The sequence below is a fragment of the Somniosus microcephalus genome, chromosome 12 (genome assembly GCF_052327205.1).
Source record: "Somniosus microcephalus isolate GS21.2 chromosome 12, FLI_Smic_1.0, whole genome shotgun sequence".
Lineage (NCBI taxonomy): Eukaryota > Metazoa > Chordata > Chondrichthyes > Squaliformes > Somniosidae > Somniosus > Somniosus microcephalus.
Window position 1 is genome coordinate 108073463 of NC_140998.1, and position 144179 is coordinate 108217641.

The following is a 144179-nucleotide window of genomic DNA, read 5'->3' on the forward strand; positions in this document are numbered from 1 at the left end:
GACAATCTTCAGCCGCCATGGTACCGACGTCCCTGGCTCTCCTTCCACCCGGTCTGACCTCCGAGTCTCCCGCGGTGTCCGACCTTCTAGGGCCTGCTTTTCCTGCAAGGACGGTAGCCATCTTCATCAGCGCCATCACAATAGGGTCCGCTCTCGTCTCATTCCGCCTTTCCCGCACTCCTGCCCGACAATCTTCAGCCGACGTCCCGGGGCCTGCTTCTCCCTGGCTCTCCTTCCACCCGGCCTCACCTCCGAGTCTCCCTTCCAGGGCCTGCTTTTCCCACCCTCGGTCCGCTGGCTGCCTCCACTCCTACCGGTTCGACCTCCCACCGAGGAGCTGCCGGCCGCCGTGCTACAGCGGGTCGTGGTGGTCTCCATCACTGCTTCTGCTGCCTCCTCGCCAAACTCATCAGCGCTGATGCACAGCGTCTGTAGCGGGAGTGGGCCGACCGACTCCGGGAGAGCGCTTACTCTGCGACCGCCACCAATTAATATGTTAAGTAACAAATCGTGGTCGTTTTCATAACTAGAGCAAGGAAATTAATTCACCAGTTAAAATGTATTAACTTCTATACTTTCCAAGGATGTATTTCAAAGGAAGATTAAATGCGCGCACACACACTACACAAGAAACGCACACCATTTGACGCCTGTGGGCGGCCATGGTATTTTTGTGACGCTCCCTGAGTGAAGGGGAAGGAAGTGCCGCTCCTCCTCCTCCCCAGTACGTGCCCAAGAGTCCCGGGCCGTCCGCACCAGCCGGCGATTGGAGCAACTCGGAGGATGCGGACTGGCGGGTTGCCGCAAGTCGCCCTGCTCCGGAGCCGCGGATAAGGAGCTGCCGGCCGAGGTTTTCCTTGGTGGGTTCCGAGGACCCAGGAGCCGGTGAGTGAAACGGAAAATCCAGCCGGTTGGAGGAGGAGCGATACGGACAGGCCGCGGAATTTCCTTCCTTGAGCAGCCGGCCGGATCCGACTAGGCCTGCGGGCTTCTGGTCAAAATCGAGCCGCAGGCCTCTCGGGGCGGGCCTTATGTCGGAGTGAGGCCGGCGCGGCCCCTCGGCGAGAGCCAGCTTGGACTTTGACGGAGGGAGCTTTCGCTGCTAGAGTGTGAGCGAGCCGAGGAGCGGCCGGTGACAGGGCCGCGGGGGTAGAGAGGAGGGAGCGGGTCGGCTGGTCGCTGTTTGGTTAGGGCCGGGGCTGAGCCTCTTTGTGCGTCCAGGGGGACGGGACGGGACGGGAGGCCGAGGCCGCTTGGGTGACTCAGGGTTTTTTAAAAACCTGTAAACCGGCCCGTCAGCTGCATCCGCCACTAACACAGCGCGACCTTCCGACAGACCCGAGGAAACCGCCTGAGCGGCCGGGCCCGTGTGTTTGCTCCAATGTTAATGGGCGCTGAGCGATGGTCACTGACTCGCCGTTAAGAGGCTTGGGCGCGGGTGTCCAGTTTAAGTGGGGATGCAATCGGCGTTAGTCCGAAACTGGTTGTTAAATGGCGGCTGCGGCCCAGTAACCCGAGGGGAAGGTGGATTCATTTCTGGTTAAAATCGCCGTCTAATTCTTGAGCAAACATTTCAGTGTGTGTGTGTGGTGGTCGGTGGGGGGGTATAGATGCACCGAACTACAGGCAGCTACACATGACGGGTAAACGGTAACATTTACTTCCCCCTTTTGATCAGGTTCATTCGAGCCAGTTGTGGAAACACGGCGATCTTTTTTTGTCGGTGACTTTCTTACCCACTTCAGCCTCTCACCTCGAGGAGAACATTGGGGGGGAAATAATTACCTTTTGAAGCGGCCTCACCATGGCCGATGTGGATCCTGATACGTTGTTGGAATGGCTGCAGATGGGCCAGGGAGACGAAAGGGACATGCAGCTAATCGCATTGGAACAGCTGTGTATGCTGCTTCTAATGTCCGATAATGTGGATCGTTGTTTTGAAACGTAAGTAAAAATTACAGTGTGGATTTTGTGATACTTTTGATTTCCGTTAACTTTTCCTGCATCCCAAACTTCAGTTTAAGTTGACTTTTATTTTAAAATTTTATTTCCATCTTGGTAGCTTGTTTTTCAAATCATATCTGTGTAAGAGGACAGAACAAGGCTGTGTTTCAAATCTGCACTTCGATTGCTCCTGAGCAAAGTCCTAAAATGTTTTATAATTTAAGAATACTAATATATTCCCAAAGGCATTGTTCATGGACTGCAGTATGGGGAGGTCAAAAGTAGTCAAGGAGACTGAGGGTAGTGGGAAGGCTGCATATAGAACTGTCTTGGAAGCATAAACAACACTGAGTGGCCTACTTACAAATGACTTGGAAGTTGGGGATTTTTATGGTGGGTATATCACACATTCTGTTAGAAACATTAAAAACACAACCACTCAAAGGTCAGATGTGATCCTGTATTGAATCTGTCAGAAAGCTTCTGCTTGAGATTTTAGACTTTCTGGCAGTACAGACACAAAAATATTTTTTGGCTAGCTTTTGAAGTTTTCTTCACATTCATTGCTGTAACACTGAAGACCATACTGATGCACTGATTGATTTAATCATAATAAGGATAATTAACAAAAAGTGAGGGTTTTATTGTGGAATAATAAATATGCTGTATCTCAGCTGTGTGAAATTGGTGCAACCACATTGTCCTCTGCAAAAGTGTTATCTACGTAAAATTGTTTTAAAATTGCCTTTGAGAGAAGGCAATGATTTGTTCTGTTTTGTGTTGCAATTGCCTTTTTCTATCACATGATGTGAAAGAGCACAGTACATCTTCATCAGAAAGTGACATTCAAAAGAACTGGCAGCGAAGGTAATACAACTTGAAGGGAGAAAAAACAACTCCGTGGTAGCACTTTCAGCTCTTAAGTCAGAAGGTTTATCCCACTCCAGAGATTTGAGCACATAATAGCCTGATACTCCAGTGTGTTACTGAGGGATTGCTGCACTGAGATGTGTCATCTTCCAGATGAAAAGTTAAACCAAGGCCCCATTGATCTTCCCAGATGGACATCAAAGATCTAGTGGAACTATTGGAAGGAGAGTTCTCTTGGTGTCCTGGCCAACATTTATCCCTCAACCAAAACCACAAAGACAAATTATGTGGTTACTTATCTCGTTGTTCTTGGTGGATCTTGCTGTGCATAAATTGGCTGCCGTGCTTTCCTACTTAACAACAATTCAAAGGTACTTCATTGGCTGTGAAATGCCTTGGCGATGTCCTGAGGAGGTGAAAGGCAAGTTAGTCCTTTCCATCTACCTATGTACCGAGGGTGAAATTTCCCTGATTTCTCTCTGAAAGTGGCCGCGGGTATTTTCTCTTTTGCCTCCCCCAGGATTTAGGATTAGAAGTGGTTGAGGAGCGCAATTCATTGGGTTGTGTTGTCTTGTAGATAAAGTAAGCATCGATAAAGTCTCATGGCTTTTCCCTCCCTTTTTGTATATTTGCATCTATATGTTTCCATACTCAGTGCTTTTCTCCTCTTCCTCTCCTTTTAAGATCCTTTTTTGCCAAGCTTTTGGAATCTCCTCCTTTGTTTTACTGTCCATTTTGTCCTTGTACCTGTGAAGTACCCTGGGGCATTTTTCCACATTAAAGATGCTATTTAATTATAAGTTGTACTACACATTCAACAATTTAAATCTGTGTTTTACTCCACTGTTGTAGATCTTTGAATAATAATTAGTATTGACAACTTATCCAAATATTTTTTCTGTTAACATCTATCCTTGTGGATGCTTTGTGATCAATGATTTGACAATATGTTAATAAGATTGAGGACTCCCTCCAAGGCCATTCGAATGAGTCAACAATAACAACATTTTAATGATACACCGACTGTTTGTTTTAAATTGTTTCAATCTTGGTTTCTAACTTGTAACACTAAAAGAACAATGAAAACCAGATGGATGACATTACTGTGGCCCAGCATATTCTCTGGAGCTGTGATATTTTTGTCTTCTGTATTTGCCTCCCTGTTTAACTTCTTAGAAAACAGACAGATGACTTGCTCCCAGATAACTGCCAAAATTTTTGTTGAGCTGACTGGAATGAAGTAGTAAGTTTTCCAGTCATGATTTTTCCCTCCCTTTTTAAAAATATTTTTCATCCCTAACTAGGAGAGAGAGTGCTTCTCCAGTGGACTGGCATAACTGAAATAGGATTATGATAGGGGCATCTGGATGCCAACCTGCAGCTTAACATTAAAAGGACGATTATGTTTCAAGTAACTTTCCTTGGCAAGCTGTGTCTTGGGTATGCTACACAATTTTTCAACAGAATTTCGGTTCCTAAGTAAATTAAAATTGGTAAAACAAAAGCAAAGATCTGTGGGTGTTGGAAATCTGAAATAAAAACAGAAAATGCTGAAAACACTCAGGTCAAGCATCATGAGAGAGAGAAACAATTAACATTTCAGGTCGATGACCTTTCATCAGAACTGGAAGATGAACAGCTTTTATGCAAGTACAGGGCCAAATAAAGAAGAAAAAGGAAAGGTATGTGAGAGTGGAGGGCAGGAGTGGTTAAATGACACACAAATGATGATGGTACAGGGCAAAAAGGGGAGATGATGAGACAAATATAGGATGGTTCAGAGGAGTTGGAAGTTCTGATGAACCTTTATAAAACACTGATTTGGCCACAACTGGAGTATTGTGTCCAATTCTGGGCACTGCACTTTAGGAAGGATGTGTAGGTTTTAGAGAGGGTGCAGAAAAGATTTACAAGAATGGTTCCAGGGATGAACAAACAGGGGGCTCTAGGGGGGGGAGGAGCTAAATACGATTAAAATCACTAAGGAATTGGTACTCGGTAAAGTAGTGGGACTCAAGGCGGATAAATCCCCTGGACCTGATGGCTTACATCCTAGGGTCTTGAGGGAAGTGGCGGTAGGGATTGTGGATGCATTGGTAGTTTTCCAAAACTCCCTGGACTCGGCAAAGGTCCCGGCAGATTGGAAAACTTCTAATGTAACACCCTTATTTAAAAAGGGTAGTAGGCAGAAGGCTGGAAATTATAGACCAGTTAGCCTAACATCTGTGGTTGGTAAAATTTTGGAGTCCATTATTAAGGAGACAGTAACGGGACATTTGGATAAACACAGAATTTAATAGGACAAAGTCAGCATGGTTTTATGAAGGGGAAGTCATGTTTGACAAATTTGCTTGAGTTCTTTGAGGACGTAACATACAGGGTGGATAAAGGGGAACCAGTGGACGTAGTGTATTTAGACTTCCAAAAGGCATTTGACAAGGTGCCACACAAAAGATTATTGCTCAAGATAAAAAATCACGGGATTGGGGGTAATATTCTGGCATGGGTGGAGGATTGGTTATCTAACAGAAAGCAGAGAGTTGGGATAAATGGTTCATTCTCAGAGTGGCAATCAGTAACTAGTGGTGTTCCGCAGGGGTCAGTGCTGGGCCCCCAACTCTTTACAATCTATATTAACGATTTGGAGGAGGGGACCGAGTGTAACATATCAAAGTTTGCAGATGATACTAAGATGGGAGGGAAAGTAGTGAGTGAGGAGGACATAAAAAACCTGCAAAGGGACATAGACAGGCTAAGTAAGTGGGCAGAGATTTGGCAGATGGAATACAATACTGAAAAGTGTGAGGTTATGCACTTTGGCAGGAAAAATCATAGAGCAAGTTATTATCTTAATGGCAAGAAACTGGAAAGTACTGCAGTACAAAGGGATCTGGGGGTCCTGGTGCACGAAACTCAAAGTTAGTATGCAGGTGCAGCAAGTGATCAAGAAGGCCAATGGAATGTTGGCTTTTATTGCTAGGGGGATAGAATATAAAAACAGGGAGGTATTGCTGCAGTTGTACAAGGTATTGGTGAGACCGCACCTGGAATACTGCATACAGTTTTGGTGTCCATACTTAAGAAAAGACATACTTGCTCTCGAGGCAGTACAAAGAAGGTTCGCTCGATTAATCCCGGGGATGAGGAGGTGGACATATGAGGAGAGGTTGAGTAGATTGGGACTCTACTCATTGGAGTTCAGAGAATGAGAGGCGATCTTATTGAAACACATAAGATTGTGAAGGGGCTTGATCGGGTGGATGCGGTGAGGATGTTCCCAGTGATGGGTGAAACTAGAACTAGGGGGCATAATCTTAGAATAAGGGGCTGCTCTTTCAAAACTGAGATGAGGAGAAACTTCTTCACTCAGGGTGGTAGGTCTGTGGAATTTGCTGCCCCAGAAAGCTGTGGAAGCTACATCATTAAATAAATTTAAAACAGAAATAGACAGTTTCCTAGAAGTAAAGGGAATTAGGGGTTACGGGGAGCGGGCAGGAAATTGGACGAGTCTAGGTTCGGATCGGTCATGGCCCTGTGGGTGGCGGAGCGGGCCCAGGGGCCGTGTAGCCTGGTCCTGCTCCTACTTCTTCTGTTCTAACTCTTAGATTTCAGGAGATGGTTCTATTCACAGGGATTAGTGGAGACCTCGGGAGCAGGCTGCCAGCTAGGAGTCCTTCAAGAGTAAATTGGGCCTGTTCCTGGCTGGGGTGGAGATCACCCTTTACAGAAGGTAAGTACTGCAGGAAATACAGGGACAGAGTGATCTCCTGGACGCGTTTCGATCGCCTAGATGGGTCGGAGAGGAATTTCCCAGATTTTTTCTCCCAAATTGGCCATTGGGTTTTTTATCTGGTTTTTCGCCTCTCCCGGGAGATCACATGGGTTTGGGTGGGATGGAGAGTGGAAGTAGATTTGAGGTTAGGATCAGATCAGCCATGATCTTATTGAATGGCGGAGCAGGCTCGAGGGGCTGATTGGCCTACTCCTGCTCCTATTTCTTATGTTCCTATGAGAGACTTCAGTTACATGGATAGACTGGAGAGGCTGGGGTTGTTCTCCTTGGAGCAGAGATGTTCAGAGGAGATTTGATAGAGGTGTTCAAAATCATGAGGGGTCTAGACAGAGTAGATAGAGGAACTGTTCCCATTGGCGGAAGGGTCGAGGACCAGAGGACACGGATTTAAGGTGATTGGCAGAAGATCCAAAGGCAACATGAGGAAAAACGTTTTTACGCAGTGAGTGGTTAGGATCTGGAATGCACTGCCTGAAAGGGTGGTGGAGGCAGATTCAATCATGGCTTTCAATGGGGAATTAGATAAGTACTTGAAGGGAAAGAAATTTCAGGGCTACGGAGAAAGGGCAGGGGATTGAGATTAGCTGAAGTGCTCTTGCAGAGAGCTGGCACGGACTCGATGGGCCGAATGACTATCTCCTGTGCTGTAACGATTCTATGAGGTGTGAATAGTTACAGCAGAATAGTAGACACGGCAGGGGGAGCATTGAAAATCTGGCAGAGGAATGTGGTAGAAGGAAGGCAGGTAGACAACGGGTGGGCTCTGGTGCAGCCATCTACCATTATGCGCACTTGGGATGCAGTTGCTGTTGACAATGGCATATTTCAATTGCATTGGCTCCCACATCATTAAACTTCATCACCTGCCAACCCAGCCAATTGGGAGGCATGTATGGAGGTCAATCATTATCACAAATGAAAATGGGTGATGGTGTGCACATATCTCGCTACAATTTTGTAGAATGTTATGAGGATTTAAATTGGCTAACTTTATATGACATGCAGAATACCAAGATTCCAAATTTGGTATTCCTATGGATGCTGTTTTTCTCTGCATCGCCACTCGGGGGAAGTAGAAAATACTGTTTTTGAGTGGATGGGTAGATTTAATGGAACAAAGCACAGGCACCTCCACCATGGCCATTAATATTGCTGCTTGGGTGGGCTGTCAGGTGGTGCATTTTAATGATGTGGGGGCTATTGCAATCGAAATATATTCTTGTCAACTGCAACTGCGTCTCATAATTCCGAGTCCCAATCAGGGTGCCCATAAAATATTTTCTGTTGACAACGGTCCTAACCATAAACAATTGATCGCTCTGGAAACCAATAACAGAACAGACCCAGATTTTCATGGGTCTTGTGATCTACCATTGGATGAACTACCCTACTCTAGACAGATAGAGATAGAACTTGCATTTATATAGCGCCTTTCACGACCTCAGCAGGTCCCAAGCGTTTGAGCGAATTCGGTACTTTTTGAAGTGTAATCACTGTTGTAATGTGGGAAACGCGGCAGCCAATTTGCACACAGCAAGCTCCCACAAACAGCAATGTGATAATGACCAGAAAATCTGTTTGTGATGTTGGTTGAGGGATAAATATTGGCCCAGGTGAGCTCCACTTCTCTTCTTCGAAATAGTACCGTGGGATCTTTGACATTTACCTGAGAGAGCAGGCGGGGCCTCAGTTTAACATCTCATCCAAAAGACAACACTTCTGACAGTGCAGCTCTCCCTATGCTTTGGGAAAGCCAATCACACTGAGCTAGTTTATCCTGTTGGCGCGCTTACACGGGGGTACAGAATTGTATGATGATGGAGCCACCACAGTATCACTTCCAAGACCCATTGCAGTGTTCTGCAGCAAACTTAATCCAATTTACTAAAAAAAAGTTGTGGCTGCAATTATTGAAGTAATAAAGCTGTTATTTGTCTCCAGTCGGCTCACTGGGGCTGATTTTGAATGCAAAGACCTTCTTTATGAAATGTGCAGAAGACCAGGTCTCCCTATTCCAAAACAAACTTCAATCACCCGATAGCTCATGGAGGAGGGTGTTTTGACATTGCTCTCCCAAACCTGACATACACGATAAAAACTTTGGTACAATACATAACTTATGTAATGTGCTTGGTAATATTTCTAATTTTCTAATAATCAAACTCTGAAAACACTTGAGCTAACTTTAATTACAATACACAGGTTAAAATTTTGACTTTCCAATATGTTTTCCCTCTTGAGTATAAGACAACCTCATTTTGCAAGCCAGTGCAAATTTAAAATTCTATTCCAATTAGAAACCCAGAATTTGTAAACAGGATCTACATTTTACTTTACAGTGCTGTAAGGATGATAATGGAATACAGTTTTTAAAAAAAATACAGGAACAGTATTATGAGATGGGAATTTGTAGCCGTGGCACAGATTTCAAATGCATTTTTTGTTGTGTGTTTGTGGCCTGGGGATGGACAAGATAACTAAATTCTGATAGCAATGGAAACCATTTGGATAGTTCATTCTGAATTATATAAGTTGCAGATATATTGTGGACAAGTAGACGGATTTTGTGAACTGTACTTTTTATTGGACATTAGCTTGGAATGTAGAAGATGTTACAGTTGGAGATCATCTAGCTAACAGTGAGCACAACATAATTCAGTTTAAAGTAATTACAGGTAGACTACCCTTTATCCGAACTTCCGAAAACCGAAACCCTCTAAAAACCGAAGGTTTTTTCGTTCGGCGTAAGTCGTGCGCACGACTTACGCTGAACGAAAAAACCTTCGGTTTTTAGAGGGTTCCGGTTTCGGAAGTTCGGATAAAGGGTAAGTCGTGCGCGTGGACCCCGACGACCCCCGCCGGCCCCGACCCCCGCCGACTTACGCTGAGTGTCAGCGTAAGTCGTGCGCGCGGACCCCCGCCGGCCCCGACCCCCGCCAGCCCCCCCCCCCCCCGCGGACCCCGACCCCCACCGACTTACGCTGAGCGTCAGCGTAAGTCGTGCGCACGACACCCCGCCGGCCCGAACCCCCGCCGGCGCGAACCCCCGCCGACCCACCTTCCGAAATCCAAAATTCTCCGAAAACCGAAACACGGCTGGTCCCGAGGTTTTCGGATAAAGGATAGTCTACCTGTATTGGAAAGAGACCAGAAAATATTGACGGTAAACATGTTCAACTGGGGAAGAGCTAATTTCAATGATTTAAGAAGGGACCTAGCATGGATAGATTGGAAAAGGCGATTGCAGAGTAAAGCAGTAATGGAGCAATGGAAGGCATTCAGGAAATAAGAGAGTTTAGGTACAAACTAGGCATATTACTTTGAAGGGAAAAGTTAGAGAATCCAAAGCTATTGCACCTTGGATGACGAAATAAAACAGAAGGAGGCTTATGACAAATGCCAGGAGCAAGATTCAGTTAATAACTAAGAAGATTATGGAAACTATAGGAGGGAATTGAAAAAATTATGAGAGGCAGAGAGGTTACTAGAAAAGACTAGCAGGCAACATTAAATTGAACCCTAAAACATTTTATAAACATACAAGAGGTTATCTAGGGAAAAATTTGGGCCTATTAAAGACCCAAAGTGAAATCTTCATGTCGAGGCAGAGGACATGGCTAAAGTATTAAATGAGTACTTTGCATCTGTCTTCACAAAGGAAGCGGATGATGGGAAGGTTACACTAAAAGAGGCGATGGAAGTTATGGCCGAGATAGTAATTGATAGAGAAGATGTACTAAAAAGATTAGCATAACTGAAAGTTGGTAAGTCACCTGGTCCAGATGGAATGTATCTTGGGTCGCTGCAAGAAGCAAAGGTAGAACTAGCAGAGGCATTGGTCACAATCTTTCAATCCTCATTGGATACAGGAGTAGTGCCGGAGGACTAAAGGGTTACTAATGTTATACCACTATTCAAGAAAGGGGAGAGAGGGAAACTACAGGCCAGTTAGCCTAACATTGGTGGTGGGAAAGTTACTGGAAACCATTATCGAGGACAAAATAAACATTCATTTCGAAAGGCATGGGTTAATCAAGGAGAGCCGGCATTGATTTGTTAAAGGCAAATCGTGTTTGGCTAACTTGATTGAATTCTTTGATGAGGTAACTGAGAATGTTGATCAAGGTAGTGCAATAGATGTTGTACATCTGGACTTTTTGAAGGCATTCGACAAAGTGCCACACAGGCGGCTTGTTGAGAAGATGGAAGCCTGTGGAATTGAGGGGAAAGTGGTGGTATGTATACGAAATTAGCTCAGTGACAGGAAGCAGAGGGTGGTGGTGAATGGATGTTTTCAGAGTGGGAGGTGGTTTACAGTGGTGTCCCCCAAGGCTCAGTTTTGGGTCTATTAATCTTTAAAATTTTTATAAACAACCTAAACGCTGGTGTAGGGAGCAGCATTATAAAGTTTACAGATGACACAAAACTTGACAACGTAGTAGATAGTGATGTGGATAGTTGTAGACTCAGGATGACGTAGACTGATGAAATGGGCAGAAGCATCACAACTGGAGTTCCATACAGAGAAGTGTAAAGTGATGTACTTTGGGAGGACTGTTATGGAAGTGTAGTTGAGCAGTGAGACGTTGGTGTCGATATACACAAATCCTTAAAGGTGGCAGAGCAAGTTGATAAGGTGGGTTTAAAATAAAAGCATATGGGTTACTCGGGTTTATAAATAGAGGCATTGAATATAAAAGCAAAGAGGTCATGCTAGAACTTTATGAATCACTGGTTAGGTCTCAGTTGGAGTATTGTGGACAATTCTGGGCGCCACATTTCAGGAAAGATGTCAAGGCCTTAGAAAGGGTACAGAGGAGGTTTACCAGAATGTTACCAGGGAATGTTGGCCTTTATTACAAGTGGGGTTGGGGTATAAAAGCAGGGAAGTCCTGCTACAACTGTACAGGGTATTGGTGAGACCGCACCTTGAGTACTGCGTACAGTTTTGGTCTCCTTATTTAAGGAAGGATATACTTGCATTGGAGGTAGTTCAGAGACGATTCACACGGTTGATTCCTGAGATGAGAGGGTTGACTTATCACAGAATCACAGAAACCCCACAGTGCAGATAGAGGCCATTTCGGCCCATCGAGCCTGCACCGACACATATCCCACCCGATCCCCGTAACCCCTACACCAACACATATCCCACCCTATCCCTGTAATCCCACGTATTTAATCCCTTATGAAGAAAGGTTGAGCAGGTTGGGCCTATACTCATTGGAATTTAGGAGAATGAGAGGTGATTTTATTGAAACATATAAGATACTGAAGGGGCTCGACAGGGTCGATGCAAAGAGGATGTTTCCCCTCGTGGGGAAATCTAGAACTCGGGGGCATAGTTTCATAGTAAAGGGTCGCCTTTTTAGAACTGAGATGAGGAGGAATTTCTTCTGAGGGTCGTAAATCTGTGGCATTCTCTGCCCCCGAGAGCGTGGAGGCTAGGTCATTAAATACATTTAAGGTGGAGATAGACAGATTTTTGCAAGCTAAGGGAGTGAAGGGTTATGGGGAGCGGGCAGGGACCTGGCTTTGAGCCCAAGATCAGCCATGGTCTTATTGAATGGCGGAGCAGGCTCGAGGGGCCAAGTGGCCTATCCCTGCTCCTATTTCTTATGTTCTTATAAGGGACTTCAGTTATGAGGAGAGGTTGGAAAAGTTAGAAATGTTCTCCTTGGAACAGAGAAGTTTAAGAGGTGATCTAATATAGGTTTTCAAGATGAGGAGTTTTGATAGAATTGATCGAGAAAGGCTGTTCCCTCTGGCAAGTGGGTCAGTAACCAGAGGTCATAGATTTAAAGTCATTGGCAAAAGATCTAGAGAGGTAGATGAGGAGACATTTTTTCCAGAGCTGTCAGGATCTGGAATGCGCTACCTAAAAAGGTGGTGGAAGATGATTCAGTAAATAATTTTAAAAGTGTGTTGGACAGGTACTTGTGGATGAGGCATTTGCAGGGCTACGGACAAAAATTGGGGTGTGGGACTAAGCACGACTGCTTTTTCAAAGAGCCAACTCAGGCACGACGTGCCCAATGGCTGCCTTCTGTAAGTTTCTATGACTCTGAATGTGGATGAATGCAGCACTACAGGAAACTTTGTGATATCCGGCACCGACGGGACTGGCGTGTTGCCGATCTATCAAAACTGCTGGACATACAAAGTTAATGTTGAAGCATACGGAGGTTTTCATCTCCGTATCTGACAACAAACACTGTTGCTTAGCAACAGCTTCTAAAGAGTCGGCTGCAGCTGCAAGCGTCTCTAGCTGAAGCTGTTGCTATAGCTACAGACCTTGCAGTGCCTGACTGGGGGGGAAAAAAAGAACGAGAACTAAAAAAACTTATAGAAAACGGCTCCTGATTTTTGCCGTTAGATTGAGTATTCCGGACATACAACCTCTGGATAAACCAAAGTTTCCTGTATTTAGTTTTTGTGTTCGTTTGAATTATTATTTCTGGTATAGTACAGGGTTGTTCAGAGGTTTTATCAGAGCTTAGAATTCTCTGAAGGAACTGAGGCTAGGATTGTAGTTTTGTGCACATCAACAGCCAGTCATTATCCCTCCCCCCACCCCCAGCAAAGAAAAATCTGTCTGAACTTTGAACTGGGCAGTAAATCTGATGTCATGTTTCAATACTGAGCACTCAGCAGTCACCCACTCCTAGGCTGAGTGTTATGTACAAAAGTACATTTAACATGCTGCACCTTTGTTCTTAAAAGTTGACGCTGATCAAAAGAATCTTCCCCTGTAGGGCAGGTAAATATTTTCAGTAGATCGCTCTTAGATCCTTGAGTCATGCACGAGTTATGCTTGGTTATTGATTCTTAGTTGGGAATATGAATCCATTATTAGAAATATAAGATGATCTGTGTGGATTAATATTCTGAGAGCATATGTGCTCACCATGTCGCCCACGGATATCCTCCGCAATCAGAGCCAAGCAGAATGATGGTGAACATTTTGGTCTTGAATGTTAGTTAGGAACTGAGCTGTACTTGTTTTGTTAGCTGAGAAAAAGTAACAAGGCCCATCTGGCACTGTTCAAAAAATGAATTGAGGCTGTTATAAGCATTGATGCGCTCCCCCTGGACAATTTGCAAGTATTATAATGTACTTGAAGTACAGTGTTAAGCACTGTCATGATTGTCATGAGTACTGAATATTTTTTAATTCCTTCACGTGCTTAAAAGTTTAGGAGGAAGTTGGGGGAGGGTGTTCCTGCACCTCACCAAGTACTAATGGAACTCTTTTTAATCAAATGTTTTCTTTCTCTTGCGGCCCCCCGGCCTTTGGGCTCTCATCAAAAGTCCAATTCCTTCACAAGTTCTCACCTATGGGTATGTTGCTGATGTGTCCATTTGTTTTGGCCTTGACTGTGGGGGCATCATAGGGTCATAGCTGATTCCTTCTTCGCTGGCAAGGGTTGCTGAGTAACGATCAGGAGTGTGATTCATGGTCGATTTTTCCTCATTCTAATCTTGAAGCACTGGGATCAGTATAGTGTCCCTACCAATCATCTGGCTGACATTAGCTAACTTGGAATAGGTGGGGGATCTAACCTAATACTTTCCTGGTCTCAGTGCATGGCTTAGAGACTTTGTATCTAAACCATTGGGATGGCGTCGTGTTTTCAACCTACTTGGGTTTTCTGAGCTCTGTTTTTATTTTCAACTTTCTTCTTGGAATATGGTGATCATGCTGCTTATGATTCCACTGCTCGTGGCAGGCTCATGGTACTTTGCTGAATGACCATGACTCAACTGATTCCACTGATATCTTACTGAAGTGGCCATTCTTTCAAGTATAATATTAGAGAAAGAGTTTTGACAGGCTATTTAACATTTGGTATGGGGTTATTGAAGCTGAGTCTTATTCTGTTGTTCCCTGGCGCTCACGCATGTTGATTTTCCAGCAGAGGTTGGTAGATAGTAATTGGAGCTGGAACCTTGATGTTTTTCTTCTCCCCTCCTTTCCTCATGGATACTGATTATGCCCCCATTGAAATCGGCTAACACAGTACAGACCAGGACTGTCAGCTTTATTTAAAATATAAATTACTGCATTATTTTATCTGTAACACTCCATACATCTTGTGTTGGCTTTACTATCCCCAGAGTACTACTTTCAGAGAAGGTGGTCTTGTTCCATAGATTTTTTTTTTCATGCAGTAGTTCAAGCTCAACTTGATGCTTTTAGAAATATCATTTGATTTATGCTGACATAGTTTGAATGAATTTAATCTATTGCTGGGACTCGATACTAACGTTTTCAGGTGTTTGACCAAAATGATGTTAATCTCTGTCCTCCATACCCCCATCCTCACCTTGGGCACAAAGTTCGAGGAATTGATGGATTTTTTCATATCTAAATTTTGAGACCACTGTGCAGCTGCTTCTGTCTCCTTAGTTTCCCACACCTCCACCTTTCCCAACTCCCAGGTTTTTTTTTATTCATTGATGGGATGTGGGCATCGCTGGCTAGGCCTGCATTTAGTGCCCATCCCTAATTGCCCTTGAGAAGATGGTGGTGAGCCGCCTTCTTGAACCGCTGCAGTCCATATGGTGTAGGTACTCCAACAGTGCTGTTAGGAAGGGAGTTCCAGGATTTTGGCCCAGCGACAGCGAAGGAACGGCGATACAGGTCCAAGTCAGGATGGTGTGTGGCTTGGAGGGGAACTTGTAGGTGGTGATGTTCCCATGCGTCTGCTGCCCTTGTCCTTCTAAGTGGTAGAGGTCGCGGGTTTGGAAGGTGCTGTTGAAGGAGCTTTGGCGAGTTGCTGCAGTCTGCCCTTCTCCGAGCTCAACAACCCCCCACCCGTACTATCGCATCTCCCTATTGGCGCACTCCTCTTGTCCGTGAATCGAACCACCTGCTCTCGTGCCTCCATCCTGTTTTGTCTTTTAACCACCTAACCTGTCCTCAGCCTCACCGATATCACCTACTTATTTCTATTGCTTAGCACTGTCCCTGCATGATTTAAAACTGTCACTATCTGTTCTCGTCAACCACTTTCCTATCTCCAGTGCTACAAATCCTCTTTTGAGTGTGGAGGTGACAAATTTTGGTGCCGGGTCGTATGACATTTGCAGAATAGTCTCTATTAAAGAGTTGGTAAATAAAATGTTCCAAACAATTTGAGATCACGTGTGGCAAAATTTATTATTGATTGAAAAAAAAGTTATGTGATTGGGTGGCACCGTGGATTAGCACACAGTCACTTGACCTCTGAGATTTTGGTTTAAATTCGGTAGAGGCCAATTCAGTCTCCAGGTTGTAAGGAGTGTGATGGAATACTCTCCACTTGCCTGGATGAGTGCAGCTCCAACAACACTCAAGAAGCTCGACACCATTCAGGATAAAGCAGCCCGCTTGATTGGCACTCCAACCACCACCTTCAACATTCACTCCCTCCACCACCGGCGCACTGGCTGCAGTGTGTACCATCTACAAGATGCACTGCAGCAACTCGCCAAAGCTCCTTCAACAGCACCTTCCAAACCCGCGACCTCTACCACTTAGAAGGACAAGGGCAGCAGACGCATGGGAACATCACCACCTACAAGTTCCCCTCCAAGCCACACACCATCCTGACTTGGACCTGTATCGCCGTTCCTTCACTGTCGCTGGGCCAAAATCCTGGCACTCCCTTCCTAACAGCATTGTGGGTGTACCTACACCATATGGACTGCAGCAGTTCAAGAAGGCGGCTCACCACCATCTTCTCAAGGGCAATTAGGGATGGGCACTAAATGCAGGCCTAGCCAGCCAGCGACGTCCACATCCCATCAATGAATTTTTAAAACAGTGCTTTAAGTGGAATAAGTTTTGGAAATGTTGAGCTATTTCCTTGTGGCCTTGAATAACACAATACAGAACTACTTATAATTTAGTAGTACCTGTAATTGGAAACCTCACTCATTTTAAAAACCAGAAAAGCAGCTGGTTTGGATGTGGAATCAGTGAGGGGTACTCTTCTGAGGTTAAGGTAGAGTAAAGGAAGCTCTGCATCCTGCCCATGCCTTATGTACCAAGTCGGAAATGTGTTGCATCCCTCACCTTCATGTGCGCAAACATTCAGCCCAAAATATCATAACATATTCTGTTATTAGGACACAAGACTTGCACTAGAGTTGAATTGTGAAGCAACTCTGTCTTAAAAGTGTTTGGCAAATGTGTTATTTGCCTCCGATTCGGTGCAATCAGGAAAGTGATGTTAAAATGTGTCACTACTATAGAAACCATCTGCTGTTTTGGTTCCAACACCCTCTCTGTGCCCCTTTTAAATATCTTGATACGAGCTAAACATTCTTGCGTATAGAATACCTCATATCTTTATCTTTTCTAGTTTTACCCGTTGGTTATATTAGTAGTGGTATTTTTTGTTTTTATCCATGTAACATGGTCAAAAATAGTAATAGAAGGAGGAAAAGTGGTTGTATGAACTGCCACATTTTGATAACTCAAAACCTGTCACTTCTGTAGGTTGTGTTTGTTAATATAGAGAAACTGTAAATCAGTCAGGATGTCACATGGACAAAATATTACTGTATTGCAATTTTGAGATTGATGTAAATATATTTAACTTTGGAAACATAATGGGCCAACATTTGTGATCGGAGGCTTCCCCGTGGGAGGGCGGGCGCCTCCGACCTGCAAAATGTGTACAAAAGTACCTGGTGGCCCGGGTGAAATGGCGGCTTGCGATCCTGGGCCTCTCCGGGTCCGCGCGGGCAGAGCCCCACATATCCCAGGGGCGCAAGCAGTTCGTAGGTGCTCCTGGGATCATGTGGGCTGGCCCAACCAATGGAAGAAAGGAATCCCCATTCACACTTTTGACAGTTTTGTACGTACGGAACTGTCATAAGTATGAATGGGGATCACTTAAAAAAAATACACCAACACATGAAAATAATTTTTTTTTTAATTATATATATTTAAAATTAATTAAAATGCCATTTAATTCAATATTTTAAACAAAAATGTAATGCTTTTACCAGGCATAAGAATTTGACAATCATTCAGCGGGCGGAAGTTGTGCATGCGGATGATCTGTCAAGCGAATTCTTGACATCGCAAGTACCGGGTTTTAGCGTATGCACTTCGCATGCCTGAAACCGGCACTTGCGCGGCCCCTACAGGCGCGTACGCACCCGTGGGGGTCGCAAAATACGGCACAATGGTTTATTTCTCAAATATAGTTTATTTGAAATTAATTTTACATGTAAATTTGCTCTGCACTGTAATATTACCACAAGCAATATGATCGTGTATCAGCAATGTTTTTGGAGTAGCTGGATGCTCCAGTTGCCGAGGCTTGCTGACAACTTCCTATTGAAGAATCAATGGCCCTTAATTTGTGGAACTGTTGGTGTATATTGCTGTCAGTCAATAATTGAAATAAGTGTTATGCCTTTACTTTTGTATAGGCATAAGTTTTAGAAACAAAAATTATCCTTTTGCCATTTACTGTAATACTGTTGGGTGAAAAAAAACTTGCATTTTGCGAGCAAGGTGGTATGAAGTTCGCGATACTGTGCTAGTTCTTGTACATAAATGTTAACCAGAAAAGTTCAATTGCCTCTCTTTCCCTCTGCCACCCCACCCTCCTCCACCAAAAACCAAGACCGACCAGAGGCCAAGTAATAATAGTTCATGAATGTCTCGCATGTTTTTGGCGGACTTTTTGTTTTGCACCCTAGTGGTCGATTCCTTGCAGTACTTCATTTACTTCAGATGTGTGCTGCCTGTTCTGGTTGCCAAAAAATACTGTTGCTACTCACAGCAGGTTTCAGAGATTTAAAAAAAAAGAAACAACAATAAAACATCAAAAAGCAATACCAGACAGCCTGAACAAGTTCAGCCCTGCCTGTGCTAAACGGGAACTTAACTTTATAGGCTTGCACCACTGCTGCCAAATCATATTATTCCAAGGCACCATGAAATAGATGCAGACTTTAAAAACCAGCCCCTTTTTCCTTTTGTAGGCAGTCGTCTGGAAATACTTTACATCTATCTGTGTCAGTTTTGGAGACATAGTTCTGGATACAGTAACATGATCTGACTTAAGAGTACGTGTATGTGCTAAGAGGGACCAATTTGGCACGGTTCACTGTAATTTCATTATCCTAACGACCTCTGCTGTTCCTCTTAATATATTTTGAACTTTGAATATATAAACATCAAAGTTTTTATTCTCTGCCTTTAGAAGAACATACCACATCCCAACCAATAAGAGATGGGTAACCTGGTGCCAGGCATATAAGGAAGCTGCATTTATATGGTGCATTTCATGTTCCCAGGACATCCCAAAGTGTTTCACAGCCAATTAACTACTACTGAAGTGGAGTCATTATTATGTTGGGAAATGTGGCGGCTAGTTTGCACGGAGCATGGTCCAGCAGACAGCAAATGACCAATTAATCAATTTGGGGATGTTTGAGGAATTAATGTGGGCCTGAACATTGGAAGAATGTCTGCCTGCCTGTTCGAGTATCATGAGATTTTTTTCATCCACTTGAACAGACAGGTGGAGCCTTGGTTTAATGTCTCATCTGAAATATGGCACCTTCAACAATACAGTAGCACCTCAGTACTGCACTGAAGTGTTAGCCTAGATTTTTTTTTTTGCTGAAGTTGTGGAGTCGAGCTTTGACCCAGGACCTTCTGACTGTGAGGCGAGACTGCTGTCACTGAGCCAAGCTGATGTGTCAGTGCTTCCTTAGCGTGATCATGAATGCACTCTGGGAAAATTTACAGTGCAGATACATGCTCTGGATCAGTCCAATTGAGTGATATGTACTGCATCACCATCTTGTTCCATTAAATACTGTCAATTTTTTGAAATGTACATTGTTTTAATCAATATTGCATTGGAGTGACAAACCTAAGAGGTTGCATAAATGTTTAGCAATTCTCTTTGTGATTGGATGCCGTTAAATTTAAACTCTTCCCAAATGAAAACACATCCTTACTCACTATTTTATTGAAAAATAAAAACTTGTCTCCAAAGAACCATTTAGCTAAATATTAATAAGTTAGATATTCCTGAGTGGGTCAGATACTCGAGACTGCAAGTAACCATACTGATCTGTTGCTATATTTGGAAAAAATCTGCAACTGAGAGTTGTTTCTTTGTGATTTCATGGTTTAAATCAATGGTTCTCAAACTGGGGTCCATAGAGACTTTCCAGGGGCTCAGCGAAAGGAAACTCCAATCGGTGATGGAGAGCGAGGCAGTGCAGAGCGGCCGGGTGCTGCTGAATGGGCCGGTGAATAGTTACCGTGGTGGCAGCAGCAGTGGCTGTGCACTGCAGGAAGAGGAGAAGGCGTGAGGGGGAAAAAACTGTGGAACAGCAGCGGCCGCAATGCCACCGCAAGCCACAGAAGTCGAAGGCAGAAAAGCGCAGGGCCAGCTGTTCGGCGAGGAATCGACTGTCTAAACAAAGACCCTGTCCCAACTACCAGCCGGCTGCAGTAGCGCCGGGATATGGCCAAAAAGAACAGGGCCCTTTAGTCGGACATGCATTACATTTGATCTGTCTGCACACGGGCAAGGGCTGGCCAAGGAGCAAATCTGACAATAATTTGGGCAGCACTTGAATCACTGACTAACCAATGCATTTGTAATTTTTAAAAATCAGTGCTCAAAATCGCCGTCATTTTATATATACACACTTGAGGGATTCCCGTTTTGTAAATGTCACCATAGCTATATTGCAATTCATTGTCAGAAGATCCTGGTACCGTATCGATACAAGGGGGCAATAATAATTTAGACGGGGGGTCCGTGATTACTAATCTATTTGAAATGGGGTCCTTCAGCCAAAAAGGTTTGTGAACCACTGGTTTAAATGACTATTATTCACTTGGGTGCTTAAGTGGCGAGATCAGCTAACTAGGTAGGGCTCAGAAATTCAAATTGGGACCTTCTTGGTCGGGGTGGCCCAGCAACAGCTCTGCAGACCCTCCCCCATCGCCAGTTATTAATGAGGAGTGTTGCACAAACCATTTGTCAGCCAAAAACATCTATTGTATTCTTCTGAAGCAGCCTGGAGAATTTTGGCTTCTGAGATAATTTGGTTGTTGTAACTCAGACTTCCTTCTCTAGTTAGACTGATTCATTCTAGGTACGCTGTCTGAAGACTGTGCTGCAGTTGATGTGTTTGAAACAGACTCGACAAGATGCACCTTTGCCAAAAAAATAAGTTTCTGAATTAATTCACTTCAGCCATGCTTCTGTTTAGCTTTAGCATTCTAGATTCCAACAAACAGTGTAAATATGCCACACTTGAGTAGATTCTAGAATGCTGTGGCTGGTCACAATATGCAAAGTAGAGAAGTTAAGTTCTTGCTAGGACATGTTGAGCCCTTTGTAAATTCAGGATTATACTTGATATAGATTGCAGGCTAAAAGTAATTGAGCAATGTAGAGTATTTTATGCCTGCAGTTTCTGGGCAAGGGTGGCCCACAGCTCCTGGGCAGTGGTGGATTCCTCTTTGTTTTGTGTGAAGTGAGAGTAGTAATAAAAAGCTGATTTCCACAGCTGACTTCACTGTTGTCCTGATGCCTCAAAACCATTTTGTTTGTGCTACAAAAGTACTCATTGACATTCATTTTTAGATTTTTTTTGTCCAGATGTGAAGATATGTGTGTTAAATTAACATTTGTGAGGTAACCATAACTTGTGACTTAAAGTTGTTTGTTTAATCTCACTTGTGGAGAGATCTATCCCAACACCTAGCTGGAGTTTTTTTTGTTCCTTTTCCACCTGTTTGTTTTAATTAAATTAGAAATAAAGCAAGGGAGTAATTTCCATACCAAGTATTCTCCCAGCCTTGTCTTGCAAAAGGAGAAAGTCTCATTTCATACCCTATATAGTCTTCATGAAAACGTACCGTTGCCAACTAGCAACAAAGTTTGCTTTTCTCCAGATGAGGCACAGGATTTGAAGTGTGTCTACTAACAAAATGTTGGCTGTTCCAATGGTCATACCAGAGGGCTTTTTACAGATTAAAGGGCACTTTTAAGTATCCCTGAACTGGAACATAAACCATGTAACATGTCAAATATACATATGGCACTGACTGGAACTATAGTATATTTTTTGACCAGGAGAGAAATGTATACTCTTGGGGAAATTGTAGGTTTTGCATGTGCTTCAGAAGTCAGACTGTCATTTAAAATTATAGTTAAGATCCTGGTTAACAGGCTTCCTTTTTTTTGCTATCCACTGTTTAACAATAAAATGGTTCTGGGAGAGTGTGGGACATCATTTCAGCCTACACTGTTTTGATTTCTTCCTCCTTTTCCCCTCCAGTGCTTTCCCCTTTCTCTTTCTTGAAGGTGTTGTCTCCTGTTTGGGGTCTGGTTCCACAGGCTGGGTGTTCACTGGTGCCTTGCCAAGTGGCTATTCTTCATTGCTAAATCTAGACAGTGACTATTCAATGTTGCAGGACATTGGAGCTGAACATTCTCGTGCACTTCAAGCAAAGTTTTGCTGGATAGTGACTAGGAGTTGGAACCGTGGGGATTTTTGTTCCTCAGCCTCGCAAACAAATGGGTGGCATGACCAATTATACCCCAATTGTGCAGACTACCCCTTCCTTGCTGTGATCAAGCAACAGCATAAATATGACCTTCCTGGTTTGCATGGCAAATCTACTCTAATATACTCTTATAAGTATGCAGGTGTGCAGAGAGTGGTAGGCATACAGAAGGGAGATTAGAAAGCCAGTGAGAATTGCAGAGAGAGAAACTGAGGAGAAAAAACGACAAACTGATGTACAAACAGCAATACATACTGAGCAAAAAAGAGAAACAGAAAGTGGACAAAAACCTGCAGATTTAGAGATTGTGAACCAGCAGACAGACAGTTAAATGGACAGACCCATAATTTACATAAAAACTGTGAGGAATGACACAGTGGATCAACTCATGTTCTAAATAATATGGACAAAAACAAGCAAACCTAAAATGTTATAAATACTATCAAGTACTTAATTTGCACATTCTCCCCGTGTTTGCGTGGGTTTGCTCCGGTTTCCTCCCACAGTCCAAAGATGTGCGGGTTAGGTTGATTGGCCATGATAAAAATTGGCCCTTAGTGTTAGGGGGGATTAAATACGTGGGGTTACGGGGTTATGGGGATGGGGATAGGGCTTGGGTGGGATGGCTGTCGGTGTAGGGACCGGGTGCTAGGGTTTGGATGATCAGCCATGATCTCGTTGAATGGCGGAGCAGGCTCGAAGGGCCGAATGGCCTACTCCTGCTCCTATCTTCTATGTTTCTATGCTAGAAAGGAAAGTAGCCTTACTTTTCTTGAGATTCTCCACCTAAATTCCTGTGTTAAAGTTTAAAAGTTTCCAGGTTTTTTTAATTGAAGATGTGAAGGAATAATAATAATCAACTTTATTGTCATTGTTAGTGCACAAGTGCAGTACAACAAAATGTAGGCTTGCGGCTCCCGAGAGTGTACATTTAGATTAAGACATTTTAAACATTCAACATTCATTTGTCTTGTAATACATTAACATAAACATAACCATAATAAAGTGCATTGGCAGATGTGCAGGCTTTAGAGTTTATTTGTGGAGTTCAGTAGGATGACAGCCCTGGGAAAGAAGCTGTTCCTAAATCTGGTCGTTCGGGTGCGAATGCATCTGTAGCGTCTCCCAAATGGCAGGAGGGTGAACAGACTGTGGCTGGGGTGGGTAGGGTCTTTGATGATGGTTTCAAATGGATTCAAATAAAAATATTAATATTATGTCTACTTAGTTTAGAAAGTAATTAATGGCTCTTGAAATATTTTATCATTGATTCTGTTAGTCGTAAAAAATGCCCAAATGAATTGAAACTCAAACAGCTCAATTATGATGCTTTATTCTACACACTGTCATAAATAGAAGAGTAGTTATGCCATTGGACATAGTTCCCAGTAATCTCTCCTTCGCTGCTGCATTTTGTTTTCTTTGGATAGTTTCCTGTCTCTTAGAAAAAACATATTTATGAATGGATTCAATAAGATATGAAATAAAAGGGCAGGATGGAAAGTTGATGCATCAGTTAACATTTGCCTTGTGTCTGTATGTTTTTGGGGCGTGGGGTGAAATGGATTATCATTCACAATGTCATCAAAAAATGCCTAGTAAAGGTTTGGTTTGTATAGTAGGTGAGTGCTCAGTTCTAGCAGCCTTCTACAGGAAACTTTCTGGTATCCGGCACTGACGGGACCGAGCTGGTGCCATACCATCAAAACTGCCGTAGAAACCAGCGCTAATGTTAAAACATACGGAGCTTTTGAGCTCCATGTGAATCAACAAACCCTGTTGCTTAGCAACAGCTTCAAAACAGTCAGCCGCAGCTTAAAAGCGTCTCTGTAGCTAAGCAACAGCTTCAGCTAGACCTTGCAGAGCCTGACTGGGGGGGGAAAAAAAGCAACAAGAAGTAAAAAAACGGCTCCTGAATTTTGCAGGCAGATAGAGCTTTCCGGACATTTAACCTCCGGTTAAACGAATGTTTCCTGTAGTAACTCTTTTTAAATTGAAGAGCAAGAAATGTTAAATGTAGCTTAAAATAGAGTGATGCAGTATTTAGTTGCTGATCGGTGACTTATGCTGAGGTTGATCTCACTCTCTCATTAATAGAACAGCAAAAATTAAATGACTACATTTAGTGGCATTACTTGTCTGTAGATGCAGTCCTTTTAAAAGTGTTTCTGATTTTTGTAGGTGCCCTCCTCGTACTTTTCTACCAGCTCTATGCAAAATTTTTCTGGATGAAAGTGCTCCTGACAATGTATTGGAAGTGACAGCACGTGCCATAACGTACTACCTGGACGTATCTGCTGAGTGTACACGGAGGATTGTTGGAGTGGATGGAGCCATTAAAGCACTTTGTAACCGCTTGGTTGTAGTTGAGCTCAATAATAGGACCAGCAGAGACCTGGCTGAACAGTGTGTGAAGGTAATGAACCCCTTTTTGTAATTAATTCCATTTTTTTTTTTTAAATCAACTAGTTGATCTGTGATCTTGCTTACAGACAAAAGTTTTTTTTAAAGTGGTGGGAACTGGCCTTTTACTTCTAGAACCTGGAGTCAGATCCAGTCCAAGCTGATGGGGTGCAAGTCTCTTCTGCCTACCGGCTGTCAAGGTCCTATGTGAAATCAATTTGGGCAGTCTCAATCTTGTTTCTACTAGGCTTGGGCACCAAGCTGCCCCTAATTTGGCATAAATTGGCAATCTCAGGGACTACAGGCTGGCTTCTTTGGGAATTGCAAACAATGTTACACTGGTGCAATATGCAGTTTTATTCTGTATCTGGCTGTGTTATACCTGACGTGGAACTGCTTGAAGCTGACTGGGATATGAAATGGGAAGAGTTCCATTCTTCAGCACAAACATCCTTCACCCTGATGACTAAAAATTGGAATTGAGTAGCTCTTAGCAGTTGATACCTTTGACTGGGCTTGCTGACAAATTAAATATCCGAGATAGAAACATAGAAAAATAGGAGGAGGCCATTCGGCCCTTCGAGCCTGCTCCACCATTCTATGTGATCATGGCTGATCCTTTATCTCCATACCATATTCCTGCTCTCTCCCCATACCCCTTGATGCCTTTTGTGTCTAGAAATCTATCTATCTATCTCCTTTAAATATATTCAGTGACTTGGCATCCACAGCCTTCTGTGGTAGAGAATTCCACAGGTTCACCACCCTCTGAGTGAAGAAATTTCTCCTCATCTCAGTCCTAAATATCCTACCCTGTATCCTAAGACTGTGACCCCTCGTTCTAGACCCCCCAGCCAGGGGAAACATCCTCCCTGCATCCAGTCTGTCTCGCCCTGTCAGAATTTTATACGTTTCAATGAGATCTCTCATTCTTCTAAACTCTAGTGAATATAGACCTAGTCGACCCAATCTCTCCTTATACGACAGTCCTGCCATCCCAGGAATCAGTCTGATGAACCTTTGCTGCACTCCCTCTATGGCAAGTATATCCTTTCTTGGGCAAGGAGACCAAAACTGCCCCCAGTACTCCAGGTGTGGTCTCGCCAAGGCCCTGTACAACTGTAGCAAGACATCCTTGCTCCTGTACTCAAATCCTCTTGCAATGAAGGCCAACATACCATTTGCCTTCCTAACTGTTTGCTGCACCTGTATGTTTGCTTTCAGTGACTGGTGTACAAGGACATCCAGGTCCCTTTGTACAGGAAACTTTGGTTTATCCGGAGGTTGTATGTCCGGAAACCTCGATCTAACGGCAGAAATCAGCAGCTGTTTTGGTTAGGTTTTTTTTCTTCTCCTAGCATTTTTTTAACAGGCTCTGGAAAGCGCCTCTGGAGCTTAGCAACAGCTTCAGAGACGCTTCCAAGGTACGGGCCGAGTGTTTACAAGCTGTTGCTAAGCAACAGTGTTTGTTGTCAGATACGGAGATGAAAACCTCCGTATCCTTCAACATTAGCGCTGGTCTATCTGGAAGTTTTGATAGATCGGCAGCAGCTCGGTCCCATCGGTGCCGGATATCGCGAAGTTTCCTGTACATCAACATTTCCCAATCTAGCACCATTTAAATAATTACCTTTCTGTTTTCCCTACTGAAGTGGAATACTTCACATTTATCCATGTTATACTGCATCTGCCATGTATTTGCTCACTCACTCAACTTGTCTAAATCGCCTTGAAGCCTCTTTGCATCCTCTTCACAGCTCACAATCCCACCTAGTTTCGTGTCGTCAGCAAACTTGGAAATATTACATTTGGTTCCCTCATCCAAATCATTGATATATATTGTGAATAGGTGGGGCCCAAGCACTGATCCCTGCGGTAGCCCACTAGTCACCGCCTGCCAACCTGAAAAAGACCCATTTATTCCTATTCTCTGTTTCTTGTCTGTTAACCACTTTTCAGTCCATGCCAGTATATTACCCCCAATCCCATGTGCTGTAATTTTGCACACTAACCTCCTCTTATATGGGACTTTATCAAAGGTCTTCTGAAAATCCAAATACACTACATCCACTGGTTCTCCCTTATCTATTCTACCAGTTACATCCTCAAAAAACTCCAGTAGGTTTGTCAAACACGATTTCCCTTTCATAAATCCATGTTGACTTTGTCTAATCCCGTTGATATTTTCTAAGTGTCCTGTTAACACATCCTTTATAATGGACTAGCATTTTCCCTACTACTGATGTTAGGCTAACCGGTCTGTAGTTGCCTGTTTTCTCTCTCCCTTTTTTAAATAGTGGGGTCACATTTGCCACCCTCCAATCTGCAGGAACTGTTCCATAATCTATAGAATTTTGGAAGATGACAACCAATGCATCCACTATTTCCATGGCTACCTCTTTTAGTACTCTGGGATGCAGATTATCAGGCCCTGGGGATTTATCAGCTTTCAGCCCCATTAATTTCTCCAGCACTTTTTTTTATTAATACTAATTTCCTTTAATTCGTCCTTCTCACTAGACCCTTGGTTCCCTCGCATTTCTGGGAAGTTATTTGTGTCCTCTTCCACGAAGACAGAACCAAAGTATTTGTTTAATTGCTCAGCCATTTCCTTGCTCCCCATTATAAATTTTCCCGTTTCTGACTAAGGGACCTGCATTTGTCTTCACTAATCTTTTTCTTTTTACATACTTGTAGAAGCTTTTACAATCCGCTTTTATGTTCCTTGAAGGTTTACTCTCATACTCTATTTTACCCTTTTTAATCAATTGCTGAACTCTAAACTGCTCCCAATCCTCAGGCTTGCTACTTTTTCTGGCAACTTTATATGACTCCTCTTTGGATCTAATACTATCCCATTAGTGTCTTGAGGTCCAGGACTTGAACTTAATTAAAATTTCAGTTAGAATTAGAATTTTTAAATGTTGAGTTACTTCAACTTAAGTTATTTTAACTTTCAAATTTTCAGTTTTTGCTGTGGAATTGTAATGGCTGTCTTCTATGTTTCTTGTGGAGTTGCTGTTCTGATTGGTCCATGATAACCATGTGGTATTATTTGTCATGTCATTAACTGGGGCTCATTAGAAAGTACTTTGTAAACCTGCACTTCCAACGCACAGGATTTTATTTTATACAAATAGGGAATAAAATGACATTTGGTATGCACACTAATGCATTGAATTATTCCAGCTAAGATTTTCCTGATGAATCTTGGGCAGATTCTTGCTTAGAAGTAGGATCACAAAAATTTAATTTTGAATGATAAATTGTTAAAATATGACTGTGCCAAATAACACTGACTTCTAGAAAGTGGTCAAGCTCACCAAGCATTTTGGTAGACTAAAATTCTGCAGCAGAAACTAGTCCTTATCCCTTGCTGATTGTTAATGAGGTGAAAATGGTATTTCCCAGAAGTTATATGAAAAGTACCATTGACAGGCTTGATGGCATGTTCTCTTTTCACTCTCCCTTGCGAGACTTTTACAAAGAAAGGAAAATTGGTGGGTTGGGAAGATAATTTTAACTCCGGCCTTGTTTATTAACACTCGAACCCAGATTGCAATTGAAATTACTGTATCACGAACAATATCATAAATTAATGGTTTCTTGTGAGTTGTAACATAATGGAAGTATTGGGGCAGCTTGACTATAGTGGGTACTTCATGCAGCTAGTGATTTTAGTAGTGCCTGATAACCTCAACAAATTAGCTTTGCTTTACTTAAACAGTCAATGTTGTATTATTGGAGCTCAGTAATTATACAGGATTTGTTTACAGGTTTTCTTTAGGCCTAGTTTGTAAAGTACATTTGCACGGGGCATTCAGTCTCATTGATTTGAGCGCATATTGCTACATATTCTGGACGGTGTTTAGCAATTCAATATTCGAAACCTCGCGAACAAACATTGCGATAATGGCTTGAACAAAGTTTTTTCCAGCAAAATCAGTCACAGGACTTTCTGATCTTTGGATGACCTCGCACATCTGACATCACAACTCTGACTCCACTCAAATATAGTTCGTTATTTTTTGAGTTTAAAAAAAAAAAAATTGCATGGCATCTATAATAATAATATTGACATTGACAGCCATTGGAGCCACAGTTCTAGGATTTGAGGCCCAGGTGATTGAACTGTTAAATGTTAAATAAGAATAGAAAATGCTCAGTGCACAGATTAGCAGATCAATCAATATGTGAAAGAGAAATGCAAGTTAAAGTTTTGAATGTGAACCTTCATCAGAGTTGGTCAGTGTATCTGAAACATTTAACTGTATTTCTCTTTCAGATGTTGATTGTTCTGTACATTTCCAACATTTTCTGCTTCATTTAAGTTCCAACATTTATTGTTTTCTTAAGTTGAAATATAGACCTTTTATCAAAAAATACTTAAAGCTGGTAAACAACTTAATTTCTGTTTATGCAAGTGCTGTGTTCTTTTCCAACTGCTATACAAATATTGTTTTGTCTCAGTTAAAAGCTACTTGCCCTTAAATATCTTTGCGTTATCACTTTTTCTTTAAATGTCATATCTTAATCTTTTTAATGCCCTTAAGTATTTTGAATTATTGGGACTGAACCACTTCTGATTCTTATGAAGAAATTGTTTTTACCTCTGACCATTTCACTTTTGCTTATCATTAACTTGTAAAAAAAAGACTTGCATTTGTATAGCGCCTTTCACGACCACGGGACGTCTCAAAGCACTTTACAGCCAATGAAGTACTTTTGATGTGTAGTCACTGTTGTAATGTGGGAAATGCGGCAGCCAATTTGCGCACAGCAAGCTCCCACAAACAGCAATGTGATAATGACCAGATAATCTGTTTTTGTTATATTGGTTGAGGGCTAAGTATTGGCCAGGGCACCGGGGATAACTCTGGAAATAACTTTGAAATAGTGCCATGGGATCTTTTACATCCACCTGAGAGAGCAGATGGGGCCTCGGTTTAACGTCTCATCCGAAAGACAGCACCTCCGACAGTGCAGCGCTCCCTCAGTACTGCACTGGAGTGTCAGCCTAGCTTTATGTGCTCAAGTCTGTGGCGTGGGACTTGAGCCCATAACCTACTGACTTGGAGGCAAGTGTGCTACCCACTGAGCCACAGCTGACACATTGTATAATGCATACTGTTGACATTAAATATGATCTAATTTTACAGGTACTTGAACTCATCTGTACTCGAGAATCAGGAGCAGTATTTGAAGCAGGAGGCTTAAATTGTGTGCTAACCTTCATACGGGATAGTGGTCATCTTGTTCATAAAGACACATTACATTCAGCAATGGCTGTAGTTTCCAGACTTTGTGGGAAAATGGAGCCTCAGGATTCATCACTTGAAACTTGTGTGGAGTCTTTGTCTAGTTTATTGAAACATGAAGATCCCCAAGTAAGTAGAGCGAGGAACCAACCTTCAGTGTTCTTTTTATATAGATACATTTTGACAACAGTTTTCCCTATTCTCCCTCCATCCCTTCTTCAAAAAATACTTCTGCTGCGATACAGTTTCTTTTGCATGTTCCTAGGCAATGAATGTTGGCTTGCTGCTTGACTGTGGGGCATCACCGACTGATCCTGTTGTCGCTGCAAGTTTATATCTGCGCAATTTCCAGCAGGGGTTATCGGACAGTTATCCCTAGTTGATAGTTCTCTCCTTAACCATGATGCGGTCAGGTCCATTATAGGATCACATTGACAGTCTAAGACGAGGAAGGCTAATGTGCACATCTAGTGACCAGCATCGGCAGATTCCTGGAAGACGCTCGTGCTGCTCACATCGCATTCATCTGCATTTACAGTTTGAAAATTGCATTATGCTGCAGTGGCACAGAGGGATGATGTAAAGTGTTGCGGAGCCTACTGCAGGCAGTATTTGAATGGTCAGTCACTACACTCAAATGCCTCCTAGAAGTTGTCTGAAGATTTCCAGTGGCTAAGACCTGGATACAGGTCTCCTGCCTACTTTTTGTGCAGAAGTAGAAGAAACGAAGCTGGGGTGAAAAATAATTTCATGATGCATTTTCTTGCCAATTTAAGTATTTGTTTTAAAGTGGAATGCAGAGAATATTTGAACACAATCCTGGAAAGAATATGGTTTTGTTGATCTGCCAAGGTGAAAAAGTGTAATCTGCAAAGTGTCTGTGATGTCTTCTATTGATGCCAGTAAACTACTGAGATATTACAAAGGAGAGCAGCGCTTTTGTTTGCTAGGGTGGAGGTGGGATGGTGCTCGTGTGTTGGTGGGGAGGCTGGGCGGGGGGAGGAGGTTTTAAAGTAAAACGCAGTTAAAATAAAAAGTGGAAAAGTTTAGCTCTGGGCTTGATGATTATTCGACCAACTGATGTTTTCATACTTTCCGGAATTCATATATTTGTTTCCTATTTTCACCCTGTCCAGTGCTACTTCTGTCCTCCAATTGGTTGGCTGCCCTGCTCAGCTTCACTTAGGGAACCAGTACTCCTTCCACTCATCCTTCAATAAGTAAAAGTAAATGAATACGATTAAAAGGCTGGGTCAGGTTCCACAGTGATGGTGTAAGGGCTCCTTTAAATTTATGGTTCTGCTGTCAATAATAGTTTTGTTTGCATTCATCACGAAGTTTGAATTAGCCCCATTTTTTAATAGCAGGCTCTTGCCTTGTAGGTAAAGGAGCAGTGCTGGGCGCTGAGTGGCAACTGTGTATGTCAAATAATACAGCAGATGCATAGAGGTTGGGCTGCACTGAATGGGAGGTAGGCAGTATAGGGATCTGCTGTTCCTTGCTGCTTCTATTCCAGATTTTTGTCCAAAAATGCTAGTAGCCATATATTATGCTTGTACTCAATTTTGTTGATTGGCACTCCAGGATTGGAAATTATGGAGAGCCACTGCTTAACATAATGAAGAAGTGACTTGCTATATTTGCCACCCGAGCAGGTCTTTTCCGGAGGGGAATCAATGTGGCATGTCTGTACCAGGCTGCTTTCTAATCAGGAAGGTTGTAATTCCTGTTGGGTGGCAGTTAAAATTCAAATTTTAAATTAACATTACTTGGCTCTCTCCAAAGCATATTCTCCTTTTAAGCTTTTGTTTCTTTTGACATGCATTGGTTATTTCAAATAAATTTTCAGATATTCCAGGGCAGAAAAAGGCTTAATTGTACACTTGTTCTTTTGACTGCTAATCTTCATTTTCATTTCTAAGTGGCGAGATATTATCCAAATAGTAGATTGGCCTTTTCTTTCCTTCAGGTATCAGATGGAGCTCTGCGTTGTTTTGCTTCCTTAGCAGACAGATTCACCCGTCGTGGAGTTGATCCAGCTCCTTTGGCAAAACATGGGTTAACGGAAGAGCTGCTTTCTCGCATGGCAGCAGCAGGAGGTTTAGTGGCAGGAGGGTCTTCATCTGCTTGCAAACCAGGCCGTACTTCCACAGGAGCAACTCCCAATGCAGCCGATTCTAAACTTAGTAACCAAGTATCAACAATTGTTAGTCTGCTTTCCACACTCTGCAGAGGCTCGCCCGTTGTGACACACGTAAGGATTCAACTCTTTTAACTCCCTAATCATGCATGATTTTGCAGCAATAAAAGAAAAACTAGGGAAAGGTGCGAGGCATTTGCACGTTACTACTTTTTTTTTTAAAGGATACCGGCATTAAATTTATTACTTTTGTGCATTTTAATTGGAGCATGTTGCAAGTGTTGCTAATATTTTATTATTGATCATACAAATGAACAGTACTTCATAATTCCTGATCAGATTCTCGTATCCTAATTGCCTAATGCATGTTCAATTTAAGATCAGATTTATTTGTAACTTTACTTAATTAAAAATTCAAGCACAAGATTTCGGTGCCGAATTTTGAGTCTGTAGTCAAGACCTTATCAAATTACATTGGTTTAATATCAAATCTCTTCATAGCTCAAATTAAAACAAAAAACCTAATTGGTATTCATGTACCACAGTCAGAAGCTGTAGTTGATTCATTTGCAAAGCCCTTCATCCTGTCCTAATGTTTGTTGTTTGATTTTCACTGCAGTGTTAATAGATGTTTTCCCCCTAGGATTTATTAAGATCAGCACTACCTGACTCAATAGAAAGTGCACTGCAGGGTGATGAAAGATGTGTGCTTGACACTATGCGATTGGTGGATCTACTTCTGGTATTACTTTTTGAAGGACGTAAAGCTTTGCCAAAGTCCAGTGCTGGCTCCACGGGCAGGATCCCTGGCCTACGGAGGTTGGATAGTTCTGGGGAACGTTCTCATCGACAGCTTATTGATTGCATCCGTAGTAAAGACACTGATGCATTGATAGATGCTATTGATACTGGAGGTAGGTTAATGTTTGGGAACAAAAAATATGCTTTTATTAATGTAAAATATGCTTTTCCCCCAAACTAATTCTTGTTTATGACTTTTTGTGGCAGCTTTTGAAGTAAATTTTATGGATGATGTGGGCCAAACCCTTTTGAATTGGGCTTCAGCTTTTGGAACTCAGGAAATGGTAAGCAAACTCGTACAACTTTAGAACAGGCCGCCTTCCTTCGTCATGAATATTGGTGTGAACAGTAAAATAATTAACTTGAACACGGTAAAGATAACTTGTCATAAATGCTTTTTAGTCAGGTACCAAATTAGGTATGTATTAAGAAAAAAATATATTACACATCTTAAATATTGAGCAGAAAAGCAAATGATCACCTGACATAGCAACGGCTTATCAAACTACCTTTTCAGGTGGAATTTCTGTGCGAGAGGGGTGCTGATGTCAACAGAGGTCAGAGGTCCTCATCTTTGCACTATGCAGCTTGTTTTGGAAGGCCACAGGTTGCAAAGGTATGATTGATTCTTTTCTTGCAGTTAACTATTGTAGAAAAGAGCTTCCCGTTAGCTCAATGGCTATAGGCCAGTGTGGTACTGAACCATTGCAGACAGACTAAGGTACATTTCCTGATTTGTTGGGTCAACTGTCCTTGGGTGGGATAACGGTTACGGGGAGGGGGAGCGTGGTGAAATCATCCAGCATTCTAACTGATTGCTGTGCATAGACTCCCATTGGAAAATGATCTGTGTAAGCATCATGTGAGAGTGAGATGAAACTGCTGTGATGCTCTTTTTACACACATGAAGAATGACCACTTCGATGAGTTACTTGAAGGTGGCTGGCACCAGTACAGCTGTACCCCAGCAAGAGAGGAAAAGGACCGTTAGGGAAGAGGAACTGGAGAAAAAGTGGCAATTATTTAAGACTGCCTTTATTTGTATTAGTGGTAGGTTGTACTTGAAGATTTAAGTATCAGGCTTGACCTGTTGTACCCATTTTGTAACATGTTTTGCTGAAGAAGGGACAGAAGAATAACTGTGGACCAATTAGTATAATGTCCGTTGTGGGCAAACTCTTAGAATTGAAATAAAATTAGGGAGCATTTAGAAATGCAAGGGTGAATCAAGGACAGCCAGCACAGATTTGTCAAGGACTTGCTGTAAAAATTCATGCATATGGCATAAGAGTAAACAGAGCAGCGTGGATACAAAGTTAGTTGATGGACAAAAAAAGGGTAAATGGGTGCTACTTAGATTGGAGAAGGGTCTGAAGTGGAGTACCATAGGGGTCAGTGCTGGTTCCACTTTTGTTGGTATTTACAGATGATTTAGGCTAGGACGTGGGGAGCACAATCTCCAAATTTCATTGACACAAAAATAGGGGGTTTGGTAAACAGTGAGAGGACTGTAAACCACTTTCGAAATACGTAGGCAGGTTAGTGGAATGTGCAGACAGATGGGAGATGCAATTTAATGTGCATAAGTGTGATGCAATACATTTTGGGAGGAAAAACAAAGAATAGAGGTACATGCTCAATGGAAAGATGCTGAAGAGAGTGGATGAACAGAGACCCCAAAGGATTCAACTACATAAATTCCTGTAAGTGTGAATATACCAAGCCATAAAAAAATGGCCAACAGCATTTTGTTTTTTTTAATAAATAGGCGCTTAAAGCACAAGTGTAAAGAAGCAATGAAAAATTTGTACAAAACATTGGTTAGGACACAGAGTCCTGTGTGCAGTTTTGGGCCCCCTCGGTTATAGCGAAGACATTAAAGCCCTATATCGTGTACAGCTTGGATTCACCAGGATAATGCCAGGGATGGACAACTATGGTTATGGGGACAGGCTTGAGATACTGGGATTATTAGCACTGAAGACCCATTTAATAGAGATTTTTAAAATTATAATACATTTTGATAGTGATATCTGAGGTTGTGAAAAGTTTTTTGAATTATTCCTTCAATTATCTCCACCCTATTATGTCCTATTTTAACTTTATCTGTTCTAACTCATTGTATGAAGTTCCTTCCTCTTCTGCTCCCATTGTCCATTGCAGAGATGGGAGCAATTTAACAAAAAGCGTTTTTACTTTAACTGAAAACCAGCCGTAGAGCATTATAGATACAACCAGGTCAATCTTTGATGTGAACAGAAAGTACTTGCTATCAATGTGTTCACTCCTGGGCAGATTTGGAACTGGACAGCTGCTGTAGGATTAAACACATTAGCAGCTCAAAGGTCTAATTGATCTCGTCAACTGTTCAGCAGTTGTGTGGTTTTTTCCCAAACTATTTAAAACATGTCAATTAATGGATAATCTCATAACTGGAGTGTTCATTTAAGTATTTAAGCCCCATTTTCATATATTTACTAGTATTGAATTAATGAGAATGTTTGAATAAAAAGAAAGCTTTGCACATCATGTGAGGGGGGTGTTACGAGATTTTTATTAGGTTGAATTTGGTGAGTGAAAATCTTTGCTGCATTTGTTTTTACTAGACTCTGTTAAGGCATGGAGCAAATCCAGACCTCCGTGATGAAGATGGTAAAACGCCTCTAGACAAAGCACGAGAGAGAGGTCACAGTGAGGTCGTGGCCATATTACAATCTCCAGGTTAGAAATCTTGTTTACCATCACCAGGTCAAAATTAAAACTCCTGTTTATTGATGATTTGAATCTGTTAAAGAGAATAATGTGTTTGTGTTTTTCAATTTATTTGGACTTCTATGTTACATTATCTAAATCTTCAGCTGAATGCAAGATTGTGAGGAGAATGGCTGACAAGGTTGAGGAAAAGTTATAAAATTGGACAGACATGATGGTTGTAGTGAAGAAAACATTGTGTTACAACAAAACTAGTGCTGTTACAGTTCATTTTAATAAGGACTCTTATGAGAATTGGGATGATTGTTGAGTGGCATAATAGCTGGTTCCAGTACATTGAATATATGCTGTGCTCACTGGTCCCTTTTTAGACATTTAGAATTTTAACGAATCAGAGTTCAAAACTTTCCTTTAGAATATAAGAACATATAAGAAATAGGAGCAGTAGTAGGCCATTTGGCCCCTCGAGCATGCCCCGCCATTCAATAAGATCATGGCTGATCTTCTAACTCAACTCCACTTTCCTGCACTACCCCCATATCCCTTGATTCCCTTATTGTCTAAAAATCTATCAATCTCTGTCTTGAATATACTCAATGACTGAGCATCCACAGCCCTCTGGGAAGAGAATTCCAAAGATTCACCACCCTCTGAGTGAAGAAATTTCCCCTCATCTCAGTCCTAAATGGCCGACCTCTTATCCTGAGACTATGACCCCTAGTTCTAGACTCTCCATCCAGGGGAAATAGCATCACAGCATCTACCCTGTCAAGCCCTCTAAGCATTTTATACATTTCAATGAGATCACCTCTCATTTTCCTAAACTCCAGAGAATGTAGGCCCATTCTACTCAATCACTGCATTTTAATAACCTCGGACCATAACTATAGCTCCAACTTTCTCTTCGGCAGGAAATGCTGGCGATGTGGGAAGGGTGTGCTGGAATTTCCTGGGGGTGGGGATGGAGAGAGAGCGTGCGAGCTGATGCTTGGGGTGGGGACCTACACATTGAAACACCATGCTGGCAAGGTGGTTTGCACTCTTGGTTCCAACTTGCTTTTTTTCTCCTTCCAAGCTCTTGGGCTGCTGCAGCCTACTCTGTGTTGCTAGTCTTTTTGCTTCCCTTTCTACCTGTCTCATATTCCACTTCCTTCAGTTATTCACATGTCCTCTATCTTGTAAATGACTTGAATTTCATTGATTTCTCTCATTATAACTCCCATTATCTTATGCTGAAATCAGTTCTGTCATTTAACCATCTCTTTTTCTGCACTAAACCAATTTACAGATCATTGTGTTTCTTTGTCTGTGGGTGTGTTTTTCTCCCCCCCCCCCCCCCCCATTGTCCATCTGTAATATCCTTCAGTTTTGACACCAGGTCCACACTCTAAAATGTGAACTCGGCTGTTAACTCTACTGATGCTGCCTGACCCGCTGAGTGTTTCCAGCATTTTCTGTTCTTGTTTCAAAATGCTCCTGTTTGAAATTAGTTCTTAATGTTTCACGGGTGGAATGTAATGAATTTACAGTAACTAGCCGGTGTTACATTTAACAGTGTGCTCCTCTGACTGCCCTTTAGGCGCACTTCTGTTTAAATTGTGTGCACTGCAGGAATCTTTCCAGTTGTGCTACAGGAGTTATTTGTGACTTGAATAGCAGCAGTCCGAGAGTGCAAAATAAGGGCCTTTGTTTTACAATCTGAAGCGAATAAGGGTGTGGCTTGGGCTATTTTGAATTTGTTCTTTGCTCCATTCGTCATTTCATTGGTCTTAATTGTCTTGGGTAGCTGGATTCGGTGGTAGATTGATTAAATGCACAGTACACTTCATTGCTCTGAAATAACATGACTTGGGTTACAGAAGTATTAATGTATCTGCAACGATGAATTCAGCTTGTATTTTCACACGGTAATGCATAAGCACAGTAATTAAAATTGGGGGGAGAAAAGGAAACTTGATCTAACTCGAAGCTCATTCTCTCTGAATCTACATCCGTAATATTAAATTAAGAATTCAGGTTAAGTGAGGGGGTAATGCATAAGCACAGTAATTAAAATTGGTGAGGGTAAAAAAACTTGATCTAACTCGAAGCTCATTCTCTGGATCTATATCAGTAATATTAAATTAAGAATTCAGGTTGAGTGAGGGGGAAAATATTGATGCATATGGAGATTTACAAATTCAAATAGCTTGGTTAGCATACTTCTTGGGATTGCCACAGTTTCACAGTAAGCATTTAAAGACGCATTTGATCATGTCTGCAAAGTATTGAGCAGTATTCTTTTCTGTAGATTTACAATGTTAATAGTATTTCTGTTAATTATCACTTCAACTTAGAACAAAATCATATGAGTAGCTCAAGTGTTGAAGTTTGTGAGAGATGCCATGGTGAGATTAAGGGCTCTATGCCTGAGTGTCTCCACACAGTAAGTTCCTAATTTGAGCCTATACTGTATGTGAAAATGAGGCTTTGTAAATATGTACATATTCTAGTTTTTATACCCTTAAGCACCAGATATTTCTGGCCATTTTTAAATGAATATAGTAACTTAGTATCTAGCTGTATTTGTCAATAAAAATGTATGAAGCAGCCAAGGGCTGTAGTCGGTAAACTGCCTCTTTACCTGTAAAATCTTGCCTCGATGGGAGAAATCTCTCTCTCTCTCTCTATCTATACTTGCTGAAGCTTACTGAGTCTTGACTCAGTTTGAAGATAACATGGGTCCACAGCACAAACTACCCATAATTTGGCACTAATTGCCAATATTTTTGGGGAGGCCATAAGGATGACTGTAGAAAGTGAAAGATTTACGCGAGTGCAGTAAGGGGTACTCTTCCAGATTTGGGTTTACGGCACATTGAGCCAGTTTATTCTGCATCTGGTTGTGCTGTACTTGGCCAATGAGTGCTTGATATTCGAGCTGGGTTCTAAAAGTGAGGAACAAATTCTATTTCCTGGCAGTGAATTCCTCCCGTTGACGTGCACAAAATTTCCCCAAAAGAAAAGATGTGCAAAATGTGTATTTTAATTGTAATGCATTTAGGAGATTGGATGTGTCCTGTAAATAAAGGTGAAGATAAGAAAAAGAAAGATGCCAACAGAGAGGATGAAGATGGAAATGAACCAAAGGGAGATCCTGAAATGGCCCCGTTATACTTGAAGAGATTGTTGCCAGTTTTTGCACAGACGTTTCAGCAAACTATGCTGCCATCCATCAGGTATATTTTTCAAATTAATTACTAGATTTCTTAATTTTGTCCTCAGCATTTTGTTGGGAACTTCTAAGGAAAAGCAGTAATAAAAATGTAATTTGGTTTTAATCAGGAAATTAATAATCTGTGCTAGTAATTTGGAAAGTGTTGTCCCTTTTGTCAAGATATCAGCTTTACTGATGTAGTGTAAAACTGCAGGAACCAGTACTGTATTTCTTAAGTCTTAACTTGGTTGAGTATAATTTTTAGTCAAGTGATTGCCAAAAGCAAGTTCCATTTGCTCCATAGCCTCACTTGCATTTCTGTTGACACTTAAATGGTGATACGCAAATAGAGAATTTTTATACGCTACTGGTAAAAGGCAAAGATGAGTATAAATAGCAGTCAATTTCTTAGTTCCTCAAGTATTCTTTAGATTTTTCAAGATTAAACATCAAGAAATTAAATGTTTAGTTTATACTATGTCTAAAGTTTGCATTAATGAAAATCAATTGTTGCAAAGCCAGTCATCAAATGCAGTTAATTATTTGAGCTGCATGTTGGGGTTTGCATACTTCACGTATGAGACTGATGAAATTGCATTGTGAGATTGGAGCCACAGAACAGATTTCATTACATGTGCATCACACTTGCGTGGAAGAGATTTGTGCAGAAAGCTATCTGCAGTCCCCACTGTTTAAAATGGGCTATTGCTCAGTGTTCCCTCTAATCATTTTTGGGGTGTGCAGCCCATTCAAATTTCCATGCATGTGCAGTTTTTCCATTGTAAAGCCAGTAAGCGACCTGCGCGGGACCTCCAGACTGCTGTACGGCCGCACAGCTTAATGGGAACATTGCTATCACTTATATCGGCCAAAAGGCGATGGCCATTTGTATTAATGTCAATTGCAAAGTTGTTGGTTATAGCGTTTTAAAGTGCTCTGTTTATTTTGGGCAAAAACAGCCGTGCTTACTCACCTGTCAATTACAGACATCTGATCAAACTAAGGTTGTTAATCGTGTTACATTCTGAGCCAATGCCAAGGGAAAGTATTAATTATGGTGCAAACTTAAATTGATCATGTTTAATCAAATTATCACAATTGCCCCCTCACTTTAGTCAAATGGACCCATTTTGGTCTTTAACCAAGTCCCAATAAATATTGTAGGTTGCATTAGTTCTCTTAATGCTTTCTTCTGTCATTGCTGTATGAATCCTACTCCTGTCTGCGAACTTTTTAAACTGTCCTCTCTCGCTACCACGTTATAGACTCTGAGTGAGTCATCCAGGTAAAGGGTGCTGGCAAAGTTGAAGCTCCAGGCGAATCGAGCCGTGTACAAACTCGCAATAAAATACAATATTAAATCTCGGTATTTATATTTGTACTTGCATTAATAAAGCTGTCGGAAACCTGTCGAGCACTGGTTCCTTTAACAGCTTTTTCAGTCCGCCTGATACGACCATTGAGATCACGGCTGCTGTGGGCTTTGTAAGCAGACTCCTCTGGAATGTGGGCTTTGGTTCCCAAACAAACCATTATGAGGATTGGGTAACAGCTCTATCCGAATAAATCACGCACTGGCCATCTTATATAGCGGGCAGATCATATACGCACAAACACGCCCACTATAAGTAGTGGGCACTATATTGGGCTTTTGGATTTCCAATTCACAGTGTAACTTCAAAGGGCTTTAAGCTGGGAAGTGCCAACACTATTATAACAGAAATAGCTGTTTATAGGAGGCACGTAAAGGAGAGCTACATCTTTTTCTAAGGGAACGAGTTATTTGGGTGAATACTTCTGAATGTTAGTGGAGAATTGCAGCTCTCATTGTTTTGACAATTAATCTGCTGGCAGGCCCAAGGAAATTCCAGGCTTCCTGGGCCAACTGTTTACATTTTCAGTTCTTATACTTCCATGCAGAAATAAACACTAATATTACAGTACAAAACAAAATTAGCTATTACTGTAATAACTCCGAACTACAAAAATGAACCCACTCTACTACTTTAAACTAACTACTTCCGCTTGTCCTGCCTTTTTCCCCCCCCTCCTTGTTCTCTCTTATGCTTACTTTTCTATTGTATTTTTTTTCTTTTAATTTTACTTTTGTTTAATAATTCTAGCCTTTCCTTTTTAAGTTTTAAATATTTTATTTTCTATACCGTTTCTGTCCCATCATCCATTTTGAAGCTGGGTTCAACATTCAAAAAAAGCCTCTGGCCAAAAATTATCTCAGCATTATTTTCCAGCTAGTTGAAATAACCTGTCTGAGGTGTGGGGAGGGTTGATGCAAAGATACCATTGTTAAATATATTAATGTTGGCTCCCATCTTCAGTTGTTAAGGTTTTCCTCACATTGTTAGTTCTTTAGGTACTGATCAAAAATGTAATTGAATTAAAATTACTGTAAAATGCAGTTTATAAATGTGTACATTGAAATGCAATTTAAAGAACAAAACATTTATGAAGGTTTCATTTGGTCTCTATGTATATAGTCTTGTAGGTACTGGAAACAACAGAGTAATGCATATTGCTCAACTCAATTGTTAGTTTGATATTGGTCTATCCATTTTTGGTGTATCTACTTTGGAAAGAGGCGATTACACTAAAACACATGTTAAAATACTCCACTGAACTTTGAGAGAATCATATTTTCATGAATGTTTTCTGTACTCTGATTTGGATGTGACAACTTTGCTTGGGTTTATTAGTTATTCAGCTCCGTGTCTCTATATACTGCTACCAATGTTTATTTTCCCCTTTCATTTCTAGGAAAGCTAGTCTTGCTCTTGTTCGAAAGATGGTACATTATTGTTCTGAAGCACTTCTGAAGGAAGTATGTGATTCAGATGCTGGCCACAACCTGCCTACAGTGCTGGTGGAAATTACAGCTACAGTCCTAGATCAAGAGGTCAGACTAAATAGTAAAAATCTAAAAAGCTACTTCAGGCAGAATTTAAATTCTGTGGGTTCTTTGTTGTATGTTGAGCATTTAATGGTCTGATAACATAGTTGTCAGGTGTATTCTGGCACGCATTTCAAAATACCAAATGTAAACTGATCAGTACAATCGAACAAACTATTATTGAGCAGTGCTGAAACTGGTCATGTGAGGTGATCAAATTTAAATAGAATAAAATGCTCCTCCGCTATTGTAGGTGTGTTTACACAGCTGGGTAGTCTGTGAAATAGTGCTAGCAAATACAGGAGACTTTGGTTTATCCGGAGGTTATATGTCCGGAATACTCGATCTAACGGCAAAAATCAGGAGCCGTTTTTTTAGTTCTCGTTGCTTTTTTCCCCCCAGTCAGGCACTGCAAGGTCTGTAGCTATAGCAACAGCTTCAGCTAGAGACGCTTGCAGCTGCAGCCAACTGTTTTGAAGCTGTTGCTAAGCAACGGGGTTTGTTGATGCACATTGAGCTTTTCAGTTCCGTATCTCTCAACATTAACGCTGGTATGTCCGGCACTTTTGATGGTACGGCACCAGCTCGGTCCCGTCAGTGCCGGATATCAGAAAGTTTCCTGTAGTTGGAAAACTTTACATAATGGTAGGAAGTTGAAGTGCAGGATACTCTGCTGCTCTACCATATTTTGAGAACCATAGTTTTGAGAAACAAATTATTGTTTTTAAAATGTCAGTTTGAGGTTTTAAGGATAGCCCAGTTAAAATTTTTCTAAAAAGTTTTATTATAAAAATCAGTGTGGATTGCCATTTTATTTTGTCATCTTTGATTGCATTGCTTCATTGTCATGGTATGACAAATGGATCTTTAAAAATGTAACACAAAACAATTGTTGGCTTTGGTACTTGCATGGTACTTGTAGAATATTGGTGTTCTAGGAGACATATCAGTAATACAAAAACAAAGAATGAAGCTTGATACTTAAAAGTAACTATGGTTAGAAATGTGATGGATGAAGGCATTGTTTGACATCCTGTGATAGAGTAGTCGTGCCTTGGTTTGCGCCTGCAGAATCTGAACTTGTACATCAATTTTACTTTCCTGCCCTGTCCCCACATCCCTTGATCCCCTTAGTGCCCAAAAATCTATCGATCTCAGTCTTGAATATACTCATCGACTGAGCCTCCACAGCCCCGAGGTAGAGAATTCCAAAGATTCACAACAAGTTTCTCATCTCAGCCCTAAATGGCCGACCTCTTATCCTGAGTCTGTGACCCCTGATTCTATACTCTTCAGCCAGTAGAAACAGCCTCTCCGCATCTTCCGATTAGGCACTTTACAGCCTTCCGGACTCGATATCGAGTTCAACAATTTCAGATCATAACCTCGGCCTCCATTATATTTTTACATATTTTTTATCCACGCCTTTGTTTTATGCCCCCCCCCCCCACCCTTTTTTTTCTCTCCCACATGGCAACTGTCTCTCATTCTGCCAGTGCATTTCACACCTAATCTAGAGCTGTCTTCTGTCTCTTTACTAGTCCTATCACCATCTCGTCTCATTTTGAATACCTCTTAATGTCTCTTCACTTCTCTTTTCTCCTTTCATCCCCATTTCCCAGCCCCCAAACTGGCCTTTTAATCGGTTTCATTTCCTGTGTTTTTTCAGTCCTGATGAAGGGTTTCGACCTGAAACGTTGACTCTATTTCTCTCTCCACGGATGTTGCCTGGCCTGCTGAGTTTTTCCAGCATTTTCTGTTGTTATTTCAGCATCTACCCTGGCAAGCCCTATAAGAATTTTATATGTTTCAATAAGATCACCTCTCATTCTTCTAAACTCCAGAGAGTATAGGCCCATTCTACTCCATCTCTCCTCATAGGACAACCCTCTCATCCTAGGAACCAATCTAGTGAACCTTTGTTGCACCGCCTCTAAGGCAAGTATATCCTTCCTTGGGTAAGGAGACCAAAACTGTGCACAGTACTCCAGGTGTGGTCTCACCAAGCCCTGTACAATTGCAGCAAGACTTCCTTACTCTTATACTCTAACCCCCTTGCAGTAAAGGTTAACGTACCATTTGCCTTCCTAATTGCTTGCTGTACCTGCATGTTAACTTTCAGTGATTCGTGTACAAGAACTTCCAAATCCCTCTGAATACCAACATTTCCTGGACTCCGACCTTCTAAAAAAAATACTCTGTTTTTCCATTGTTCCTTTTGGTGTAGGATGATGATGATGGTCATTTACTGGCTTTGCAGATCATAAGAGATCTGGTAGACAAAGGAGGTGACCTATTTCTGGACCAACTTGCAAGGCTTGGGGTAATCAACAAAGTGTCAACCTTGGCAGGACCATCTTCAGATGATGAAAATGAAGAGGATTGCAAGCCTGATAAGGTGATCAGATTTTCATACCCAAAATGAATTTCACTCAATTTACTGTTGCAATATCACCATCCCTAAATAACAACCACAATACATGAGTAATGCCCAGCTTGAACATGAGTTTTGTTTCTCACTACAGTAGTACCTGTAATTTCTTTCTGGTAATCTACAAGTTCTGTATTTCAAGACCATGCAGAATTCACATGATAGCCGCTCAGTTCCAGAAAAGTTGCATATAGCAACAACCGATATCTCTGCTAAGGAAAAAATAGTACAAGCCAAAATACCTTTAGAAATATCTTAAGTGATAAATGACCTTGAATTTAGCCCATCATTAGACCGTGGACATAATTGTTTATGTACTCTACTGATAATGTTTAACTTGTTTTATTCTCCAGGTTATTTTTTACTCTCCTGTACACTGAGATTTTGGGTCTCTATTTCCATCTGGAGCAGCTCCAGTGGTGCAGGTTATGAGGCTGCTCATGTCCAGAGCAACTCCTTTATTGGGAGTTACTGCCTCAGCCTAGAGGTTCATCTAAAACGGGTGGGCAATTATTTGGGCTGGAGGGCCAATTAAGTCTTGGTGAGCTGTTGAGGGCTGCACACACACAATGAATTGTGTTGACAACGGCTACCATTAACATTTGTTATGGCATTTATTGTATAAAGACGGGTTATTGTGGTTATTTTACTGGACTTGTAATTCAGAAGCCTGGACATGAGTTCAAATCCCACCACGACAGCTGGGCAATTTAAGTTCAGTTAATTAAACAAATTTGGAATAAAAAGTTAGTATCAAGTAATGGTGACCATCAAACTACTGAATTGTTGTAAAAACCCATCTGGTTCATGAATGTCTTTTAGGGAAGGAAATCTGTTCTCCTGGCCTACATGTGAATCCAGACCCACAGCAATGTGATTGATTCTTAACTGCCCTCTGAAATGAGCCAATGTCCCAGAGTCTTCCCATCACCATCCCTGGGTATGTCCTGTCCCACCACCAAGGGTGGCTGTACAGTGGTAGGCAGTTGGGATGGAGTGGCTTTGGGAGTCCTCAACATTGACTCCGAAACCCATGAAGCCTCATGGCATCAGGTCAAACATGGACAAGGAAACCTACTGCCATCCCTCCGCTGTTGAATCAGTATTCTTCCATGTTGAACACCACTTGGAAGAAGCATGGAGTGTAGCAAGAGCACGGAATGTACACTGGGTGTGGGGGGACTTCAATGTCAAAAATCAGAGTGGCTCGGCAGCGCCACTACTGACCGAGCTGGCCAAGTCCTGAAGGACATGACTGCCAGACTGGGCCTACAGCAGGTGGCGAGACAACCAACACGAGGGAAAAACTTTGTTCTCGCCTATCTACCTGACGCAGATGTATCTGTCCACGACTGTATTAGTTGGGATGAGCACCGCACAGTCCTTGTGGAGACGAAGTCCCGTCTTCACATTGAGGACACTCTCCATTGTGTTGTGTGGCACTACCACCGTGCTAAATGGGTAGATTCAAAACAGATCTAGCAGCTCAAAACTGGGCAACCATGAGGCGCTGTGGGCCATCAGCAGCAGCAGAATTGTATTCCGCCACAATCTTTAACCTCATGGCCTGGTATATTCCTCACTCTGCCATTACCGTCAAGCCAGGCGACCAACCCTGGTTCAATGAGGAGTGTAGAAGAGCATGCCAGGAGCAGCACCAGGTGTTCCTAAAAATGAGATGCCAACCTGGTGAAGCTACAACACAGGCTCACCACCACCTTCTCGAGGGCAATTAGGGATGGGCAATAACTGCCAGCGATGCCCACATCCCATGAACAAATCCATAAATAAATAAAAATACAGGTTTACAAGCCACATTGAAAAGTGCAGGGTCTGATTATTCTTAGTGGAAAATGAGAGATCAATTCTGCTTTCACTGGCAATTATAAATAAAGGTATAAGGCGCAATCAAGGATGAAATCATTTATACAAGCTTCAAAAATTGCACATGAAAATGCTACTTCGATGCCTTTTGAAAGCTCGCTGAGAAATAATTGGGTGACTCGGAAAATGATTTATACTGCAAATTGCGCCCAAGATCAGCCATCCAATTGGGCTTCTTCATTATCGCTCCTGAGAAAAGCCAAGACGCCTACAGAGTTTGCAGACTTTCACTTGAGAATGGGCACCAGTCATGCACCATTATAATACACATTTCTTCCTCGAGTGCTATTTATTACTGGGACTGGCCAACGACATAAATCTCTGCAATCCTCTTCCAGTCATGACAATAAACTTATTGTTCATGGCATAGGGAAAAGGCTTAAATATTTTTTTTAAAGTGAATGCAATGTCCAATATACCCGGGTACATTTAGTTATGCCTCCACTATGCTAATTAAGTGGGATAATAAAACGAGTAAGTAGATGTGCAAGAATTAATAACCCCACTTAACAGTCACTGATGAGAGCAAAATTTTAAATTGGTAAATTTGAAACAGGCCAATTCCTAGTGTGTTTTTGTTTGTGATGTTGATTGAGCGATTAAATCTCTTCTCTCTTCTTAGGCAGTCCCTCGGAACCGAGGATGACTTGGTTCCACATTAAAAATGAGCTTGCAGGTGACTGATGAGTCCAATGCAGGACCTGCAGTCTCTGTCACAGGTGGGGCAGACGGTGGTTGAAGAGGCGGGTGGGTGAGGTGCTTGGGTTGACGTGCGCTCCTTGTGCTGCCTGTGCTTGGCTTCCGCTTGCTCCCGGCGAAGAGACTCGGTGTTCGGCACCTTCCCGGATGCTTCTCCTCCACTTTGTGCGGTCTTGGGCCAGGGATTCCCAGGTGTCGGTGGGGATGTTACACTTTTTCAAGGAGGTTTTGAGGGTGTCCTTGAAGCGTTTCCTCTGCCCACCTGGGGCTCTCTTGCCGTGCCGGAGCTCCGAGTAGAGCGCTTGTTTTGGGAGTCTCGTATCGGGCATGCGGACAATGTGAATCGTCCATCGGAGCTGATTGAGCATGGTCAGAACTTCGATGTTGGCCTGAGCAAGAACACTGACGTTGGTGCGCCTATCCTGCCAATGGATTTGCAGGATCTTGCGGAGGCAGCGTTGGTGGTACCTCTCCAGTGCTTTGAGGTGCCTGCTGTACGTGGTCCATGTCTCTGAGGCTGTATGCCTCAGGGATAAATATTGGCTTGGACACTGGGGATAATTCCCTTGATCCTCTTCGAAATAGTGCCATAGGATCTTTTACGTCCACCTGAGAGAGCAGATGGGGCCTCAGTTTAACGTCTCGTCTGAAAGACGGCAGGTCTGACAGTGCAGCACTCCCTCCGTACTGCACTGGAGTGTCAGCCTGGATTTTTGTGCTCAAGTCCCACAACCTTCTGACTCTGAGGCGAGGGTGCTACCAACTGAACCACGGCTCAGATATTACCTTAACTACACAAAATGTCGTGTAAAATAGTGAAATCTTCTGTTACTAAATGAATGAAATGATTGATTAATCGATTACATGTTGTACTGAAAGTCTACATGGTTGTTTGGCAAAGCGGCTCGAGTCTATGGGGCCTTCGATACGAGAGATGTTCTTGATTTAGTGTGCTCCGTATGGGAGCCCGAGGCTTTGCAGGACCTGAACTATAATCGCGTGCCATTACCTGGGGTCCTTTTGCTCCGGGATCCACTCCAGTGTCCCCCCCCCCCCCCCCCCCCCCCAATGCCATCGTACTCTGTGTACCGGGAGAGGAAAGACGCAGCGACGGTCTCTTTCTTTGGTAAAAGAATCATCGAGATGAGCAACCATGACTCAACTCGGACTAATGTGCAGCTCATTTGATTGGAAAAGCTCATCTAATTTTTGATCTGAAATACTCAATCATAGCTAGGAACATAAGTCAAGGATGTCCTGTTTTTATGGGCACAAAGTAGTTCTAAGCATATTTCAGCTGTGGCTGTTGCAGATGTATTCAACTTTCCTAGTTCTAAAACTTTAAAGACAGGTAAAATCCCACTTCTCCGATAGTTTTTCATCTCTAGGTGGGCCACCTCTTTATGATAAATAAGGATAGATCTAAGCAGCTACTTAACCAGCCTATAGTTGAAACTATTTCGTCAGTAACAATACTATCAAGAGAAGGAAGGGTAACATACATGCAGAATGTCATATGCAACCAGCAAGCATTGTTGACTTTTAATATTGGGACTTCTGTTGACTTTTATCTGCTAGAATCTGGACAATGGCAATATTTCTTTGCTATAATAACCACTACATGGAGGAACATTTCTTGTATAGGTGCCCCAATTCCAGAGTGAAAAGAACTGTATTGAAACACTAAAACAAAAGCAAAATGCTGTCGATGCTGGAAATCTGAAATTGTATTGTAACCCATTGTGCAGCTGAAAATGCCTGTCTTATTTTGGGGGAAGCTAACTCAATGAAAGTGTCTCTGTATACCATCGTTAATGGTACCAAGTGAGAAACTTGACTTTATCCAACAACAGTGATGGGTGAAAACTTTGGGAACATTGATCATACAGTAGTTTTTAGTAACGCGAATTAACACTGAAGGTCTTAATTCATGTTACTAAAAGCTACTGTATTTTGAAATAAAAATTGGCTGCAAAAGTGTATAATATAGTAATTTGGTTTATTCTGCATTTAAACTGGTTGAAACCATGTAGACAAACTAATTTGGAACATGCGCTGCTGTCACTGAACAGAAAATTGGTCAGTATATTTCTTAATGGCATCTGGGACTTTAAGACTCCAAGTAAATACAGATTAACTGTTGTAACTGACTATATTTTCTGTTTAGGATGATGAGCCTCAAGAGGATGCTAAAGAAATTCAGCAAGGCAAGCCATACCATTGGAGAGATTGGTCTGTCATCAGGGGAAGAGATTGCTTATACATCTGGAGTGATGCAGCTGCCTTAGAGTTGTCAAATGGTAGTAATGGATGGTTTCGATTCATCTTAGATGGGAAATTAGCCACCATGTATTCTAGTGGAAGCCCAGAAGGTGGTTCTGACAGCTCAGGTAAAGTGTGTGTGTCCATTATATGTTGAACTGTATAGATTCCCTGATGGCTTCGTGAGCACATGCATTTTGTGATTTTGCGCAGGTCAAGAAAGTCCCAAGTTAGATTCCTAGTCTCTGCTGTTGCTCTCGGTAGTGGCAGAGTGGTGTGCTACATTTGGTTTGTGTTTCTAGGATAGGGAGGGGAAATTAAGCCACGGCTTCAGCTTCTGATTGTTGCCCAGTGGCCCAGCTGAAAGTGCATATATGTGCATGGGATTGGTATTGCTTGTGGCCCTTGTGATAGAATAGCTGCATGCTTAAGCTTAAACATGAAGAATGGCATGAAGAGGACCCTGGGGGTCACCATTGACCAGAAACTTAACTGGACCAGCCACATAAGGTCAGAAATGGGGATGTTCGCTGATGACTGCACAGTATTCAGCGCCACTCATAACTTTCTCATATAATGAAGCAGTCCATGCCCGCATGCAACAAGACCTGGACGACGTTCAGGCTTGGGCTGATAAGTGACGGATAACATTCGCGGCACAGAAGTGCCAGACAATGACTATCTCCAACAAGCGAGAATCTAACCACCTCCCCTTGACATTCAACGGCATTACCATCGCCGAATCCCCCACCATCAACATCCTGGGGGGGTCACCATTGACCAGAAACTTAACTGGACCAGCCACATAAATACTGTGGCAACAAGAGCAGATCAGTGGCTAGGTATTCTGTGGTGAGTGTCTCACCTCCTGACTCCCCAAAGCCTTTCCACTATCTACAAGGCACAAGTCAGGAGTGTGATGGAATATCTCCACTTGTCTGGATGAGTGCAGCTCCAACAACACTCAGGAAGCTCGACACCATCCAGGACAAAGCAGCCCGCTTGATTGACACCCCATCCACCACCTTAAACATTCACTCCCTCCACCACCGGTGTACCATGGCTGCAGTGTATACCATCTACAAGATGCACTGCAGCAACTCACCAAGACTTCTTCGGCAGCACCTCCCAAGCCCGTGACTTCTTCCACCTAGAAGGACAAGGGCAGCAGGTGCATGGGAACACCACCACTTGCAAGTTCCCCTCCAAGTCACACATCATCCTGACTTAGAAGTATATCGCCGATCCTTCATCGTCGCTGGGTCAAAATCCTGGAACTCCCTACCTACCAGCACTGTGGGAGTACCTTCACCACACGGACTGCAGCGGTTCAAGAAGGCGGCTCACCACCACCTTCTCGCGGGCAATTAGGGATGGACAATAAATGCTGGCCTTGCCAATGATGTCCACATCCCATAAGAAAATTTAAAAAAAATCAATGTCAGTGGAAGGATATCCTAGCATGAGTTGCTATCTTTAGAAGAAGGATAGCAAGAAAAATTAGGCTGAGTGTGTGTGCATGTTTCCTCCGATTAGCTGTAGGTCTTCTGGACCTCACACTATAGCCAACAAGCAAGTTTATCCCAGACTTCTCCCAATCCTATCTTTGTAGCAGTCTCCAGGAGGCATAAAATGAGTTTTAGGTGACTTCTGTTTCTTTTTCCTCCCCTTTCTGTGGGAAAGCGCCTTGCTTCTTTTCTGTACTTCCCTTTTAAATTGCAAACGAGTGGGGACTTGAAGACATGAGCCATATCCCACAGTTCTGTGGAACAGTGTGTTTTGAGAGCCTTATGCACAACATTGAATCAAACTAGTGATAAAAAAAAAATGCTTGATCAAATAGGAATTGTTATGCATAGGACAAGAAAACCTTTGATGTTGTACAAGGAAACCTGTTGCCATATTCAGTATTGCAAAATGATCCATATAATTTGCGTTGCCAAATCTTAGGCCTCCTGCCAGAGGAAAAGGAAGCTATATGTTGGATTATCTTTGCTGGAGGATTGCTACTGAGTGATAGAAACAATTTTTTAAAAATCCTGTTTTTGAGCTTATAGTGCAAAGGGTTAAAGTATATTTTTAACAGCTGTTGACAGTGGAGTATTGCTGTTTGTAGCTGTAATGCATTTCTGATAGCTGTGTGAAATAATGTTGTCTATCTGTATGTTGACAGAGAGCAGAAGTGAGTTCTTGGAAAAGTTGCAACGAGCTCGAAGTCAAGTCAAACCAGCTACTACCAGCCAACCCATTCTGACTACACCTGGGCCAACGAAACTTACTGTAGGCAACTGGTCTCTTACCTGTTTAAAAGAAGGAGAAATTGCAATACACAATTCTGATGGTCAACAAGCCACTATATTGAAGGAGGATCTGCCTGGATTTGTGTTCGAGTCCAATAGGGGGACCAAGCATTCATTTACTGCAGAAACATCGCTTGGTAAGGATGCAAGTAAACTTGTAGGTTATTTTATAGTACCATGTTTGGTCACATGTTATTAAAATATTGAGCTTGGAACAAGAATAGTTTGCTTTAAAGCTTGCTTCTTGTTTTGCAGGATCAGAATTTGTAGCTGGCTGGACTGGCAAAAGAGGAAGAAAGCTGAAATCAAAGCTGGAGAAAACTAAACAAAAGGTGAGTTTATACTCTGGGAACAAAATAGTGTCCGTTATATTTCGGTGTTAACATTAAAGATACTAACCATTTATGATCAGCACCAGCTTCTGTATGTTAACCCTTGCCTTGTTCAATGTTATTCAGGGAGACAAAAGTCGAGACTTGAGAATGTCAACATCGTACATGTGTGTGTATATATATATGTATAATACAAACATTTCCCCTGCTTCCCTTAAAATTATGCTGTAAGTGAGGATACTTAATATACACGGATAATACATTTTCCACAAATTAGTGGCTGTAAGTGTGAGGTACTGTACTCGGGAATATATTATACTTTGAGATTAATGGTAAATGCTGAGAATCCGATATTTGTAAACTTACTGGTTGTTGCTGATTTTTTTTTAGGTCTTTGTTCTTTCCTAAAGTCAATAGGGGAGAAAAATGCAGCAATTTATAGCTTAGATACTTAAACTTTTTTATTTTGTATTTAAATTGTGTGTGTAAATGTGTATGTATGGGAGTGTTTACTAAAATATGTTGAGCCAAGATACAGATCATGCTAATGTATAGAGACTACAAATGGACCTCCTGTAGCACTGCTCATTGTAAATTGGAATGTATGTTCTCTCCCTTAATTGCCATCTTCGTGTTGCTGTTTCTTTTTCGATCTCACTCCTGTTCTGCTTATCTCTCTCGCAACATCACTGAGGTCGTCAACAATACTTCTCTCGCTCTATTGTCTTCTATCATTTGCTATTTTATCCCGTTCTCTTTGTTGTTTACTTCTTTCCTGGCCCTTCTGTCTCTTTTTTCCCTTTTGGGTGCAAAGGTGTGTGTGGGGCACCAATCAGCCACATTTTCAGGTGACAACTATCTCGTACTTGTTACTGAGGGATCTGATTGGAGGAGGGATCTGGGAAGTGTTGTGGGTTTGCTTTTGGGGTTGCAGATTGCCAGGTGATTTCAGGCCATGGGTAGTAGGTATTGGGAGGACTATGACCTGGTCCTCAAGCAGGTTATAGGTCATGGTTAGAGGCATAGATCTGGCTGGGAGCAAGTGCCAGCGAAAAGCAGTGCATAGGTTGTGGTAATGCAATCCTCTTTCCTGCTTTGTGTGTTTGTCTGTTGCTCTTGCACTCTGTATCTATGTCTCTAGCCTGTGCTCGCTTTCTGTCTCTGTCTTACAACTGTCATTAATTAGAATATTCACATTTTCTAACTGAGAAGAACACGGACCAGAGGCCGTTGAAAGTTTTTATTTGTTTAAAATGTTAATTTGGCCATGAGAAATTTCAGGTACTGAAGGATAATGGAGGGAAGTGACATTTGGGTGCAAACTAGACATCATTTTTTTTCTGCCTATTAAAATGTGTGTGTACAGTGTTTAACTTATGTTTTGTACACTGTAGGTTGTTTTTTAATTTAATTGTTTTGACAACCTCTGCATTGTATGCCAACATAAATTGCCAGGCAATAGCCATTTTTTACTATGATTTTTGGTTTTAGCACATTACTTCAAATGGTTCTGTAATTTTATAGTTCAGTGGAATGACATGATTGCTTTATTGTGTTAGAAAATGGGCTCAGTAAGTTCTGTCTAGTTGTGGAGAACCAAGTGTTTTGAGTTTTTATATTTTTCCTTGAGCCTATTTCCTCCACCTTGATTAACTATTTGGCAGGCTATTTGATTACAGTGGCCATCATATCTGAACTTGATCTTGTTCATGCATGTGTACTGCCAGCAGGGGTCACTGGATAGTGGTCAGGAGCCAGAGCCCTGAGTCATTTTCTTTTCTCTACTAAGGATTGTACTTTTTGTTATGTAAGCTTTGGCAATATGGTTCCCTGTAAACTTTCATGCCAATAAAGCATTTGAATTGAATTGAATTGATTGCTGGGGCCAATTATAGTGCCTCTAATGAGAACTTAGTCAGCAGTGAGGATTGCACCTGAGACTTTTGTAGCCTCTGTGGGTGGATGGAGTCACTTAAACCCTCAAAACTCTTAATGCTCTTGACATTTTCAGAGGAGGGAGCACATACTTTCAATGAAAGTTACTTTGTTTTCCCTCCATAGAACATAGGGGGAAAAAAAGACAACTGTAAGGAAATATTAAAACTTACCCAATTGCTACTGGCATCGGCCTTATTTTAATGGGGGGGACAAAGGCCAGTCCACATCTCCATTATGAAATGTTTTCAGTGATAAACCCACTGAATATCCACGAGAGTCTCTTCTGGTTTGGAGGCTCGTTAGGGAGATTCTCCAGCAGGCTCATGACAGTCAAAATCTCTGCATTGCTAGATTTTCTTTTTATGCAGTCTGCCTCACAACTGAGATTAAAATGGAATTCAGTAGTGAACCACCTCTCTTTTACCACCTAGAAAATATTTTTTTTTAATTAAAAAAATATTTAAAACCTTTTTTTGCAGGTGCGAACCATGGCCAGAGATTTGTATGACGATCATTTTAAGGCTGTGGAAAGTATGCCTCGAGGAGTGGTAGTCACACTGCGAAACATAGCTACACAACTCGAGTCTGCATGGGAGCTTCATGCTAACAGACAGGTAAGTAAATTGACATTTCTGTCTGTATGAGCTTGAGATAAACCAAATCGCCCTACTTGGCATTTTTGCTAAATATAATTTTGGATAATTAAATATTACTGTCGCTTCTTGAAACATTTTAATTGAAGCCCAAATAATAGTACAGTTGTAAAATTTTGTGAAGATGTTTGTAAAATGTTACCTTTGGGGCTTCTGTTATGGGTGCTTCAATGCCCATCTCCCTAAAGTTGCCCACAATCGAGGGTGGGCTGCGGTACTGGGAAACCATCGATCAGATGACAGTGCTGGGCATCCACTGCACACTGTCACATGCCATTTCCACATACTTATCTTTTTAAAAGCAGGGCCTATGAGATCTGCAGCTAATGGGTGAAGTCTCCTGACCCTCCGATCAGCAATTTCACCCAACTTGTGTTCCACACCCAGTATTTTCTCCCCTCTGCTCACTTTCTAATTCTCCCCTGCCCCCAAGTTGCTGTCTCTGACCTGTTGCTGTAGAGGGGATGGTGTGAGTGAGTGGTGTTGAGTATTCTGAAGTGCTGGCAAGACTAGAGGAGGATGCACCTGCTAGTTCTCCCTTGGGCATACCTGGAGGAAGAGAGGTTGCTGAGGAGCTGAATTCACATGCCACTTTCAATAGAAGGAGCAAGGCGGGGTTCTTGATTTAGTTTGCTGAATGGTATTATGGGTATGATAGGATGAGAGAAGCAGAATGTCCTGAGGAACCTCCAGCTGGCTCCTGCTTCTCCACCTCCAATTCCCTCTATTGCCTTCTTGCTCTGACATTCCATAACTCCCTCATCATAGGGGAGCGAAGGCACAGTGTGGAAGAGGATCAGCCACTTGTAGCCAATCGCTCTGCTGTTGTGGGCTGCATTCCTTTTTTTTTTAAGTGAGAATGATCTCTGGTTGTTAAGAGATACAGTCAAACCCAATTGTTGGCATAATGTGTGATGGCTGGTGTATGAGCAAAGCAAGTTACATACCATGCGAGGCTTTTAGTGGGGTGAGAGCATGTAAGGATGTGTGAAGGAATACATGAAAGTTAAGACTGGGGGGGGTGTGTGAAGGAACGCAGGCTGCCTCATGTCCATTTATGGTAGGCAGCTGAAGCACTTCATCACAGTGGGGGTAAAGTGATTGTGAATATTTGGAAAGTGCAGCTGGGCCATTTTACCTCACCCGACCTGGCACGGTAATAGCCGAGTTGGCAATGATTGTCCTGGCCACTGCTGTGCTGCACTTGTGGGACAACATTGCAGGATCCACGTAATGTTTTTGGTTAACTTCATTCAAAAGCACTGCCGCAGCCTCTTGATGAGCCTGCGTGTCTCTTGCGGCCTGCAGATCTAACAGACACCTTTCTGTGGATGAGTTTTCAGAATTGCTGCAAACGTGTCTTTTTGGTGTGATACCTCTTCTAAGCTGCTGAAGGCCTTTAAATCCTGTAGAAGCATGCAGGTTACTGCCCGCGCGCACACTCAAACTGGTGTTTGTGACACCAGGAGCTCGTCATTCTGAAAATTTGTCCGACCTTGGAAACTCCGGCATGTCAGCACATTTCTCGGCAGGCAAGTGGAAATCATGCTTCTCTTTTACACTTGGGGGTTTGCCCAAGTGAAAAATCTGGACTAAGATGCCACTGATCGATACTTGAGAAGGAATCTGCTGAATGATAAAATTCAGAGATGAAGATGATAATGCTTTTTGTGTTGCAGGGTGTGGACGGGGAAGCTACATGGAGAGATTTAATGAAAACTGCCCTGGAGAACTTGATTGTACTACTAAAGGATGAAAATACAATCTCGCCCTATGAGATGTGCAGCAGTGGGCTGGTGCAAGCACTTCTTACTGTCCTCAACAATGTTCGTATGATATTGTCAAAGAGCACTTCTTTATTTTTGATCAGCCTTGTAGTTTGCAATATTCACTCATTTTCTTTCACTCTAGAATGTGGAATTAGATGTGAAACAAGATTGTAGTCAACTGATCGAGCGAATAAATGTCTTCAAAACGGCATTCAGTGAAAATGAAGATGAAGAAAGGTGGGTGGGGCTTTTCTTACATTTTGAAGTGCATTTTTAAAAACAATTCCTTTCAGTTTTGTAACATGTATTTTTTATTTTTAGTCGGCCAGCTGTTGCCCTTGTTCGAAAGCTAATAGCAGTGTTGGAATCTATTGAGAGGCTGCCTCTTCATTTGTACGATACCCCTGGCTCTTCATATAACTTACAGGTATGAGAGAGAATGTTTGATGCTTATGTCTGATTTTGATTTCCTGTAGTTTCCAGTTGATTTTATCTGTACAGTACATGAAGTATATGGAAGCTGCCCTTCTTATTTATCAATTGCTGTGTATATTTGATATATTAGTTTATATTTGATGCTGAGAAGTTCCCGTCAGTCTACTTGTACTACTGAGAATTTATTTTGTTCTTCAATGCAAAGGAACTAACATTTATTCTGTGCAAGCCAACTTTTGTGGAAGCATCTCCAATCCTTTGTTGTAGCATGTGGCTTTAAGTGTAAAGTAGTTGGAAAAACTGTTAAGCTGGACAGTGTAAGGAAGCTGAAGCAGTCCATGACTACTTGTCAATTCATATACCTCACAGATATACTCCAAGTCATTCAGAATTCTCTTTCGCCCCAAACTCCCACCTGATATTAGCCATTACTGTTCAAACAAATTTCATATTTTAAATAAAATTTAAAAGCGGTGATGTGGCGATATGTTGCAGCTTACTATGACTTTGAAGTTCAGGTGAAATTCTACCAATCTGTTTACAGACTGTTTTTCCTCCCTTCAAGATCCTGACAAGAAGACTGAGGTTTAGATTAGAACGTGCTCCTGGGGAGACATCATTGATAGATAGAACTGGAAGAATGCTCAAAATGGAACCGTTGGCTACTGTTGAATCCTTAGAGCAGTATCTTCTTAAAATGGTAAACAATGTGATGTAACTATTTCAAAAATTTAACATTTTACGGTTCATAAGGATATTGAAAGAATGAGTGAATATGTGACATTTTAATTCTAACTTTTTTTGGTTCAGGTGGCAAAACAGTGGTATGACTTCGACAGATCAACCTTTGTATTTGTGCGTAAATTACGTGAAGGACAAACATTTACCTTCCGGCACCAGCATAACTTTGATGAAAATGGGATAATATACTGGATTGGGACAAATGCAAAGTAAGTTTGAAAATTAATATTTTTTGAATTTGAGGTAATTTTGTATGTAATTCCCAAAAGAAAAACCAGCTGTGTGTGAGATATATATAGAACAATATGTGTGTGTGTGTGTGTATATATAGGCTGTGTAGGTAGATTCAGTTCTTGGAATAGCATGTTCCAAAATGTCATCAGTTGGTTACTTGGGGAAGGTTTGCTCCTCATTGAATATTTTTGTATGGAGCAGTTCAAACATTTTGTAGCACTTGATCTTTTTTCCCCAACAGAAGATTATTTTTGAAGATGTTTTGATTTCAAGACATTGTCAACATGATTCCACATTCCCCCCCCCCCCCCCCCCCCCCAACCCTGTCAAACTCCTGTATGGTGTATAATAGGCAGGTTGTGTACCAGACTTCGGGCTACTCTTCTGAGAGCTCCTTGAGATAGTTTTGCACCTTTTCAGTTTTGCACCATAGTATAACAGTAACTCAAGTGTAGCACAGTTTAAAAACCACCTCCAAGTTGTGATTTACAACTGATTAAAATTATATCGGTCAATGGAAAGGTTGGCTCATGGTACGCTTTATAATTTGCTGCAACTGCCCTGTGACGTATATAGCATAGGAAACTCTCGTTTAAACGGCACCTAAATATCCGGAATTCTCTATTAACCGGCAAAATTCATACTCCAAAAACAACACCTCAATAACCGGAAATGTTGCCGAGTCCGAGTCTCCCGTGGTAGCCGAGTTAGTTAGTGGGGGTAGTTCTCCAAACTGCCACTACTCGGCTTCTTGGCGCTGTCAGAAGTCCGAACACCTCAATAACAGGAGTCTGACTCTCCCGCGCTGCCGGTAGTCTCTTCTGATCCGCCATTTTTCTGTGTGTCTCCCGTGCTACCGGTAGTCTCTTGGAATAAGTGTACAGTCAACTACAGTACTGTATGCAGTCATTTACTGTATAAGTTTTGTTTTACTGTTAAGTAATTAAAGAGTTATGGATTACCCTCAACTGGCAGTACTGTACTTAATCAAGCATCTTCCACCATCTATTTAACACAACATTCTGTAGGCGAGTACCCAATTACTGTATACTGCACATTTCTTGATTTTTTTATTTTTGTTTGTTTAAAAATAGCCTCGGTAGATAACCCTCTCCGTCATCCGGAATTTTTAATCAACTGTCACCATCCCGGTCCCGTCGGTGCCAGATACTAAAGAGTTTCCTGTACTTATGCTTTTGAGCGAAGCTATTTAAATGGGCTGAAAAGCCATATTTTAAAGAGAAATTACGGCACTCTATTTTAAGTGTATTAACTCAACTATGGTACAATCATTTTAAGAATCAGAGTTAACACAACTTAAGTAATATAGGTAATGGGAATAGATTAATGTCCTGTCAGTAATACAACCATAATTTTAGGATATTTGTTGAATTTGTTTTTCATTAAAGAATTCTTATGTTCATTGTTGAATTGCAGAACTGCATACGAGTGGGTGAATCCTGCAGCTTACGGCTTGGTGGTTGTAACATCTTCAGAGGGGAGGAATTTACCATATGGACGATTGGAAGACATTTTGAGTCGTGATAGCTCCGCCCTTAATTGCCACACAAATGACGATAAGAATGCTTGGTTTGCTATTGATCTTGGGCTTTGGGTGATCCCATCGGCCTACACTTTGCGGCATGCACGTGGTTATGGTCGGTCTGCCCTGAGGAACTGGGTTTTTCAAGTTTCCAAAGATGGACAAAACTGGACAACCCTATACACCCATGTGGATGACTGCAGCTTGAATGAGCCAGGGTGAGTCAGCAGGATTAGGATAAAATTACACTAAATCACTGTTTTAATATATAAATCATGTATAATGTGGGATTTGCAGTTCCCAACTGTCTGTTAGTGTTTATCCTCAGCATGAGCAGCAGTCCAAACCCCACTCAGTTTACATACCCCTTTTATTTCCCTTTCTTTCAACTGCCTATCAAACCTATTAAATTTTGACATTGTCTCTGTTTCAATCGATAACTCTGTTAGTACATTCTCAAGCTTAACCACCCTCTGCTTTATTAAAAAAAAGTGTCTCCTAAATTTCTAGCATTCAATCTTGTATCTGTGTCCATTATTGTAGAACCCTCATCATTGGAACAGTCTGCTTCTATCTGCTCTCTCCTGTCCTTTCATAATTTCAAACACCTCTATCAAATTGCCCCTTAATACCCTCCTCCCCACCACACCAACTTTGCAAGTCTTTCTTCGTATTGTATTTACTCATACCAGCGTGCTAGTGAATCTGCGCTGTATCCTTTCTATTTTTTTAACATCTTTCATATAGTGTGGAGCCCAAAACTGCACACAGTACTTCTTCCACTGTGGACTTACGAAGGTTAGAATCATAGAATGGTACAGCATAGAAGGGAGGCAATTTGGCCCATCAAGCCTGTGCCAACTTTCTGCAAGAGCACTTCGGCTAGTCCCACTCTCCTGCCCTTTCCCTGTAGCCCTGCAAAAAAATTTCCTTCCGGTACTTATCCAGTTCCCTTTTGAAAACCGTGATTGAATCTGCTTCCATCACCCTCTCTGGCAGTGCATTCCAGATCCTAACCACTCGCTGCGTTTAAAAAAAAAAAAAAAAAAAGTTTTTCCTCATGTCGCCTTTGGTTCTTCTGCCAATCAACTTAAATCTGTGTCCACTGGTTCTCAACCCTTGTGCCAATGGGAACAGTTTCTCTGTTTCTACTCTGTCCAGACCCTCATGATTTTGAACACCTCTAACAAATCTTCTCTCAACCTTCTCTGCTCTAAGGAGAACAACCCCAGCTTCTCCAGTCTATCCACATAACTGAAGTACCTCAACCCTGGAACCATTCTTGTAAACCTTTTCTGCATCCTCTCTAAGGCCTTCACATCCTTCCTAAAGTGCAGTGCCCAAAATTGGACACAGTACTCCAGTTAAGATCGGACCAATGTTTTATAAAGGTGGTTCATAACTTCCTTGATTTTGTACTCTATGCCTCTATTTATGAAGCCCAGGATCCCATATGCTTTTTTAACCGCTTTCTCAACCTGCCCTGCCACCTTCAACAATTTCTGCACGTGCCCCCAAGTCTCTCTGTTCATGCACCCCCTCTAGGATTGTACCCTTTTGGAAGTCCATGTACACCACATCAACCGCATTGCCCTCGTCAAACCTCTCTGTTACCTCATCAAAAAACTCAATCAAGTTAGTTAAACGTGATTTGCTTTTAACAAATACATGCTGGCTTTCCTTAATTAATCCTCACTTGCCCAAGTGATTGTTAATTTTGTTTCAGATTATTGTTTCTAAAAGCTTCTCCACTGCTGAGGTTAAACTGACTGACCTGTAGTTGCTGGGTTTATCCTTGCACCCTTTCTTGAACATTAACATTTGCAATTGTCCAGTCCTCTGGCACCACCCCCTTTTCTAAGGAGGATTGGAAGATTATGGCCAGTAATTTCCACCTCAGCATCCGAGGATGCATCCCATCCGGTCCTGGTGACTTATCTACTTTAAGTACAAGCCAGCCTTTTTCGTACCTTCTCTCAATTTTTAGCCCATCCAGTATCTCAGCTACCTCCTCTTTCGCTATGACTTTGGCAGCATCTTCTTCCTTGGTAAAGACAGATGCAAAATACTCGTTTAGTACCTCAGCCATGCCCTCTGCCTCCATGCGGAGATCTCCTTTTTGGTCCCTCATTGGCCCCACCCCTCCTCTTACTACCAGTTTACTATTTAGCTGCCTATAGAAGACTTTGATTCCTTTTTATGTTCGCTATTCTCATACTCTCTCTTTGCCCCTCTTATTTCCTTTTTCACTTCCCCTCTGAACTTTCTATTTTCAGCCTGGTTCTCGTTTGTATTCTCAACCTGACATCTGTCACATGCACCCTTTTTCTGCTTCATCTTACTCTCTATCACTTTCGTCATCCAGGGAGCTCTGACTTTGATTGCCCTACCTTTCCTCCTCATGGGAATGTACCTCGACTGTACCCGAACCATCTCTTCTTTAAAGGCAGCCCATTGTTCGATTACAGTTTTGCCTGCCAATCTTTGATTCCAATTTACCCAGGCCAGATCCATTATCAACCCACTGAAATTGGCTTTCCTCCAGTTAAGTATTTATATAGATTTACCATTTCATCTTGACTTCTATATTCTATACCTTTTGGCATAAAACTCAATATTCCATTAGGTTTTATGGCCTAGACACTTGAGATACTGTTCTTAATGGCCCAGAAATTCCGTTCGTAGGCCTCCCACGGGAAAAATCTGCGCCTGGACCGGAGGGCTCCCGGGAGATGCAGAGTTCCATTGATGGGCCTCTCCAAACTGCCGCTGCACAGGGCCCACGTATCCCAGAGGCTCAGGCAGTTCGCAGCGTCCCTGGGATCAAGTGGGCCATGGGGAGCCAATCAGAAAAGGGAATCTCCATTCATACATTTGACAGGAAGACCTGTCAAATATATGAATAGAGATTGCCCCCAAAAACATAGTAAAACTTTAAATAAATTTTTTTTTTTTAAATCACATTTTTAAAATGACTTTAATTAAATTACATAAAATTTTTGTTTAAAATACTTAACTTTAATTATTTTTTTCAAAAAATAAATTTTTAACGGGGCTAAAAATAAACTTACCTTTCTTTAAAAGTATTTTTAAATGATAAATCAGTGGGGGGGAAAAAAAAATTAGTACTTTTTTCAACTCTTATCCTTGTAAAAGCAGGCCTTGCGCCTGCTTTTACCAGGCGCAAGAATTGTAAGTGTTTTCTGCGGGCGGAGGGTCTCCAAAAAACGGAACTCATCCCCCCCCCCCCTCCCCGCAGAGGCCCTGCTCCAGGGCAGCAGGAGGATCTGTCAAGAGCTTTCTTGACAGACCGGAAATGCCGGTTTCCAGCGCATGTGCAGTGCATGCTTAAAACCGGCATTTCCGTTGGCCCTATGGGTGAGTACACAGCGCATACACACCCGTAGGGACCGGAATTTCTGCCTGAATCTTGTGAACTTGAACCCATAAATTTATTTCTTTCCACATTTCCTATGACTGTGATCATGGTATATTTTCCCTCCCCCCTCCCTTCTCGAGCTCCCTGCAGCCTTTGGCACATCATCCTCCTCCAACGTCTGTCCTCTGTTGTCCAGCTCATTGGCTCTGCCCTCGCTTGGTTTCATTCTTGCCTGTCTGATCATAGCCAGAGCATCTCCAACAATGGCTTCTCTTCCTGCCTCTGCACTGTTACCTCTGGAGTACCTCAAGGATCATTCCTTGATCCTGTCCTCTTTCCCATCTATATGCTGACCCTTCTGGCTATCATCTAAAGATATGGGGTCAGGTTCAGTATGCATGCCGTCAGCAATCAGCTCTACTTCTCAATCACCCCTCTCAACCCCTTTGCTGTCTTTGTGCTGTTAGATTAGTTGTCCAATGTCCAGTCCCGGATGAGCTGCAAATTATTCAAGTTAAACATTGGCAATGCCGAAGCCATCATCTTTGACTTCCGCCACAAACTCCGCAGCTTTGCCACTGATTTCATCCTCCTCCCCAGCCACTGTCTCAGACTGAGCCAAACTGTTAGCAACCTTAGCATCCTATTTGACCCCGAGCTGAATTTCTGATTCTATATCCTCTCCATCATAAAGACTTCCTATTTCCACTTCCGTAACATTTCTCACCTCTGTCCCTGCCTCACCCCATCTGCTGCTGAAACTCTCATCCATGCTCTTGTTACCTCCAGATGCGGCTATTCCAAGGCTGTCCTGGCTGGTTTCCCGTCCTGTATGCTGTAAACCTCAGTTCATTCAAAATTCTGCTGTCCGTATCCTATCTGCACCAAGTCCCGTTCACCCATCGCTCCTGTCCTTGCTGACCTACGTTGGTTCCCAGTCCTCCAATTTGTCCAATATACAATTCTCATTCTCGTGTTTAACTTCTTTCACAGCCTTGTTCTTCCCCATTTCTGTAACCTCCTACAGCCCCTGCAGAGCTCTCCATTCCTCCAACTCTGGCCTGTGGTACATCCCTCCCTTCACTCCACCATTGGCAGCAGTGCCTTCAGCCATCTGGGCCCCACACTTTGGAATTACTGCCCTAAACCCGAACACCTCTACCTCCTCCTCTCCTTTAATACCCTCCTTAAAACCCATCTCTTAGAGCAAGCTTTTGGTCACCCCTCCTATTATCTCCTTCTTTGGCTTGGTATCCATTTGTGCCTGATTATGCCTTTGTGAAACATTTGGGACGTTTTACTATATAAATGCAAGTTGTTGCTGGCTGTTGATTTCAATAAGGCTACGTGTTGAGTGACGGAATGGAAACCATTCTCTCCAATGTTGATGGGTCACCATTGAGTTCTGGCATAAAATTGTATGGGTGTTTAGTTTCTGCATTATAATTTTGGGTCTAGTTTTGTATTGGCTTTAATTCTAAAATAGCATTGAGTGATTTTTTTTGATACTTCCCTGGCTTGATACAGAATTTACAGTACATTTTTAGATATATTCATAAAAATGTGATTGAAAGACTCGAACATTTGTGAAAACAGAACAGGTTGTCACTTTGCTTTGGGCTGATTAAATGAGTCTCAAGATAATTTTTGTCAAGAATTCAAATAAAAATTATGTTTTAGATCCACGGCAACATGGCCTCTGGATCCTCCAAAGGATGAGAAACAGGGGTGGCGACATATTCGGATTAAACAGATGGGTAAAAATGCTAGTGGGCAGACTCACTACCTCTCCCTCTCTGGTTTTGAACTGTATGGGACAGTCTCCGGTGTGTGCGAAGACCAATTAGGTAAGAAAATTGTTGTTAAGTTATTATTATAAAATGGTTTAAAATACTGCATTACTGTTTACAAAATTAACAGATAGATGTACTTTTTTATTCATTTCATCCTCCAACTAACTCCTTTAATAAAACTGCCATATTGAGCCAAATCACTGGTTAATATTGTACCTGCTGCTGATAGGCAATTATTTGTAAAAACCTAGATTAAATGTTTTTGTTCCATACCATAGTAACAATAGTAATCCTAATACAGTACATAATTTAAGTAAAATTATTTTATACTGTTAATTGCATCCTCCTCCATTTTTTTCTCTCTACCTACTCCAAGAAAGAAGGTATGATTTTAATATTTTGTTATGTTTCCTTAATAGGAAAAGCAGCTAAGGAAGCAGAAGCCAACCTAAGGAGACAGAGACGCCTGGTGCGTTCTCAGGTTCTGAAGTACATGGTGCCAGGTGCACGTGTAGTTAGAGGCATTGACTGGAAATGGAGAGATCAAGATGGCAATCCACCAGGCGAGGGCACTATCACAGGAGAACTGCATAATGGTAAACCAGTAAGATTTGTTTTTATCCTTACAGCACTAAATGCAGTAATAGTGGTGCTTACTGGTATGTAGTGTTTTTTAATTGAAAACCTGGATTCTTCATTTTGGAATTTTTGTCATGTGACTAAAACAAGATCCCAGGTTTTTGTGAAATGTAAATTCAAGATTCTAGGTTTGAAATACATCTACATTGGCAACATTTTTCACCACCCTGCCTGTGAGCTGCTCTTTTGCAGTCTATCCTATTTCACAACACTAGGTTTCATTCCAACCTGAACTAATTAATATTATTAATACCCAATGGTAGAATCCAAAATACTCTTAAATGAAATGGTCATAAATTACTGCAATTTGCACAGAACAATTGAGCAGCTTGGATGCAACTTAGTTGATGTATGTCCTACTTCACCATACAGGCCAGCTGAGAGCAAACATGCTGTGTGGGGAATCACTGGTATTAAGCTGTTTATTACTTTTCCTTGATACCTCTCCACACTGACCCTCTCAGCTGGCTTGTTAAAAAGTTTGAAAGTCATCTTTAGCACTTTTTACCTAGTTTTATCATAACAAGCTTATTAACTGAAGACTTTTTTAAAGCAACCAGTTTTGGTGACATATGTTTTCAATGCCAATATAGCTGTTCTTTTGTCCTACTTTGTGATTTTGGTAAATCAAGAGAAGAAATTTTGAATTTGACTCTTGAATCCTATGCTGGAGAGTGAGGAAATGGTGAAGGTGATTAGGTATTTCACCTCAGTTTTCACGGAGTACGGTGAAAGTAGGATTGTAGGAATACCTAAGGAAGATGTGGATGAGCCATAACCGGAGATAATTATTTAGAAGGAAAGTGTATTTAAAAACATTTCATGGAAGTCTAAATAGCAGAGACAGTAACCATAATTTTCCAAAATACTGCTGGATCGGAGGGTAGCAAATGTTATTCCTATGTTCAAGAAAGGGTTAAGTCAGGAAATTATAGGCAGATTAGACATTTGGAGTTCATAGTACAGGATGAAATTGATTAACAATTTGAAGCACATGGGCTAATCAGGTCAGTCAGGATTAACTTTATGGGGCAGGCTGTGCTTGACTAATTGAATTTTTTGACCAAATCACACGAGTGTAACTGTAAAGGACATGTATATGGATATTCCGAAGGCATTTAATGAGATTCTTCAAAAGAATTGTTGGGAAAATCAAGGCTTATGGTATTAAAAGGTTGGTTAGAGTAGGGTAGTACTGCAAGGAAAATGAGAGAAGTGATTGGAGCTGGATGAACAATTTTTGCCCTATTTAAATTTTTGTGCTCATTAAGCTGAAAGGTGTTGATGCTGGGGAGTAGAGCTTTTCCCGTTGCCCACTACTAGTGTGTCGGCATCAAGCACTCCCACGTAAGGTATAGCAGTCAGATGCAGAGTAAAGCTCCCTCTGCTCTGTCCCAACAATGTGCTTCAGCCCCAACCTCAGAAGGACATTCCCTACTATGTCAGTGTAACATTTTTCACACCAGCCATACTGTGGCCTATCTGAAGCGATTGCCAATTGCTGCTGAATATGGGGCAGTTTTGTGCTGTATCCCCATGCCCAATATGAATTGGATGGATGCTGCTCAAACTTAGTTCACAGCCAGCAGGGAAGACTTTTTAACGTGCACTTTCAGAATTGAAACTAACTGCCCTGCGCTAGTTGTCAGTTGGAGCGTTTCAGGTCAGGTGTGCATTGTTATTTTGGTCTTTTAGACAGCACATCAGCATTACCAATTAAGAGTCCTTTTATTTAACTGAATGGAATTCAAGAGCATTTCTGCCAAGTATTACTCTCTTCTATGTGGCTTTCAGCTTGGCATTTGCAATACATTTCCTCATCTCTCTGTTACTCAATTTTCCTTCTTGCACTGCTTCACTGGGACCAGACTATAATTTTGTTATGAATTCTGACACACATGTTAAACAGCAGCAGTATTGTCTGGAATCTATTAAACTATCAGTCATTGATACTTTTTGTAATGAACACACACTACACAGAACTAATTTGAGTTCCTTTGTGCTGAATGTGGCTCCCTTGTGCTGAATAATAATATACTATTGGCAAATATACTGTCATATATTTTAACTAATCATCAGACCGTAAAAACTTCAACAGAAAATAGGTGTGAAGTTAGCTACTAAAAGTGCGAATTAATTCCTCTGAAAATAATGTGTCTATTCCTAGTAAAGTAATATTGAACTACTATACATGTGCAATAGTCTGGTCCCACCGGGTGAAGCTGCTGTCCAAATAGCTGCTGTCTGCTTTCTGCTGGGTCTGATGAACTCCTGTCCCTTTCCAGGCTGGATTGATGTCACCTGGGATGCTGGTGGCTCTAACTCTTACCGTATGGGCGCAGAAGGAAAGTTTGACCTCAAGCTTGCACCAGGGTACGACCCTGATTCAGCGCCATCACCCAAACCTGTTTCATCCACTGTTTCAGGCACAGCGCAGGCATGGAGCAGCTTGGTGAAAAACAACTGCCCAGACAAGATGGCGGCTACTGCGCCGGGCTCCTCCAGTCGAAAAGGAAGCAGCAGTTCTGTGTGTAGTGTGGCTAGTAGCAGCGATATAAGCTTGAGTTCATCTAAAATGGATCGCAGATCTGAAAGCGTATTGGAACAGACAACTGCTTCTGGTACTGACAGTCACGAACCTATTGTTGTCCTTTCTGCTACTGATATTTTGCCCCAGGGAGGAACAGGATCAACTTCTAGTGCCAGTACCAGCACCTTGACTGCAGACACAGCAAGTGAAAATGTGGACAGGAAGTCTGGTCCTGAGGCCTCGATGCGTAATTCTGGAGAATCTGGGGCAATATCAATGGGTATTGTTAGTGTGAGCTCCCCAGATGTGAGTTCAGTAGCTGAATCGTCAAACAAGGAAGCAGCATCACAGCGCCCGCTTAGTTCTTCAGCAAGTAACAGACTTTCAGTAAGCTCACTGTTGGCTGCAGGGGCACCCATGAGCTCAAGCGCCAGTGTACCCAATCTATCTTCAAGGGAAGCCTCCAGCCTTATGGAATCCTTTGTACGGCGAGTTGCAAATATTGCACGCACCAATGCCACCAATAACATGAATTTAAGCCGCAGTAGCAGTGATAACAACACTAATACTCTGGGACGCAATGTAATGAGTACTGCAAGTAAGTGATTCAGTTTATTTTGTATATTTGCATTGGTGTAGAAGCTCACTAATGAGATTCCGGTGATGTAAGTTGAGAAAACCTTTGTGTTGAGAAACTGTTTTGGCCATGCGTTTTGCTATGTTTTCTACCATGAAGAACTTTGACAATTGAAATATTCTGTATTTTATTGAAAAGATTTAATTGTGATCCACAATATCCTGAAAATATTCTGCTTCCAAATTCCTGTTGCCACCACCTCGCCCAGAACCCAAATCTGAGCCCTCCTTTTGAGCACTTCTGCCCTTGCAAGTTGGACCTATTTCTTGACTACGATTTGATTTCTCCCCGTGTGCCGCCCCACCCCCCCCCCCCCCCCCTCCATTTTCCAATTTCCTCCTTGACTTCTACTGTTTCTCAAATACTTTTTAGGGAGACTAACTGTTTTCTTTGACATTTAAAGTACGATATATGGTACCAACAACTAGAAAGGCATGTACTTTATCTTCAGGGCTGCTTCCTCTTACGGTTACAATGCCAGTATTTTTTTGAGTTTGCTACTTAATATCCAGCAACAACATTAAGAGTACTTGGTTTGTTTGACCAATGAAAATGCTATTAAAAAGAAGAAACATTTAAATTCTTGCTCAAAGCAGTTTTTTGCTTTGTACGTTTTTTCTTATTCTTGATCCATATTGGTACAGCCTTGAATTGTTAGAAGGCAGAGAATTTAAGCCATTTACTTTGTTCTACTTGTATTTTTAAAAAATCAAGATTTCGAGCATAAAATATCTTTTAGGTTTTTAACAATTGTTAAATTATTGTGGTGAAAATAAAGCATTGATTTCCAGCAGCTGCTGAAATTCATGGTAAGAGTATTTGCTGCTTTTTTTTGAGGAAAGTGGGAGTAATTCAACATTTTGTTTCCTGAACATTATAGCTTCTCCTCTCATGGGTGCCCAGAGTTTCCCAAACCTCACAACTACTGGTACCACATCGACTGTCACCATGTCAACTTCCAGTGTCACCAGCAGCAACAATGTAGCCACAGCAACCACAGGTTTGTCCGTCGGACAATCGCTCAGTAATACTCTGACAACCAGCCTGACATCCACTTCCAGTGAGAGTGACACAGGTCAAGAAGCAGAATTTTCTTTATATGGTAGGTTAATATCTAGGGCGGGGCGGGGAACAAACTGTTGTACTTCATTATCACATTGTATGTGTTGAACTTTGTGCATGATGGTCCTTCTTAGTCTTTGCATTTAAGTGTAGGCATTGCCTTAAAACTATTTCCCAATTTTGCTATCGTATTTCCCAATTCAATTTGTTTTACTGGATATGATCAAGTTCCATAAATGCTAATTTAGTATGTCCGCTCACGTATATTCTGACTGGCAATATGGCATATGATAAGAAATAGGAGCAGGAGTAGGCCATTCGGCCCTTCGAGCCTGCTCCGCCATTCAGTGAAATCATGGCTGATCTTCTGCCTCAACTCCATTCACCGGCCCTATCGCCATATCCCTTGATGCCCTTACTAGTCAGAACTCTATCGACTTCTGTTTTGAATATACCCAATGACTGAACCTCCACAGACCTCTGGGATAGAGAATTCCAAAGATTCACCACCCTCTGTGTGAAGAAATTTCTTCTCATCTCAGTCCTGAATGGCCTACCCTTAATCCTGAGGCTGTGGCCCCTAGCTCTAGACTCCCCAGCCAAGGGAAACATTCTCCCAGCATCCACCCTATCAAGCCCTGTAATAATTTTGTATGCTTCAATGAGATCGCCCATCATTCTTCTGAATTCAAGAGAATACAGGCCTAGTTTACTCAATCTCTTCTCATACGACAGTCCCGCCATCCCAGGAATCAATCTCGTGAACCTTCGTTGCACTCCTTCTATGGCAAGTATATCCTTCCTTCGGTAAGGAGACCAAAATTGTACACAGTACTCCAGGTGTGGTCTCACCAAGGCCCCATATAATTGGAGTACGGCTAACAGGTCTGTAGTTCCCTGTTTTCTCTCTCCCTCCTTTCTTAAATAGTAGGGTTACATTTGCTATCCTCCAATCTGCAGGAACCGTTCCAGAATCTATAGAATTTTGGAAGATGACGACCAATGTGTCCACTATCCCAGTGGCGGCCACCTTTCAAAACCCTAGGATGTAGGTCATCTGGTCCTTGGGATTTATCGACTTTTAGTCTCATTAATTTTGCTAGTACTGTTTTTTTACTAAGAATTTCTTTGAGTTCCTCATTCTCGCCACACCCTTGGTTTTCTCGTATTTCTGGGAGGTTTTTTGTGTCTTTCTCCGTGAAGACAGAAACAAAGTATTTATTTAATTTCTCTGCCATTTCCTCATTCCCCATTATAAATTCTCCCGTCTCTGACTGCAAAGGACCTACATTTACCTTCGTCAGTCTTTTCCTTTTCACATACCTATAGAAGCTTTTACAATCCGTTTTTATATTTTTCGCTAGTTTGTGCTCGTATTCCATTTTCCCTTTCTTTATCAATTTCTTGGTCCCCCTTTGCTGATTTCTCAAAAGATCCCAATCCTCAGGCTGACTGCTTTTTCTGGCAACTTTATAAGCTTCCTCCTTTGACTTAATATTAGCTTTAATTTCTTTTGTTAGCCATGGTTGGATCACTTTTCCTTTTGGGTTTTTATGCCCTAGAGGAATATATGTTTGTTGCAAATTATGCATTATTTCCTTGAATGTTAGCCATTGTATGTCCATTTTCATACCTTTTAGTGTAGTCTCCCAATCTACCATGGCCAACTTGTCCCTCACACTCTTGTAGTTTTCTCTGTTTAGATTGAAGACCTTGGTTTCAGATTGGACTACATCACTCTCAAACTTAGTGTAAAAGTCAATCACATTATGGTCACTTGTCCCTAAAGGCCCTTTTACCACAAGATTATTGATTAACCCTTTCTCATTACACAGTACCAGATCCAGAATAGCCTGTTCCCTGGTTGGTTCCTCCACATACTGATCCAGGAAACCATCTCGCATGCATTCCAAGAATTCGTCCTCCACACCATGATTTGCCCAGTCAATATGTAGATTAAAGTCCCCCATGATTACCGTATTGCCCTTGTTATATGCACTTCTAATTTCTACATGCACTTCTAATTTCTAATATAAGAAAGAATTGTGTACAATTGGAAAGAAACGCCTAGTGTTCATGAGCACGGCAGCAGAAATTGGGTCCATAAAAGTTGAATGTTAAATTACTTCACTTTAGAATGGTACAAATAATTTCCATATATCGTGAATCGTGGCTTGTTTTAAATTTTTCACATCATTTTGAGCTTTATCCAGCGCTCCATAATAACCAGAAATAGATTTTGTGTTAACTCATCTTTTTAAGAGCATCTCAGATAATACCTTGGATTGTTCCACAATTAATCCAATAGAATGTTTCCATGCCATGTTACTATTTCTTCACCAACATAGAGTTCATCCACATTGGTATTGCATCTTTAACCAAAAAAATAAATTTCCAAAGTTCTTGGAAAGTAACGCCTAGTGTTCATGAGCATTGCCGCATAATTTGGGTCTATAATTGAGCAGGGATTTCTGTAGGTGTTCCGATCTGTTCACTTAACCTCCATATACAAATGGAAAATCATTCTTTGGGACACCGCCTCTTCAAATATTGACTGTTCCCTGCTCAGCTAACTTGAGGCCTTCTTTTGGACTAATGTTCTTTGTGCTTCATTTACTTGTGTGTCCTACACTAAGGAAAGTATGTTTTCTCTTTGGTGCTTTTGCATCCTAGAAAGCAATCTCATTTGACTTTCTTACTTTGGTCATCTTACCATTTTTTTTGTTATTGCAATTTCATTAAATGTAGTAACATTTTTATTTGGGGAGTGTCTGATTGCCGCTGTTTTGTTTGTAGACCTATAGATCTCTTGTTTATATGGAGGCCTTTCCATTGAAAAAACATGTCAAATCTTAGCTTTAAAATCAGAGTAAATTTGCAGATAAATGTTCTCACTCCCATTTCCTTTTCCATTTGGAGGTGCACTTCTAAGCTGGAAATGGTTTATTTTATGCTTGCCGGCAGTATCGTTGACCTGTCTGGAATTTAAAGAACCTCAGGGGGCTTTGAAGTTCATTCATTGGTTGTTTGAGAGTCTTGCTGTTCGTGTTTTGGGTGCCACATATGCCTAATAACAGTGACTGCACTAGGGGTGGGGGAATGGGGGGTGGTGGGAAGTAACCCATTAATTGTTAAAGACTTTGGGATATCCTGAGGATGTGATCAGGTCTGTTTAAACGCATGTACTTTTTCTCTTTTTTTTCGCTTGAATGGTCACACTTCTGACCTCCAGGCAATTTATCAGAGGATTAGCAAGACCCTGTTCCTTGTGGAGACCGTTCATCTCAGCACTTGGTCCACAAGGGCAGAGACAGTACAACCTAATAAATGGACTTAACAGTTGAAAGCAATAAAAATACTAGACTATTGACCAATATTTGAGACATGGGCCTAGAAATTCAGTGGGCTGCGCCACCAGTTAGCGTCCAAAGAGGGCACTCAGTGGCTTTAGCGCCACTGACCACGCCTCCCGCGATATTTAGCGGGGCGCTAATGGCGGCGTTAGCTTGTAGCGCTGCGCCGCCACCGATGACGTCATTGGTGTGCGCAGCGCCCCGCTCCCGCCTCGATCGTGATATTTGGTCGCGCCCGCCTCTAACGCCGGTCGCAAATCGCGACCGGTTCACAGGGCCTACCTGTGGCGGTAGTGGCGCAAATTAAGGTGGAGGTGCGGGGCGGCCATTTTTTCCGGTGGCCGCCTGCCAGCACCTCCTCGCGCCGCCCTCCCCGGCCTCCTGATCCACCCCCCGGGCAGTGCCGGCTGTGTCCCAAAAGCCCGGCACTTCTCCTCGGTGTCGGGCTCTTTTGCTGGCACTCGCGATCAGTGATCGCGCTGGTGCAGGCCCCTCCCCCTTAAGAAGGGGAGGAAGGCCTGCAGTACAGCAGCGCGCCGTGCCACAGCATGTGGCGCTGTGGCACGTAGCGTGGCGATATTCAGTTTGAGCGCCCCAAGCAGGACGCGGGGAGCCTCGAGCAGCGCCCCGAGTCCCTCTTGGGGTGCTCCCACTGAATATCGGGAGGACGCAAGCGGCTCTGGCCGGAGCGCAAATTCCGGCGAGCTTGGCGCCCCAAATGCGGCGCCACTGAATTTTTAGCCCATGGTTTCTGAGCTCTTGTAAAGTTGATCAGGGCAACCAAGCACTTGTTGTCTTTTGAAGTGTGATGGTTTATGTATACCTTTCCTTCTCATTGTTTTGGGACACTAGAAGGGTTGGGCAGAAGGATCCAGATTTACCTTGGTAGTCCTTGATTAACCTTGAAGGTCAGTTCTCTGATCATCTTTATCTCAGTTGGAACTTTGCTCTTCATTCTCTTTGTAAGAATTTGGTCTGGAAGCCACTAATCGCCCTTTGTAAAATTACATTGATATACAGTACTTGGGATGTTTGTATAATCTCTGGTTAAACTGACCCAAGAACCACTGAGGTGTATCTAGCAGCTAATTTGGTTTTGATATTTGCGTGGGAGAGTATCTGCTCATCTCAAGTTGCGCAAGAGAAGTGGTTGCCCCATACAATCTGTTTTCTGATTGATAGAATACCTAATATCAGCTACTTTTAATTGGTATGGATAAAAGGATCATTTTTATTTCAGAAATGTACTGTGTACATCATGTCAGATGAATTTTTTTTGTTAAATGGCAAAATCACTAGTATGTGTCTTCAGTGTTGCACTCATACCTGTGTTCTAAGTAAGGTTACTCATGGATTTGATTGCACCAGTGTCTGCCTTTGCACAGATGTGTTTAGTTAATTGATTTGCTGACCATTATTGACATATGAGTTTGGATAAGTATGCAACTCTTGGGTGAACAGCTTAGGAGCTTAGTTGACTGGAGAATAAGTTAACTGTACTGCAGAAACTCGCCAAGGCTTCTTTGACAGCCCCTCTCAAATCCATGACTTTTACCACCTAGAGGGACAAGGACATTAGGCACATGGAACACCACCACCTCCAAGTCACACACCATCCTGACTTGGAAATATATCGCCGTTCCGTCATCGTCGCTGGGTCAAAATCCTGGAAACTACCTAACAGCACTGTGGGAGTACCTTCACCCCACGGATTGCAGCAGTTCAAGGCGGCGGCTCACCACCACCTTCTCGAGGACAACTAGGGATGGGCAATAACTGCTGACCTTGCCAGTGACACCCAAATCCTGTGAATGAGCAAATAAAATAAAAACTTGTGTCTAAGTTGTACAAAACTGTGGATTCAAACTAATACAAACCTTTGAGAGCTATCTTTTTGGTATTTGTGTTAGTAAACTGCAAGCATTGGTGGTAGACCTGCCATGTCTTGTTTGCCATTTTGATAGTATAGTTACTTGATGGTGATGATCAACTTTTTTTTCCCCAAGGGGCTGAGTTCCCAAGATGACTCTCAATGTCCCTTCACTCTCCCCACCATCACATGGCAAGCAGCAAATTTTGGGTCTATGTATATGGGGATTGAATTTCTGTAACGGAATAAATAAGATGATTCACACAAGCTACAGTCAGTCAACTCGTATTTATAACTTTGACTTGAACTGAACTTGTTACAAATTTTTGGTTTTATGGATAGTAAAGTTTGTTATTATTCAGCAGTTTATGTTTTGTGTGTATTCATCTTGCAGCCAAACATGATTTACTTTTTCTACTTAACATTAATTTCTAAGATTAATTTTGAACTGACTGGAATAAGTCTTTTATTCCAACTGATGATCCTTATTTTATGCTCTACAGATTTTCTAGACAGCTGTCGTGCAAGTACTTTATTGGCGGAACTTGAAGATGATGAGGATTTGCCTGAACCAGATGAGGAGGATGATGAAAATGAAGATGACAATCAAGAAGATCAAGAGTATGAAGAAGTTATGGTATGTTATTCACCTGTAGTTACAAATGAGAGTGTGTGTTTTATTGAAATACTGTAGAAATTCTTGCAGTATAATGCTAATCTTATGAGTTGCTTGTTGTGGAAGTCATAATGCAGATGTTTATTACTGTGTTTGGGGTCTGGTATTCTGTTGATGTTTATAGTTTTATAATACTTTATATAAAAAAAAAAAAAAAAATTGTCTTGATTTGAACCTTGGAACACAGGAAGAGGAGGAATATGAAACAAAAGGAGGGCGTCGACGAACGTGGGATGATGATTTTGTCCTAAAACGGCAATTCTCTGCTTTAGTACCTGCTTTTGATCCACGCCCTGGCCGTACAAATGTGCAGCAAACAACCGATTTAGAAATCCCTCCCCCAGGTACATTTGTTTATTCAACAAATAAAATCAAAATGGTGCATTTTAAAGATCTTTTAATTTTATTTGTGTAATGATGCATCCTCCCACCATTACATAAAGCACACCTGTTGACTTTCTTTTCTCACTTTGTGGCTCGTAGCTATGCCATTCTTTTTGCATACCTAAGTTGTGGTGATACTTGAAGTCACCAAGTACTTGCTATAATCGCAACATATCACAATTTGGTTGTATAGTGATATCTTCTCAAAGCAGACATTATATTGGTTTGATGTGTTCATTTTGGTTATGGTTATAAATACTGACCCTGTCCTTTAATCTTTGAAATATGCTTTTTTGTAGGAACACCTCGATCAGAGCTTCTGGAGGAAGTGGAGTGCGCTCCTTCGCCACGATTAGCACTGACTCTTAAGGTAGCAGGGTTGGGAACATCTCGTGAAGTGGAGTTGCCCCTCTCAAACTACAGAGCAACCATTTTCTGTTATGTGCAGAAACTGTTGCAGATTTCTTGTAATGGAAATGTAAAATCTGATAAGCTTAGGCGCATTTGGGAACCAACATACACGTAAGTGAACCTACCAGGAAATGTTGTATGTTTTTGAATTTGTTTGATTAGATGTTATTTTTTAAGTGGGCTACTTACTAGTTTATCTAAAATGTATTGGTCCAGAATTTGCGGTTGTAATGACCGCGAAACTTCCAGCATTCGCTATCATTACAACTTGAAACTGACAGCAATTTCTGACGTCCGCATATGCGCAGCTAAATGCAGAAACACAGAAGTTGCTGTCAGTCATTCCCTACTTCTCCACAGGCTGCGCTGTTGAACTCCCCAGAGCCGGCAATCAATTGAAATCACTGGACTGACGAAAACTTCCCCTTTTACGCTGAAGTATCACTGTTAAAAACCCCCGAATAAGTTTAAGCCTTGTTGAGTGAGCTGTAACTAGGTTTTTAACAGCGTACTGAGTCATAATTACTGCTGAGCAACTGTTCTGGCCCTGAAAAACTAATTTTACATTTGTGGAATGTCAATTTTTTCCATTATGATTTAAAAATTTCATGGCTTTTAATATAATAAACTTTTTTTTAAAGTTTGTTTGATTTTTCAGCTTTTACCTTAATCCCATGTGTATGTCCCAATCTTTATTTCGCTGCCTGTAAAATGATTAAAAGGTTGAGGAAAATCAGTGCATTGTACTTCCTGGATTGCTGCTTGCGAGAATTCTTCAATGTGATTGGCTGCTTAGCCAGCTTGATGGCATCACTGTTGCTGGACGCTGGAGATCCCCGAGACTTGGCGCCAGATTTAAATTAATGTCAGGAGAGGTGAAATCCATGCCACAGATCAAGGCCATCACTTTGCCGCTGACTGCAAAATCCAGGCCATTGTTTACTCTTGAATTTACATTCAGAAATCCTTGGCTGCCATTTTAGCATTGCTTTAGGACAAGTAATAAAACTTCCTTTAATGGCTCATTGATTAAATTCAACATGCAAACCACATAGACCAGGAAGGTTCTATCTCTGATCTTTGCCAGTATATCCAATCCCAGGAAGGTTGGCAATTAATGTGCTTGAATTACACTCGATGGAGCTAATAATCTGATGTTTGGTGCTAAATGTGCAGTGGACATATGGCGTATGCACTTGGAATTTTCACACTGAACTAGGCTCATTATAGTCTACAATTTCATTTAAATAAGGGGTATACCCAAAATGCAATCGAGCAGTGTGAGCAGCATTATTGGGGCTGTAACCCATTGTTGACTCCTGTCGCAGGCCATAACAAGGATAATATGTTGTAAAAGGCATTTGGTGAGCTTCATATACACATACCTTTACATTATATAGTAAAGAAGAAATCAGTGTATCCCAAGTAGCTGCAGCAATTTCCATGGGAATGCAATAAATGCAAGCAAAGCTCTCGACCGGCAAACTTGAAAATGAGCAACATAGGCCTCTCTGTATAGCACTATGGTTTTCACAAATAGATGCAGAGAGTTTGGGCCTGGGTGTGCTTAATTAGTTTTCTTAAACTTCTCTATCAGAGACATTAATACATTGTTGTATTTTGCTGGTACCTATTTCAGTCTTAAAACTCTACTATAAAAATGAAGTAAGATGTTAATTCCTTTTGATAGCCAAAAGAAACTCATCATTTTAGACGAGTTTTAACACCCAACAGTTGTTGTTCAAATTAAAATCTTGTGATAAGCAGATTTATTCTTTTTGAAGATTTAAAAATTTGGGAATGTTACTCCTATTGAGGTTGTTGATGAAATTAATTTGCTAAATTGGGGTGTCTTGATTACATTGGAACAGTTGAAAGATATAGAATCATAGAAATTTACAGCATGGAAGGAGGCCATTCAGCCCCTCTTGTCCGTGGTGTGGTGGCCGACAACAAGCTATCCACCCTAATCCCACTTTCCAGCACTTGGTCCGTAGCCTTGTAGGTTATGGCATGTCACGTGCATATCCAAGTACTTTTTAAATGTGATGAGGGTCTCTGCCTCTACCACCCTTTCAGGCAGTGAGTTCCAGACCCCCACCACCCACCACAAAAATTTCTCCTCAAATCCCCTCTAAACCTCCAATCAATTACTTTAAATCTATGCCCCCTGGTTATTGACCCTTTTGCTAAGGGAAATAGATCCTTCCGATCCACTCTCTAGGCCCCTCAATTTTATACACCTCAATTAGGTCTCCCCTCAGCCTCCTTTGTTCCAAAGAAAATAACCCCAGCCTATTCAATCTTTCCTCATAGCTAAAATTCCCCAGCTCAGGCAACATCCTCGTAAATCTCCTCTGCACCCCCTCTAGTGCAATCACATCATCCTGTAATGTGATGACCAGAACTGCACACAGTATTCTAGCTGCAACCTAACTAGTGTTTTATACAGTTCAAGCATAACCTCCCTGCTCTTATATTCTATGCCTCGGCTAATAAAGGCAAGTATCCCGTATGCCGCCTTAACCACCTTATCGACCTGTCCTGCTACCTTCAGGGATCTGTGGACATGCACTCCAAGGTCCCTCTGATCTTCTGCATTTCTCAGTGTCGTACCATTTATAGTGTATACCCTTGCCTTGTTAGCCCTCCCCAAATGCATTACCTCGCACTTCTCCAGATTGAATTCCATTTGCCAACGTTCTGCCCACCTGAATAGTCCATTGATATCTTCCTGCAGTCTGCAGCTTTCTTCTTCATTATCAGCCACACGGCCAATTTTTGTATCATCTGCAAACTTCTTAATCATACTTCCTACATTCAAGTCCAAATCATTGATATATACTACAAAAAGAGGCTCTGACCATCATTTTCCAATCCTCTCTGGCTGCAGGTGTGGTACTGGAGGACTGCTAACATGGTACCATTGTTTAAAAAGGGAGAAAGGGATAGACCGAGTAATTACAGGCCAGTCAGCCTAACCTCGGTGGTGGGAAAATTATTGGAAAAAATTCTGAGGGACAGGATAAATCTTCATTTAGAAAGACACAGATTAATCAGGGACAGTCAGCATGGATTTGTTAAGGGAAGGTCGTGTCTGACTAACTTGATGATTGAATTTTTTGAGGAGGTAACAAGGAGGGTCGATGAGGGTAGTGCGTTTGATGTAGTCTATATGGATTTTAGCTTATGAATAAAGTGTTGTTATTTCCATCAACGGTTTACACATAGTGTGTGCTAATGTATGCAAATAGTATGGCAAAGGCCATTCAGGGTGATTGTAGGAAATTTCAGACTGGTGGAGCAGGGTGCTTCTCTAAGCTTAAGATGTTGCTGATGACCTTTAATTTGCCTCTGGTTATTTGCTATCTATGTCCTTGGAGCATTTGATGCTAATAGAGAGTCAAAGTAAAGAAGTATTCCCACTCGTCGTTGCTGACATTCTCTGCAGACCAAAAGTTTCTAACAGTAACATGAAAAGCTGATGAGTGCTTATGTGATTGTTCCAGGATTATGTACAGAGAGATGAAAGACTCTGATAAAGAAAAAGGGGAAAATGGAAAGATGGTAAGTAGTGTTTCTGTTCACGCTGCTGTATTGTCAGGTTTTTTTTTTGCTGCTAAGAATAACCGACTAAACTATTATTTTTTTACTGTGATAAAATTGAAGTACTAACCTAATTCTGATAAATAGACTTTTTAAAACTAAGGAGCATGAGTAATAGAAAAGTTTAAATGTTTTAATGCATGTACAACCCGTAAGACTTTACAATCAGGAAAGACCAACCTTTGGTTCTTCCTGTTGTAGGGCTGCTGGTCTATAGAGCATGTGGAACAATACCTTGGCACTGATGAATTACCAAAGAATGACTTGATAACCTACCTGCAGAAGAATGCAGATACAGCTTTCCTGCGGCACTGGAAATTAACCGGCACTAATAAAAGTATTAGGAAAAACAGAAATTGTTCTCAGCTCATAGCTGCATACAAGGTATATTACCGTGCAAAATATTTTTTCTGGATAATATATGCCTGCACTTGTAGAAGCAAAAACAATGCTTACATTGTAAAGTTATTTGCTTGAAATGAACTTAATGTAAGTTTGCAGCATTAATGCATTTATGTTCTGTAAAAATAATATTTATACACCTATATAAGCTAAAATTTGTGCTAGTAATGATTTACAAGTGGCTTTTACTAGAAGTGCATGCAGTTGGCTATTTTTAACAAGAATTTTAAGTGGGTTATTGAGTTTTGTTTTTTTAAATAACTTTCTGCAGGAATTTTGTGAGCATGGATCAAAATCATCTGGTCTAAGCCATGGGTCCATTTCGTCTTTGCACAGTTGTGAAATTCTTAGTGGAACACGAGAGCAGCCACAAGCTAAGGCTGGGAGTGGACAGAATGCTTGCGGCGTGGAAGATGTTTTGCAATTACTTCGTATTCTTTATATTATTGCTAGTGATCCATACTCTACATGGAGAGGTCAAGAAGGTTCGGCTGAAATTTTCTCATGGAATGAAGATGGATACATAAAATGTATCAATTGATGTGTTCTATGGAATGTTTGTTAAGTTTACTATTGATAGATTTTTTTTCCCTGACAGAAGGTGATGGTCAACTTGAGTTCAACGTTTCACCAGAGGAATTCACAAGCAAAAAAGTTACCACGAAAATCTTGCAGCAAATTGAGGTAATTGCTTAAAATTGATCCAAAATACAAACTCTGCATTTTCTTGCAATTTGATTTGAAAACTGATGCAATACCATTGGATGGATATTTTTATTAGCTAGTTAGCTTTCCAAATATGGAGGAGTTAATTGCACAATTATTGAGATTTGTCTGAGGAGCTCTGCAATCTTGATGAAGATTTTTTTGGCGGTTATATCAATGTAATTATAATGGAATTGTGATTGATTTGAATTTTTGGATATTTGACTCACTTTTTGGTGTGCTAAATATTTTATTCTGTTTGTTTATGGTGTTTGTTATTTCAGGAGCCTTTGGCTTTGGCTAGTAGTGCATTGCCAGACTGGTGTGAGCAGCTGACCAGCAAGTGTCCATTCTTGATCCCTTTTGAAACTAGACAGTTGTACTTCACCTGTACGGCATTTGGAGCATCAAGGTAAAAGATGCACTGAAGTGATATTGCTTAGAATTCATGTTTTTTTTCCATTATAAACCGTCTCCTGTATCAGCACAGACTGCGAGTATGGCTTTATCATTCATCTTCAAAATTATAAATGTTCAATGGAAAACTTGGCATGGCAGCAAAAATGTTGGCTCATAACCTAGTTCGTTGTTTTTTGTTTCTACTAACCCTCAACTGTACTTCGCTGAGGATGATGTTCATTTATAACCTTAGTTCCTACTTCAAGATGAATGTATCCTTCATACCACTGTTCATTACTATCTTTTTAGAGCAATAGTTTGGCTGCAGAATAGACGCGAGGCCACCATGGAGCGTACCCGAACAACCACAGCAGTGAGGCGCGATGATCCAGGAGAATTTCGAGTTGGAAGGTTAAAACATGAACGAGTTAAGGTTCCTCGTGGTGATACATTAATGGAGTGGGCAGAGAATGTCATGCAGATTCATGCTGATAGGAAATCTGTTCTAGAGGTAAGCAGTAAAAAAACAACTTAAATCCAGTTGGAATAATATAATATGACTCCGTTGGGTGATTGTGTGTTTGGGCAAGAGATTTAAAATGAATCAACTTGTTCTCTTGGAATTCTTAAAGGAGAACAAATTGAATAATTTCATTTTGTTACTCAGCTGGTTAAGGCAGTGAGTAGCCGAGCCATATAAGCTGTGAAACTGCCAGGGGATTGTCCATGGTCTTCACCGAATTTGCTGATCTCAGCCAGGGTTGTTACAGTTGGCCTCAGCATCTTTGGTAGGAGGGAATTGGCCGGGCTCCTCTGCTCCTGATTGTTTATTTGGTTGGGGTGAAAGAGAGTTGGCGGAAACGACTCGAGTGTTTCCAGAATTGTTTTTTGTTACATATTTTAAAGTCCTGTGCACCTTAGTGAATTGACTTTTTATGACTTAAGCACTAGTATAAGGAGAGTTTCACTGCTCTTTGTTAATTGCAGAGATGACATGGCTGATGGTGATTGTATAATTTTTCTTTCAAGTCTTTTGGCATCGATCTATCTGTTACTGATGTATGTTTTTAGGTTGAATTTTTAGGTGAAGAAGGAACTGGTCTTGGTCCTACTTTAGAGTTCTATGCACTCGTAGCAGCAGAGTTTCAAAAGAAAGAACTTGGGATTTGGCTGTGCGATGATGATTTTCCTGACGATGAGTCCCGACAGGTACTTCATTTGAAATGGAAAACTTTATTTTTGTTTTGATACACCGAAATTACAATAATTATTTACCGATTAAAAGACTGAATTTAGCAAGTTGTAACAGTGCATTTTGTTCATTACATAATATGAAGAGTAACATGATAAAACTTTATCTTGTACGTGTAACTTTTCTGATTTTAAACAGGTCGATTTGGGAGGTGGACTTAAGCCACCTGGATATTATGTACAGCGATCGTGTGGACTTTTTTCTGCGGCTTTCCCAGAGGATAGTGAAGAAATGGACAGAATAATCAAACTTTTCCATTTCTTGGGAATTTTCTTAGCCAAATGTGTTCAGGACAACAGACTGGTGGATATTCCAATTTCTAAACCTTTCTTTAAACTCATGTGTATGGGAGACATCAAAAGCAATATGAGTAAACTATTACATGAATATGGGACCCGGGTAGATGGTGACTTGCATTATACTGAAAGCCAATCTGAGGCTTCAACAGAGGAAGGTCATGATTCTATATCTGTTGGAAGCTTTGATGAAGACTCAAAATCAGAGTTTATTCTTGATCCTCCTAAACCCAAACCCCCTGGTTGGTTCCATGGAATCTTGACTTGGGAGGATTTTGAGTTGGTTAATCCACACAGAGCTAGGTTCTTGAAGGAAATAAAGGAACTTTCAGTGAAAAGACGGCAAATATTAAGCAACAGAGCTCTTTCGGAAGATGAGAAAAACACACAGCTCCAGGAGCTTACTTTGAAGAATCGATCAGGATCAGGGCCACCACTTGGCATAGAGGATTTGGGGTATGGATTTTCTTTGTTCACTTATGTTATAGTCGTTCAGTTATCTTCAGCTTTTTTTGTCCCATTAACAGTTTTGCATCGTACAGAGGCTATATTGGCCAAGTGGTTGGGGTGTAAGTATATAGGCTTAAACGTAGAGCCTAGGCTTGAAAGTTTCAAAAAATGCCCGAAGTCTGAAAGTAATTCCTGATGTGGCTCCAAAAGCCACCTGGCTTGCCCAGATGGATGCACTTCATTTCAGGTATCGGGAAGATGAGTTCATATCCTGATTGAGCAGAATGTGTGGACAACTGAAGCCTGGAAAGAGGAGCAGTCAGCATCTTCCCACAGTAACTCCATGTCACTACCTCTCCCAATACTAACTGGCTTGCCAAGAAGGAATCATGCCCCAGTGTTTTTCCGGTTTATTGACTTTGTTGTGTAGCAGGACTAGAGACCAACAAGGGAGGGCATGCCCTATGAAATGAAAAGAATAAGTTTTCAGGAAGTATGTTTCTTGGGGTAGTTGAAGAATGATGTTACTAAAGAAACATTGATTTTCAGTCACTGGTTCTTGGGTCAGGATTGTATTTCTGGTAATGGGTGGAAGGTTTTCAAACATCTCTGGGTCCAATATTCTTGGAACAGCTTCATTTTTAATGAAGTCTGAGTTTCATTGGTAGATGTGGACTTCAGACAACACCTTCACATAGGGGTCCAGGAATCCCCAAAAAAGGCAGTTGAGGCTCAATGCCGTGTGACTAAGCCATCACTGCAAAGTTCTGCCATTCAGCTTTGTATTAGCATCCGGAAACTTCTCAGTGTTTGTTTGTAAATTTGCTTAGCCTGCAGGATTATTGAGTTTCATGGTCTGATCTGTGGATAGAGCACCACCTAAAACCAAATCTTAATCTTTAAACCTGCTTTGACTTTTGTTCAACTCAAGAAATTATTGTGCAGAAATGTTATCTCACCACATGATTGTTCCTTTTTGAAAGGAAGTATTACATCATTTCACAGATTTTATGAAGGCATTGTATAATTGCCCAATGCATGCTGTAGGAGTGCATTGACACATCAGGTTTCTTGGCATGCCTGCTTGCACTGGGAGCAATGTGGTTTGCGGGAGGCTTGAGATAGCTAGTTTTCACTTGGTTTCAGGGGGTTGGGGACAGGTGATGTTTGCTGCAGATACTAGTGGTTGTCTGTTGGGGTCGTTGTCCTTTATGGTCAATTATATTTTCACACTTCTGAAAAGTCAGTTCTCGGGGAGGGATTTTTTTTCGATTAGCACTGAACTGAACTCTTGATGATTCAGTCATATATGGAATTGATGGTGGATATCTGTAGCTGCACCAGCTCCCTGATCTGGCTGAGCCATAAGGTGCATACAAGGCAAAATGTTTGAGGGAGGGAGAATAATGAGGAAAATTCCAAAGATATTCTGTGAAAATTACTGAATACTTACACCCCAAGCCATTTGAAACTAACTACTAAACGTTGTGTATTTTTAATTGCGTCCTTACTAAATTATTTATCCCAATCTTGTAGGCTGAATTTCCAGTTTTGTCCTTCGTCCAAAGTACATGGATTTACAGCTGTTGATCTGAAGCCTAATGGTGATGATGAGGTCAGTAGTAAAATTTTCAGAAATAATTCGGTGAACGAGTTTGCTTTTAACGTAGTTTCCACCACAGCCCGCCCGAACTGTTCCAATATTAGCATTTGGGTTGGGTAACATGGGAAAAACATAGGACAGACTAGGGTTTCTCTTTTACCCAGTCTTGTGTATTGCCTTGTATCAGCTTGTCTTTGACATACAGTGGAAATCTTACTGAGGAATCAAAGAAGTTGGAATGAAATGTTACTGTTTGCCTTTTTATTTTTGGTTTGCATTGTTTTTGTTTTAGATGGTAACAATAGACAATGCAGAAGAGTATGTAGAACTGATGTTTGACTTCTGTATGCACACTGGAATACAAAAACAAATGGATGCTTTCAGAGGTAATGTCCTTTTTAATCTTCAGTGTGGTAATATGAATGGGCCAGATCTTGCTGGAGCAGGGCATCTCACGGAATGCTGCATTAGTTAGACTTTTTTTATGCACCCTTCAACTCAAAATGTTTGTGACATAACTTGCTGCAAGTGCAAACCGATTATGGTGTGGCCAGGGCAACGGACCATCTGGGACCTTAGTTAATGGTGGGACCAACAGTCTATCTCCTTAACCAATGAGATTTAAGGATTGAGAAATAAACAGGAATGGCAGAGAAGGAGGGTGAATTAGTCAAATCCGGGACAGAGAAATAGAGAGCGAAAGAAAATTGATTGAGAGAGAAAAATAAGACAAAAGAAAAGTAAGAAAAAATATATTTGACATTTTTAAAATCTCTAACAACAATTGACTACATGCAGGAATCTGATTGAAAACTTTAAATTGTTCCCATTCTGGGCCAGATAGGTTGATTGGCATTGCATTAAAAATGATCACGTTAAAAGGGTACTTGCACTCTTAATGAACAGACTTAACTTTCTGCAACATGTTTAATGGGCAATTAATGTGCAAATCCAGCTAGTTCTTAAAAATAACAGGGAGGCTAACGGCAAGATGATATTTGTGCAAAGCAAATGGCAGAGCAGCAAAAATTGACCCAAGTTCTGGAGATTCACAACTCGCGGCGTATCTCTTAATCCGCTGAATTTACTGGGTGACTTGCACATTAATAACAGTGTGCGTTGTTAATACGCTGTTATTTTGCCAGCAAGCTACTGGCCCAATATCTCCATGTGATTGATGTTACTGACTGCTTCTGTTTTTCTCTTCATGGCTACTGTAAATACCTGATTTAGTTATCTGTCTTGTGGGATCAGATAAAGTTTAATTAGTCTCGTTCAAAACTGTTCTTCCCCTGATCGAAATAACTGAATATTTAAACTTCCCTGATGTCTTAATGGGGTCAATGTACTGCATAGTGTGGTACAAGGTCGTAGGCCTGGAATTTGTGGTCGGGATTATGGCGAACTGGCAAGTTCGCTGTCATTCTGCCTTTGAAACTGACCGCAACTTTGGGATTTGGCGCAGGCACATGCGAAAATCCCAAAGTTGCGGTCTGTCATTGACGGCTCCGAAACTGGCTGTGCTTCCCCCCCCCCCCCCCCCCCCCGCAAACCGCAGAGCTGGCAATCGCTGAAATCTCGCAAATCATTGAAGCTGATGAAAACTTCGGCTCTTCCGCAGTAAGCACACTGTTAAATTCCTCACTAAAAGTTAGACCCAAAGGGATTAGGTGTAACTGGGGTTTTAACAGCGTTATTACTGCTAAACAAATATTAAGGGCCTGGAAGACTAAGTTTAATTTTGTGCAGTGAAATTTGTTCATTTTAATAAAAAATGTAAAGTTTGTCTTTATTTCAGGTTTGCTTTTTCCCCATGAGAGGCCCAATCTTTGTTTTGCTCTCTGACATTTTTAAAAAGTTCGAATTTTAAGAGCTAACTCACTTCCTTGTTCGCTGTCTGTGTGAATTCTGCGTTTTGATTGGCTGCTTAGACAGCCTGTTGTCGTCCCATCAGTTCGCACAAGGGGATCCCCACTACAGTTAATTGAATTGAAGGTCTGAGAACCCAAAATTCCCGACACAGGGATTGCAAGATCCTTGTGCGGAGCGTACTTCGGGGCCAGCAGTGAATGCTTTCGCTTCGCTGCTGACTGCAAATTCCGGGCCTCATATCCCTGGGCTGCGTTGTTAGCTGATCTCAGCTGGAGCACCGTGATTGGCCTTAATGCTACTAGTCTGGGGGTGGGGTGGTGTAGGGAAATCAGTTGGGGTTCCTGCTCCTGATTTCTATCTCGTGATCTATGCTGGAAAGTGAGTGTGTGAGATTGTTTGATGGGGATAAGATCTGGCTGGGTCGTGGCGCATTTCTTGGTAAAATGGCTTGATAACATTGTGTAGCCTTGCATGTGAAAAGTGGTCACTTGACAAGATATGGAGAGCTACTGTAGCTTGTTGAACAGTATCCCACTAAGAGCATAGCGAACATAGCCTAGCGATCGAAAAAGGCAGACACAGGCAGACCAGGCTGCCAAGAGAGGACAGGATATGCTCTCACTGCAGTCAGGGAGTGGTGGAGACAGAGATGCACTTCCTCACAGCTTGTGGAAAATATCGGGGCATCAGGGAGAATTTCTACCAAAAATTCTCACAAATATGCCCTGATTTCAGAAATCTGAATGACAACCAAAAACTCCCATTCCTACTGGGAGAGGAGAGAAGCTGTATAACACTGGCGGCACACTATGTTACAGCTTGCCATGAACAGAGGGACAACCAGTAAACTAAGAAAAAAATATATATAAACAATGCGAATGTATATTTATACACTCGGGGATATACCTGTTTATACACTGTATGAATAGAACTGCGTTTATGTGCTAAACCATAAATGTATTTTGATGCTTTGGCAACATAAGATGTAACTTATCATGCCAATAAAGCGATTTGAATTGAATTGTGAATTGTGAAGAGCCAGACCCCTTGGGTTAATGGTGGGGTCAGGAAGAAATGCCTGAATATTACATGAGTAATCTATAGTATTATGTAACTATTAAAGACAGAACTCTGAGGAGGAATGGAAACTTGAGGATGACATTTAAATTTAAACAAAAATATGGGTATTGTCAGTATTTTGGTATACCATCCTGTCATCATTGAACAAGTGAAAGTGCAAAAATTGCATCAGAATGCTCTTTGCAAAGCTAGTAAAAAATTGTAACAGATGTATGAAAAAAAGTTAAGCAAGGGCATGTATAAATAGAAAGCCTGAATTAGAAAATTTAACTATTAGATGTGTGTGAGTGATTTGTCATTTTCCCCCCTCTTCCGCTCCCCCCCCCCCCCCCCCCCCATTTCCAGATGGGTTCAACCATGTCTTTCCTATGGAAAAGCTGAGCTCTTTCAGCCATGAAGAAGTTCAAATGATCCTTTGTGGAAACCAGTCACCATCTTGGACTGCAGAGGACATCATTAACTATACTGAACCCAAATTGGGCTACACCCGTGATAGGTATTTATAAATATTTTTGTATTCTCATGACAATTAACAAAGCCATTATAATTGAATCTTTTCCTCATTTTAGTACTGCTAACTTTTTTTATTGTTCCCAATTTGAGAAATTGACATTTTATTCTGTACACTATTGTTTCCGTTCATTCTTTATCTCCCGTTACATGTACAAGCAATCTGTTCCAAAGAGCTGCACAAGAGCAATTTTGGGTGACTTAACACTTTCATCCTTTTGTGAATGAGTACCAAACCTTTGAGTGGCACTGTCGTAAAATAGCATTATTAAGATTAGGAACTGGCAGTACAGGAAACTTTGGTATGTCCGGAGGTTGTATGTCCGGAATACTCGATCTAACGGCAAAAATCAGGAGCCGTTTTCTATAAGTTTTTTTAGTTCTCTCTTTTTCCCCCCCAGTCAGGCACTGCAAGGTCTGTAGCTATAGCAACAGCTTCAGCTAGAGATGCTTGCAGCTGCAGCCGACTCTTTAGTAGCTGTTGCTAAGCAACAGTGTTTGTTGTTAGATACGGAGATGAAAACCTCCGTATGCTTCAACATTAACTTTGTATGTCCAGCAGTTTTGATAGATCGGCAACACACCGGTCCCGTCGGTGCCGGATATCACAAAGTTTCCTGTACATACAAAAATGATGGACAGGTAAAGACCAGCTGGTTCATCGAGTCTGTCTCAAATCTTCATGGTGCAACTTAGCATCTTGACGCGTATTGACCCCCAATCACCAGCAGCCACACAATTTTCTGGGAGATGCAAAAAAAAAAAAAGCCATGACAAATTCAACGAAGAAAAAAATCTAGGAATTTCCTCTCCAACCACCGAAGGCGATTAAAACAAGTTTCAGGAGACCATGGTGTAAGAAGGTGATGGTAGGAGAAATTAGGGGTAGAAGAAGAGTTACATCATCAAATCTCCCCAACAGATTAAGAATAGTAGCCATCAGGTGGTGATTCCCAAGGGAGGAAAAGAGAACTGTTGGGCTGGATCAGCCTGGTACTTCCTAACAGCCTAAACAGGTGATCATGAGAAACATTACCCAAAGCCCCACCTACCTTTTGTACGTTGTGATGTTGGCCATAGCTATAATGGTACCCAATTCTCTTTTGAACACTTGCAGCAAATCTGTACCCACTGCACGAGGCGGCAGCTTGTTCCAGAGATTGATGGACCGCTACAAAAAGACATGCCTTCTGAAGTCTAACCTGATTCTATGCTTATGTAACCGTGCTGCATGTCCCCTGACCTTTCCTAACTTCCCCAACTCATTGTTTATCTACATGGACAAAGTCTAAACCCTTCATTATTTTAAAGACTGGGGAATAGAAGTGATAAACCTGTATCCTCCCATTCAGTGGTGGTGTATACTGACTGAAATCACCAAGATCCTGCAACCATCGACTTACTTATTTTAGTTTGATTCCCCTGTGTGCAAAGTAGCTGCTGTGTTTACCTGGATAATAGTGACTGTATTTCAAAAGTAACTCTTTGGTTCTGAAGCACTTTCGGATGCTCTTAGGACATGATCAGTTACTTCATAAGTACAAGTTTTTCCTTAACCATTATATTGTAACGGATTTTGGAAAAGATTTAGGTAGTATCTATTGTATTACAGTCCAAAATCAAAGATCAAGTACTGTTTGCTCAGAACTAATGCATTACTACAGGCAGTAAGTTGTCATTCCCAAGAAACCCAGGGATTTGACTTCATTAAGTAAATAATCTGGTCAGCCAAGTACAGTTCAAAATAAGGACAACTGGGTTGGGTGAAAACGGAGTCTCAAATTTTGCTGCACATTGCAACAAACTTATTTCTGCATCTCAGATGGAGAAGACATTCAGAGGACAGGATTTTTTTTACTCTCTGCTCTTTCTGACCTCCCTCCTCTTCCCCCATCCTCCAGTTTCCTCCCAGAAAAATTAGCCATGCCTCCCCACGTCCACTGTCATTATTGGCCAGAGTCTATCGAACTTGGATGCAGTAAATGCTGTTCCTTAGCCAAAGGGCGAGCACGTACAGTTGCATGATCTGGGAACGGTTCCTGTGCCACCAGCCACAAATTATCTGACTAAGACCTGCAAAACTTGCCCTCTGTTTAGCCAAAACGTACTATAATTTCTAAGTTCCAATTTTAAAAATAGTGCATCTTAAATGCTGGACTTAGCAATTTGCACACTTAGTCACTGCTGTACCTACTTTTATTACAAGGTGCTTTTGTACCTCTTCAGGCTTCAGTGTTTGGGATTATAGATTGATGGCTCATTCATTATTTATATCCTTGGAAACATGCACTATTTTTGTGTTAATGGAAACGTGCATCATAAGCATATTGGTTTTAAATTCTGCTGCACCAAATCAGTTTGCGAAACTTAAAAGTGATGGCCTTAAATGCTACTAAATTCCTCAATGCTTTTTACATTAGAATGGCTTTCTTGAACAATTTGACCAGTAATGTTTTGTAGATTGTTTTGACATTTGACTTTGTTGAACAGTAATAATGCAAAAGAAAGAAAAGAAAAAATTGCATTTATATAACACCTTTCACGACCACAGGATGTCCCAAAGCGCTTTACAGTCACTGAAGTACTTTTGAAGTGTAGACACTGTTGTAATGTAGGAAACGCGGCAGACAATTTGCTCTCAACAAGCTCCCACAAACAACAATGTGATAATGACCAGATAATGTGTTTGTTCAGTTGATTGAGGGATAAATATTGGCCAGGTCACCTGGCTCCCCTTCTCCCCTTTGAAATAGTGCCATGCAACAGTCCCTCTAATTTTTGTTTGGCTGCACGGCCCATTCAAATTTATGTGCATGTGTGGTTTATCCATTCAAAAACTGCTGAGCGGCCTGCGCAGGACCTCCAGACCGAGCTTAACCGGAATATTGATGCCATTTATGTCCACCTGAGAGAGCAGACGAGACCTCGGTTTTAACGTCTCTTTTGAAAGACAGCACCTCCAACAGTGTAGCACTCCCTCAGTACTGCAGTGTCAACCTAGATTTTTGTGCTCAAGTCTCTGGAGTGGGACTTGAACCTACAACCTTCTGACTGAGGCGAGAGTGCTCCTAACTGAGCCACAGCTGACATGCATGTTGATGATTTTCTTGCCAAGTATGTGCCAGTTCAGTGAAGTAGGAGTTTGCTAAAAGTCTCAACTTGCCTAGAAAGAGGAAGGGGAAACCCGAGATTGAATCTCCTGGGACAAATCTCATTGCCAGTTATAGAAAGATATCGAGACATGCCTTGCAGCAGGTTGCCTGTGTGGTATACTGCACTGGGCTGAGGAGCACCAAACCATGAAAATAATTGTGATTTTGTGTCTAACTTTATCGTGGTTAATATTCAAATGAAATCCCTACATGAGATCATTTAGGAATTGTACAACATTAAGCCATAGCAGAGCTCGCGTGTGTAATTAAAAATATAAAAATGTCAAGTTACAATTTCTTCAAATAGCTCTGAATAGGGTATTTGTTTAAATGTACTGATACAGATTTGAATAAAGGATACATATTTGTGATTTGTTGGATACCACATTCGATGATTAAATCCAACTTGATGAACGAGTGATACTTTGATACAATATTGTATCAAATGAACCACTACTATGTATTTTATATACCACTTTCAAAGCGTTAGGAAATGTTAAGTGTGATTGATTTGCCACAGCTTGAGATGATGCATTACACAGTAACATTTTGACGTCTTTTCAAGCAGCAAAATAAAAGTGGTCGTCCTAGCTGTGAGCTGGATGATTTCAATCTTTGTGTCTTGTGCAATGTTCTGTGGTGTACCATTCCAGGGAATGCAGCTGATTCAACAGAATGTCCTGTTGTGCCCAGTTATGGAAAACAATTTGTTGTGCAAGATGTTATCTCACAAGTTAAATAGTGCAGGCCAAGATGCAAATTAAAACAATTCACTTTTTTCCCCATTTCAGATTTCTGTCATACATGCATGCACAGCTAAGATGGGACAATGATCTATTTAAAGATCTCTGCTGCTGATATGGGCCCATTAGGAGGTTTATGAGACTATTCTGGGTGAAAATCCTTAAAGATTTCCTCCATTGCACGTTCCCTCGGAGCCATCGATGACATTGGGAACCATGGGTGCAAACTCGTACTCTACCATTCTCAGTGGTATTGCACCACTGATTCGGGTGAAGGTTTATGTTTAGAATGTACAGAAACTTGAGTCAGCTTTACAAGCAGCGTTTCATTGAACATGTGGCCAATAGGATTTTATATTAGATTTCCCCTTTTTTAGGTTGCAGCACCTAGTGCTCAGTTTCTTTTTTATATTGACTTCTGCATTACTTATTGCAATTCATGTTACATGCTTAACGTAATTTTAAAAAATTCACTCTTTCTGCTCAGTCCGGGATTCATCCGATTTGTAAGGGTTCTTTGTGGGATGTCGTCCGATGAAAGGAAGGCATTTCTGCAGTTCACCACAGGATGTTCCACTCTCCCACCAGGTGGTTTGGCCAATCTTCACCCACGGCTCACTATTGTACGCAAGGTATGTAGTCTAAACTTAAAATTGTCAATTAAGTGGATGTACTACATTGAAAGGTTTGTTCATGTTGAAAAACTGTTGATATTTTAGTAAAATATCTCTTATGTAAATGATAATTGCACGAATATGTTCTGGAATGGGGAGATTTAGCTTGTTTTACCCCAGGAAGATCCATTTTTCTGCCTTCCACTCTGTAATTATTAGATTGAATGTGGATAACCTGGTGCACATGTCAAATGCTTTTGACCTGTAACGAGGGATTTTGTTAGAGCTGTGTAATTAAACATAGAAGATAGGAGCAGGAATAGGCCATTCGGCCCCTCGAGCCTGTTCCGCCATTTAATGAGGTCATGGCTGATCATCCAAATTCAGTACACTGTCCCTGCTTTCTCCCCATATCCCTTGATCCCTTTAGCCTTAAGAAATATATCTAATAACTCCTTCTTGAATATATTTAATAAGTTGGCTTCAACTGCCTTCTGTGGTAGAGAATTCCACAGGTTCACCACTCTCTGGGTGAAGAAATTCCTCCTCATCTCAGTCCTAAATGGCTTTCCCCTTATCCTTCGACTGTGACCCCTGGTTCTGGACTCCTCCACCATCGGGAACATCCTTCCTGCACCTAGTCTGTCTAGAATTTTATGTTTCAATGAGATCCCCTCTCATTCTTCTAAACTCTAGCGAATATAAGCCTAATCGACCCAATCTCTCTTCATACGTCATTCCTGCCATCCCAGGTATCAGTCTGGTGAATCTTCACTGCACTCCCTCCATGGCAAGAACATCCTTCCTCAGATAAGGCGACCAAAACTACACACAATACTCAAGGTGTGGTCTCACCAAGGCCCTGTACAGCTGCAGCAAGACATTCTTGCTCCTGTACTCGAATCCTCTCGCTATGAAAGCCAACATACCATTTGCCTTCTTAACCGCCTGCTGTACCTGCATGCTTACCTTCAGCAACTGGTGCACAAGGACACCCAGGTCTCGTTGCACTTCCCCTTTTCCCAATCTATTGCCGTTCAGATAAGCTGTCTTCCTGTTTTTGCCACCAAAGTGGATAACCTCGCATTTATCCACAATTCCATGTAAGATCTGTAATGTTGGCTATTATTAAATACAATGATGCATTAAATTACCTAAGGAATGCATTTTAATGTATTCTTTCCTATTAGGTCGATGCAACAGATGCAAGTTATCCATCAGTAAACACGTGCGTGCACTACCTTAAATTGCCTGAATATTCCTCTGAGGAAATCATGAGAGAGCGTTTGCTAGCTGCTACAATGGAGAAAGGCTTTCATCTTAATTGAGCTGATGGACATTGATGGATAGTGAACGGACACTGAATCTGAAACTAGAAAAGCCTCTTGTGTTTGTGTGAAAAAATGTTGATCTCCAGCTGTGCTCTGATGCAGCTTGCCTTTTTAAGGCTTTAGAGAAAAAACATAATGAATAACTGTTAGCTGCTAATGTTTTGGCAGGAACAAACTTCTCCTGTTAATAATTACAAGGCCAGCAAATATAATGGCACAGAGCACTGTGTGCTGCTTCAAGGGCTTATGAGACTGGAAGCTGGGACAGTCCTCTAGATGTTCCTAAGGGCAGTTTTTGTCATGTTTTCAGTGTTTAATTTCTGACTGCATCGTGTCATATTTAGTTTCATTATGCACAGCAATTGGTACCTGTGTTCACTACGAATGCCACTTTTTGACCTCCTTTGCTGGCCTAATGCTATTGGTCAAGAACCTGCTTGTGTAGAATTGTAATGTAGAGTGAATGGGCATTTCTCCCAACAGCATTTCCTGTTTACTAGTGCCTGCACTGTTTATTGGAGTATTAAAGTTTTACTTGCTCTCAGTTTTATTATACAATCATGAATAAGCTTTTTTTTCCTGTTCGGTGTGAGTATGTTTTCATTCTTTAATGCCCTGCTCCGAAGATCAAATCCCTGAGTGCATTTGTGCAATTTTACAGTAAAACTAGAAACACTGGTTCTAGGTGCAAGGCACACTTTAAAGCAAGCTAAGCTTTTCCCTGTATTTCTTTGTATATTATAAACATTTATTTAACTCGAGTTGCAGTTTCAAGTCATACAAACTATTTTCAAATGTGTATGCTCAAAATAATCATTAAAATGTTTGCAAAGTACTTGAGTGAATTGCCTTTTCTGTAAATAATGTTGATTAAGCTTTTGTAATTTTGTAATTATTTTGTGGCGGTAAATACTTTTATTTTTGGGTAAGCTAAACTTGTATTATCAAAGCTAAAAGAAAAATGAAATGGCATTTACATATTTCTTTCACTTTCTCAGGGCATCCCAAACTGGTTCACAATCAAAGAATTACTAATGCAAATTATTGATTTCATTTTATTACTCCACATGCCAGGAATAAATTAAGATTATATAACTACAAAAATCAGACATTAAAAATTTCAGGCTGGAAAAATATTGGCCTGATACTTAATTTTTTCTCTCTCTTTCTCCATGCCCCAGCATTCTTTGCCTTGTTCCGTGACCCAATCTGAAGGTGCCCGGGGGTAGGACCTAACACCAGCTTCTGTAGGTGCCCTTCCACTGTAGAGAGGAGACTGAGGTGGGAGGGCCAAAGTCCCCTCGCACCTCATTTTCATGGCTGCCATTGTCATGCACTTGTAGATGCAGGCCTATGCTGAAGTCTTGGAAATCACCAGGGCAATGTAAATAAGGTGGTGACCCAACATAATAGGACTCTGTCCCCTTTTTCTCCATAGCAACTGAGAACTGAGCATTCCCCAGAAGCTATGGAGAGGAATCTGTTGCTGTGTTTAGGACCCGTGATGATTCACCTTTTCTCCAGTTGCTTGTAACAAACTCTTCCACTACGCGATGCATTGTGCTAACATCGAGGGATGCAAGTTTAATCTCCTCACTGGATTGAGTTCTCCCTGAACTGCTGCTCAATGGGGAGGAACCTGACTTTCATTCGTGTCACATGTTCACATGTATGGGGAAAGGGAACGGTGTCTCTGGATCGCTGTTACATACCTTGAAAGAACTGGCTACAAAGCAGGTTTTACCAGTGGCATGGGAACAGGTTACCTATCTGAGTTTTTGGTCTAATTGTATGTCCTGTTCAGGCCTGTTTAAGGATAGAAAAAAGAAGGGAATTAAAGGAATCTTGTACTGTCAATACTGCCTGTTTGTTTTGTATCAGTTTTGAAAGGTATATTTACAAATTTTAAGCTTTGTGTCTTTATTATTTTGATATCTGCATTTAAACCTTGGACATGATGCAGAAAAGAAACCCTGTTCCCATAACCACTCCTGCCAAGTTCCAATTCTGTCAGACTGATTTTACAGGCTACAAAATTACCAAGTTTCTTTAGACAGAACTTCACAGCGTTTCAACAAGATTTCTTCTGTGTGCGAGCTCATTCAAAATTGTCAATGTTTATAAAAAACACATTTATGATTTTGCTCCACCTAGCGCACCAACATAAATCTTTCCCCACTGTTAGTAAACTTAAAATGGCTGATCCTGGGCCAGAAAAAGGACAGGGATTCAAAAGGATTGCCAATCTCATACTGGAGATGATTGTTTAGAAAACCACCACGAAAAACTTCAAAAGCACGCTCAAATTCAATTTCCTCAGTGAAATTGCTTTTTGACACTATACTAGACCTAAATGAAAATGCATCAGTGATGGTGAATCCGGCACGTGAGTGCAAAAGACAAAGTTGAAGTGTTTGCAACCATTTTCAGCCAGAAGTGCTGAGTGGATGATCCATCTCGGCCTCCTCCTGAGGTCCCCACCATCACAGAAACCAGTCTCCACGTGATATCAAGAAACAGCTGAGTGCACTGGATACAGCAAAGGCTATGGCCCCCGACAACATCCCGGCTGTCGTGCTGAAGACTTGTGCTCCAGAACTAGTCGTGACTCTAGCCAAGCTGTTCCAGTACAGCTACAACACTGGCATCGACCTGACAAAGTGGAAAATTGCCCAGGTATGTCTTGTCCACAAAAAGCAGAACAAATCCAATCCGGCCAATTACCGCCCCATCAGCCTACCCTTAATCATCAGCAAAGTGATGGAAGGTGTCATGGATGGTGCTATCAAGCAACACTTAATCACCAATAACTTGTTCACCGATGCTCAGTTTGGGTTCCGCCAGGGCCACTCAGCTGTAGACCTCATTAAGACTTGGCCTAAACATGGACAAAAAAGCTGAATTCCAGAGGTAAGATGAGAGTGACTGCCCTTGACATCAAGGCAGCATTTGACAGAGTGTGGCACCAGGGAGCCCTAGTACAATTGAAGTCAATGGGAATTGGAAAACTCTCCACTGGCTGGAGTCATACCTAGCACAAAGGAAGATGGTTGTGGTTGTTGGAGGCCAATCATCAGCCCCAGGACATCGCTGCAGGAGTTCCTCAGGGGAGTGTCCTAGGCCCAACCATCTTCAACTACATCAATGACCTTCCCTCCAACATAAGGTCAGAAGTGGGGATGTTCACTGATGATGCACAGTGTTCAGTTCCATTTGCTGCAACTCAGATAATGAAGCAGTCCATGCCTGCATGCATGGACAACATTCAGGCTTGGGCTGATAAGTGTCAATTAACATTCGTGCCACGCAAGTACCAGGCAATGACCATCTCCAAAAAGAGAAAGTCTAACGTGCCTGGATGAGTGCAGCTCCAACAACACTCAAGAAGCTCGACACCATTCAGGATAAAGCAGCCCGCTTGATTGGCACTCCACCACCTTCAACATTCACTCCCTCCACCACCGGCGCACTGTGGCTGCAGTGTGTACCATCTACAAGATGCACTGCAGCAACTCGCCAAAGCTCCTTCAACAGCACCTTCCAAACCCGTGACCTCTACCACTTAGAAGGACAAGGGCAGCAGACGCATGGGAACATCACCACCTACAAGTTCCCCTCCAAGCCACACACCATCCTGACTTGGACCTGTATCGCCGTTCCTTCACTGTCGCTGGGCCAAAATCCTGGAACTCCCTTCCTAACAGCATTGTGGGTGTACCTACACCATATGGACTGCAGCAGTTCAAGAAGGTGACTCACCACCATCTTCTCAAGGGCAATTAGGGATGGGCACTAAATGCAGGCCTAGCCAGCCAGCGATGCCCACATCCCATCAATGAATTAAAATAAAAACAACCTTTCCTTGACATTCAATGGCATTACCATCAAATTCCCCACCATCAGCATCCTGGGGGTCACCATTGATCAGAAACTTAATTGGACCAGCCTCATAAATACCATGGCTGCAAGAACAGGTCAGAGGCTGGGTATTCTGCGGCAAGTGTCTCACCTCTTGATTCCCCAAAGCCTTTCCACCATCTGCAAGGCACAAGTCAGGAGTGTGATGAAATACTCTCCACTTGCCTGGATGAGTGCAGCTCCACCGACACTCAAAGCTCGACACCATTCAGGGCAAAGCAGCTCGATTTGATTGGCACCCCATCCACCACCTTAACACAGTGCACCGGTTGGTGCAGGAGTGAATGTTTATCGTGTGAACCATTTACAAGATGCACGGCAGCCACTTGCCACGGCTTCTTTAACAGTTCCCCTTCAAGTCACACACCACCTTGACTTGGAAATATATCTCCTCCTTCATCGTCCCTGCATCAAAATCCTGGAACTTCCTACTTAACAGTACTGTGTGAGTACCTTCACCACACTGACTGCAGCGGTTCAAGTAGGCGGCTCACCACCATCTTCTCGAGGGCAATTAGGGATGGGCAATAAATGCTGGCCTTGCCAGCAATGCCCATATCCAGTGAATTAATTTTTAAAAAGTCACCACACCTAATCTGGCTTTTAGGGATGGCGTGTGGAGAACAATTGAAGATAAATGCTCAAATGGGGAGTGTTATGTGCTGGATCTTGCTGCAACTGCATTAGGGCCCAACGTGTGATCCAAATACAGGAAGATGGTATCGATTACATTACATATGACTTCCTACACAGGGACTTGATGTGATCCAGACTAGGATCCTATATACAAAGTCAGAACCATCTACAAATCAGACAGGTGTCTGCAGTCATTGAGATTGTGCCATGACCCTGTTCGTGGCCTATACTGCTGATGGCCCAGTGCTTGGGCAATTCATAGCCAGATTGTATATATCTCCATGAAGGTTATCATGTGTCTCATGGACCATTTAATATTCCCTGCATTACAGTCTTTTGAACTTGCTTTTTTTGGACAATACATCTGTATCCCTTGTCCAGATCTGGGAAGAAGGGCAGATTCATAAAATTTAAAAGGAGAGATTGCGAGCACAATCTCAACATTTGATTTTTCAGAAAGGAGAGCGGGCCAGTTTGAAATTAACAATGTGCCTCTTCAGAGGCAATAAGCTGTACGCTTGGAAGACTTCACAATACATCATTGTGTTTGGCCAGGCATCCATGCAGGAGCTGTAGAAAGCTAAAATAAAGTGAACAATTTTTTCTGATGGAGGAAATTAATTTAATGAGTGTGACAAAAATGAAACCATTTTGTCTTTGTTACAATACATATTAAAATCTTTATTGTGTAGTGGCCTGCGCTTAGCTCAGGAATCAGTCAGAAGCTAGATCAGTGGCTCTGTGGTAGCTTATTATCTAAGAGATCAGCAACCGTATTTCAACAATAAAAAAACAAAACTTACATTAATGTAGTGCCTTTAATGTAATAAAACATCCCAAGGTGATTATGGACGATTATCAAATAAAATTTGACACCAAGCCTCATGAGATATTATGACCGGTGAATAAAAGCTTGGTCAAAGAGGTATGTTTTAAGGAGTTTCTTAAAGGAGGAGAGCGAGGCGGTGATGTTTAGAGAGGGAATTCCAGAGCTTAGGGCCTAGGCAGCTGAAGGCACAGCCGCCAATGGTGGAACGAAGAAAATCGGGGATGCGTAAAAGGCCAGAATTGAAGGAGCGCAGAGATCTCTGAGGGTTGTAGGCAATGTTCCCTCTAAGCTGGGTGGCTGTCTGCCAGTCCTGCGCAGCCCGGGACCGGCTTTTCCAATGTGAAGTTTCTCACGTGCGAAACTTTGAATGGGCCGCGCAGCCCATTAAAGGGACCGCGCATCCAAAATAAAATTAGAGGGAACATTGGTTGTAGGACCGGAGGAGGTTACAGAGATAGGGAAAGGCAAGGCCCTGGAGGGATTTGAAAACAAGGATGTGAATTTTAAAAGCGAGTTGTTTGTTCAGAGGTTGCGTAGAAATGTCTTACTGACATTTTGAGAAGGGTTGTAATTACTGTAAACATAGGTTTGTGTACTGTTGTACTGAATAGAAGCTGGATTTGTTTTCATTAGAGCAAAGGAGGTTGAGGGGTGATTTGATCGAGGTGCACAAGATTATGACGGGTTTGGATAAGCTAGTTGGGGAAAGGCTGTTTCCCACTAGTTGATGCTACAAGGACTAGGGGACACAGATTTAAGGTTTTGGGCAAGAAATACAGGGGGATGTGAGGAAAATATTTTTTACACAGCAAGTGGTGATGACCTGGAATTCGCTGCCAACAGACGTGGTGGAAGTGGAGACACTCGATGTTTTCAAGGGGAGACTGGCTAGGCACTTGAGTGAAATAAACTTGCAGGGCTACAGGGATAAAGCGAGGGAATGGGACTGACTGGATTGCTCTACAGAGAGCCGGCATGGACTCAATGGGCCGAATGGCCTCCTTCTGTGTCGTTATGACTCTATGACTATGACTCTATGAATACTCTTCATGTACATGTTTAATGTTAAATTAATGCAGCTTTGGTTTGTAGCCTGCACCTCCATTTCATAGTGTACATTCACTCTGCCTACCGAAGACCAGAATGTCCTGTGGTGGCATATATTCCAGTAAGCCACAGCACAGTGGTAAGGGCCTTCTGTTAAATCTGAGTCTCACTATATCTACCCAGATATTGGGCAGATAATTTCACACTCTGGTTCATAGAGGACATGAGCTCCACTTACAGGAGTGATTATTGATGCTGAACCCAGGTAGTATATCTAGCGTAAAAACACTAAAATATAACATTGGGCCCATATAGAAGCCATTTCAGATTTCATGCATTTTTGGAACGAGGAAATCAAGCCTTTTTGAAGGTCTCTCTAATGTCATTATAAATTGGGTTTTTCATAACTTATGTTTCCTGTATTTGAGCCCAGGGTCACTAAGAAAGTTGGGAAATTGTATGTGTCACTGCTGACCTGTATTAATTGTGGTATGCGGACAGGGCAGGACTGCGCCATTATCCAAAATCTTTGCGTATGTTTGTATACAAGTTACACCAGAAACAGCTGGCCTTATTACACCTCAGTCCAGAGATAGGGTTACTTAGCTGGCATACATTGACTAGGTAGGGTGGGTTTGGAGCAGTGATACCGCTCCTCACAGGTTTATCATCACTGGGAGGGAGGGGAACTCAGTACTGCACCATTTAAAACACTGCAGCCATTTAAAGGGGCATATACGTTTGTGGCGGGCAGGAGACAGAAGTGGTCAATGTTAGAGAGCAGATGGAGGGCCCCCAGATCATTGGATCCATCTGTAGACTTCCATTTGATAAGCGAGGGCTAGGAGAGTAAGACTGTAAGGGACTGAGAGCAGGAAGTCCTTTAAGAGAGTGGTTCAGGCAATATGAAGGGAGGTGGCAGAAGCAGTTAATGCATTCCACCACTCCAAGAACTGCCAGAGTGTAGAAAGAGATTCAATGACCTTAAGGGTGACCAAGGTAAGTCAAGGCACTATTGCCCAATCCACATCCTGTAGCACTGGTAAAGCCTTCACTCACCTATCATACTCTGTCATCATTTGGGTGTCAGGGAAACTCTTATGCAAAGGAAAACCTCTTCAAACACTCGCGCACCATCTGAACTCTCAACTATTCTCAACGCGGCCTGCCACAAGCGATTCCGCTAGTCTTGAAGGACATTTGATTTAAAGGGACATTGCACTGTAACACTCATCATCATGGAAAGTATGCACTCATTTGGAGGAAGTGTCCATGCTACATACCTTTAACTTTGTGTTCTCTCCCTTCAAATTAAAATCATTGTCAGAGAAACATAAGTGGGAAAGAGCACCAGCAAAATCCTTGAATCCACGTGAAGAGGCGGCATTAGACATCATAAGCAGATAAACAGGCAAGGGAGATGGTGAAGTGGCAAGAGAAGATTGGGAAATGTTCATCAAAGATAGTTTTTTTTCATTTCAAACTGGCTGCCTTGCAGGAAGAGGCTGGTATTCAGATGACCACCCAGGCACTTCAAGATCTGAAACTGCTGCGCCATCCTCACCAACTCCATCACTGAATTTTTGTTTAAAGTATTTACAGCACAAAAACAGGCCATTCGGCCCAACCAGTCCAAGCTCCACACAAGCCTCCTCCCACCCTTCTTCATCTAACCCTATCAACATACCCTCTCTCCCTTGTGCTTATCTAGCTTCCCCTTAAATGCATCTATGTTATTTGCTTCAACTACTCCATGTAGTCGCGAGTTCCACATTCTAATCATTCTCTGGGTATAAAAGTTTCTCCTGAATTCCCTATTAGATTTATTAGTGACTATCTTATATTTATGACAGGCTGAGTGGGCAGAGTAGTTTTCACCAAGTGAAGCACAGATCAGTTGTGAGCATCAGGACCAGGACCAGGAGTGGAGGTGAAGAGTGCTGTTCATCTACATAGGGTGGAGAAATGACCTCAGGACCCAGATCTTGAGGGCCCAATCTTCAAAAGAGCTCTGATCAGGGAGTGGTAATTCAAAGGAAAGTCCAGCCCTATATTTTTGAAATATATACTACGATGTGGTTCCTCCTTTTCTCCACCCAGCTCAAAAAAACCTAAGCAAACATAAACTTCAATGTGTTTAGTTGTGAATTAGAAACTTGCGCTATGACTATATAGAGTATTGGGTTTTAGTCTCACCACTGAATATTAAACCAGGCATACCCTCTGGTGCAGGGATAACCCAACTTCAGATCATGGGCCTAAAACATGGCTATGCCTGGATCAGGACTGGTAATTAAACATTCCTGGGTATAATACTTTCAGGAGCGATAGGAAAGGAGGGGTAGTGGTATTAATTAGAGACTGTATCACAACACTGAAGCATAAGGATTCAAATAGAGAAGTGGTCCAAGCTAAATCCCCTTGGATTAAGCTGAGGAATAACAATGGATTGGATTGCTGGCTGGCTTCAGGACAGAAAGCAGAGAGTAGGTATAAAGGGTAGCTATTCACAGTGGCAGAAGGTGGGTAGTGGTGTTCCACAAGGATCAGTGCTGGGACCACTGTTGTTCCCAGTTTATATTAACGATTTAGACTTAGGAATCAAAAACACAATTTCTAAATTTGCGGATGACACCAAATTGGAGGGGATAGTTGATGTCAGCCCCCAAAGTGCGGACCAAGTGATATACAAGGTCGACGTCACTGGCTGTTGAAAGAAAGACAGACCCAATAATTGAAGTCAAAACGGTTTATTCAGGCCTGGGGAGAAATTTCTTGTGTCCCTACACAAGACTCAAACTCCAACGAGCCTCTCAAAGTCCACACAGTTATACAAAAATTAAGGCCCTGCCCTAGAGGTGGGGATAAGCTTATTAGCATATACAGAGTTATAGCTAAATCGTAATTATAAAACTGTGACAGTTCATCTTCTTGCCGACCCCAATCCCCACATTTCATTATCAGTTGGTCCCGTCACCTCTTGTGACCATAGGCCTCATCTTAATTACTTTACAACCATCCATTTGCTCGTAGTCAGATGGTTTGGCTTGTTAAGTGTTTTCTTAAGATATCAGTCCTTGTTAAAGCGGGCAAACCACAGACTTTCTGTCTCGCTTCGTGTCATCTCTGCGAGGCAAACACACTTTAGTTAGCCCCACTATATTTTGAAGAATGGAACCTTGTTGTGAATTACAACAAACAGACTCTTAAGTGCATAGGTGTCGCCCCGCTTGACTGAACACACACATCTCCCTCAATCTTTCCATGAGTTGTTCTTGCAGTTTAATCTCTCAGCATTTGAAGTCCCTTAATCATGTTTAAAACTTAGCTGGGTTCATGCAATATACAGACCTCTATTGTTCAACTCAGAGCATGAATTAACCCATTCCCTCCACCTCGTACATTGGTGTTGCAAGTGAATCCTGGTTGTCTTGCCCTGTTATATCCAATTTTTAATATCTTACTTCAGTCCCCCCTTTTGACCTTTTGGACAATTGCTCCAAAACAGGTCAACATGTATTTCCACTTCCTGGTGTCTGCCAGAGCGTGCACTCCCTGGCCTTCTACCAGTTTAGGTTATACATGTGTATATATCCTATCAATTTGTGGGCCGACTTCCCCCCCATGCGGTATGGTAGTCTTTCCTTTATGGTGGTCTTTCCTTTATGGTGGTCTTTCCTTCCGGGGTAGCAATTCCCGGGGCCCCTTAGACCCTGCATTAATGGTTTAGGCTTTCTGCTCAGGCCTGTCCCTCATTCCCACGTTGGGTGCATGACGTGCCAATTCGAGACTGTCATCACTCACTAATCCTCATTCATCATCCTCCTTCTTCCACCCTCCTTCTGCCACCTCCGTCTTATGGTTGGCCGGCCCGGTCCTTAATTACCATGCCCAATTAATCCCTTGTAATTTCAGGGCTTCTTATCACATCTTACACCATTTGCCTTGGAGAGGTGGGGGAGTTTTTCATACTTAACTTCGCTACCTGCCTCTCCTCAGGCTCGACTTCTTTCACTGCACCAATTTCGGCTTTGCTCATTCTGGTGCAGAGGCACTGGAGCAGTAAAAATACATAATATATTGTAATAACAATCATGAGGAATATCATTATGCCTTGTAACACTGAGGCGCCCAATGTCCCCGACCATCCTGATCCCCAATTATCAAAATAGGAAGTGGTGGATGAGTTTCCGCTAATGTTGTACTAATGTCTTTTTGTTGTTTCCTTAAGTCTTCTTCTATTTTATGATAATACTTTTTAAATTTCCTTCGTTTCCTGCCATAATTTCTTCCAAGATTCCTCGTCCTCTAACTTAGGAATTGCCTTGGGCTCTGGTATGACATAAGTTTCAACCTTTTTATTAAGTCCCATATTATCAAGTGACCACGTTTTCCTATCTGTGTAGGTATCTTTAGACCAAAACAAAGGTTTGGTTGGGGAATGGGACAAGTCATATCTTGATATTCATATTTCTGTTCAATTGTGGTGACACAAAATGTCCCGTTGTTCCTTGGTGCGACCCTTGTTTGGTGTATCCCCCTTGGGTGTACCTCAAGGGTGCAATTGGTGATTTTTGTAAATCCTCACTCGGATGTGTCTCCCTCGGTGGGGGGGGGGTGTGTGCACACCCATGTCCTTCACATGTGGTGGCACCCGTCCATTACCAACCCCCTTAAGGTTCCATTCTTCTGGTTATTATCTTCATCCCTTTCCCAAAGTGTCTTGGTAGGGACATCATGATATTTAACCCAACTCTCCCTTTGTACCTTTCCTATATTAATCACGTCGTATAGGGGCTGTCCCTCTTCTGGGAATTGTGGGATGGCCAGTACAAAGCCAATCATCTTAGTCCATGGGGTCAGACAATTAATTGCCTGCCCGGTATACTTGTCCCATTTTACGCCCCTTGCATAGGCTTTTATTTGTGTCAATCCAAGGTTCCAGATCCTCATTAGTAATTGTGGTGATTATTCCTTGATTAGTAAAAGTATTGTGATTCGTTGTTTGTTAACTGCCTTGGGATATGTGTTGTAATCTCATTGGTAGTTGATGATCACATGATGTGTTGTGGCTACCTTAAATTCAGTCCTTTTCTAGCTTTAGTTGGGACTGGATGTGGAAAGATATGCTGCTGATTTTAAAGTTAATAAAGCCTAGCTTTGGAAGGCCAATCTATTCTTTATTTCAATTTATTAACTTTATGTTAGAATGGAGCGATATCTTCAACCAGAATGATTCAAGGCTGACCCCAATTCTGCTGGAGTGGATGATAAATGGAAACATTGGTATTGTACATTAAAAAACTTTTTGGGCGTGTTGGATCAAGAGGCTCTAAATAAGCTGAATATGCTGATCAACTACATTGACCCGGATGTATATAAATATATTTTGCACTGTAAAACTTATGAAGAGGCTATTTCTACATTGGAAAAGATTTTTGTTAAACCAAAGAATGAGGTATTTGCACGTCATCTTCTATCTGCCCGTAGGCAGCAGGTGGGAGAATCTTTGGATACTTATTTACAAGCACTTCGGTGCCTTAGTGTTGACTGTAATTATAAGGCTGTGACGGCTGAAGAATATAAGGACGAATCGGTACGGGATGCTTTTATTAATGGATTACTGTCGAGATCAATTCGTCAGCGGTTGTTAGAAAATAAGACTCTGGATCTTAAAAGTGCTTTTGAGCAAGCTTCTACATTGGATGTGGCTCAGAGAAGTTCGGATTCTTATGCTCTTTTTAATCGGCCTGCGACTGTGGTTTCGGCAGTTTCGGATGAAAAGGAATTATGTGGACTTAATGGGAGTGGTTTACTAGATTTTGAAACAGTTTCTACTTCGGCGGCCGTTGCCTCTAGGATTCAGAAGTGTTATTTTTGTGGGATTATCCAGCACCCTCGTCTGAAGTGTCCTGCTCGGGAGGCTGTGTGTAGTAAATGTGGCAAGAGAGGTCATTATGCACGTGTGTGCAAATCATCAGGTTCAATTACCTTCCCTTCTCCTGGTGTGGGAGGGTCTTCCTCCACTACCTCTTCTGTGACTATTCAGCCTTTAGATAGGGCGTTTATTGCATCAATTTCTGCTGCATTTGCTCATGGCCTAAACAAAGCTATAGTTACGGCTCAAGTTAATGGGTTGGAAGTGAAGGCCCTTATAGATACGGGCAGTACTGAGAGTTTTATAAGTCTTCAGTTTGCGAAGGAGAAGCATTTGAAAATTTTGCCTGTTACGTATCAGGTGTGTATGGCTCAGACGACCCTTACTTCACAAATAGCTGGTTGTTGCTTTGTGAAAATGGTTCTTCTAGGTAATACGTATACTGATATACGCCTATCTGTTTTGCCTAATCTCTGTGCGGGTATTTTGATTGGACATGATGTGCTTCAGTTACACGAGTCTCTTAGTCTTTCATTTGGAGGGACTAAGCCACCTTTATCTATTTGTGGATTAACCTCTTTATCTATTCCTCCATTATCACTTTTTTCCAATTTGATGTCGCATTGTAAGCCAATTGCTACCAAGTCAAGAAGATATAGTAGTCAGGATAGAGAATTTATTAATTCTGAAGTTCAACGTCTCTTATTGGAAGGAATCATTGAACCTAGTTGTTCGCCTTGGCGAGCACAGGTAGTTGTCACGACTAATGAGAGACACAAGAAACGAATGGTGATAGACTATTCCCAAACTATTAATAAGTATACTCAATTAGACGCGTACCCTTTGCCTAAGATTGATGAGCTTATCAATAAAGTATCTCAGTATAAAGTTTTTAGCACTATTGATTTAAAGAGTGCTTATCATCAGATTCCTATTGTTAAGAAGGATCAACCATATACGGCCTTTGAGGCTGGTGGAAAGCTGTATCAGTTTTGCCGAATACCATTTGGTGTTACTAATGGTGTTGCTTGTTTTCAACGGGCAATGGATGCTTTTATAAGTGATAACTCCCTCTCTGACACCTTTTCATACTTAGATGACAACACAGTGTGTGGCAAATCAAGGGTGGAGCATGATTCTAATTTAAAAAGATTCCTTCAAGCTGCGGAAAAAGTTGGTTTAACTTTTAACAAAGAGAAATGTATCTTTTCGACTACTGAGGTAAATCTATTGGGGTATATTATTTCGGGAAATAAGATTAAACCAGATCCAGAACGTCTGTGACCATTGATCGATTTATCTTGTCCTACTAATTCTAAGGCTTTGCAACGAGTTGTTGGACTATTTTCTTATTATTCTAATTGGATTGCAAATTTTTCACGGAAGATCCGGCCTCTTATTCGGGTTACGACATATCCTCTTTCATGGGAGGCCAGGACATGTTTTGAGAATTTTAAAAAGGATATTTTAGGAGCAGTTGTGCATTCCATTGATGAGCAGGTTCCCTTTGTGATTGAGACGGATGCTTCGGATTTTGCAATTGGGGCTACTTTGAACCAAAATGGAAGACCTGTGGCCTTTTTCTCACGTACTTTGAATAATAGTGAAAAAAGACATTCCTCAATAGAAAAAGAGGCATACGCAATAGTAGAAGCATTGCGTAAATGGAGACATTATTTATCGGGGCGACATTTCACGTTGGTAACTGATCAAAAATCTGTGTCCTTTATGTTTGATGTTAAACATTTTGGAAAGATTAAAAATGATAAAATAATGAGATGGAGGATTGAGTTGGCATGTTACCATTTTGACATAGTTTATCGTCCGGGGAAGGATAATGTTGCTGCTGATGCACTGTCGAGGGCTTATTGTTCTGTGATTCACGGAGATACGCTTATTAATCTTCACAATGCCTTATGTCATCCTGGGGTTACGAGGATGATACACTTTGTACGCAGTAAGAACTTGCCTTTTTCAGTTGAAGACGTCAAGCGGATGACTTCATCATGTTCTATCTGTGCTCGGTGTAAACCGAATTTCTTTAAGCCTCAGCGAGCTCATCTTATAAAGGCTACTTCTCCTTTTGAACGTTTGAGTGTCGATTTTAAGGGACCTCTTCCTTCAACTACTCAAAACCGATATATATTTACTGTTGTGGACGAGTTTTCAAGGTTCCCTTTTGCTTTTCCTTGTGCAGATGTATCAGCTGCTACAGTTATTAAATGTTTGACTCAACTTTTTGTCATCTTTGGGATGCCTGCGTAGATCCATTCGGATCAGGGAAGTTCTTTTATGTCTTCCCAGTTGAAGGAATACCTTCAGAGTCGGGGAATTTCTACTAGTAGAACTACCCCGTATAATCCCCAGGGTAATGGACAGTGTGAACGATACAATGGGGTGATCTGGAAGGCAGTTATGTTGGCGTTGACATCCCGGAACCTTAAGAATACACAGTGGGAAATGGTGCTGCCTGATGCCCTGCATTCCATTAGATCATTGCTTTCAACGGCTACTAATGTGACCCCCCATGAAAGGCTCTTTAACTATCCGCGGAGATCTACTACGGGATATTCGGTACCTTCATGGCTTACTATGCAGGGACCTGTGTTGCTTCGACGCCATGTTAGATTGTCAAAATATGACCCCTTGGTGGAGGAGGTGGAGCTGTTGGAGGCAAATTCCCAATATGCTCATATTCGATTCCAAGATGGGAAAGAAAGTACTGTTTCAATTAAAGACTTGGCTCCTTGTGGGGGCCAGCCCTCTTCTGAGGATATTAATAATGGTCATGATTCGGATAATGTGGATGCTGTTACAGATACTACGAATATTTCCAATCCGATTGCAGATAATCATACTTCTATTAGCCAGCCTTTGATAGATGTTTATGACCGTCCCAGTTTATCTTCTGATGGGATTTCTAATCCGGAAACCGTTGAGAATCGGGATATGGATAGCCTTCCTGTTGAAGATACTTCTGTGCCTTCTGGCGTGGGAGGGCAAGGAATTTCACCAAGGTTAAGAAGGTCGACACGAACAAGATATCCGGTCGACCGATTGAAAATGGACTTTTAAATTGATAGTAATGTTTTAAAAATTGTTGAAATATTATAGTATATTTTAGTTGAGAGATACTTAATACTTATGCGTAATGTTATTATTTGTTGTTGTTCATTTAGTATTGTGTTATGTAAATAGTTTTATTCTCGTGCATAGTTTAGTTGTAAATAATTAATTGTAAATTGTAAAAGTTATTAGGTTGGAGTATATTTTAAAAGGAGGGGTGAATGTGGTGATTATTCCTTGATTAGTAAAAGTATTGTGATTCGTTGTTTGTTAACTGCCTTGGGATATGTGTTGTAATCTCATTGGTAGTTGATGATCACATGATGTGTTGTGGCTACCTTAAATTCAGTCCTTTTCTAGCTTTAGTTGGGATTGGATGTGGAACGATATGCTGCTGATTTTAAAGTTAATAAAGCCTAGCTTTGGAAGGCCAATCTATTCTTTATTTCAGTAATCCAATCAGGGATCTGTCCATTATTTATTTGCCTCATGTTATGCTGAGCATTCGACAATAGCCATGAGCCATACATGGCACATATTAGTTCCTTATCGGTTTGGCGAGAAGCATTATTAAGTTGATCAATGATTGTATTGATTGTTTCTGCATGGGGAGCTATTATCTCTTCCACCCCCAACAATTGCATTATTGTTTGTTTTCCCTGCCAGTGTCAATTGCTGGCTATTTCCGGTAGCTTATTTTAGTAACTTCTCTATTTTTGCTTGTAATTCTTCTACTCCTTCGTTTACTCCTTCTATGTCCAAGCTATTAACTGTTGCTAACCCAGCCGCCATACCCTGCTCTGGCCATTTCCAATACTCCCCATTTCTTACATCTTTGTAAGATAGATTTTCCCTGTGGACCCTCTAATTGTTTTTTCCCACAGGGAGTTCCATATTTGTTTTGCATCTCAAAAGTACTCATATTAATGGCAAGCTTAATAACTCTATGTGCCACACTAAAATACACCTCATCCTGTGTTTTCCTTATTACTAATTCCCCATAACAATGGCAATACTTATGTTCATCTCTAGGATCAAGGCGAGGACGCTCCATCTCATTCCGGACGTCCAGTGTTCCTGTAATTACAAAAAGGGGGCTGGTCGTCACCAGCCAGTTAGAGTTATTCTGCTCTTATCCGTTTTATCAATTCAAAATGCTGTACATCTGGTTCATTTCTTGGTCTGTGGCTCTGTCTCCAGACATACCTGAAGATGCAAACTAGGGCATATAACATTATCATCATACACGGCCCTATCATTGATATATGTAGTAATTCCCCTTCCCATTCTTTATATCTTCTTGTATACTCCTCACTCTGCTCAAAAGGGCACCATCTATGGCTTACTCATTGTCTTTGTTATATATTTTTAACTGAGTCCAGTGCTTCCACCTTCCTTTACCCGTTCCGGACCCATCTATACAAGCGCATGTGTCACTGTTCATTAATACTTCATAAGGTCCTGACCATCTGGGTGCTAGCCCTGGTTTGGTTGGTATTATTTCTGCCATCACTTTGCTACCTACAGCTGGGACCGCCTTCTGGTCGTCCCGTGTATCCTGTTCTAGATCCCATATAATCTGTTGGCCTTTGGCCTCATGTCTCCAACTATCTGTATAAATTTATCATAATTTTCCTTTTATCACTGTGGGGAAATATTAACTTAACATTAAGAAACTTAAATTTAATAATGTCCAATATCTTTAAATTCTATTCAGTAATACTGAAGTTGTTGCTTGGTGAACTCAAACAGCTGTCAGTGGAAAGGGTTAACTCCTTTGCAGGCTTTTGAAGGTGGAGCAAAGCGTTATTGCGTCACTTCACGTAACCTAAAAACATCCCTGACCGAAAGACAGTTGTGGTTTCACACTTTAACTAAACATGAACACTTGGGCTTCCTTGGTCAGATTCCCTTTCTCAGCTGCCCGCTTAGCTGCCTCGTCTGCCAATGCATTGCCCTGTTGGTGTCGGTCAGTAATCCTCTTGTGTGCTTTAATTTATTATTGCGCACTCTTTGGGTAGGAAAGAGGCTTCTACTAATTCCTTGATTATATTCTTGTGTCTTACGGGTCCTCCTCCTGGTGTCATATATCCTCACCTACTCCAGGCTACCATGTAATCAGACACCACCCCAAAGGCATTCCGACTATCTGTATATGTTTACACTTTTCTCTTTGGCTAACCTCAGGGCTTGTTTCACTTTACAAAAGCTGTTTCATGGTCCACCAGTTCCTGGGATGGTCCCCCCCCCCCCCCCCCCTTTTGATCAAATCCTGTATAAGCTGGGCCATTTCTGCATATTCTGGGATAAAGTTCCGGCAATAATTAAATAGCCCTAGTACCTGCCTGACCCCATCCCCTCTCTGGCGCGGTCCCTTCCTGCTGCCATCTCTGAGGGCTTCCCCGTTTCATTTCACAAATCTTGCCCTTTGGCTTATTCACTACCCCGATATTCCTTTTATCTGTATGGTGCACCTCAAAGCACAGGGTCATTTTCCTCACAGCTTTAGCCTTTGTATTTACCCCACCTTCTGGATCAAAATCTGACCATAGCTGCTTGTAAGTACTGGACTGATAAATCAAAGCACGCAGCCACTGATTGCGTGCAGCTCAGCTAGCTGTCCTCTGGGTCCTAGTGCCCCTCCCATGTGGGCCACAGTCTGTCGGCGTATGCTGCCGGAGTCTCATTTGCTCTACATCTGCTATAGCTTTTAAAAGGATCCCCTCCTAGGCCCAACTTATTCATATTACTGGACATTTTCCTTACATCCTCTGTATTCCACAGAATCACAAACTCCCGATCGAGCAGCCCCAAGTCTTTAATCTGCTTCCTTCAATGGCCACACGTCACTCTGATTCTGATTACTTATCACCTGGCTCTCAAGATACTGTTCCTTATTAACCCACCTTTTTGTCTTCGGGCATTTGTCTCTTCCCCTGTGTTATTATGTATCCTAGGTAGATTACTTCATCCTTCCCTACCTGTACCTTTCTAGGGTTTAACTCTAGTCCCGCATTCTATAGGGCTCCCAGTACCATAGTCAATTAAATATTGTAGAGGGACCTGCCACTATCGGATATTCTTGCGGACTGGAGTTATCTTATTCAATTCGGACGACACCAATTTACATCAACCAGAATTTCACTGTGGCCACAATGAAAGTCTGGTTTTAATAGGTTCATTTACCTCATAACTCCAAGGTTAAATCTTAGACTGAAACTTAATCTTTTATTAAACAAACTTTTTGTTGCTCTTCTCAGTTTTTACACTCCAGCTTAACTTAAATTGTAGTAGGTTTGTTTCATTCTGAGGGCACAATCTTATTCGCACATTCTTATAACTTCCAAAATCCAAGACAAGACAAAGGGGTTAAATGCTTTTTCTTTAACACAGAGAAGTGGGTGAAGCTAAAACACACACACAGCAGACATTTCTTTTTTCTAAAGGACAGACTTTCAGACAAAAGAATATTGTAACCTCTTAAACATTCCTAGTCAGGAAAACATTCACACTTTAACACACAATTTTATACAGCCTGAAATTCCAGCATACTTTTAAGGTTCCTTTCCCCCAGCAAATCTTGTGTTTTACTTGTCTCAGTACAGCTGCTAATAACTTCCATGTTGGTAAAGCTTTAAGTTTATCTTTTTCTTCCTTTTTAAATTGGACTCAGCAGCTTTCCCTAGCTTCCAAATCCCTGTTTGTTTCTTTTTTTTCCTTTGCTGGGTTTTCAAGTTGGTTCACCTGCAAATTAGATCTTTTTCCTTCTTTATCTCTCCCTTCTGTTTCGATTCCTTACATTGTTTCTGGTAACAAGCTCAGATTACCAGTCCCTCTTTACCTTTGGTTCCTCCCCCCCCCCCCCCACTAAGCCTTTTGGCTCTCTGTACTGTCTTTTTTTTTATCTACTAGGAGTCGGGTTATAGAATCCAGGTCCCCCAAGGATTCTTCTTCCACCCTCTTAGTCATAACTAACTGCTACGTTTAATGCTTAATTCATGGTGTTGGTGAATTAGGTTTATACCCTACGTTGCTCGCCCCTATAGCGTTACTCTGATTAGTTTCTTACTTCCTGTCAATCACTCCATTTCGTTAAACACACACCAACCCTTTAGTCCTGAGGTTTTGAGTTTTAACCTCTTTGTGACTGTAGGGGTTTATTTCATTCACTCGCTGTGGTGCACCCATTCATTCGTTTGTTGAGGTTTCGCCGCCTCTCAGCTTAGGGAACGCCCTGCCCCTATCTGAGGTTTTGCTGCCTCCTGGCTTTAGGGAACGCCCTGCCCCTAACTGAGGTTTCGCCACCTCCCGGCTTTAGGGAATGCTCTGCCCCTAACTGAGGTATCGCCGCCTCATGGCTTTAGGGAATGCCCTGCCCCTAACTGAGGTTTCACCGCCTCATGGCTTTAGGGAACGCCCTGCCCCTAACTGCAATTTACTTTTTAACCGCCTTCAATTAAAGGTGTCTTTCTTTTTATAGTTCTTTTATACGTCGATTCTTACTTGACGTCTCGCCAGCGATTAACCTCTAATTTTACAGGTGGTAATTAAAACATACTCACCCGTCTTAGGTTATCGTTGTCTGAGAGTCTTGTTCAGATCGCGCATCCCATCCTTGTCACCAATTGATGTAAGCCCCCAAAGTGCGGACCAAGTGATATACAAGGTCGATGTCACTGGCTTGTTGAAAGAAAGACAGACCCAATAATTGAAGTCAAAATGGTTTATTCAGGCCTGGGGAGTCACAAGACTCAAACTCCAACGAGCCTCTCAAAGTCCACACAGTTATACAAAAATTAAGGCCCTGCCCTAGAGGCGGGGATAAGCTTATTAGCATATACAGAGTTATAGCTAAATTGTAATTATAAAACCGTGACAGTTCATCTTCTTGCTGACCCCAATCCCCACATTTCATTATCAGTTGGTCCCGTCACCTCTTGTGACCATAGGCCTCATCTTAATTACTTTACAACCATCCATTTGCCCGCAGTCAGATGGTTTGGCTTGTTAAGTGTTTTCTTAAGTGTCCTTGTTAAAGCGGGCAAACCACAGACTTTCTGTCTCGCTTCGGGTCATCTCTGCAAGGCAAACACACTTTAGTTAGCCCTACTATATTTTGAAGAATGGAACCCTGTTGTGAATTACAACAAACAGACTCTTAAGTGCATAGGTGTCGCCCCGCTTGACCGAACACACACATCTCCCTCAATCTTTCCATGAGTTGTTCTTGCAGTTTAATCTCTCAGCATTTGAAGTCCCTTAATCATGTTTAAAACTTAGCTGGTTCATGCAATATACAGACCTCTATTGTTCAACTCAGAGCATGAATTAACCTATTCCCTCCACGTCGTACATTGGTGCTGCAAGTGAATCCTGGTTGTCTTGCCCTGTTATATCCAATTTTTAATATCTTACTTCAATAGTCAATACTGAGGAGGACTGCAACAAGTTACAGGAGGACATTAATAAACTTGCAGAATGGGCATATAATTGGCAAATGAAGTTCAACATAGATAAATGTGAGGTATTACATTTTGGTAGGAAGAATAGGGAGGTCACTTATTACTTGGAGGGTGTGAGTCTAGGTGGGGTAGAGGAACAAAGGGATCTCGGAGTACAAATACACAAATCACTAAAAGTTGCGACACATGTTAACAAGGCCATAAAAAGAGCAAACCATGCACTAGGGTTTATTTCTAGAGGCATAGAATTGAAAAGTAGGGAAGTTATGCTAAACTTGTATCGAACCTTGGTTAGATCACATTAGAGTACTGTGTACAGTTCTGGTCGCCATATTATAAAAAGGCTTTAGAGGCACTGGAGAGGGTGCAGAGAAGATTTACAAGGATGATACCAGAAATGCGAGGGTATACATATCAGGAAATGATGAACAGGCTGGGTCTCTTTTCTCTTGAAAAAAGAAGGCTGAGGGGTGACATAATAGAGGTCTTTAAAATTATGAAAATTTTTGATAGAGTGGATAAAGCGAGAATGTTTCCACTTGTGGGGAAGAGCACAACTAGAGGCCATCAATAGAAGATAGTCACCAAGATATCCAATTGGGAATTCAGAAGAAACTTCTTTACCCAGAGGGTGGTGAGAATAGGAACATAAGAACATAAGAAATAAGAGCATGAGTAGGCCATATGGCCCCTCGAGCCTGCTCCGCCATTCAATAAGATCATGGCTGATCATCGACCTCAACTCCACTTTCCCACCCGATCTCCATATCCCTTGATTCCCCTAGATTCCAAAAATCTATTTAGTTCAGCCTTGAATATACTCAAAGACTCAACATTCACAGCCCTCTTCGGCAGAGAATTCCAAAGATTCACAACCCTCTGAGTCAAGAAATTCCTCCTCATCTCAGTCTTAAATGGCCTACCCCTTATCCTGAGACTATGCCCCCTAGTTCTAGACACTCCAGCCAGGGGAAACAACCTCTCAGCATCTACCCTGTCAATCCCCTTCAGAATCTTGTATGTTTCAATGAGATCACCTCTCATTCTTCTAAACTCCAGAGAGTATAGGCTCATTTTACATAATCTCTCATCATAGGACAGCCTCTCATCCCAGGAATCAATCTATTGAACCTTCGCTGCACTGCCTCCAAGGCAAGTATATCCTTCCTTAGATAAGGAGACCAAAATTGTGCACAGTACTCCAGGTGTGGTCTCACCAAGGCCCTGTACAGTTGTAGCAAGACTTCCTTACTCTTATACTCCAACCCCCTTGCAATAAAGGCCAACATGCCATTTGCCTTCCTTATTGCTTGCTGTATCTGCATGCTAGCTTTCTGTGTTTCTTGCATGAGGACACCCAAATCTCTCTGAACACCAACATTTGAAAGTTTCTCACCATTTAATGAGAATATGTAACTCGCTGCCACAGGGAGTGGTTGAAGCGAATAGTATAGATGTATTTAAGGGGAGGCTAGATAAGCATATGAGGGAAAAGGGAATAGAGTGTTATGCTGATAGATATAAATGAGGAAAGACAGGAGGAGGCTCATGTGGAGCATAAACGCTGGCATGGACTGGTTGGGCCGAATGGCCTGTTTCTGTGCCGCACATCACAGAATCACAGAAACCCCACAGTGCAGGTAGAGGCCATTTCGGCCCATCGAGCCTGCACTGACACATATCCCACCCGATCCCCGTAACCCCACGTATTTAATCCCCCTAACACTAAGGGTCAATTTATCATAGCCAATCAACCTAACCCGCACATCTTTGGACTGTGGGAGGAAACCGGAGCACCCGGAGGAAACCCACGCAAACACGGGGAGAATGTGCAAACTCCACACATGTAATCCTATGTAACAAGGAGTTTGTCACACTGCAGGGAGTATATTATAGATTGTCAAAGAGGGGCACATTAGAGAAGTGTGTATTAACAATAGATTTATAAGTGTGAGGTTTTAATTATATAAAAATAGACTGGGTGAAGGAAAATATTTGTGGTGAAAAAAGGAAAGGTTTTTTTTGCAATGCGTTGAACATTGTTTTCTCAGTCAATATGTTGTTGACCTGGTTCTAGGAAATCAAGTTGAGCAAGTGGGTGATTGAAAAATAGAGAAAAATTGGGGACGCAGGTCAATGCTAAGGAAAATCAGATAGGGTGTTTAACGGGCAGCTCATCAGCTACTGCTCATATTGTGCCCCTGCCGAAGTAGAATTTCACTCCCACTGGTGCAAATCTGATGGTCCAAATGGGCTTCTTCTGTACTTTAACATTCCAGGATTCTAATTAGCGCTGATCCTGTCATCATTCACAGGGTTCACTGAATAATTATTTGAAGCAGAAATCCGGGCATCTTTTCCCTTGCCTCCCTCAATTGAAGCAAATTTTCGCACCCCAACTGCCACCCTCGCTGGCTAACTCAGCGAGGATAGAATCTGGAGCCTTTCTTGATCTGTATGGCTCAGCGCCTCATCAGGCATGTGCATTTATTCAAGGAGCAATCAGGGGAGCTGGTATGTCATTTCAAACTGAATTTTGTAATGATAGTGCCGAACACACCATACGACAGGAAAGTAAACACACACCACAATAAGCATGAGGTAGAATGTGCTTGCTAATTAAAATGTAATTTGATGTCATATATTTAAATAATGTGTGTGATATTGTTACTAAATAGTGGCCAATGGAATTAATGTTGAATTCACTTTTACCTTTTTGCTGTCTCAGAACCCCAGCTGAAGGTTTTGATACAGTAAATACATAAAGTATTTCCACTTGTGGGGAAGAGCAAAACTAGAGGCCATCAATATAAGATAGTCACCAAGAAATCAAATAGAGAATTCAAAAGAAACTTCTTTACCCAGAGAGTGGTGGGAATGTGGAACTCGCTCCCACAGGGAGTGGTTGAAGTGAATATTATAGATGCATTTAAGGGGCAGTTAGATAAGCAGGGAGAAGGGAATAGAGGGTTATGCTGATAGAGTTAGATGAGGAATGAGGGTTATGCTGATAGAGTTAGATGAGGAATGAGGGTTATGCTGATAGAGTTAGATGAGGAATGAGGGTTATGCTGATAGAGTTAGATGAGGAATGAGGGTTATGCTGATAGAGTTAGATGAGGAATGAGGGTTATGCTGATAGAGTTAGATGAGGAATGAGGGTTATGCTGATAGAGTTAGATGAGGAATGAGGGTTATGCTGATAGAGTTAGATGAGGAATGAGGGTTATGCTGAAGAGTTAGATGAGGAAAGATGGGAGGAGGCTCGAGTGGAGCATAAACACTGGCATAGATTGGTTGGGCCGAATGGCCTGTTTCTCTGCCGTATATCCTATGTAAGCCTATGAAACGGGACCTAATTAGGATCAGAATGCAAAAGTTTTATTGATGCAATTAATGTCCTTCAGAGACATTAATGTGCTCTTTTCAAATTTCAAGTTTTTAACTTGGCTTCAAATTTAACTCTGATGAAATGTCATCGACCTGAAACGTTAACTCTGTTTCTCTCTCCACAGATGCTGCCTGACCTGCTGAGTATTTCCAGCATTTTCTGTTTTAATTTCAGATTTCCCGCATCCGCAGTATTTTGCTTTTGTCCATATTTAACTTGTGCAACACGGGCTTCCCAGGTCTGGGAAATTGACCAGGGAAATGAAGGTAGCAGTTCAGGTAGGTTTTTAAACTTGTCATTGTCTCATCTGAATAAAAGCTCACTTACTGCAGCTGATGTCTCAATTTCCTCTGGCACACCTTTGGCAGAGAGTTCTTGTGTGGATACAGCTTTTTCAACCTTGGAGGCTTTCACACCGACAAGATCAGGATGCGAGGCACGTTTGATGTGTTTGACAACACATTAGAAGAGGAAGATAGTCACCATGCATGGCAGCAACGACGTGCTATGGTGGGATCAGCACGTGCACAGGAGGGAGGTGCACAGGAAAGGGTCCAAGGTCACAGGAGCCACTACCCATGTCACAGGGTTTACAGGCAGAGGCTCAGCTTCCTTGACCTCTCGGAAGAGCAGTGCTTCCGCAGGCTGAGGTTGTCATGTCAGGTGGTGGCAGACATCTGCAGCCTCCTACAGGAAGACCTTCTCCCTTCTGGACTTGGTGGCCACGCATTACCAGTGGCTGTGAAAATGACCACCGCCCTCAACTTTTTCGTCTCTGGATCCTTCCAGGGCGCTACCGGAGACATATCCAGGATATTCCAGTTAGCTGCACAGAAATGCATAAGGCAAGTCACTGATGGATTGTTTGCCAGGGCTGACAATTATGTAAATTTCCTCTTTGATGGCAATAGCCAGAATGAGCCGACACTCTGATTCACCTCTCTGGCTGGATTCCCACAGCGACAGGGTGCCATCGACTACACACACATTGCAATCTGAGAACCACACAGCAACCAGGAGTTTTAATAAACCACAAAAGTTATTCATCAATGCGCAGCTGGTGTTCAACTACAGAGCTTCATGCAGGTGTGCGCAAGATTCCCTGGGAGCTGTCATGATGCTTTCATGATGCAGCAGTCCAACATTCCAGACATTTTCGTTCCAGGAAGCAGACTTAAGGGCTGGATCACAGGAGAGAAGAAATTACTCCAAATGTGGTAAAGGGCAATTGTGGTCACTGTATTTTTTTACATTATATTGCTTGTGTACATGGATCCAGAAGAGGTATTTATCATTCTGCGGGAAATGGTTTTTATGCTTTTCTTGATCAAAAATGATTTAAACATTTTTTCTTTAAATGCTGCTTTTATAGTTGTATTTCCGTTGACAAAATAATTTATTCATATATTACTGCTTTTGCACTTTGGTAAGAATTTGTCCTGAAGCCCCAATGTTTCACTGACCAGCCAATGAAAAATATTCTTTTCCACTTGCAAAACTGATCAAATCAAAGCAACACATGAATGCGTGTGTATATGTTAAGTTAAAGATCAAAGATGGGCTCCACGTGTTCTATTGAAAATTGAAATTGCTGCTTTGAGATAATTTGTCTATATTGAAGGTAAATAAAGCCTTGATCAAGACTTGATCAAGATAAAAGCTTTCTTAGATGGGGTGGTAAGGGGAAGAGCATGATTAAAATGCTAAAGCATGCATTAGTTGTCAGACTTGTGTGTAATTTTTGATTGTTGTCGTGTGTTAAGATAGTCTTGTGGAGGTGTGGGAAAGTCCCTGGGAGAAAATACATTCTTTACTAAGGTGCTCAGACTGGTAACACTTTTACTTCAAGGGGACAATACCTTTAAAACCCATTAGCTCTGTTCCTTGGGCCGATTCACATCAATGCTGATGGAATTCCATAAACAGCTACTTACATATTGTCAATAGAGAATTGGGCCCTGAGTTTACTTGGAGCTGATCCACTCTGCCGTTGTAAATCCCGGGCTTATCTCTTTTCAAGAGCTTACCAGGAGGAATAAGAAGAATAGTGGACTCTTTTAGACTCATCTGAGTTGTGTGTATTTTAAATTACCAATTGTGCTTTATAGCATTTTGTCTATTATTCTGCTTCTGTAAATTGCTTTATTTGTAAATAAACCTGATCAACAGGTTAGCCTGTATAAAGCAGCCTTGCATTTTGAACTTTTTCTGCCTACTGGTTTGATGGGAGATATAGTGGGAAACCTACAAGCTCTCAAGCATGCAATTTACTGCAATCAGGGTTCATTGTTCGACCTGGGCTGCAGTAACTGTGTAAGTGTTGGGAAAAGCCCGAATACATAGCTGGTAAAATATGACATATCCTGTTACAGTCTGGGCGTTCCTGAGCGTCTACAGAATCCGTAGTGATGGGGTTCCTGAAGGCCTACAAATTAATTTAAATGAAAGTGGTTATAATTTGATTATGTATACAGAACTGTTAATATGGGGCCCGACTTTAGAATTTGTGGCAATTGTGAATAATTTAGGGAATTCTATGCTGGATTACATGATTTTGTAAAATCTAAGATTTCTAGTGACAGTTATAAACGTCCCTGCTGATGAAAACTGGAATGTTAATGAACCTTGAGAAAAGTTGGTTTATAAAAGAACAGATAATCTGCATAAGATGAGCAATAATAATGCAATGTTTCTACATGTTATTGGAACTAATAGTTGAATTACTATTTTCATAATATGAATAGAGTGGCTTTGTTGCAATCGAATGTTGTTATACACACAATACAACGTGCAGACATATGCATAATATAAACTAAAAGCAACTATCAGCTGAACCTTGGAATGTGACATATATACCGCTATATATTTATATAAAACATCTAAAAGACTATTTTGGGACAAGTTTCTTTTTGTGTTGTTCTGGTGACATTGGCAGAGAATCTGACCAATATGAGCAGGAACTAGCAATAGCTTTTAATATAACAGCATGGAATTAACAGATTGCTAATATATTGTGATGTCCTATGATTTACTGGAGTAGTACACTGTTTTTCTTCCTTTTTTAGGTCTCCCTGTGCTAGTCCCCCCGCCCCCAAAGTGTGCACCAATCCCTATTTTGAGTGCAAATAGGTGACTCTAATCCTGAACAAACAAATCAGCATCTATGTTATAACATGAGCACTAGGGGGTGTATGAGAACAACTTAGGTTGACAAGCACTCTGATTTCACCTCCTTGTCTGTAACTTGATACATGATCAGATGTCGCAAGGCTCAGGGGAAACCTACTGGCATTGCTTTCATCGACTTTCATAAAGCTTTTGCCCTAGTGCCCTCAAGAAAAAAAGCTGGAAGCTATGGGAGTAAATGTCCTCATCTTGCATTTTATCCAAGATATGGACTTCAGCTCCAAGTTCCTGAGCCTATCTCTCAGGAGTGTACTGAGGCAATGCTCTCCACCGTCACCATTCTTCTTCGACAACACGTAACATTGTAAGTGTCTTTTTGAAAGAATTACAGCAGTATTTCTGGTTGATGTGTTTGCAGTTACAGAATTATGGCTTTGCAGGGCTTAAGAGGGGATCTAGATAATATCATGGAATACACAAGATCCATCTATTTCAATTTTTGATTCATACTGGTACCTGGGAGTTCTGGAGGACGCTAACTTTAGTTCAGTCACAATTCATTGAGACAACACCAAGAAGTAGCAAGTGGTGCTCTGGTCTTTCTCATCTCTTCAATGTCACTAAAGTCCCAATGCAGGTAAGCTTGTGATGTACAAAACATGAGCCCAAGCAGTTCTCCTTCATGGTTCAGAATTTTTTTTAAAAATTCGCTTATGGGATCTGGGCGTCGCTGGCAAGGCCAGCATTTATTGCCCATCGCTAATTGCCCCTGAGAAGGTGGTGGTGAACCGCCTTCTTGAACCGCTGCAGTCCCCATAATGTGGATGAATCAGCTGCGCAAATAGATGTAAACGGATATGATGTAATGGGGATTACAGAGACATGGCTCCAGGGTGACCAAGACTGGGAATTCAACATCCAGGGGTATTCAGTATTCAGGAAGGACAGGAAAAAAGGAAAAGGAGGTGGGGTAGCATTGCTGGTTAAAGAGGAGATTAACACAATAGTAAGGAAGGATATTAGTTCTGATGATGTGGAATCTGTATGGGCAGAGCTGAGAAATACCAAGGGGCAGAAAACATTAGTGGGAGTTGTATACAGACCCCCAAACAGCAATGCTGAGGTTGGGGATGGCATTAAACGGGAAATTAGAGATGCGTGCAATAAGGGCACAGCAGTTATTATGGGTGACTTTAATCTACATATAGAGTGGGCTAACCAAATTAGTAACAATAATGTGGAGGAGGAATTCCTAGACTGTATACAGGATGGTTTCCTGGACCAATATGTCGAGGAACCAACTAGAGATCAGGCCATCTTAGACTGGGTATTATGTAATGAGAAAGGATTAATTAGCAATCTTGTTGTGCGAGGCCCCTTGGGGAGGAGCGATCATAATATGATAGAATTCTTCATTAAGATGGAGAGTGAAGTAGATGACTCAGAGATTAGGGTCCTGAATTTAAATAAAGGAAACTACGATGGTATGAGGCATGAGTTGGCTAGGATGGATTGGGGAACGTTACTTAAAGGGTTGACGGTGGATAGGCAATGGCAAACATTTAAAGATCACATGGATGAACTACAGAATTTGTTCATCCCTGTTTGGCATAAAAATAAAACAAAAAAGGTGACTCAACCGTGGCTAACAAGGGAAATTAGGGATAGCATAAGATCCAAGGAGAGGACATATAATTTGGCCAGAAAAAGCAGCAAACCTGAGGATTGGGAGCAGCATAGGATTCAGCAAAGGAGGACAAAGGGATTAATTAAGAGGGGGAAAATAGAGTATGAGAGTAAGCTTGTAGGCAACATAAAAACTGACTGTAAAAGCTTCTATAGATATGTGAAGAGAAAAAGATTGGTGAAGTCAAGTGTAGGTCCCTTGCAGTCAGAATCAGGGGAATTTATAATGGGGAACAAAGAAATGGCAGACCAATTAAATACATACTTTGGTTCTGTCTTCACAAAGGAGGACACAAATAACCTCCCAGAGATGTTGGGGAACATAAGGTCTAACGAGAGGGAGGAATTGAATGAAATCAGTATTTGTAGGGAAATGGTGTTAGGGTAATTGACGGGATTGAAGACCGATAAATCCCCAGGGCCTGATAATCTACATCCTAGGGTACTTAAGGAAGTGGCCCTAGAAATAATAGATGTATTGCTGGTCATCTTCCAAAATTCTATAGACTCTGGAACAGTTCCCATGGATTGGAGGGTAGCTAATGTAACCCCACTATTTAAAAAAGATGGTAGAGGGAAAACGGGGAATTATCGGTAGTGGGGAAAATGCTAGAGTCCATTATAAAAGATGTAATAGCAGAGCACTTGGAAAACAGTGACAGGATCGGACAAAGTCAACATGGATTTAGAAAAGGTAAATCATGCTTGACTAATCTACTGGAATTTTTTGAGGATGTAACTGGTAGAATAGGTAAGGGAGAACCAGTGAATGTGGTGTATTTGGACTTTCAGAAGGCATTCGATAAGGTCCCACATAAGAGATTAGCATGCAAAGTTAAAGCACACGGGATTGGGGGTAAGGTACTGTCTTGGATAGAGAACTGGTTGGCAGACAGGAAGCAAAGAGTTGGAATAAACGGGTCCTTTTCCAAGTGGCAGGCAGTGACTAGTGGAGTACCGCAGGGATCGGTGCTAGGACCTCAGCTATTCACAATATATATAAATGACCTAGACGAGGGAACTAGATGTAATATCTCCAAGTTTGCAGACGACACAAAGCTGGGTGGGCGTGTGTGCTGTGAGGAGGATGCAGAGAAACTCCAGTATGATTTGGACAGGTTGGGTGATGGGGCAGATGCATGACAAATGCAGTATAATGTGGATAAATGCGAGGTTATCCATTTCGGTGGCAAAAACAGGAGATTATTATCTGAACGGCAATAGATTGGGAAAAGCGGAAGTGCAACGGGACCTGGGTGTCCTTGTGCACCAGTCACTGAAGGTAAGCATGCAGGTGCAGCAGGCGGTTAAGAAGGCAAATGGTATGTTGGCCTTCATAGCGAGAGGATTCGAGTACAGGAGCAAGGATGTCTTGCTGCAGTTGTACAGGGCCTTGGTGAGACCACACCTTGAGTATTGTGTGCAGTTTTGGTCACCTTATCTGAGGAAGGATGTTCTTGCCATGGAGAGAGTGCAGCGAAGATTCACCAGACCGATACCTGGGATGGCAGGAATGACGTATGAGGAGAGATTGGGTCGATTAGGCTTATATTCGCTAGAGTTTAGAAGAATGAGAGGGGATCTCATTGAAACTTATAAAATTTTAACAGGACTAGACAGACTAGATGCAGGAAGGATGCTCCTGATGGCGGGTGAGTCCAGAACCAGGGGTCACAGTCTAAGGATAAGGGGTAAGCCATTTAGGACTGAGGTGAGGAGGAATTTCTTCACCCAGAGAGTGGTGAACCTGTGGAATTCTCAACCACAGAAGGCAGTTGAGGCCAATTCATTAAATATATTCAAGATGGAGTTAGATATATTTCTTAAGGCTAAAGGGAGCAAGGGATATGGGGAGAAAGCAGGAACAGGGTATTGAATTTGAATGATCAGCCATGATCTCATTAAATGGCAGAACAGGCTCGAGGGGCTGAATGGCCTATTCCTGCTCCTACCTTCTATGTATCTTATGTGGTGAAGGTACTCCTGCAGTGCTGTTAGGGAGGGAGTTCCAGGATTTTGACCCAGCGACGATGAAGAATCGGCGAGATATTTCTAAGTCAGGATGGTGTGTGACTTGGAGGAGAACTTGGAGGTGGTGGACCATGCGCCTGCTGCCCTTGTCCTTCTAGGTGGAAGAGGTCACGGGTTTGGGAGGTGCTGCTGAAGAAACCTTGGCGAGTTGCTGCAGTGCATCTTGTAGATGGTACACACTGCAGCCATGGTACGCCGATGGTGGAGGGAGTGAATGTTTAAGGTGGTGGATGGGGTGCCAATCAAACAGGGTGCTTTTTCTTGGATGGTGTCGAGCTTCTTGAGTGTTGTTGGAGCTGCACTCATCCAGGCAAGTGGAGAGTATTTCATCACACTCCTTACTTGTGCCTTGTAGATTGTGGAATGGCTTTGGGGAGTCAGGAGGTGAGACACTTGCCGCAGAATACCTAGCCTCTGACCTGCTCTTGTTGCCACAGTATTTATGTGGCTGGTCCAGTTAAGTTTCTGGTCAATGGTGACCCCCCAGGATGTTGATGGTGGGGGATTCGGCAATGGTAATGCCATTGAATGTCAAGGGAAGGTGGTTAGATTCTCGCTTGTTGGAGATAGTCATTGCCTGGCACTTCTGTGGCGCGAATGTTAACTGCCACTTATTAGCCCAAGCCTGAACGTCCTCCAGGTCTTGTTGCATGCGGGCATGGAATGCTTCATTATCTGAGGAGTTGTGAATGGCGCTGAACACTGTGCAGTCATCAACGAACATCCCCATTACTGACCTTATGTTGGAGGGAAGGTCATTGATGAAGCAGCTGAAGATGATTGGGCCTAGCACACTGCCCTGAGGAACTCCTGCGGCGATGTCCTGGGGCTGTGATGATTGACCTTCAATCACCACAACCATCTTCCTTTGTACTAGGTATGACTCCAGCCAGTGGAGCGTTTTCCCCGATTCCCATTGACTTCAGTTTTACTAGGGCTTCTTGATGCCACACTCGGTCAAATGCTGCCTTGATGTCAAGGGCAGTCACTCTCACCTCACCTCTGGAATTCAGCTCCTTTGTCCATGTTTGGACCAAGGCTGTAATGAGGTCGGGAGCCGAGTGGTCTTGGCGGAACCCAAACTGGGCATCAGTGAGTAGGTTATTGGTAAGTGCCGCTTGATAGCACTGTCTATGACACCTTCCATCACTTTGCTAATGATTGAGAGTAGACTGATGGGGCGGTAATTGGCTGGGTTGGATTTGTCCTGCTTTTTGTGGACAGGATATGCCTGGGCAGTTTTCCACATTGTCGGATAGATGCCAGTGTTGTAGCTGTACTGGAACAGCTTGGCTAGAGTCGCAGCTAGTTCTAGAGCACAAGTCTTCAGCACGATAGCCGGGATGTTGTCGGGGCCCATAGCCTTTGCTGTATCCAGTGCGCTCAGCCGTTTCTTGATATCATGTGGAGTGAATCAAATTGGCTGAAGACTGACTTCTGTGATGGTGGGGATCTTGGGAGTAGGCCGATATGGATCAACCACTCGGCACTTCTGGCTGAAGATGGTTGCAAATGCTTCAGCCTTGTCTTTTGCACTCACGTGCTGGGCTCCACCATCATTGAGGATGGGGATATTCATGGAGCCTCCTCTTCCCGTTAATTGTTTAATGATCCACCACCATTCACGACTGGATGTGGCAGGACTGCAGAGCTTTGATCTGATCTGTTGATTGTGGGATCGCTTAGCCCTGTCTATAGCATGTTGCTTCCACTTTTTAGCATGCATGTAGTCCTGTGTTGCAGCTTCCCCAGGTTGGCACCTCATTTTTAGGTACACCTGGTGCTGCTCTTGGCATGCTCTTCTACACTCCTTATTGAACCAGGGTTGGTCCCCTGGCTTAATGGTAATGGTAGAGTGAGGAATATGCTGGGCCATGAGGTTAGATTGTGGTGGAATACAATTCTGCTGCTGCTGATGGCCCACAGTTCCTCATGGATGCCAAGTTTTGAGCTGCTAGATCTGTTCTGAATCTATCCCATTTAGCACAGTGGTAGTGCCACACAACACGATGGAGGGTGTCCTCAGTGTGAAGACAGGACTTCGTCTCCACAATGACTGTGCGGTGGTCACTACTACCAATACTGTCATGGACAGAATCATCTGTGGCAGTTAGATTGGTGAGGATGAGGTCAAGTAGGTTTTTCCCTCGTGTTGGTTCTCTCACCACTTGCCGCAGGCCCAGTCTGGCAGCTATGTCCTTCAGGACTCAGCCAGCTCGGTCAGTAGTGGTGCTACTGAGCCACTCTTGGTGATGGACATTGAAGTCCCCCACCCAGAGTACATTCTGTGTCCTTGCTACTCTCAGTGCTTCTTCCAAGTAGTGTTCAATATGGAGGAGTACTTGACATGCAAGAAAAGGGCATCCTTCAGCCTATGTACCCAATCAAGGACCAAGCTATGTGATGGATTTATGACAAGAATGGGAAACTGTTGCAAGCACACAGGATTCGGGCCTAAACCGACCTGTCTTTGACCACCCTGAAACAGGAGTCAGCCCCATATCTTTGACAAAGCCTTCTATAGGAGGATATAGATTAAAGCATTGCCGATAAGAACATAAGAAATAGGAGCAGGAGTCAGCCATTCGAGCCTGCTCCGCCATTCAATAAGATCATGGCTGATCTTTGACCTCAAATCCACTATCCTGCCCGCCCCCCATACCCTTGGATTCCTTGAATATCCAAAAATCTATCTATCTTCGTCTTGAATATACTCAACAACTGTGCATCCACAGCCCTCTAGGGTAGAGAATTCCAAAGATTCACAACCCTTTGAGTGAAGAAATGTCTCATCTCAGTTCTAAATGGCTGACCCCTTATCCTGAGATTATGACCCCTAATTCTAGACTATCCAGCCAGGTGAAACAGCCTCTCAACATCTACCCCATCAAGCCCTTTAAGTATTTTATATGATTCAATGTGATCACCTCTTATTCTTCTAAACTCTTGGGAATATAGGCCTACTCTACTCAGTCTCTCCTCATAGGACAATCCCACTCCACCCCAGGAATCAGTCCAGTGAACCTTCATCGCACTACCTCTAAGGCAAGTATATCTTCCTTAAGTAAGGAGACCAAAACTGTACACAGTACTCCAGGTGTGGTCTCACCAAGACCCTATATAATTGTAGGAAGTCTTCTTACTCTTATACTCCAATCCCTTTGTAATAAAGGCTTGTGGTGTATGTGCCTTTAAGAGCAATTGTGGTGTATGTGCCTTTAAGAGCCCCAGGTGTGCGTAATGCCGGTAATTGCCACTTGGGCTATATAAGCCTGTGTATTGTGTATATCCTTTAGAAACCCCCCCCAGACTTGCTTAGTAAATACCTATGAACCAACTCCTGTCTTCAGTGTCTTTATCTACACACTGACACTACAGTGGCGACGAAGTGGAAACGGACTTACCTGCAATTCGGCAGCACCTCAAGGACATCGATTCCTCCAGCGTCCAGAAGACTCAAGGAAGTAAGAGAAACTGTGGTTTCACCAGCTGGCCAAGCTGGTGACAGGTACTGCGCTAATCCTTCCTGGGCGTCAGGCTGGAGCTCCAGCGGCGGGCTCTACAGCTGAGACAGGCAGCGAAATCGGAGGCAAGCAATAACGGACTGGGAGGGTGCACGCGAGAGACGGCTGGCGCGGCAAGCAGGTCAGCGTTTAGACCTCCGTCGGGAACGAGTCTCCAACAGTGAATAAACGGAAACCACAGTAAAACAGCATTGCTATCGGTAGCAGCGGCGGGAAAGCGCGGGAAGCGCCATATCGTTGCTACAGAGAAAAAAAAGCGCGGGAAGCGCCATATCTTTTCTGAAATGCCTAAATCTGGTAATATTGAGGCTTTTGATGGCGAAATAGAAGATTGGACCACATACGTGGAAAGAGTAGAGGTTTATTGCACTGCAAATGGAATAACAGATGAAAAAAAAGCTTCAGTACTTCTGAACTTAATGGGCGCGAAGACATATGGGCTGTTACGAAATTTAATCACTCCAGCCAAACCAAAGGACAAGACTTTTAAAGAAATTGTTGATACCCTGCAGGAGCATTTAAACCCAACACCGCTGCTGATAGCGGAACGATTCAAGTTCTTCAAGAGAAATCAACACAAGAATGAAAGTAACGCTGATTACCTAACCGAATTAAGAAAGCTATCAAAGTACTGCCAATTCGGAGCAGGACTATCGGATTATCTTCGAGACAAATTTGTTTGCAGTCTCTTAAGTGAAGGAACACAAAAAAGACTGCTTTCTGAAAAAGATTTAACATTGGACAAAGCTTTCAGTATGGCTGTATCATACGAAGCAGCAGCAAAAGGAGCTGCAGAGATACAACAAGAGACACAGGACTTCGGCACCCATAAAATGACACAGGAGTTCGGAAGATGTTATCGCTGCGGCAGATCCACCCATAACCAGAGGGACTGCTGGTTCAAGGGCAAAGCATGCAGGCAATGTGGTAAGATTGGACACATTGCACGGGTATGCCAATCTGGACAAAATAAATCCACTGACAGAAAACAAAAAATCAATAAAGAAAAGTACAGGAAGGTACAAATGATGACGAACAATAGCTCCGAAGACCAGAATAGCGATAGCGACTCCGGAAACAAGAGACTAAGCTGTCTCAAATTATATAATGTACTTGCCAAAGAGGATTACCAAACCATTTGGGTTACCCTCACAATAGCAGGGTCCCCAGTTAAAATGGAGCTAGATACAGGATCAGCTCTAACCGTAATAAATCGACGAGATTACGAGAGGCTATTTTCGCATATACCTCTAAAAGACACATCCATTATCTTAAAAACATATACGGGGCAGAAAGTCTACCCCAAAGGAAAAATAAGGGTGCCTGTGGTATATAACGGCAAAGAAATACAAAAGTTGTATTTATACATTCTACAAGATGGTGGTCCACCGTTGTTGGGACGTGAATGGATAAGGAAGATACGTTTAGACTGGCACTCCATTCAGGCACTGACGGTGACCAGTAAGGAAAAAAACAATGATGACATCATACCTGAACGATTAAAAGACATCTTGGCCAACGCCAAAGAAGTGTTTCAAGAGAAACTAGGAACCTTGAAAGGCATCACCGCCTCAATAAAAGTGGAAGATACAGCAATTCCAAAATTTTTTAAGGCAAGACCGGTGCCATACGCAATACGTCCGGCAGTCGAGGCAGAGCTGAAGAATTTGGAAAAGGCAGGCGTATTATCCAAAATAGATTGGAGCGAATGGGCAACACCCATCGTTCCAGTCATGAAAAAAACATTGAAAAATAACTCTGAGGAACAGAAAAAAATTCGCATCTGTGGGGACTTTAAGGTGAGTGTAAACCCGGTCCTTCACACGGTACAGGATCCTCTTCCGAGGATAGAAGATATTTTCGCCTCCCTATCCGGAGGGAAACGTTTCACAAAAATTGACTTGGCACAGGCATATCTACAGATGGAGGTTGAGGAGACCTCTAAAAAGTATCTCACAATAAACACACACAAAGGCCTGTACCAGTACAATCGACTGGTTTTTGGAATAGCATCAGCTCCAGCTATCTGGCAAAGAGCTATGGAGCAAGTCCTGCAAGGGATTCCAGGGACTCAATGCTACCTAGACGACATCCTTATAACGGGAGAAAACGACAACGAGCACCTTGCCAATTTGGAGCAGGTGCTCACTAGGCTGAAAGAACGGGGCCTACGAGCAAATCACCCCAAGTGCGAATTTTTCCAAAATCAGATATCATATTGTGGCCACATAATTAATAAGGAAGGGTTGCATAAGTCACCTGAAAAAATTGAAGCAGTTATAAAAGCCCCAGCACCTGAAAATGTTTCACAATTAAGGTCATTCCTGGGATTAATAAATTACTATCATAAATTTTTACCGAACTTATCAACTATTCTACACCCTCTTAATGATCTTCTACAGACAGGAGTGATTTGGAAATGGAACGAAGACTGTAAACGTGCCTTCCATAAATGTAAAGACTTAATCACATCCGAGAAAGTTTTGGCTCATTACAACCCATCACTACCAATCAGACTGGCGTGCGATGCATCCTGATGGCTCGGAACGGCCGATAGCTTTTGCGTCACGCTCATTGAACTCAGCTGAGCGTAACTATGCCCAGATAGACAGGGAAGCACTCAGCCTGGTATGGGGAGTGAAGAAATTCAACCATTACCTACATGGACAAAAATTTACCTTGCTGACTGACCATCAACCCCTCATCTCCATATTCAACCCTAAAAAAGGTGTCCCCATTATGACGGCACAAAGACTACAGAGGTGGTCCCTTTTTCTAGGGGCACACCAATACAACATTGAATACAAAGTCAAAACAGCATGGGAATGCTGACGGTTTATCACGCCTACCGTTGCCAACGATAGAAGAGGCACCTACAGTAGACCCAGTAGAGATATTCCACTCTACCATAGTGGAATGTCTACCGGTGACAAATTCTGCCATTGAAAGGGAGACAAGAAATGACCCTACTCTCTCACGGGTCTACGATTTAACAGTGAAGGGATGGCCAGCACATGGCGAACCACTGTTGCCAGCATTCTCGCAAAGAAGAGAACAGCTGTCAGTGTGCCGAGGAACCTTGATGTGTGGATCCAGAGTGGTGATTCCACCCAAACTCCAGGATAAAGTGCTAAAGGAGCTTCACGAGGGGCATCTGGGTGGAGTGAAAATGAAGAACCTAGCTAGGGCGTTTTTATGGTGGCCAGGTATCGATGGAGACATCGAAGACATGACCAAGAGCTGCCTAGGATGCCAGAAGGTCCAAAATGCTCCGCCACAGGCCCCTCTACATCCATGGGAGTGGCCCTCATCTCCCTGGCAAAGGGTGCACATCGACTTTGCTGGTCCATTTATGGACTCAATGTTCTTAATCGCAGTTGATGCACACTCCAAGTGGCCGGAGGTAATAAAGATGTCCTCCACCACCACGGAAAAAACCATCACAGTATTAAGGACCATATTTGCCAGGAATGGGCTGCCGGAGCAGATATGTTCTGATAATGGACCGCAATTTGTGTCCGAAGAATTCAGAAAGTTCTTAAAGAACAATGGGGTAAAGCACTACATGTCCGCCCCATACCATCCCGCCACCAATGGATTGGCTGAAAGGTTTGTCCAGACCTTCAAGAAGGCCATCAAGGCCATGGGTAATGAAGACATAAAACTTCAGCACAAGGTGGATAACTTCTTATTTGCATATAGGAATGCAACGCATATGGTTACTAACCAAACTCCCGCCATGATGTTCTACAATAGAAACCTAAGATGCCGGCTGGATTTGGTCAAGCCCAACATCCGAAGGGATGTGGAGAACCGGCAGTTTCAGGACATGAATGAAAAGCCAACTAGGGCCTTCCAGATAGACCAACCGGTTTTGGCCCGGGACTACCGTACCGAGAAATGGCAGCCTGGAACTATCTGCACATGATTAGGACCACTGATGTATACCGTGGACATCGGAGACAGCATAATAAGGCGCTATGCTGACCAAATCATCAAGTCATCCGAAAAGGGACAACCTACACCACCACTCTATACATCTAACGATGAAGTAGAGATACCCATATCTACCTCCGATCCGGTGATACTGGAGCCCGATGAACCCGACACTGGCCTTCAAGCCGAATCAGCCTTGCCAGAAGAACCTACTACACCACCAGAAACTACTACACCCCCGAGGCGTTATCCGGACCGAGTCAGGAAGCCTCCTGAGAGACTAACTTATAATTAATTAATACAGCAATGTATATTATTTTGCATATAACATGTAATTAATAATTACTTAAAATATGATGTACTAGTTAGCTAGAAGGGGAGGAATTGTGGTGTATGTGCCTTTAAGAGCAATTGTGGTGTATGTGCCTTTAAGAGCCCCAGGTGTGCGTAATGCTGGTAATTGCCACTATATAAGCCAGTGTATATCCTTTAGAAACCCCCCCCCTCCAGACTTGCTTAGTAAATACCTATGAACCAACTCCTGTCTTCAGTGTCTTTATCTACACACGGACACTACAAGGCTAACATTCCATTTGCTTTCCTAATTGCTTGCTGTACTTTTTTGAGATCCCCTTCTCAAATTACAACACTGTAGGTGAAGCTTTGAATGTCAATATTAATTGTCAAGAGTTGCCCATATCTCAAAGGCTTCCATTTTCCACCCTTTCTCCAAATAAGCCTAGGTCACAGCATTTGACTTGGGCATCTAAAACATCAAGATGACATGTCGTAAGCTGTTCTTTGTAGTTCCTTACAGTAAGCTGAAGGCAGATGTTTGTCAAATAGTTCATAAGGAAACTATGATGAGACTTACGACAACAGCTGCTGAAAGGCATTACTTGGCGGTTGGGTTTGTGTGGACCTTGTTTGTGTTAGAGAGAAAAGTATATGCTGCTGAAACTCCACACCTCCAGCTGGTGGCACCACTATTCAACGAAGTATGGTGTGTATCCATGTGGTCAGAAGGATCATGGCATTACACTCCCATGTTTTATGAAGTTGTGCTGCTTATCATACCCTCTTGGAAGTTCCTGACTGGTATCTGTTGCCCAAAACTGTGCTTGTTAGTTATCTAATAGCCTGTTGAGGCTGCCGCGGAACACGAATGGAGGCCGAACCGATCTGAGGAACACATGGCTTTTTATTACATTCTCTTGAGAGATGGCTGCCCCAGCTCTTCTCTCTGCTAAACCCAAAAACCGAATGAGGGCGACGCCCGCGCTTTTGTGTACACAGAGGGCGACGCCCGCTCCTCTGTCATGCCTTAAAGGCAGCATGCTTCTTAAAGGCAAGGTACCCAATTTATTGTCCACGGACGGAAAAGTGGATTGCGCCCGTTTAGGTGGCGATCCGCCACAAGCCAACTATTGACACCCTCATTGGAAGGGGCAAGGGGAATAAGCAGTTCCTGTAAGGTTGGGTCTAAGATAAAATGCTTGCTTGCCCAGTGATAGGTGACGGGAACTGGATCAGCTCGCTTTGGGAAGCTAAGTAATTCAGTACCCTAGCCAGGCAGGTCTACAGGGAACCGTTAATTATTGACCAGCCAGCCTGGCATATTTGCAATGCCTGGAGGGGTAGACCTGTCATTAATGGCTGAGATACTACCCATTTGACTTCCAATAACACTGAAAGCAATGTCTTAAGATGTAGGGTACGGTCTCAAGTTTGGCTCTTCTCAACCGGCACTGAGGTCTTTATGACTTATACAAATGAAGTGTCTCCTTATGAGGAGAGATTGTACATTCCAAATCTGGAAAACAGAAGCTTTACTTGTGTGGATTTCTCATTAGTTTGCAGACTTTTACACACAAGAGGTTTCCTCATATATCACACATGTGGCTGACCAAGTCATAAATATGTCCATGGGGTAACAGGTTGCTTCACCTTGATTTCAACATTTTTTGGCCAAGTGAACATCAGAAATTTCCCCATATGTAAAGTCACAAGTCCGAACCCGCACCCTATGCGCATTGCGCTTATGCACTATATATTATATATCTTTATTTTGAAGTTTGATATTAATGACTACCATGTCATGAGTTGTGTATTCAACTGTACTGTCCAGAGATCTGTGCTTCTGAAACAGCGTGATATATTTTATTGATACAAGTAACTATCTAATGTAAGAAATAACTTAATGTCATATACAAATAGGAAGAGAAATGGACTTTGTGTACTCCAAAGTATGAAGAAAGTTAAAGGTACAAATGAGACATATCTCGGGTTATTTGTAGAGTTGGCACTCAAAATATACAATTTAGCGTATAACAGCAACCAATAAAGCAAATAGCATGTTTAACGATACTTCATAGCCAAGATAGTAAAGTACAAGCCAGAGGAATTTATGCTTAAACTGGTGTTCTGGTCAGTTAACATTGAGCTGTCTCTCCACTTCTGGTCACAAAGGCACAAGGGAAGCATTCAAACCCTGGAGGCAGTGAAGAAGAGAGTGACAGGACTGATCCCTGGTGTCAGAGGATTGAGTCATGATAGGAAAACACTGGAGAAATTTGGCCTTTTCAGCCTTGAAAGTAGATGAATGAAAGGGAACCTCATAACCTAATAAAATCATTACTTCAAACTAAACGTCAACTAGAATGATGGAGCACAAATTCATATTAGGAAGTTTAGGACTGACATCAGGAAGTTCTTTTTCCAAACACAGAATCAGCAACATGTGCAATGGACTTTGAGACAGCAAAGTCAAAAACCCAAGAATCATTTAATAAACAGCTGGATGGATGAGCTAGCATAAGCTGAATGGTCGTGCTCACCTGTGATCTTGCAATATGGATGAACTTGAAGTAGAAGAGGTTGTTGAGCAGCACTTGTTGAGTCGTAACATGCAATTTAGAGGGTAGAGCCCAACCCTGGCCTCATCTGATGTCTAAACATGCACTTTCCAGCTGAAATCTCAGGGATCAGGATGGAGCAGTAACATTATCTATTTCCTCCCCTTCCTGGCACAGAAGCAGTGATGTCAGTTGTAGTGCCTTTACTGCCACCCAAGCAGAGATCAGCTAACTCAGTACATTCCAGGAATCAAACCTAGGCCCTTCTCGTCCGTTTGAAAGACTTGCATTTTTATAGCGCCTTTCACAACTTCAGGATGTCCCATAGTTTTTTGCAGCCAATTACATAATTTTGAAGTGTAGTCACTGTTATAATGTAGGAAATGCGGCTACCAATTTGCGCACAGCAAGATCCAATAAACAGCAATGAGATAAATGACCAGATGATCTGTTTTACTGATATTGGTTGAGAGATAACTAGTGGCCCGGGCACCAGGAGAACTGCCCTGCTCTTCTTCGAATAGTGCCGTGGAATCTTTTATGTCCACCTGAGAGGGCAGTAAGGGCCTCGGTTTAACATCTCATCTGACAGTGCAACAGTCCTGCAGTACTGCACAGAAGTGACAACCTGCATTTTGTGCTCAAGTCTCTGGAATGGGACTTGAACCCACAATCTTCTGCTTCAGAGGCACGAGTGCAACCACTGATCCAAGGTAGAACATCAAAATATTTTGAACAAAAAACAAAATACTGCAGATGCTGGAAATCTGAAACAAAGACAGAAAACATTGCAAACACTCAGCACGTCAGGCAGCATCTGTCAGGGGAACACAGTTGATGTTTTGGGACCTTTAAAATATTTTTCTTGACAAATGGACCCAGCTTGTTATCTTCAAATGTTCAGGTGTGAGTCAATTTAATTGATAGCTGTCATGATGATTCAATTATAATTAATTGTATTAAAGATAATGGATTTGTTCACTATCCAGTCAATTTTTATTGAGTGAATACCAATTTTCTTTAGTATCTGAATAATTTATTATTCATCAATGCGAAGCTCAGTGAATCAGTAAATGTTTCGTTCCACAATTTCCTGCACACTTCCAATTGCAATGGAAAACTGTCTGAAATATAAAGTATTTCATGCTCTCATTACTTTTAACTTGCTATAATTTAACAGTATTACGTAACAGATGCCTTGGCACAGATAACTGTAAAGATTGTTTACGGCTTGACTAGTTTTTAAACCATGTAATTACAGAAATGATGTGCACCATCTCTAATACCATCACAAACAAGGTTTCAAGTTGAATGCTTTCACCCCTTAATAAACTTCACGCACCTCAACAATTCTTTAAACCAACAGAAATAAGAATTGTTGCATTCAACTGCAATTGTAATGTTCTTGATCGACAATAGGAAATCAATACTGTATGTCCTTCAGAATCCTGATCTTTATATGGATAATAATCCTGATGTATTGAAGTTGTGTTTTCTATAGCAAGTTTTTATAAGGAGCATGGGAAGTTTGTTCACTTGGTAAAAGTCAGGACATCCATAAAGCAGCATTTTGCATGTTAGAAAAGAACATTGTGCATAGTGCAGTTTTGGAGCTTTGTTTTAGCTTTCAGTCATTTTGTCAAGGGCCAGCAGAGGGGCAAGGATTCTGCTTTTGTTTGTCTCCACAACACGACCGTTCAAAATCATTTCATCCAAGATAATGTGGACTTTGTCTAAATTAAACATGATCTGGATAATTCAAATGTTAAAGAAAATGATAACTAGTTTGAGAAAATGTCACAGAGCAGAAGCATTTAATTCGGAGGTGATTATCTGATTTCTAAATATAGGATGTAACTACAACAGTATCTCATTAAAAGCAAAGCATTCTGAAATGCAGATTGGTTTAGGATTAATCATACACCCACTATGTGTAATACGCAGGTAAAACTGCACTTCAAATACTGAACACACTTGGGTCACAATATTCCCTTTAATTTTTGTGTAGCTTTAAATTTGCCGTGCGGCCGCGGAAATGTGAACAGCTTGTGAGTGGGCCTGCGAGGTACCGTCCTGATTGCTGAGCGTTCGTGTATGCACGCAGCTTAGAGGGAACACTGGTCACAATCAATGCTCCTCCGAAGGTGCGCCGCCACGCACCAATCAGGAGGTTCCCCGCAGGCTGCTCACCAGCTGCTGCTGCTGGAAAAGATACCGAGCATGTGCGATCACGCAGCAAAATTAAAGGGAACGCGCACCAAAATAAAAAATTAGAGGGAACATTGGTCACAATACCTTAAAGGACATAAGTGAAGTGGCCAGAGGAAAATCTTTTACATCCCAGTTTCCTTTGTTTGATATCTGTTTTATTTTATTAAATTAAGGTTACTGAAATAATGTTAGTATAAATAAAGGATAAAATAAAAATGAATTCCTACTTAGATGGTAAAGTGGTGCAGGGTGTTGGGCATAGAGTAGGTAGACAAGTTTGATTCCCTTGCTCAGTGTTGCTGCTATAAAGAAAAACAAATTGGAGAGAATTGTTGCTGGGCTGTCATCGTCAGCTGAACAGCAGGTGTGGCACAGCCTGGGAACTATCTCCGTCCATCCTCACGGAAATTTGGACATATTCGGCCTGAGGAGGAGACGTAAACAGTGTGTGTTGAATGCCCTTATTACATTACACTGTGAGCAACAGCTGTCATAGAATATCCAACCTCATTGGAGAAGCCAGCTGATATCTAAACAATCATTCTGTACTTTTGATCATATTCAGAACAGAGTGCTTTTCTGCTGCTAGATCATGCAGGTCCTATTACATTAGGTGAATATTTGCGATGGGGAGCTAAGTGTTAACGCAGTAATTCCGAGATGCAGTCAACTACAAATAACTTTTGGCAAAAGGATACATCCAACTCGCACTGAAAAAGAAAATACACAGGTAAGGTTAGATTAAAAAAAAAAATCAGGGTTTTGTCTCTCCTGTATTTCAATAATAAAGTTGTGATTAGAATTGAGAATGTTTAGCAGTGCTGGGCACTGCTGCCTGGTAGAGCATAAAACATCATGGGGTTATGTGGCATCATCGTGTCACCAGGATACAGAAATTGATTTCCTTAAAAAGTTCAACTCCTTAACAACAACGACTTCCATTTATGTAGCGCCTTTAATGTAATAAAGGACCGAGATGCTTCACAATTAGATGTATGGGAAGCAGACCCAGAGCCAGGAAAGATTAGATAGCCAAAAATGTGGTTAAAGAGCTAGATTTTGAGGAGGTTTTTAAAGGCGGAGAGAGAAGTGATGAGCGAGACGGGTTTAGGAAGGGCATTACAAAGAGTAGGACCCAGGTGCCCTGTCGCTAATTGTGATGTAAAGGAAGGTGCACAAGAGTCAGAGCAAGAGAGTGTTTGGGGATATAGGACTTGAGTAGGATGTCGAGCTAGGGTGGGAACGACACCATGGGGCGACATAAAGATGAGGACAAGGATTTTAAACTTGAGACGTTCGTGGCACAGGAAACCACTATAGGTCAGTGAGAACTGGGGTCATGCGAGGAGCATGGGGTAGTGTGGGACAGGATATATGCAGCAGAGTTCTGGACAAGTTGAAGTTCATGTACTTCAAAAGTACACATGTAGCATTATATGGTTTCTAAAAATTTCTCGCAACAAAAACAAAACTGCAGCAGCTGCATTTCTTTAAATAGAGCTGCCACTAAAGCAAATGATAATCAAGCTTTAGGAGCTGGCAGAAGGATAACAATTTTGATTTCAGCATAAACCAGGCATGAGTTGTTATGTTAAACACACGTGTTTCTGTGAATGAATTTTTATCCAAAAGGGATGCGAACACCTAGCCTCATTTCTTTAGGAACAAAGTGTCCTACATATATTGATGTCAAGATGGTGTTTATTTTAAAAACAAAATAAGAGTGAATCTCTCCCAAATGTTTTAGTTTTAATTGTAGTAAGTGACGCCATAATTGACTATGACTGCTACTTTATTTTGATCGGCTTATTGTTACTATAGAAATTGGCATTAATGACACAGGTTTCTCACTAAAATAGCATGAATTTTGATACATAACAGAATCAGAACAAAAGCTTGTACAAGAGTGGAAAAGAGCATGTTGGTCTATCTAGCTGGCACCAGAATTCATAAACAGAATATTTCACTACCAATAGCCCTCAATTAATTTTTTCATCAAATGCCTGTCAAATTCCTTCTTAAAATTATTCATCTTATCGGTTTCAATTGCCTCCCTAGGGAGCTTGTCCAAACATTCACTACACTGAAAGTGAAGTAGTTATATCTGACGTGTGCATTCACCTCCCCTATTCTGAGCTTCATCCCATCTCTCCTCGTTATTCTTGGAGCAATGGCAAACATTTTCTCAGGGTTTAACATGCCGACATTGTTAAGGATCTTGAATATCTCAACAAGAACCCTTTTTAATTTCCTGTAGTGTAAACAAACTCACCTGCTGCAGTTCCTCCTGGTAGCTCATGCGTCTGATGCCAGGTATCAGACGAGCAGCCTTTTGCTACACCTTTTCCAGTGTTATGAGGTCACTCCTGTAATGTGGCAATCAGAGCTGTGCAGATTGGGATGAACCCATGGTCCATCAGGCTGAGTATCACATCAGAGATGTATGTTCTATTCCAAGTGCTATACAACCCAAGGTCCTATTTGCCTTGTTTACCACTGTGGCACACTGTGCAGATGGTTTCAATGGCCTGTCCACTGAAACCGCAAATCCCTTTCCTGTGTTGTATCCTGACACTGAATTTTTAATCTCCGTTCAAAGTGATAGTGTCATCACCTTGATCTGGTCAACATTAAATTTCATTTGCCATTTCTCAGCCTAACTTCCAAATTTATCTCGATCTCTCTGTGTCGGATCATCCTGCTCTTGTTTCACTTGGTGTTCCCTGACAACACTTGGCGTCATCAGCAAATTGTGTCAGTTTTATCTCTATCCCACTTATCTCAGTCCCAGCATTGATCCTTGGAGCACCCCAGTAGTGATTTCCTACCACTATCATGCAGCTCCATGCATGACCACCCTCTGTCTCCTTTGATGCAGCCAGCTGTCAATCCACTTCAATAACTGTCATCTATTCTGTGCTTTTCTACTTTATGGACCAACCTGCTATGTGGTACTGTATCAAATATCTTGCTGCATTTTAGATAAACAATCTTCACAGAGTTCCTTTTATCCATGTGCACGGATACCTCCTTAAAGAATTCTAACAGGTTTGTCAAGCATGATTTTCTCCCCATACAGTCCACTTTTACAATTTTTTTTTGAAAGTTATGTTTCCTTCATTCCAATACTTTGGTACACTCTCTTCCTCAGGCGACCGAAGGAAGACAGTATTTGAAGACCAGGACCTCAAACTCGGCACCAAGCTCATGGTCTACAGAGCAGTAGTGATATCCACCCTGCTGTATGCCTCAGAGACATGGGCCATGTACAGCAGGCACCTCAAAGCACTGGAGAGGTACCACCAACGCTGCCTCCGCAAGATCCTGCAAATCCATTGACGGGATAGGTGCACCAACGTCAGTGTTCTCTCAGGCCAACATCCCCAGCATCGAAGCTTTGACCACGCTCGTTCAGCTCCGATGGACGGGTCACACCGTCCGCATGCCCGATACGAGACTCCCAAAACAAGCGCTCTACTTGGAGCTCCGGCACGGCAAGAGAGCCCCAGGTGGGCAGAGGAAATGCTTCAAGGACACCCTCAAAGCCTCCTTGAAAAATGCAACATCCCCACCGACACCTGGGAATCCCTGGCTCAAGACCGCACAAAGTGGAGGAGAAGCATCCGGGAAGGTGCCGAACAGCTCGAGTCTCTTCGCCGGGAGCAAGCGGAAGCCAAGCGCAAACAGCAGAAGGAGCGCACGTCAACCCAAGCACCCACCCACCCACCCCTTCAACAACCGTCTGCCCCACCTGTGACAGAGACTGTAGGTCCCGCATTGGACTCATCAGTCACCTGAGAACTCATTTTTAATGTGGAAGCAAGTCATCCTCGGCTCTGAGGGACTGCCTAAGAAGAGAAGACAACTTTGGTACAACTCCTTTGGTAGCATGGCCCCACAAGGATCAGTGCTGGGACCAATGTTGTTCACAATTTATATTAACGATTTAGAATTTAGAATCAAAAGCACAATTTCTAAATTTGCGGATGAAACCAAATAAACTTGCAGAATGGGCATATAATTGGGAAACGAATTTCAACACAGATAAATGTGAGGTATTACATTTCGGTAAGACAAATAAGGAGGTTGTGGCAGAACCACTGAGGGACTCTGAACAACTGTACATAATTCCTTTTAATGATGTGTTAGCTACAGACTAAATCTGTACCATTGTATATACTGTTTGCATGTACAGTGCGCGGTCCCTTTAAGAGCGCGGGCAAACGCGATGACGTCATGCCGCTAATCACGTGATCACCCAAACGCGGGAAAAACGTGATGACGTCATGACACCATCCACGGGACCGCCCAGGCAGTCCTCGTGGAGCCTCCGACCTGTTAAGACCTGTATTCATAGTTCTCTTGCATCAATTTGTTTAAACTCGTTAGTTTGACATTAAAACCTTTTTGATTGATTGCCTGCGTCGAACTCAATCTCCAGATAGGAATTTGACCATTCCTACATTGGTGACCCCGACTTTTGTGAACGGATTTCGCAAAAGGAACACAGCATGGAGGCGAACGCCATTTAGTTGAAGCTGCCGCAGTTCTGGGAGCAACAAGCGACCTCGTGGTTCATCCAAGTTGAAGCCCAGTTCGCCCGGAGAGGCATCGTTGAGGATCAGACCCGATACTTATACGTGGTCTCCGCACTCGACGGCTCTACCGCCTCGCGGATCGTCAGTCTTCTCGAGAACCCCCCGACGGACCGCAAGTATGAGACCCTCAAGGCGCGGTTGTTACAGGTTTTCGGGCTCACGAAATCAGAGCGCGCCCGTCGGCTGCTCGCTATGCCCGGGATCGGGGACTCCAAACCTTCCGAGCTGATGAGCCAAATGCTCACACTCCTCGGCTCCGAACCGGAATGCTTTCTCTTCAGAGAGTTATTCCTCAGCCAATTACCGGAGCAAGTGCAAGCGGCCTAGGCGAGATCCGAGGTCGAAGACTGCGCCGCGCTCGCTGCCGAGGCAGACAAAATATTCGCAGTTACGCAACAGTACTGTGCTGCCACGAGGTGCCCATCCCCCACAGACGCTGCCCCAGCTCCTCAGCCCGCGGGGCTGTGCTTCTACCACGCGCGGTTTGGCGCGAAGGCGAGATGTTGCCGCCCTCCTTGTAGCTTCTCAAAAAAAAACAACTCCGTCCAATGAAAAACGGGTCTAACGGGTGCCCCGCGGCCGCCATGGCAATCAGCAATGCAGGCAAGCTGCTCTTCATCACAGATACCCTCTCCGGTCGTTGGTTCCTGTGCAACACCGGAGCGCAGTGCAGCATTCTACCCGCGTCAGCTCTTGATGTACAGGCTGGGAGGCACGGCCTCCCCCTTGAAGCGGCTAATGGCGGAGCTATTCGGACCTTCGGCAGACGGCGGGTCCAGGTGTGCTTCGGCGGCCAGCGGTTTTTCTGGGAATTCGTTTTGGCCAAGGTTTCACAAGCCATTCTCGGTGCAGATTTCCTGTGCGCCAACGGCCTCCTGGTCGATGTAAGGAACCGGCGGCTGATCAACGCGGCCACGTTTCACTCTATCCCTTGCCACCGTAGTAACACCATGTCGCGCACCGTCTCCTGCGCTTTCCCGACTCCGAATGAGTTCGCTCGCCTGCTAGGCGAATTTCCAGACTTGACCAGGCCCACGTTCTCCTCCATGGCCACGAAACATGGTGTGGAACACCACATCACCACCACCGGCCCCCCGGTCCACGCGCGGGCCCGGCGCCTCGAACCTGGGAAGCTAGCGGTCGCGAAGGCGGAGTTTGCAACAATGGAATGCTTAGGGATTATTCGCAGGTCGAATAGTCCCTGGTCTTCGCCTCTTCACATCGTTCCGAAACCTGGCGGCGGATGGCGGCCCTGCGGCGACTATTGGCGCCTAAATGACGCCACCACTCCTGATCGAAACCCGATCCCCCACATCCAGGATTTCTCTGCCCATTTGGCAGGAACCACCGTTTTTTCCAAGGTTGACCTTGTCCGAGGCTACCACCAGGTCCCGGTGCACCCGCAAGACGTCCAAAAGACCGCAGTCATCACCCCTTTTGGTCTCTTTGAATTTTTAAGGATGCCGTTTGGGTTGAAGAACGCCGCCCAGGCTTTCCAGCGCCTCATGGACTCCGTGCTGCGGGACCTCAAGTTCCTTTTCGTCTACTTAGACGATATCCTCATTGCCAGTCCTAATAAGGAGGAACACATCTCTCACCTACGTACCCTCTTTCGACCCTTCAGCCAACACGGCCTGATTATCAACCCAGCCAAGTGTCAGTTTGGTCTGCACCAAATTGATTTCCTGTGACATCGCATTACCTCAGAGGGAGTGGTTCCTTTGCAAGCAAAGGTAGAGGCGGTGACATCCTTTCCACGCCTGCAGAACATAAAGGCCCTGCAGGAGTTCCTCGGCATGGTAAACTTTTACCACCGTTTCGTGCCTAAGGCAGCACTGCTCATGCAGCCCCTGTACGAGGCCCTCAAGGGCAAGTCTGGCAAGGATCCGGTAGGCTGGACGGTTGACACGGACCGGGCATTCACCGACACCAAGAGCGCCTTAGCCAACGTGACCATGCTGGCGCACCCGCTATCAGGAGCCACCATCGCCCTCACCGACGCGTCAGATTATGCAATCGGCGCCGTTCAGGAGCAGTGGGTGAACGGGACGTGGCAGCCGCTGGCATTCTTCAGCCGTCAACTGCGGCGTAACGAGCGGGCGTACAGTACTTTCAACAGGGAGTTACTAGCCCTTTTTCTGGCCATCCGCCATTTCCGGTTCTTGTTGGAAGGACGTCCTTTCACCGCTTTCGTCGACCATAAGCCACTGACTTTTACCATGGCCAAGACCGCCAAACCGTGGTCATCTCGACAACAGTGTCAGCTGACATACATCTCCGAATTTACCACAGATATTCAGCACGTGCCGGTAAAGACAACCTGGTGGCAGATTGCCTCTCCCGCGCGACCGTGCATGCGGTCCAGCTGGGCATCGACTACGCCCTCATGGCAGCAGACCAAGTCTCAGACCCAGAAGTGCAGGCCTACCGCACCAACACCACT

The 144179-nt window shown here is 42.3% G+C and overlaps 3 protein-coding genes across 10 annotated transcripts in view; 2 read left to right on the forward strand and 1 right to left on the reverse strand.

Moving 5' to 3' along the window:
• Positions 1-719: 719 nt before the first annotated feature.
• hectd1 (HECT domain containing 1) lies at positions 720-94377 on the forward strand. Of its 5 annotated transcripts, none has more exons than XM_086003403.1 (42): positions 720-885; positions 1679-1944; positions 24339-24573; positions 29720-29947; positions 31788-32072; positions 32602-32872; positions 32967-33043; positions 33277-33375; positions 35366-35480; positions 38515-38689; positions 41440-41578; positions 43800-43970; positions 48754-48976; positions 51022-51285; positions 51404-51480; positions 53898-54032; positions 55751-55897; positions 55983-56077; positions 56162-56267; positions 56841-56975; positions 57086-57225; positions 58688-59011; positions 63853-64019; positions 64385-64561; positions 66890-67732; positions 68652-68873; positions 74560-74693; positions 74920-75076; positions 75416-75638; positions 79037-79094; positions 79335-79517; positions 79807-80020; positions 80134-80219; positions 80525-80652; positions 80949-81150; positions 81711-81848; positions 82030-82643; positions 84174-84252; positions 84533-84626; positions 87538-87688; positions 92085-92229; positions 93402-94377. In XM_086003403.1, the coding sequence occupies exons 2-42, from the start codon at positions 1805-1807 to the stop codon at positions 93537-93539; spliced, it is 7734 nt and encodes a 2577-aa protein (XP_085859529.1). In that variant the 5' UTR covers positions 720-885; positions 1679-1804; the 3' UTR covers positions 93540-94377. The 5 variants fall into 5 exon arrangements, with proteins under 5 accessions (XP_085859529.1, XP_085859530.1, XP_085859531.1 ...); XM_086003404.1 differs by having other exon boundaries at positions 38542-38689; XM_086003405.1 differs by having other exon boundaries at positions 721-885; positions 67031-67732.
• Positions 94378-134175: 39798 nt separating this feature from the next.
• The window catches only part of ap4s1 (adaptor related protein complex 4 subunit sigma 1), a 27344-nt gene continuing 17340 nt past the window's right edge, over positions 134176-144179 (reverse strand). For 2 of the 4 annotated variants that reach the window (XM_086003416.1, XM_086003415.1), the window contains exons 5-6: positions 137837-137848; positions 134176-136676 (exon numbers count right to left, since the gene is read on the reverse strand). In XM_086003416.1, the coding sequence (XP_085859542.1) occupies positions 136548-136676; positions 137837-137848 (141 nt within the window). In that variant the 3' untranslated portion in view covers positions 134176-136547. Of the gene's footprint in view, positions 136677-137365; positions 137563-137836; positions 137849-144179 lie in introns of all 4 variants that reach the window. The other 2 variants (XR_015080281.1, XM_086003417.1) reach the window with 2 other exon arrangements.
• strn3 (striatin, calmodulin binding protein 3) overlaps positions 137512-144179 on the forward strand; it is a 254149-nt gene continuing 247481 nt past the window's right edge. Inside the window, exon 1 of the mRNA XM_086003414.1 lies at positions 137512-137868. The gene's annotated coding sequence lies outside the window, so the exon portion shown is untranslated. The remainder of the gene's footprint in view (positions 137869-144179) is intronic.

Coding starts and splice junctions, on each gene's coding strand:
- hectd1 (XM_086003403.1), top strand. CDS start 1,805: ATGGCCGATGTGGATCCTGATACGTTGTTGGAATGGCTGCAGATGGGC. Junction 81,849..82,029: donor CTGACGATGAGTCCCGACAG/GTACTTCATTTG, acceptor GATTTTAAACAG/GTCGATTTGGGAGGTGGACT. Junction 82,644..84,173: donor CTTGGCATAGAGGATTTGGG/GTATGGATTTTC, acceptor CCAATCTTGTAG/GCTGAATTTCCAGTTTTGTC.